The sequence below is a fragment of the Plectropomus leopardus genome, chromosome 1, assembly GCF_008729295.1.
Source record: "Plectropomus leopardus isolate mb chromosome 1, YSFRI_Pleo_2.0, whole genome shotgun sequence".
Classification (NCBI taxonomy): Eukaryota; Metazoa; Chordata; class Actinopteri; order Perciformes; family Serranidae; genus Plectropomus; species Plectropomus leopardus.
This window is the reverse complement of record NC_056463.1, coordinates 19,058,886-19,167,305: the sequence shown is the minus strand read 5'-3', so window position 1 is coordinate 19,167,305 and position 108,420 is coordinate 19,058,886. Positions and strand designations below refer to the sequence as shown.

The following is a 108,420-nucleotide window of genomic DNA, read 5'->3' as shown; positions in this document are numbered from 1 at the left end:
GCCTTAAGAAAATCAGCACTTGCAGTGGTGGCAGTTTCTCTCTCTGCAGAGACTCTGCCCTCTGCCTGTATTTTCTTATTTTCTTCATATCTGGGTTTTCGGTGTTTTTTTGTAACCAAATTTTATTTAACATCTAACAGTAGAACAGTACAGTAGTGCAGATTCATGTTTTTTTCTTTTTAAGCAAAATGATTCCCCCAATGTAGCACTGTCCTGCAGGGTTGTGAGGGGGTGTGGTTGTGTTTATTTGTGCTTTAGAATGTAACCACTGTGAAACTATCAGAAAATGTTTTATGACTTCGATTCACTACTCCAGCTCACTTGACCACCGCTGCTCCCTCGGTCTCATTCAGCCAAGGAGGAAGGGCCACGTTTAAAATGTTGTCTTTACAAACAGTAAGCGACAAAATTCTGCATAGTATGCCTTTAAAACCTGCTTTGAAAAAAGATTTATTAAAGTGTCATATAAGCTTAAGATTTCACAAGATGTCATGACGCAATGACAGCTGTAAACTGAGAGCAAACAAGTGACAGAAGTTTGACAAGATGACCCCAACGTTTTGATGCTTCTGATCACAGGAGTGTATCACTCTCTCATGCTACAATAGAAACGTGTAACCCCCCCAGAGGTAGAAAAGTCTGTGTGTAGATTTTTGCTTGATATTTTATTCTGAGGTGCCAACATTGTAATATTACGGGATCACCAGTGCCTTTGAGCTGCAAACGAGCGTTTGATACTTGAAATGCTTTTCTCGTGTGAGGCTAGCATTAAGCAAATCAACAAAGAAAGGTATTTTTAACTGGAAATGGATGCGTTAACTATTAAAAAACTTTTCCTCCTCTGACTAAATAAATTTGTATAGAGGTAAATCCACAGCGCCACGAGAGCCCTGTGTATGAAAAATGAGGACAAATAGGACATAAATCTTTTATTAAAATACATAATATACATCACCATACAGTATTACAAAAGTGAAAGGTCACAAACATTTGATATGAATACACGTAAACAGAAGAGAACATGAGATAAATCAGTAAACTCTGAGTTTTGAAGGAGGATCATAAAGTGGTCAGACTGCAGTTCAAGGTTTGCAGTCTCTGCTTTGTTTGTCTGACCAAAGTTGTTAACTTGCTGGTGCCTCACAACAAAAGTGCCATAAAACTCCAACATACACTATTTTTACAGTGAGCTGATGTACAAAGGCAGGGTGATTTAGGTCTGAGTAACTCTGTTTAGGATTTTATTTAAGTATGATGCCCTCTGCTTTACTCTACATCTGCAAGCTGTTAGTAAAACGAAAAATTTATGAATGGCTGAGAAAGGAACAAGTGTTCACGCCGACATATTCAAATCACTAATCTGTTTTGTTTTTTAATTTATCAAAGAATAAACTAACTGTATTGTTCTCACTGTTCATTGGACCTTTAGTGTATTTTATATCAGCTAGCCATGTGAATTATTTATTATGTTACTTGAATTATTAAAATAAAACCGGAGCACATGTCAAGAAGTATTTTCTCAACTATAAAAACAACAAAACATGTCTTACATAATCTGCCATTTTAAGAAATAAAAAATCTATCAGCTAAACTAAAAGGAGTGAAGTTGAACGCTAAACGGTGGAGAGACAGTGTTAATGGGTGTACAAAAGTGATGAAATAAGTAGTTTCAGAAGCTGATTTCTAGTCTTGGAAGTAAGAATAATGATGTGTAGACATTTTGGAATTATATCTTAATTTTGATGCCTTTGTGTGTGTGTGTGTGTGTGTGTGAGAGAGAGAGAGAGAAAGAGAGAGAGAGCGTTTTTGTGAGTGTTCACATAATGCCATGTAAAAAAACCTGAAGAAGTGTTCATCATTGTAGTGTGCTCACGACATTCCTTATAAACTCTGGTTTACCTGTGCTAGTATATTTTTGTCACTTTTTTGCTTGTGTACTTTCTTTGAGTACAGCTCTGTTTACTTGAATAAATGTATCTGCATAGCATTCTGTGTTTGTGTCTTTGTTTTAGTTGAATTTGTTTCACAGGAAATTTTACATCATTCCTGAGGGAGTTCTTTCCAACTTACATTGAAAAAGAAAGTTCCTTCCTTCTCTTTTAATACATCATATAAATATGTTTTCATGAGCTTACGTATCAATGAAGAATAATTTCTGTTACCTTGTTTGGAGTAAAATGTGAACTTAAGATAGTATAGATGTTTTTCAGTGTACATTATGTTTACACATATTGTCAATGACAAGGGTTCCTAACCTGGGGATCCTGTCCTCCACTAGGGGTCGCCAAAGTTATATATCTATATGTGTGTGTGTGTGTGTGTGTGTGTGTGTGTGTGTGTGTGTGTGTGTGTGTGTGTAGATTGATTAATCAAATAATCTTTGCAGCTGTACTTGTTAAACTGTAATTAAATGTATTTTAAAAAAATGAATAATATCCACAAATATTTCCTAACATATTTCCAAAACTCCTCTTATATTTTTTATGCAGATTTCTTATGTAAATCTATGTAGTGAAGTGAAAAGTACAATATTTCCCTCTAAAATGTTGTGGCGTATATAGTACCATGAAAAGAAAATCAAGTAAAATGCAAGTACCTCAAATTCATATTTACATACAGTAAATGTACTTACATTTCATCACTGTCAGTATAGTCAGAGTGAATGCATGTACTGTTGTCAGAACTGCTGCTGACTGTGTTTTGTTTGAAGATTTTAAATAATAATATTTTAAAGCAGAACTACTCTGTCTCATGTCTGACTCAGGGTCCAGAGTTAAGTTTTGGTCTGATTTGAGACAGAAAGAAAGAAGTGTAAGCAGAAATTGCACTGGAATAGCATTCAAGAACTTGCTAATCCAGCTTTTTAAAATATTAACCAAACACAGAACTTGGATTTGATACTGTGCAATGAGTCTGAACTAAATAGATGTTACATACAGTACTGTTTAATATTAATACATAATTAGTTTTATTGCATTTTTGCTGGAGAACATGTTCAATAGATCATTTTGACATTACTAAAAGTATATGTATTGCAACTGAAAAAACTATCAGAGTTTTAAGATGTTTGGTTAGAATACATTATATTATTTTATTATATTATATATCATACGTCACATAGTTTGCCTTATATGAAAGAAAATGTACAAATTAAAGAGTGTAAAATGGGAAAACATACTTGAGAGTTGAATGTTACACTGAGCCTGTATGCCCAAGGGTTTTTCTAATTTTGCTGCCCCCCTCCCATCTGTATACAACATTTCAACCTAAAAATAGCTTTTCCTCCACCTGAGCTGGGAGACGGACTTCCTCTGGTCTTATAGAAGCTTTATTTTTTAAGATTATACAACTGAAAGTCTGTGTGATCGGACTTTAAAATGATATCTACAGTGTATAACTGGCAGCAACATTAACTCGGTTATTTGTTTTCACATATAAACTTGTAAAATGAAACCTTTATTTGTGTAGATTAATACTTTGTGTACATACATTTCACAAGTGGTATCATTTGAAAGTATTATGAGTTGTGTATGATTTTTCACTTGTTTAAAAGTGTCTTAGCATGCACAAACTGACATGAAGCGGGAATGGGATGAAGAACACTCTGTAAAAGTGAAGCAGTCAATGAATTTCCAGTTTGTTTGTGAAATGAAAGGGAATACTGCTTAGTGCACCTTGTCCCAAGTAAATATTTATCAAAAGCCAGACACAAGGAAATCATTATTTGCCACTCCACCCTTATACCTCTCTCACCTCCTGCTGATGTTTGGACAAAAACAAACAGAGCTGGAGCCACTGCAGGGAGAGTACCCAGAAAGGCACACAGAGGGGCCAGTATATATTGAGCTGCCTGCAGTGCTTTTGGTTCCTTTCACGGCAGTACAAGGTGTGCCACTGTAGGATCCACTGACTGGCCTCAGACATGGCACGTCTGGTCCTCCCTGTCCTCCTCCTTCTTTGCTTCTCCTTGCTCCATTTCAGCTCCAGCCGTCCATCTCGCACCAGGAAGGCTGTGTCATCTCGTAAGTCTGGAGGTAACTTTACACACGGTTCATGAAAAACATACTTGCCATCACCAGTGCCGATCTGACCTGCTTTTCTGACCTCTCTGTGGGGATGCAGCTGCAGAAGAGGGTGATGTCAAGTCCCAGCTCGAGAGATTGTGGCAGGAGGTGAACTCACTGAAGGAGATGCAGGCGTTGCAGACAGGTACTGTCATGTTATGTTATGTTGCTATTTGAACAATTTAAAATGCACAAAAAACAGAGGCAGAAAACCGAGTGGACTTATTTGAAGCATCCAACTAAAAAAAACAACTAAAACACACAAAAGTTAACATACAGAAAATAATGACACAAAAGTGATAGAAAACTATCCTCAGTACATAAAGGAAGATTAAAGAAAGAGGAGACCACAGTAGATTAATATATTAAATGCAAAAGTATTGAACTTCAGTATGTTTATTTAAAATAGTAAATGAGTAAAATATATTATGAAACAATAGTTGGTTAACCCTTTCAAATCTGAGCAAATAATAATTATAATAATAATAATGATAATACATTAAGAAAGGAAAAATAAAATTTAAAAAACAAACAAACACGGAAATTACCTGGGGAAAAAAGATGGTGTTTTTTTTGTAAATCTGTTGAATCATTTTAAATATCTAATTATGATAATAATTTGGTGTTTTTTCCATAGCTTTTAAAAAATTATTTTCTCAATCTAATAATTTCTTGCAATTGCACATTGCCTTTTTCCCCATGATTTTGAAAGATATTGTACCAGGTTTCAAAGGTTTATATACTTGTTAAAGGCGGCTTAATGCAGCAGAAGGAAAGTGGTGTCTCTCTTTTCTAAGAGATAATTAATAACTTTATCAAGAGATTTTAAACTTCTTTTTGTGTCGTGTCTCCAGCAGAGGGCAGCAATACTCACATTAGCCATTAGACTGGTAAAAGGTTGAATTGGGAAGAAAGCCAGTAACACACAATTTACAGTGAATGTACAAAACAAACAAACAAACATGGGAATTAAAAACCAAGTATTTTTGTATGACACCAATCATGATGATTTTCCAATTACAGAGGAAATTCAGAATTGTAAATATTTTGAATAGGGTGGGGCAAAATGTGGAAAATCTAATTTCACAATGTTTTTGAATTTTTGATACATAATCATCAGTAATGTGGATATAATGATAGGTAAAGGCAAATAATAGAACAGCTACAACAGACTGATAAGTTCATAAGATTACATTACTTTGCTGTCATGTGGTCTTTAAAACCAGTAAAAGACAACACTTTTGATATTATGTTATCCAAAGCTGAAGACCGTCTCTAGTCACATATCACAATATCAATATGTAATATTGATAGATTGCCTGGTCCTAGTTTTGAACTCTTAAAACACCATGTGGGTACAAATCAGTTTACTCATGAAGCAGGTGCTTTGTGTTTTCAGTCTGTCTCCGTGGCATCAAAGCTCACAGAAAATGTTATCTCACAATTGAGGAGCCCAAACATTACCATGAAGCAAATGAAGACTGCATTGCACAGGGAGGAACTCTTGCAACGCCCCGGGACATGATGGAAAACAATGAACTGAGAGACTATGCAAAGAGGAGCGCTCCAGGATCCAAGGACTTCTGGATCGGTGTAGCAGACATAGTGAAAGAGGGCCAGTATGTTGATGTCAACAGTCTGCCAGTCAGCTACTTTAACTGGGACCGCTCCAAGAAGCAGCCCACAGGAACGAAGAGGGAGAGCTGTGTTGCTCTCTCAGTGGCTGCACAAGGAAAGTGGTACGATGAGGTGTGTCGCAGCCTCAAAAAGTACATCTGTGAATATGTCATTCCCTAAAAGAAGACAAGAGTGGCTGCTGACAACTTGATGATCATTTTTACAGATCACTGATTAAAAAAATTGTTGTCAAATCTGTGTTAGTTCATGTGTGTCAGTGATTTTTAATCAGGTTGATCATTAGCTTTAATGCACACATAAAATAAATGTCAAAATAAGAGTTGATCATAGATACGAGCAAAATTAAGAGAAAAATCTGTATATTGTTTCTTGCATGAGGCTCAATGTGTATTTAATTATTTTTCCTGTTGCTTGTCCTCAGGAGCTTCACTATGAAACTAAACTAATAGAAACCAAAGAGGGAAGTGTTACATTAAATTTGGGGAGTAAGATACATATAGGACAAGAGATGAAATATATCATTTATAGGGGACTCCTGCTGAACATTCAACTTTGTTATCAGATTTATGACTGGCAGCGTCTGAATTGTACGTAATGTTCAAATCTTTCTCTACAACCTGAGCTGCATAATTAAGCTCTGATGGAACTGAAGGTTGAGGCTCTCTATTTTTCAAAAATACTGCAGATGAATGTATCACTACTCGTGTATTATTACGTATAACTATAAATGGGTTACTGAATGGGCCTACTGTGCATAGGCCAAAAATTACTGCAACATGTACTGACCATGAAGAGATTCAAAATGACCACAAAGAGAGGCAAAGGAACTGCAAAGAGACACAAAATAACCAAAAATTAAACGTGTATTATGTAAAGACGCAAAGTGACTTCAAAGAGATGCAAAGCAATAACAAAAAAAAGGCAAAACCACCAAGTCTGTGAATTTTCCTATAATGTAAGAGAGGTGGTGGGGCCTTTTGCATATCTTTGCTCAGGGACCGGTTTTCTCACAATCTGGCCATGTATTCAACACGGAGGAGAAATATGCAGTATATTGCAAGACCGTATATCCCCCTCTAATGAGTCTATAGCTTAATGACTGTCTAGTACAGAGGATGTGTCTCTGCTTTGTGCTGACATTGATGTCAACGTATTTAGTAAACCCAAACAATCACGAAATTACACATATTAATCTTGACTACTTCTTCCATTCTAACACATTCTATGATATGAACTATATCTAGAGTCAATTCGCCTCACTTGTCTTTGGAATGTGGGAGGAAACACCAAAAATAAAATTGAACAAACACAGAAAGAACATGCAAACATGCAGAAAGGGACTGTTATCAAACCTTGACCCTTCTAGCTGTGAAGCGACAGAGTGAAATATGCATTTCGAGCTGTTAGCTCTATATATGAGTATAAAGTGTACTGCTGTATAAATTGTTGAATATAATATAATAACTATTGCTTTGTAATACTTGTACCCTAAATTTTTTACAAGTGCCTGATACTCAGCTAATGGCCTGTAGGTTAAATCTGGCCCTCAAAAGTGTGATGTGTGGCCCACCAACCATTTTATAGTTCACAATGAAAATAAATTGACACTATTTTGTACTTTCAATGTAAATAAAGTTCCAGAGTGAATAAAAAGCATCAAAATAAAGCTTAGAAAACAAAAAAAGTTCCATGGGACAATCCCCTGGATCCCCTAACAGAAGACAAGGGTATTTTTTTACATAATTGATAATTAATATTTGTTTCTTAACTGGCCCTTGTCTCCTTTTACTTTGCAAAAGTGGATCCTGATTTAGGGTAAAGGCCTAGTTATTTTAACCTGTTCCTCCTCCTCTCTGTGCTTTATGTCAGTTTTCTAATGAAGACCACTTATTGCAGTGTGGTAATTTGATTAAATGTAAATTCATGTATGCTCCATGCACAATATCTGTGGAATAATAAGTTAAAGGTTGTAAACCTACACTTTGATACAGGGCCTCAGGATTAAGTAATGAACTAGGAACCAGCTGACGACCTTTATAATCTCAGTTCCTGTTACATTTTTCCATTTTTTGTTCTTTCTTTTAAAAGAAAATGTATTTTTATTCATCTTTTATTTAGCCAGAAAGGTCCCTCTATATTACAAGATCTCTTCTTCTGGGGAGTCTTGGTCCACCAAGGTCAAGGACTATTTAAAGCAGCAACATGCTTCCTTCTGGGTAGTTTTTAAAAGACCTTTAAAAGGGTTCAAGGAAGGGAGTGCCTCTAAGATAACAACATTTTGGAGCTTTAATTATTGCTAAATTGCCATATAATGAAACTGGGGCTTCAGGGGGCCCCTGAGGATGTTGGAAGTTGGGTAGTTGCCTGCTTTATCTGCTTAGTAATGCAGCCCTGTGTATGGATGTGCTCTATGTATTTGATAGCATTTTTTCAGCCCATGTTGTATTTCATCATTTAGGCTCTGTACATGCAACAATTATTAAGGCCAAATGTGTCAGATGACCAATAGGACACGCTCAGTGTTTGGAAGGTTACTTTTGAAAAGTAATATGTTACAAATTACTCGTCATCCTGTTGAAATATAATAAGTAACATCACTTTTAATTATTTAATCAAAGTAATGTATCTTATTCCATTTGATTCATTTTTTTAATTACTTTTCTAACAAATGTTTTAAACAGGGCAATAAAGCTGAAAAAACATAAAAACATAAGAGCATAAATGTTGCGCTCAATTTGTCTCAGTGGCTTTGTTGACTGATGTTGTCCATAAATATGCCAAAAGAAGGCATTCCTGCACAGCAAAAAGATGTAAAGTAAAAGATTTAATTTTTTATTCAACACATGCACTTTTTAAGGATTTTTCTCCACATGTAACCCCTTTGTAATCACCAACACTTTGATAGCTGTTATTTAATTACATATTTGTCCTCAGAAACTGTAACTTATTATCGTATTTTGTAATTTAATTATTGTAACCAGTTACATACCAGACACCAGACCCTCTCTGTCATTCACATATAGACAAAAAAAGAGAAAAGAGTTAAGTAATGAATTTGTGACAAGTTTATTTCTTTAAATCGGAGCATGTGCTCATTCAAGTGGCATTCTGTTACTATTCATCCGTGTTGTGCACTTTAATCAGTTTAATCTATCAAAATTGCTGTGTTAAATTAAAAGCATTTCCAAACTGACCCACAACTGACCTGCACTATTCCCTCCAAACAAGCTAAACCACTAATGCTGTGTGTTTCTGTCATCTCTGTCCTTTTAAAAACAATTAAACACTCACGCACACACGCACACACACACATTAACGTCATCCTGTCCGCACACATCACGCACGTTCGTCTGGATGGAATGTGACGCCACAGCTCCTGAGTGAAGTCTCGCGGAGTAAAACACCGGCCATTTTTCTCCATGTATAGCAGGACACTTTGTGCTCGGGTAGTGTAACCGAGTGTTGCGATCACTTTGATAAGCCTACAACTTTTGGCAAGTTTAATTTTGTTATCAAAGCATCTAAACTTACAACAAACAGCACACAAACCATGTTTGTGTTTACCGCTGCAAAGTTTTTTCGCTGACATCCCTGTCCGGATAGATGCTTGTCTAAACTGTCGCACAAATGGAAATGGTGCCCAGCGAGGAGAACCAGTTCGTACCCAAAGAGGTGAGGTTATCATGGACCATGCCCAGGTCGGAGACTCGGCCACTGGGCGTTAGCTGTCACCCTCTTAGACCATGCTCATTAATAATTAAAAAACTTTTGTATCACTTTGGGAGTTTGCGATCTTGGTGTATCATTTGGAAGCTAACTCTCAGCTGCTAACTGTTAGCTAAACACGACTTGGACGGCCTATCATGACATGGCTAACTAACGTAATAGCTAACGTCGGTTAGCGGCTAGTTTCACCGCATCTCAGACAAAGTGAGTCTATAACAGCAGCTAAAGCTTTAGCAAAATTAGCATCACGTCTTCTGGCTCTCTATTCTTGCTTTCTGGTAATTGATAACTCCAGAGCTGTTCAAATTTTGCGGTTGACATCATGTTACTCCCATAAAATAAAGACGACAGTTGTCAACATCAGTTAGCCAACTTGCAACTAACATTAGCTAGCTGTATTCGGCTAGCATAGATCGTTAGCTTTTTAAGTCTGGTTAATGGCAACAACTCTCGCCAATGTAGATGTTTTTGAAGTTGGCAAATGCAAACAGCTACATCGATGGAGCAGACTGCCAGTGTTGAAGCAACGTCTTTCCCTATGTTACGTTAATAATAATGTACACTTTGAGTCCTTCTAGTCCGTATCAGCAATTGTTTTGAACTTCTAGCTTTTCTGTGAACGTTACCGTTAGCTTGTCAAATTTGCAAGCTAGCGCTAATTTTAGCGGATTTGACTAGCTAACGTTCATGAAGGTGCGACGTTAGCAGAGATGTAATTTGCCTGCGCCTCGCGTTAAAACAAAAATAGTCGCCTTTTCTTGTTTCTCTACATCATTGGCGAACTCATTTGTCAGAATGTTAAATATTGTAGCCTTTGGCTGTGCATCCTGCCATGTATGGCTTGTTTGTTAGCCAACGTACAGTTACAACATCCTAGCATTAGCTACATTAAACAATTACAATCTATAAGATTGTACTGTGCTGTCATGTTTTCCACTCATGTAATAAATGAATCGGCTGTTGGTGCTGCAAACAGCATTAATCGTTACCAGATGGTAATTCGGTTGCTGACATGTTGCCTCAGGTAAACAGTGTGATTTTAACATACACGTCCTATGGCATGGTAATCATGTTCATGTGTTATTTTAGGGTTACTACAAGTTATTTGGAGTCCCAGTATGTCTTTCTGGGTGTTTTCTATAGCACCCTGGCTGCATTTACGTCAGCTGCGGAGTCATACTTCATGCACAGGACGTCACTCGTTGACATTAAGGCTGGTGGGAAAATTGGATTTGATGATGCAGCACTGCACACTTATTCAATTTCAATAAGTTTCATAATGCAACCAGTTAATAGATTATCCGTCTGATTTTCTGAAACCCTGGGGGGGAAGCCTTTTTCAAAACAAGGATAGTTTGAGCTTGTAAGGATGAAATGGGTTTGTTCATTTATCTCTTTGCAGGCAAAACAGGATTTTCTTAGACCTTAAGACTTTCAGCACTTAAGAAATCAAGTTTGACTGGTAAAGAAATGCTAGAGATAGTTAATTATAGAGAATGGATAATGGATGATGGAATGACATAATTTAGTTCCTGGATATGCATTGTATAATTTTTTTCCCACAGTCTGTTTATTATCTTTTTTTGAAACTAGAAATACAAGTTATTTTACAACTTTTGAAATGCAAACATTTAACTGTCACACACAGACTATTTGAAATAAATACTCAAATAAGACAGAAAACACCCTCCTTCCTCTTGTTGAACTTATTTATTTTTGTTTGTTCGTAAGATTTATTTATTAATTTTTGTTTGCCTTGGGTAATTGGTTTTTTTTCAACAACAAATAAATTCTTATAAATTCTATTCTGTCACTCTATAGACACGCTGGTAGGACAGGGACATAAAACCAAGTGAAATGTAAAACTGGACTGAAATTGATGGTGAAGTTACAAATTATTGACTTATGGTGTGGAACAAGACATGAAGTGGGGTGCAGGTAATTTAAGATGTAGTTTGGTGTTGAGACTGGATGGCAGTGGTGGTGTGGTGTTCTGGGATATCAGCGGACACTCAGAGCTTTCTCTTGATGCCATGGACCCAACTGAAAGAACCATTTATGAGGAGAGACACCCTTTTAATATCCCCAGTCATATAGTCACACATACAGCCCTGCAATATATAAAATGGATGACTACTGAGTGACTTTGTGCTTTGATGGATTTAGAAAGTGTTGAAGCAATACTGGCATATCCTCATGCTCTGTCATAATAAGAATAGCATATCATTTATCTTTGCAAGATGCATGTAGTAAAATTGCCTTTTGTAATGCATCAAAGGAATTCAGGGTTAATCATTAATGTTTGCAAGTCAGAAACTTACTCCCACGTGAAAAGTCACTTCCCTTTTATGCTATGTTGCCACGTGTTCCAAGCTGCAGTATATAATACTGTAACGCGAGGTGTTACATATTGGTTTGTTTTGCATGTACAAGTCGAAACTAGCCAAAACAAACAAACAATTTTATTGATGATGTTAAATGGATTTTCTTGGCCCCACAGGAGTTTCCTAATGTTGTAGTTAAATGTTAAGGAACATTGTTCTAGCTACTTCATGTTTTGACTTGGTCAAGATGTCTGTCTTCAGGCAGAAGCTAAAGCAAATGTATGTAAAACCCTCTTTTTTAGTTCTTAAACTTTAACTGACAGGCTGTCAGTGGTCTCTAAAGAAACTACCAATATAAGGTAGCTTATTTATTTTGTTGAGTCACAATTTAAAACAGATTTAGCCATACATATTTGCAATGACATGTTCATTGACATCGCCTCATCTGTCTTTTCAACCGCTCTCAATGGCTAGTGTCCCCATAGATTTACTAGCCGCTGTCACTACTTGCCAAAAACATTGTTTGGATACAGTAATCCATCCAAATTGGTAGCTGGTTTCTTTTCGTGTGTGTCAGGTCCAGTTGTGCCATCTACAATAAATAGTATGTCAATCAGAATATTGGCTGAGGTTAATTTTAGTACCCGCATCTCTGTTTTTGTGTGCATGCCATGCACAGTAACACTACATTGTATGAATAGGTGTTCATGGATACCAACATTTCACAACATTGTAGCCTATCATTATTTTTTGTGCCATTTAGGATTGGTAACAGCTGTGAGGAAATACTGCATGTGCTTTGCAGTACCTGTGGCTTCATGTCAGCACCTTGTGATTATATCCATGGTAAAAATAACCTTTAATCTCATAATACACTTGTGTGCAGCGACTTTATAGGACCTGTCAGTCACATTTTGCCAAGACCACAAACCTCATAAAGACGTTGCAAAAAAAGGAATTGCTTGAAAATAGTCTTGTAATTGTGATCTTTTCACCTGCCAAGATGTTTTAATTTGCCAGTCATACAGTGATAGGTGTACTTGGCCAACAAGTCAACATAATTTAGCCTAAATGGAATTTTGAGGCTAATTGGTCAAAAATGTTTTACAACTTATTTCCTTGTTGTGTTTGTTTTAATTTGTTCTTTAACCTAACTATCTCCATATATTATCAGGGTGTCTTTTGGAGTAGCAGGCAGAGTATTTTTGATGAGATGAAGAGGATTTCTCAGGTAGCCATACCTTCTGTGTGGTGTGGAAGAGACATAAAGCATGGTGTTAAACAGATGCATGATGCAGCACCGTGACGACCTTCTCCAGAAGTCAGCCTCACAAACAACAGCTTTATCAAACATAAGACAACATGAAATATTAACCATTGAAATGACATCCTGGAAATTGTGTCCTGTAAAAATCTGTCTGTGGACTGTTCTCAGTTTTTCTTCATCAGTAAGCCATAATTTAATTCACCAATGTTTAATATAATCTTCAAGGCCAATATGTCATGGTTATACCACAGCAATAATTTTAAATCCTGCTTTAAGTGTACAACAGTTTTCAATACTCTGTCAGTATTCACAATTTTATTCAATCCTCTCCTAAACTTTCTTTTTAAACTGCATATGATTTTTATGGTTGTTGATTGCCTTTCTAAACTTCAGTTTCATCTGTTGTTTATGCAGCAGCACAGTAACTTTAAACACCAAACATTTGTTAGTTACTGGTAATCACCAATCCCTGAGGCAAGAGAAGCTGGCCTGGCCTCATATTTGCATGCTTGGTACAGTTGCACCTGTAGAGTGAGCTTTTCTGCCAGTTTTTTTGCTACTTTGTTTTTCAGCCTGCAAATCATTTGAACCTGAACCTGGTACTGTGTGCATACCAGACTAATCAGAAAACAAACTATGGGGAGTGTTCTAATGACGAAGCATGTCAGCAGCTGCATGTACTGCATTGTTTCGACATATTGTGGACAGTTTGGTTTAGATTAGACCACCTGTCGTTGTTTTTCTGTTTTGAAAATCCCAACAAAACATCATTGACATCCCAGCAAGCGGGCTTGTCCAGTCATGTATAGGAAGGTTTCCTGGTGGTCAGTGAATGACCAATGGTCGTGGATTGACCAGCCTACTTGAAAAAGAGGTCTTTGTCAAGGAATTTCCTAATGAACCTTGAAAAAAAACAAACAAAATAATGCAAATTGTCATTGCGTGTGGTTACATGAACATAAATCACCTGTTTATGAGGCTTATCCCATGTAGGATCATATTTGGGAAATTCTGTTTACATAAGCACAGAGAAATCAGATTATTCGTGTTCTGAATAGATCCCAGTTTCTTTCAGAGTACTTAAGCTAAGGTATTCTGGTTTCTCATAAATGGAATATGGTGCTGACACGCTCAAACACATAAATGGGATTCTTGAAAAACCCGTTCATAAATGGGTAATTCATGTCCATGTAAAGGCACTCGTTTTTGGAGATGAGTCTTGCATGTCACCAACACATCAGTATGTTTTATTGTGAACAATATTTGCATTTGATAACACTTAAACTCTAGAAAATGCTCTGGGGCGCACTCTGGCACAAACAGGGCCTTTCGGAAATTCGGAGCACTGTTGGAATATACTGTTCGGTTATCCAGAGCACCGCACTTTCGGAGAGTCAGAGTGTTATCTCGGCATCCGTGTGGGGAGAAGGAGCAGCAGAGCGCCGAATGGATTGAATATGTGATTAATTACACCCCTCTTTAACTCATGTAGAAGTAGAACGCGCCGTGTCTTCAAACAACAGCTCTCTCATTTTAGTGTGCAGCATCAGATTAAATTTAAGAATGCACCCAAAGTTTTAAGGAGAGCTCTTCTGGTTTAATATATTTAGTCATTATGGCCAACGGTTTTATTTTATCAAACATACGTAACTGTTAATTGGTCCAGTGAAAACATGCAGTTTTCAGTTTAAAGAATTATCTCTTCATTAGGGATGGCTATCGTCTGAAATTTACTGACACTAATGCCATTGTGCTGCCAGATTATTATTTTTGCACAGATACCAATATTAGAATTTTTTTTTTTGATTTGTTATTTTGAGGAATAGAAACGGGAAAAGAAACATTCTTGAATGTTATATTTTATGGCAATACAAAAAGCTGAACAGGAACTTTTCCCTTACAAAATAGTCTAACATTAGCAACATTTTCATTAAAATTAATAAATAAACATATCACAAACCTAATGACATTTTATTTTCCTTTTTCAGAAACGTGTTACTAGTAGGTCATATTAGTACAGAGGCACGACATGAGGTGGTATTTGTCTTTTGTGCATTGTGTATTTATGATGACGACATTTGTTGCACAGCCTTACTAATCATTCATTCTAACGCTTAGCTATTAACCAGTTCACGGTGCTCACAACACAGAATACAGAGTAAAAAATGTAGGCAGTACCTTATGATAATTTCTTCCCCTTTTTATCTCGATTTGCAGATCCAAAATGCAGCTGAGGAGCCCAGAGTGCTGTGTATCATTCAGGACATCACCAGTGCAAAGACGGTCAATGAGAGGCTGACCCTCAACCTGCCAGCTTCCACCACCCTCTCCAAACTCTATGAAGATGTTGCCCACAAAGTGGGATATGTGAAAACCACTTTTGACCTTGCCTGGGGAAATACACCGGACATGGTTAGCAAATGCTTCATTCATCTGGACAGTTTTTTGTTTCTGCCACCGTATGATAATTTCCACATAAACCTACACAGCTATCAGTGTAATGATGAATCCCTTAAAATCAAAAGGTTGGGTCTAGGTAAAAGTTGCATGTCAGGGTTTCAGCATGATGCTAAGGTGGCACTTAACAGGTGGTGGAGGTAACTTGGCAGGTAAAAGAGTTTTTCTTTGTGTGATTGTGTGTTGAAAATGTGATGTATGCAGTCAGCAGAAGCCTTTTACAACTCCCACTTGACATACATGTTGCCACAAAAACACAGTTGATTTAACCTAGCTTGGTGGTGAAAGCTCTGTATTTGAATAATAGCTTTGATATTTTTTGTTTGTATTAGGTGTCAGCTCAGTTATGGTTAAAGCTGCACTGATCAATATTATTATATTAAGAGTGGATCAAGTAATAATCCGTAATGTGAAAAGTGATGTTTTTAGAAATTGGCTTCTAGAGAATTATCAATCAACTCGGAAGTTCACATCAGCCTTACAGAGCAGTTTATTGTCTCTCACCTCATTGTTTTGGGTTTACAGCCCGCAACTTGACTATTTTGGTTTCGTTTCACTGCTTCACACCTCTTATAAACACTACAGCTATACCAGAATCAGGATTTTCAGTCAGAGAAATAAAGTGTAGATCCAGATCATAGTTCTGTTATGAAATCCTAGTGCACCTCTGAGTGTCTCTCTCACAATAAGTCACATGGGATGACAGTAGAGGGGGTTGCACCAACATGTGGCTCCAAAGTGGTTTAGCCGACTTTGCTGCATTCAGCGCTGGAGCTGAGAGCTCAGCAATGCCCTGCCCTCCAATTCCATCACCCATAAGATATAAGAAAAGACATAAGATACTTTATGTATCATTTTAGATGCACCACGAAATTATGTTTGGCAACTCTCATGCTGTCAGCTGCACACAAACAAAATTAAACATTAAATGAAACCTAAGTTAGAACATTAAGATTAAGTATAAGATAGAACTAAAAATAATGACAAGATAAAATAGTGACAAATAATTCTAAGCATAAATTATAATAATAATGATAACAAAAAGTGTGTCTTATATATCAATAAATAAATGGCAGCAGCAGGTTTAAAGTGCATTTTGACTTTAGTCATTGCAGGATATAAAGTGTGTTAAATGCACGTACCCATAATGCATGCATGCACGTACGTGCACGTACATGCACGTACGTGCATGCATTATGGAGGAGAGGGTGATTGAGGCTACAACTCTGGGAAAAAAGAAGCTATTCCTCAGTCTGTTAGTTTGAATGGTTTGTTTCTGCTTCTGTCATAGACAAATTGCAATTCGACTCAAGGGCTTCTGGACTGATGTTTTGAATCATCAGCATTATGGGGGAAGCCCCCAATGACATTTAGCTCTTAAAGAGCCAGATATTTCCCTCATCTGGAAAAAAGAGAGAATGTCGTTACTCCTCAGGTGGCCAGAAACACAACTCTAAGCAAATGTCAATGGAGTGTCAGCTGCATATGCTGTCAGTGTTAGTTTGTTAGTACTGTGTTTATAGCAGAACAGAAGTGCAGCTGTAAGTTAATGTTTTGGCGGGGTGTTGTTGAGCTCAGGCTAAGTATTTCAGGTGAACCCTGGTGAGATTCATAATAATGGCCTCCAGCCTGTATATGCAGTGAGTTTATGTGAGGACTAATAGCCCCTGCCACTTCTACACTGGGAGGGCCGTGTCACCACATCATGACCCCAGTGAGGCTGATAGTGGTAGAGATATAAAAGCCAGATAGCGACAACTTTTTTTTATGCCATGTGCTATCAGTGTTCGAAAATGAATTTTGCCACTGCATTGTGTCTACAAAGAAAGCAAACCGTGTAAGAATGGTGTTGCAAAGAGAAAGCACTCTCACATGAACGAATGCATGTGCGCCCTCTGTGTTGAGTACGAGTTTGTTCTGTTGTCTATGTTTGTGTATATACTACATCCTTTTCTTAAATGAGCACAGGCTAATCCTGCTGCTGACCCAGGCCAAAGCCCAGGTGCTGTATCTGTTGTTATCTCACTGAGTAGGTCAGTGGATTAAGCTACTGTATGTTTCCACTGCAGCACTTGTTCCCAGCTCACCCGGGAGAAAGACAGAAAGTCTTCTGCTACATAGCATTGCTCACATGTTGGCTTCAAGCTACTTTCATCGCTCGCGTCAATACAGGGAATTTGCTGAAAATGAGTTCAGGGGGAATATAAGTCTTCTTGTGAGTTCAGCTAGTTTGTAGTGTTGTACACTTGTTTTAAATATTTTGTTGCTGTTGATTTTTCTGCATATTCCATAGTTTGTTGTTTTACTGTGATATTTGTTTTTATTCTGCCTCCATTTAGGCACCACTGGATCACAGCAGTGAGATGTCCCTCTCAGATTCTGGGTTTGAGCCTGGTGGTAAGAGGAATTTCCTGCAGCTCACAGACAAAGATGGAGAGCAGCCCCAGATTGCATCGGTGAGTAGTACAAGATTAACAAAATGAGTTCCTAATTTCTTGAAGGGGAGTTGTCTTGCTTTTCCTTATTTTATGTTTTATATATACATACTTTATATGTAATGTTACAATGTCTGAAGTTCATATTAAATGTGGCCAAAGTTGTAAATAGCAAATGTAAGTCAAAGTAATCCCTGTAAGCAAAGATCTCAGACTCCAGACCCTTTGTTCATTCTTTTTCAACTACTACTTTTGAGACAAGCTCGGTTCCTTGACAGATTTCGTCATGTGGTCATCTGCTCCATGCACGTCAGTGCAAGTGTCACCATTACTTAACTTACACTGCTACATAAAGCTACATGCTAACGTCAGGGAAACGTGATTTTATTATTGCTTATGTTGTCAATGTTTCCCCGATTTCTGATCAAGTTTCTGCTGGAACACGTCCAGTTGTATAGATCTTGATTTGGAAGCTTTCACTGGATATGTTTCACATTAGAAAGGTCTAGCTTTTGTCCGTCACAGTTATTCCCCAGCTTTTTGACAGTGAAGATTCACAGCAATATGGAAGTACAGGAAATGTTGACCAATCAGAGAAGACAAGACTTTTTTAATGGGGGGCTGAAAGAGACAGGTGCTTAAATAGTGCAACTCAGACAGAGGGTGAATACTGGTGTTCCAGCACAGTGTTAAAGTGATTTTTTGAAAATCTAAGCAGGTAAAATGATCTAGTTGAAACCCAAAATACAAGTGCGAACCTGAAAATTAGCATAATGGATCCTCTTTTAATAATATATGTTTGCTTTTAGGTCTAGTACATTGAGATTGGTTTTGGAGACTAAAGATATTTAATTAAAACGTCCCTCTCTGTATGTGTGCAGGATGAGTCGGGAACAGCAGATAGCAGTGGACTGGATGACAGCTCCCAGGAAAGGTTTATTGGGCCCCTACCGAGAGACGGCACTGCGGGCTGCAGTGGTGACTACAGCAGTCCATCTTACTCTTACTCGTCCATCCTCAATAAATCTGAAACAGGTGAGGTTTTAGCACCTGCAGAAAATGTGACTTTTCTCCTTCTATACAACTGCAACTGTCTTACTTCTTGTCTCTTGTCTCCCCTGCCCCCTCCGACTGTAGGCTATGTGGGCTTGGTCAACCAAGCTATGACCTGCTACTTGAACAGTCTTCTACAAACGCTGTTCATGACCCCAGAGTTCAGAAATGCGCTCTACAAGTAAGGAACTATGCTTATAGAAGTGTTTGTGAAGTTTTACTTGCAAAGTACAATTTATAAAAATTCTTTTATAACTTCTGTCTGACTTCAGCTGGGAGTTTGAGGAGTCAGAAGAGGATCCAGTCACGAGTATCCCCTATCAGCTGCAAAGGCTGTTTGTTTTGCTGCAGACCAGCAAGAAGCGGGCCATCGAGACCACTGATGTGACACGGAGCTTTGGCTGGGACAGCAGTGAGGGTGAGCCTTTGTACTCTACTGTGACCAGACTCGCATGGCTTATGTGAAAGAGAGACCAAGTCCCCCTGCATCTGTACACTCATTTACACTTTTTGGTTTTTAGCTTGGCAGCAGCATGACGTCCAGGAGCTGTGCAGGGTCATGTTTGACGCCCTGGAGCAAAAGTGGAAGCAGACAGAGCAGGTAGGAGAGAGCAACAAGCTCTCTTAGACTTCTGACAACAAAATTTCAGCAGCCAGTCTGCGGGGGCCCCAACCTCCCACAACCGAAACAAAAGAGCTACTGTGGGAAATGTGAAATGGGCCAGTAAGCCCCTGGGTTAGCTGTTTCTTATCTCAAGACTGAATTATAAACTGCAAACACTTAATCCAGTGTGCGTATTTACAGCCATGTGGTCGGTACACATGAGCTCCTGGTTAGCACAGAATAAATGCATGTGATGAAGCCCCATTTTAAAAAATAACATAATGGATTCGATTTTATTCTAGCCTACTTTTCAGAAGTTTACAGTTAAAGTTAAAATTTAAAATTAAAAGTCATTTTAAGATGACCTATGAAGAGTAAGCATTCCTTTCACCCCAATCTAGATTTAAGATATTTATACATTTTTAGATGTCCTTTACTTTAGAGCCAGTGGAAACAGTTGTCTTGTTGAGCTGCAGATAACACTATCCCTGTTGCTAGTTGACTGTAACCTGATCAACTGCAGTGCAAAGCAGGCCATAGTTGGATTGCCTGTTACAAAAGTTACAAAAATTGTTGGACATGCCATTTGGGCAACAAGAGCTCGGAGTAAGTATTAGCATTAACAGAGTGGCACTGATCAGTGTGTCATTTCATGCTGCATTTCTGTTGATTGGTTAGTAGACATAGGTCGTAACAGCAGTCACACTGTGGGATGGTCATCCTACATTTTTCTCACTGTGCAACGTAGGACAACCGTTTTAGAGCCACGACTAAAGATATCGGCAAGTTTGTTTGACGATAGTTATCTTTTTTCTGGGACAGCCCAGAATTGCACAGTATCTACGGGGCTCTAGGGAAGGTAGTTTCAGACACCATAAGGTGATTCAACAAGCACTCCTTTTGTAGAATAGTATCAAATGTTGGAACACCCAGAAGCTCACCTGGTATAGTGCGCGTTCAATGTACAGAGGCTGTATCCAGTTGGTATCACATATTACAACTTAAGTCAGGCTCAAACTATAAAAGTTTAAAAACCCTAACCGATTTTGAAATCAGTTTGGATCCCCCACATTAGTAGAAACTTCGCAGATGTTCTCCTCTCTATTCTCAAACATGCACACACTACAGGATAATCGTGCCAGAGCGAGCGTGAATTCACATGATACCTCACATGATGTTATGGGAAAGCAGATGTAAACAAAACAGTATGACGTGGTGCAACAACTTGCTGTAATGTTAATGCTTTGCACTGAAAAAAAAAAAACAAAAGCAGAAGGCTTATTGAGTTGGAATGAGGAAATAGTGTGGGAGGGTTAGTCTATTCTCCAGGGAGAGCTGGAGATGAGATCATATCAATTAGTTTTGATATCTTTCAACAGTAGTTTTCTTGTGAACTTTAATCTGAAGGACTGGAATGTTTACAGTTGTTTTGCGACATTGTCAGCTGCTCCTTACTGACGTAATCATAACGATTATCATCCAGATATGAAATCCTGATTATCAAACATGTTTAAAATTATCGGTGCAGCCCTGATGAGTTGGTGAGCAGGTGATCTGACTGTAAGCATCTCACATTAGGAAAAATTCTTTGCTGATCATTGGTACTAACTAAAGTCCCAGACCAGATTTGTCCTCCAATTATCATGAGGGGTTAACTTGGGATAAAGTGGCCCAAAACTACTGTTGTCTGAATCTGGCTTTAGACCAAGCTACAAAAGTCTGACATCATAGGGCTTAGCCTGGTGAACTGAGTCTGACATGTCCTAAAATGCCTTCTGATTTCGGTAACAACAGAGAATTTTCTTTCATTAGAACAAACTTTGCTGTTCTCAGATTCTTACCACTATTGGGGCAAAACATTCAAAATAGTTTTTAATGTATTTATCCAACAGTTTTGTGTGACAGTTAGCGTCACACGGCAACTATTACGTAACACTGCCTCCTTTTAGTGAGAATATGTTGCGGGATCAGAACATTTTGTTGCCCAAACAGATGCTGAATTGTTTTAAGTGAAACATGGCTGCAAAGGCCTGACTGTCATGCCTCCGTATCCTCAGGCTGACCTGATCAACCAGCTGTACCAGGGGAAGCTGAAGGATTATGTCCGTTGTTTGGAGTGTGGCTATGAGAGCTGGAGGATTGATACTTACCTGGACATCCCTCTTGTGATCCGACCCTTTGGAGCCAGCCAGGCCTACGGCAGCGTGGTGTGTTTTCTCTCGACTTTTCATTTCTTTAAACATTTAACACATTAAATTGAAAGGCAGTAAAGACTCAGAGAACATTAGACATTCACAACTACATCAAGCCAGCTTTTAATTCGGTACTTGCAACTCATTTGAATATTGTGTATGACCATTAAGTGTTTTGTCCTCTTCTAAATGGAGCTGAAATGATTTTTCTCTGCTACAGGAAGAGGCTTTGCAGGCATTCATCCAACCAGAAACTCTGGATGGGCCCAATCAATACTTCTGTGAACGCTGCAAAAAGAAATGTGACGCACGGAAGGTTAGCACACAGAAAATGTGGCATGGGAGTCACAAGACAAGTGTTCTGCTATTGACCCGACTGATTCTTTGATAAATGCTTCTTTTCACAGGGTCTGAGATTTCTGCACTTCCCCTACCTGCTGACGCTACAGCTGAAGCGATTTGATTTTGACTACACCACTATGCATCGCATCAAGCTCAATGACCGCATGACTTTCCCTGAGGAGCTCGACATGAGTCCATTCATCGATGTGGAAGATGAGGTGAGAGCAGCGATGGCAGCACCCGTTTTCATCACCATGATTCTCTTAATGTGTCTTATTAAACAACAATATCTTGATGTGATTATAAACTGTGGTGAAGGGGAAAAAATGTTTCTCGCATTTCACTTTTGTGTGTATTTTTTTCCATCCTGAAACATTTTTATCAGGTTGCTGATAAGTATCTCATAAGGCAAAACATTTTCAGGTGTATTCTACAGGATATTCTCAAAAGCTTTCCCTCCAGAAATTTATAACGTACAGGACTGATATCCTTTACATACCAATATATCTTGTTAGTGAACAACATGTGATACCTCTATATAACTGCAGTTTGATGCCTCCCGCTGGCAACAAGTTTTCAGTTTGTCCGAAATTTGGTGGTCACCCGCTGTGAGCTTACAGAACATGTTTTTGGCTGTAACTCAAGAATTAATACGCTGATTATGCCACAACTTCACACAAATGTCTACTAATATAATAATGAAGCAATTACATTTTTATATCCAAAAGGGTAAAAGTCAACTTCACTGTGACATCATAATGTTCTGCAAAAGCACCTGGCCATTATTCAACGTCATAACTCAGGAACAGAATGGGAGACATTTAAGAGATATTGAACTGGTGACATTAATCTTAGGTGCCAACAAACTGTGCTGATTGTGTAGATCTTCTGTGCTGCCGGGTGGAAAATGTGTGTGAAGCATCCACAGTTTAAATTTGCAAGTTCTTTGCAACAATATATAAAGATAAATTTATAGTTAATAAAATGTATTGAATTCGGTTTAAGTCCTCACTACTGTGGCTCAGGAGCTAGACAGAGTCGTTCACTAATCGGAAGGTTGGCAGTAGCCTTGGCCAGCAGTGTGTGAATGTGTGTGTAAATGTGACTTGTAGTATGAGAGTGCTATGAGTGGATAAATGACTAGAAAAGCACTATACAAGTACATGTCCATATCATGAGTCTGGACAGACATGGATAAACTGCAGCTTCTCTGGTAGAAAAAGGCATATAAGCACAAGGCCGTAATTCTAAATTTGTAAATTACAGTTCTTCTTTGTTCAGCAATATGACACAACAACAGCATTTTGGTCACAAAGACAACACCTCATATGTTAAAGGCGTCTTTTGTTTTTCTGTCTGTTAAGATGTTATCAAGAAAAAGGAATACATATGGAGCAAGTTTATGACACATTTTAACCCATCTAGCATTGCTCTTAAAATTTTGTCCTCTAGAAGTCACCTCAGACAGAGAGCTGCACTGACAGCGGAGCAGAGAATGAAGGCAGTTGCCACAGCGACCAGATGAGCAACGATTTTTCCACCGATGACTGTGTGGATGAGGGCATCTGCTTGGACAGCACCGGCAGTGCAGAGAGAGTGCTCAAACCAAAGGTGTCATCTTGATCATCCATGAAATAGATATTGTTTATTACTGTTGATATCCTTTCTTAGTTTTGGGCTCGGATTTGAGTTCTTTTCATATTGGGTTTTTTTCAGACACGGAGCAAATTGCATGCAATTTAGAGCGTGGCTGTCTTAAGGATAGAAGTGTTGCCACTTTCGCAGGCTGACGTGGACACAGTCGAGTTTAACAAAGCAAGTTCAACCAAACAAAAGATCAGATTTTAATTGGTTTCATCTTAGCCAGAACTGCTCATTAGGAGTGGCTGGGACATTTTGCATATGGCCAATATGAGCTACACATGGGGCAAACCCCTGAGCAAGTGAGTGGGAGAACACAGATGCAGATAGTTTCATACCAAAAATTAGGTGTGATTGATTCAAGATTCAAAGTGTTTATTGTCATATGCACAGTATGGAAACATGTTTCCCTGTACAATGAAATTCTTACTTTGCTGTCCACAGAATGCCTAACATGCAGCAAATATAAAAGAAATATGAAATAGAAATTTAGAAATTTACAATAGAACAAATAACACAAGTGTAAAGGCACTAAACAATTTTAAGTAGCAGCATTTAAAGTACAGGACAGCAGGTAAAAACGTAGAAAGAAAAGTAGAAAGAACAGTGCAAATAAAACAGTACAGTGCAAATTCGAACAGTGCAATTGTGCATTGTGCATGTAATTGTGATTGAATGTTCGAGTGCAAAACTGATGGGGATCACAAGTTAAGACTTTCACAGCCACCTGATCTCAACACAATTGAACAGATTTTAGGTTACCGTGTTACACATAATACCACCGTCATCAAAACTCATCTCTGTGTTGTTTTTTTTTTCATTATTGTCTCCCATTTGAAGTTGCTGTAGCAATATTGTAGTGACTCGTGGAAATATTATTGAGCGACTGTCGGCTGTGAGACAAAGCTGAAAATTGATGCCTTACTTCCCCGTTCTTGTTACACGAGATGTCTGTCTTTCATTCATAATGTGCACTGCACTTTCTACATGATGATTCAGCCAACATTTTGCAGGTCATGATGGTTTTTTACATAAAATTTAATTACAAGCTGTATCTCTCCCCCTCTGTGTATACTTTCTTCATTTGCACGCTCAGTGTCTCAGTGTTGAGCATCAACAATATACAGCTTCATTGTTGCCTTTATATGAACAATAAGGTTTTCTCTGTCCTCAGAGCTTGCTGACCTTTGAGCTGTTCTCTGTCATGGTCCATTCTGGGAGCGCTGCGGGTGGCCACTACTACGCCTGCATCAAATCCTTCAGTGATGGCCAGTGGTACAGTTTCAATGATCAACACGTTAGCAAGGTCAGCCTCAGCCCTTGAGCAACCTGTTTTGTCCTCCTACAGCAGTTAAATGTCAGGCAGAGTGAGTCACCGGACTGTATTGGTCTGTGAACATGACTGTGTTAGTCATCAGTTTGTAATGAACTAAGTAAACACTGTTGTTTTAACATTCTACTTATCATTAACATGGTAGTATCTGTTGAGTCGTTCATGCGTCAGGGCACTTCTCTTTGGCAGATCACCCAAGATGATATCAGAAAGACATATGGGGGGTCCTCAGGGAGCAGAGGCTATTATTCTGGTGCCTTTGCAAGGTGAGTTGTTTTCAGCACATCATAAGCATACAGTATATTGGCCAAGTGAATACAATAATAATAAGCTGGACTTGTTAGTGTATCTGTGTTGAAATATGGTTCTTGTTCATTCTATGTTCATTGTTCAGTGTTTTCTTTACATATATTTTACTTCATTCATTAAAAAGACATCTTTTTTTTCTACCAACAGCTCTACAAATGCATATATGCTGATTTATAGATTGAAAGATCCCTCAAGGAATGCAAGTAAGAAATCAATTCATTTTAATGTGCCATTGCTAATGCCCAAATTACTTGTGCCTTTATGGTAGTGTTACGCCCAAGCCATGCCACCTACATCTCCCTGTGCGTGATAGCTACTTCGCTAAACGTCTGTAGCTTACACACGTGGTGTCCACATAGACAGCGCTGCTGCTGTGGTGCTGCCTGCCTGCCAGCCCTATATTTTTGAGTTTGCTCTTGATAATGACCATCAAAAATGGATTTTTCCAAACAAATGTCGGGATTCTGTGCACAGAAATGCTAGAGGCCTTTGAAACTGAAACAGGAAGTGTTACATTCAATATATATATATATATTTAATGTCTGTTACATATTCTACAGATACAGGCATTGAAATTGTTAAAATGTGGAAATTTACTGGTAAACTGCAGAATCTCTAGATGAGCTGGAGCCAAGCTGTGCTTGAGCTGCGTTTCAGCTGCACTAACGCTGGCTGTGTGGCTGCTCTGTTGCCATGAGCGGCAAAGTGAAAAAGAAAAAAGATAAGATAAAAAGATAAAAACTTTATTGACACCACACTGGGGAAATTCACTTGTCACAGCAGCTCAAACAGTGACAAGTGAATTTCCCCAGTGTGGGATCAATAAAGTTTCCACAATGCACAGATGTTGCACAGGTTCGTGTTTTGGCCCCCACTGATCAATTGGATCATTCAGTGAGGATTTTTCCAGCCCTCATATTGAATGAGCCAACTGCTGGAGGTCTTGTCCTATAATCTGCGCCACACCTGAAGAAACCACTGCATCCCTTTGGTGTGGCAAGCTTATGCAGATGTTTTTCTGTTTTGATCGGAATCTTATTGTTTCTATTACTAGGACTGCTTTGACTCTGCTAGTCCTAGAATTAGTATGTAGTAGTATTAGTATTAAACACTGTTTGTCCTGTCTACAGAGTATTCATCTGTGGAAGACTTCCCAGAGCACATAAAGAATTTGGTTCAGAAGGAGAAAGAATCCGAAGAGCAGGAGAAGAGACAGAGGGAGATTGAGCGCAACACTTGCAAGGTGCATGGTCCTTTGGTTTGGTTCAAGATCCTTTGTTTAGCGTCTGAGTGAGGATCAGTTGACGCACTGCCTGTCTTTTAGAAAATAGTTAAACTATTTTTGCTCTCCTGTGTTCTACCTTCAGATAAAGCTTTTCTGCATGCATCCTGTAAAGATGATGATGGAGAGCAAGCTGGAAGTACACAAGGACAAAACTCTCAGAGAAGCAAGAGAGATGGCCTATAAGGTTTGTTGGTTTATTGTTGGTCTTCACCACCTGATTTTTCCAACAGCATAGCTAATCCATGAATTAAGTTCCTGCAGCAGACCTTAGATTCTTGAATGTTGGAGGATCTTTCAGTCACAAAGGAGACTTTATAAAAAAAAGTTAATATTGTGTTAGTACAACTGTATCACTGTGTTTGCTCTGTTCCTCAGCTGATGGAGCTGGAGGGGGTGGTGCCTTTGGACTGCTGCCGCTTGGTAAAGTATGATGAGTTCCACGAGTACCTGGAGCGTTCTTACGAAGGTGAGGAGGACACACCGATGGGCCTGCTGCTCGGAGGAGTCAAGTCCTCGTATATGTTCGACCTGCTACTCGAAACCCGCAAACCAGAGCAGGTTTTCCAGCCTTACAAACCTGGAGGTCAGTGGCCTATTACTGTTGAGTCACATACATAACGTTGTACTTTGTGCTGCACAGGTAATTGCGTGCACTTACTAAAAACAACTTAATTATTAAATTAAAGCCCACGAAGCAGAGTCATGACTGTGCAGCCTCTCTGTTTTTTGCAGATCAGCTCTGACGGGTAGGAGCAAATAAACATGACACCAGTATTACCCTGCAATTCTGAATGTGACAATATTCTGAAATTGATGTAGGCCATATAAACAGCATACTATGTTTAAATCTTACAAATCAGGCCGTTTTCTAAATTCTCTGATAAAGACATGGGATATGCCGATATTTTTCGGGTTTTAGGAGCATTATTTGGTCATGTATACAGCCAATTTGGAATATAAGTCTCAACTGGGCTTTTTCACTGCAGTTTGCGACAAACGGCCTCCCATCTGTTTACGGCCGGCACCGTGTGTTGTCATGGATATGTTGTATGCAAACCAACTTGCCAACAGTTTGCAAACCTGTGGTAGAGATGTATGTTAAATAAAATCCTGCATATCTACGCTTACTTTAAAGATGATGAAAGACGGATATCAACAGGTTTTTGGATATGTGCAAATATCGCAGTACCAACTTTTTCAAGAAGGTGAACAAAGTAAAGTCCAACAAGTCTGCCAGTGGTAGGAAACTGTGAAAAAAAGAATCGTATTTAGATACAAAGAATCAATATGACAAGCGGCTCCAGCTGTTCTACTTCTTCATATTTTGATGCAATAAAGGGCATGTTAGGGCAAGTTAATCGGAATACACATGACTGCATGTAAACAGGAGTGTTAGGGGAGTTTTCATTTCGATTAGACATGTAAACAGCTTATTAGGAATAATGTCTTTTGGTATAATGGCAAAAAACAGACTATTTATTGTATGTAAACATTCTCAGTGATGGCTTTAGATGTGACATAATGCCAAGCACATAAATGTAGTCATGTTATGTTTGTTTGGGTGTGCTTCTGATTTTCTACAGAGGTGATGGTGAAGGTTCATGTTGTGGATCTGAAGAGTGAGACCATCGCCACTCCAATCAGTGTTCGGGCGTACCTGAACCAGACAATCACTGAATTCAAACAGCTTATTGCACAGGTTTTCTTTACAGCTTATGTTTTCAGTACATTTTTCCTTCCTTAACTTTTCATTTTAAGCATCAACACATAAAAATGTGTAAAATAAATTGTGTACATTAGCCATGAGAATGTGAGATAAGTCCATCAGACTTAAATCTTCTATATGTGTGTCTTTCCAGGCTACAGGGCTGTCGGCAGAAAACATGCGCGTGGTCCTGGAGCGCTGCTACAATGATCTCCGACTCCTGTATGTTCCAAACAAGACACTGAAAGCTGAGGGGTTCTTCAGGAGTAACAAGGTCTCTACATATCCTATAATTCTCTCTTGTCCTTTTATTTCCATTTATTATGCCAGTTTTGTGTCTCAAGCATTTTTGACCTTTTTTCCATTTTATTTTTCATCAGGTTTTTGTAGAGAGCTCCGAGTCAGCAGATCACGAGGTTGCTTTCACTGACTCACTCTTGTGGAAACTGTTGGATCGTCACGGGAACACGATCCGGCTTCTGGTATTGCTGCCCGAGCAGTCTCCTGGTACCTTGGCCAACAGGACTCTTTGCCAAAAAGTAGGAGGTGACTCTGATGCATCCTTTGAAGGTTCAAAGGGTAACAGGAAATCTGTGGAAGCAATCCTTGAGGAGAGCACAGAAAAGTTAAAGAATCTGTCTCTGCAGCAGCAGCAGGGCTCCAGCACCAGTGACAGCCAGAAAAGCTCTGACGCCAGCGACTTTGAACATATCGAATCCCCGACTCAAGAGGCTGACTCAAACTCCTCTCTCTGCGTGGCTGCAGACAGCAGAGAGTTGGAGAACCGGATCAGGGCAACAGCTGGGGGCAGCAGTGGCGCCTCCTCTGACCCTGAGAACCACTTTGCCTGTGAGGAGCGCTCGGACTCTGAGGTGAACAATGACCGCAGCACAAGCTCAGTGGACAGCGACATTCTGAGCTCCAGCCACAGCAGTGACACGCTGTGCAATGCAGACAGCGGGCCCATACAGCTGGCCAACGGCTTGGACTCGCACAGCATCACAAGTAGCCGTCGCTCCAAAGCACACGAGGGTAAAAAAGAGACCTGGGACACCGCAGAGGAAGACTCCGGAACAGACAGCGAGTATGACGACAACGGGAAGAGCAAGGCCGAGGCTCAGTACCTGTACTTCAGAACAGAGCCTTGTTCTCAGGATGACTCCTCGTCAGATGCACAAAAATGTACGACTCTGCTATTTATGATGTAGTTTAAACGACCAGCGTGGAGGATCAGTGAGGTTTCAGATTGCAATCGACTGAATACACCTTTCCCCGATCTGTTCCTTTCCCAGGAAAACATAGGAAAACGTGTAAAGCCCTCTCTAGAGCCAGTGTTTGGTGTTTGGTTCATTTGTCCTGCTACTGTAGCAACATGGCAGGCTCCTGTTCACTACGTAGATATAAATGGCTTATTCTACGCTTACGAAAACATATGTCCTTTTTACACAGAGATCATGTTATAGGGCAGCTTCCAAGTCCTGTCTTTATGCCTCCTGTGCATTTCTGCACAGAACCAAACAGCATCCCGAATCGTGGAACCAAAAGAATAGAGGGGCATGATGTTTAATACAACAGCCTCAATGACAATATGACAATAACAATCATTTAGCTTCCCTGTTAGATGGCGGCTGATCTTGTCCTCTGGTCGGAGGGTAAGGAGCTCCTGAATCCTGTTGATTTCCCAATTTGCAGATATTTATGGCAGCTCTTCTTCCTCTTAGTATTAGCAGCTAACTGCTAACAGCTTCTTTTTAAATCTCCCATAGTGGTTCACATGCATAACACACAGTTAAAATTTCACAATCATCCTGCCCGTGATCCTGTCCTGCTGGTTGTCCTGCTTATACAGAGACAGTTTTGGCGCTGTTAATACCTCCCATGGTGGCTTAAAGATAAGACAACTTTGTCCCCCCATTCTATGAACAGCGAGGCGGCATATCAGTGTGATATGTCTGCCTTGAACAGGCAGCGTATAAGTGGCTATTGATTCTTAATTTCCAGTGATTATACGCTAAAGAAAACATAGTTATGAATATCATGTTCCATTTCTGCCAGTAGCTCCCCCTCAGTCCTACACACTGGAGGATTTATCATCCGTAACAAAGGAAAAAATGTTGAAATTAGATATCAGAGGCAACCACAGTGACTGTTTGATTGTACAGAACTTGACTGAACCTGCATTGACAATGTTGTGCCAATTAAAAAAAGATGTTCATCAGTGTTTTTCTTCCTGAAGTGGACAGAAACTCTGGCTGCTAATCTAATAGTTGTTTCTTCTGATCTGCTTCAGCTTTAGTGGTTCACGTGGACAAGAGAATAACATTAGCAGCATTTAAACAGAACCTGGAGCCCTACGTAGGAGTCACCTCCACCCAGTTTAAGGTGTTTCGGGTGTACGCCAACAATCAGGAGTTTGAGAGCGTACGGCTCAACGAAACACTCTCATCATTCTCCGATGATAACAAGGTCAGGATCAGTTTTAGAATTGATTTGTTTTATTTGTTTGTGTTAAAACAAGCCAATACTTGACTTTTACGTTTTATTACTTTCCCTAGATAACTATTCGACTAGGAAGAGCACTGAAAAAGGGTGAATACAGAGTGAAAGTGTATCAGCTTCTTGTGAATGAACCAGAGGTAAGAACTTTTTTTGTCAGTCTGCTCGAGAGGATTGTGGCTGCAATGACCCGAGTTAAGTTGCTGAACACTGTAATCACAAATATTGACAATTTATTCACGTGTCTCTGATTCAGCCCTGCAAGTTCCTTGTGGACACGGTGTTTGCCAAGGGCATGACTGTGAGACAGTCAAAGGAGGAACTGCTCCCTCAGCTGAAAGAGCAGTGCAAGCTTGACCTTAGCATTGACAGGTAAGACTTTATTACTGCACATTGATAAAAAAACAATGGAAGAAAAAGTGTAGTTGCCAACCAAAGCGCATGTGTGTTTTTGTGTGTTTAGTGTTCGTCTCAGGAAAAAGACGTGGAAGAACCCAGGCACAGTGTTTCTGGACTACCATGTCTATGAAGAAGACATCAGCATCTCCTCCAACTGGGAAGTTTTCCTGGAGGTTCTCAGTGGTAACGCTCATTCTGTGGTTTCTTGTTACATGTTACAGTGGGTTATTGTATATTTACATTTTGTTTGTTGTATCTTTAGTTACTACTAAAGCTATGTTACTTAATTTACATTTTAAAATCTAAAAGTACAGTACTGTGCAAAAGTCTAAGGACACCTTAAAGCTTGTTTTTTTAGCAAGGTTATAACATTATACATTATTACAGTGATAAAATTATAACTTGAATTTAGCGTACTTCTTTTTGGAAACCTAATGCATGTATACAGGTAAAAACTAGTGAGAGTGTAGGGAAACGTGTTGTTTCTTCAGGTGAATTTATGGTCTGTTGTGATCTGTTTCTCAGAACCAGAGAAGATGAAGTCCATGTCGCAGCTGGCTGTCCTGACCCGAAGATGGAGTCCCGCTACAATGAAACTGGGGCCCTTCCAGGAAGTTATTCTGGAGAGCAGCAGTGTAGAAGAACTCAAGGAGAAGGTATGTTATATGTTCTCCTGGATGCTTTTTTTTTTATAGTTCGTCACATAATTTATACTGCTCAAACGTCCCATTTATTCAAACGTAAAGACAATGACATTCTCTCACCCTGGTCAACCGACACTGATTACCAAAATGCAGGAAATAAATGACACCATAGAATAAAACAACAGAAACTGTATTCCATAATGAAAGCCGCTGATGCAGTGTCTCAGTACGGTTTCACTGCTGTTCAGATAAACATCGGTTTGGCATTGAGGTTATCATGCACTGTCATTGTCATTCAAAGTAACATCATTAAAGTTTACTTATATTTGAAAATACATTATATCTGGAAAAAAAGTTTTCTCAATCAGCAGATAGTACAAGAGCCATTACTTTGCCTTTTGTGATCAATTTCTTTCTCCTTTTTGCAGCTTAGTGAAATGAGCGATATTCCTCTTGAAAACCTGGAGTTTGCAAAGGTATGCAATCCCTCATACAAGACAGAAATTCTTCTTGTTATTATAGCTTTACTCTCCCATCTTTAAACTATATCATCTTTGACTGAGAATTCATGTCTGTTTTGTACAGGGTAGAGGAACATTTCCTTGTGATATTTCCGTGTTGGAGATCCATCAGGATTTGGACTGGAACCCTAAAGTGTCGACTCTGAACGTGTGGCCTCTGTACATCTGTGACGACGGAGCTGTGGTCTTCTACAGGTAAGGCCATCAGAAGTGCAGCAAGGCAGTGCAGTAAGCAGAGGAAAAGGATTTTTCTGGGGATTATTTGTCTCATTTAAGCTGTGTTTCCATCAAAGGCTTTTGGTATGGTTCCTTTGGAACCAAAAGTGCCACCTACAAAGAGGTACCTAGACCTGTTTCGCATTTCCACACCATTTATCGTCCACAGAACAGGTCTGCAGGCTGGAGTGAAAATGAAGATTAGAATATGAAGTTCACATAATGCGGTCTTATTTATATTCATAATTAATATACATTTTAAACACTTGAACATCCACTCGTTACTAAAACCATATGTCATCCAAGAGAGACAATAAAAACAGATGATTGGTCAAAGTTATATTGAAATTTAAGGTGTGTTGATGGATTCACAGTAACATTATAAGTAAATGTACCACCTTAAAAGTTTCCCACAGTCAGCTCAGTGAATAAAATATTTTTTTCTCTCAGTCTACAGCTGCTGCTAGAGGCTGCAAAACATCATTTCAGTTAATAGTCATAGTTGACAAATGCATGAAAGATGTGGTGGTTCATGGTATGAACAGCAGCCACAGCTCAGCCCTGAACACAGTGTCGATTCTCTATTGACCAATCAACGGACTGCAGTGTTTCTAGCTCCACATTTTAGTACCAGATCTGTGTGCGAGGTACCTCAAGCAGGGGGGTGATAAAAAATGGGAACTGAACCGACCTGCTGGTGGAAACGCCCCATTAGTGCCGTGTGAACACAACCACAGTTTCAGCACTTGAGACTTTTGACTTTGTCACTTGAGATGATCATTTCTGTGATCTTTGCAGGGACAGCACAGAGGAACCTATGGAGCTATCAGAGGAGGAACGCAATGAGCTGATGAAGAAGGAGAGCAGCCGTCTGCTTAAAACTGGACACCGCGTCAGCTACTCACCACGCAAGGAGAAGGCCCTCAAGATCTACCTGGACGGAGGCCCTGCCAAGGACCCAGGGCAGGACTGAGGCACTGAGCTCCGCTCCTCATAATCTGGATCGTCTGGCTGCTGCAGCAGAGCAACCGGGCTACAGGACTCCGTCTAAGTGCCGGGCCTGATAGATACTTGAACATCAAGCAGCATTGTGAGGCTGACGTGCTCTCACCCTCCACTCTGAGCCCTGGGACTGGCTCAGAACCCTGTTGTGCACTATAGTGTATTGTACTGTAAAGTTTAAAGGGAAGTACAAAAGCTATTGAATACAGAAAAAGAATCAAATACTGTATAGACAAATCAAATCAATTGAACGTAAAAGCTCCAGAGATGGATGCAGAGATGTTAGGACTGTGAAATTGGGCTGGAAGGCATCCATCCTGTCTATTTAAGTCTCCCGTCTCCTTTCACATCAGTCTCTCTCACTCTCCTCCCCGTCACTGCGTGCGTTTCCCTTCCTGTTCCTGTTTGGAATAGTGTTGATTCTGATTCATCTGTGACCATCTTGTAAGCTCACACCTCCCGAGCACTGCTCTATTACAGAAATCATTCTTATCTAACTTTGCTCACCTTCCTTTAAATAATAAAACAGCACACACACAACCAAGAACTACTTATCCAGCTTTCCTCTTCTGGCAGACAAGCCTCACTCTCTCAGTGACTCTTAACAACATCATTCACAAGATTTGATGAATCAAAAAAGCAACAATTAAGAATTTGTAAAGCGGAGGTTGTTTCTGCTCCTCTAATGCTCCTGTAATAGCCGGAGTAACGTGTCGTTATGGGTTGTCCTTACTGCTGCTCTTTGTGCTTTATAGGAGCTTTACCTCTGTTACCACTTCCACTAGATTTAATGATACATAGACCATTGGTCCTTGAATACAAAGTACAATGAAACAAAACCAAGTAGACTATGTTAAGGATCTCCTTGTTTTGTTTTTGTTTATTGTAAATTATTTTGCTCCAGACGTAATCATTCAATTAGGTCTTGTGAGGCTCAGGGCACACCTGTGTCTGTATTAACCTTTAATTTAGAGAGAAAGTGGATTTCTTTGTTGTTTCTTTTTGCACCATGTGAACTGGGTGTACATCTCTATTGTCATCCGTGTGTGTGTGTGTGTGTCTGTGTGTGTGTCTGTGTGTGTGTGTGTGTCTGTGTGTGTGTGTGTGTGGGGTGTTGTACTGAGGGGAGGGAGCTCTCTGGGTTTTTTCAGAGAGCGTGAGGTTGTTTTTTTGGCGCTTCTACCTGCTGCTGCTTGATAGACTGACACCAGAGGGTGTACAAAGCCTGCTGGACCTCTCAGTCTGTCCGGGCAACTGGTCTGAGGACTGAAGCTCAGCATCCCAGCCCCCCTCTGGGCTCCTGATGCTGCCACCAGCTACTATTCACTGTAGACATGCCAATATCTGAAGAATATCCTTTTTTTTGTTGTTGTTGATGTTCATTTCTTTGAGATTTAAATCCTGTGTGAAAATAGTTAAAGATGATTTTAGAAAGGAATTAAAATGCTTTTTTTCATAACTGCAGTTTTCTGTCACTGTAAGTTAAAATGAATTAATCAACCCTTTTGAAATCTAAGCAAGTTGGCTTGATTTATGTCAAAAATATGGGAAGACAATGAACAAAGAAAGACGAAATGACCAAAAAAATAGCAAGGATTTTTTTTAAATTTTAAATGTCATTATCATAATTATAAATATTTTTTTCACTGAGAAATTTTCCCCTAGCCTTTTAAAAATAATTTTCTAAATAGATTAATTTACTGCAGTTTTTGGAACATTTCTTGCTCATTGCCTTTTCCCCATGCTTTTGAAAGAAATCGCACCAACTTGCTCAAGTTTGTAAGGTTTAAATACTCGTGAAAGGAATCTGAAATCAGCATAAAGTAATGATGTGCCAGGTTTCAAGGGTTAAACTCACAAATCCTTCTCACCTTTTTAAGAAAAGGGGGTTTTGGTGTTAAAAATAACTTTAATTTTTCTAAAGGCAAGAGTTGTACAAGCTGCATGTCAGGTTGTAAGTGCGTAAGAACAGTGCAGAGATTACATTTAACAGTTGTAGCGGCATGTGCACCAAACAGCCAAAACAGTAAAACCACTGAAACCACCAGGTGAAGTGAATTAAACTGATCTTCTGATCATCTTCCTTGGTCCATTCCAGAGCACTTTTTGCAGTGTGGCATGCTGGGAGGCTACTGCCATTGGGGAGTGTTGTTGCCATGAGGACGGTGTACTCGATCTGCAACGGTGTGTGGTGGGATGGAGCACGTCAGGTGGAATCCACATGAATGCCAGGACCCCAGGTTTCCCAGCAAACCATCGCATTGTGACGAGGTTAGCATGAAGTTAGCATCCAGCACCAGCTGCTATTACCAGAGCTTTATTAACACATACATCCGGTATTGCTTACATTGGTATCACATCTACCTCGCTGGGTGTTGTAAGGGTAAGTCACATTGCTGTACATGGAAGACACAGAGTACATACAACCAGGAGGTGTTTGGGACCAATGTCATGTTGATCAGAGGTGTGCAACATAAGCTTGAGCTGAAGACGGCGACAAATCAAAACTTGCGCTTGATTAAAATCAAGTTGTTCCCACGATGTGACAAAAACGGGCATTAGGGCTGATAAATGGAATAAAGGACAAAAACAACATGCCTTCAAGTTTGTGGAGCAAACAGCAAGAAATGAATATCACTCCAATGATAAATCTAAAAACAGGGCTGCAGTGTGTCAGATTCGTAATGGGAAAATATTTCATTACGTATAAAATGTTCTGAAACATTTAAGGTTATACTAGACTAAAAGAGTTGTATTCAGGGTTCCCGCATTCATAGAAAACCTGGAATTGTCACAGAATTTCACAATCACCTTTTCCAGGTCTGGTAAAGTCATGGACGTCTGTAAAGTTTTAGAGAAAATGTGAATTTTTTTTTCGTATGAAATTGTTTCAGTAATCTTCACTTGATAACCTTCTAAGTAAGGTAACGTAATGGCAAATTTAATTTCTATAGGTGTTGACTTAATGTTGCTCTAATATGCATGTATGCATGACGTTTTGTTTACCATTATGTACATATCTTCATTTTCTCCCTGCGCTCTTTCTCTTTCTTCACGTCAGCCAGTTCGATGAAGTTATGTTTTTAATAGTTTGACTCTGATGTTTGAAAACAACACTGAGCAAGTGGGGCGAGAATATCTTTTATGGGTTCTTAAAACGTCATGGAAAAGTTTTGAAATTTTGTGTGGAAACACCCAATACATTTACACAGTTTTTAGATGTGGATTTGGAATTTGTTAAATTTTTAGACAAGGTCGAAGTCTTATGATAGTGTATAAACTGTAGGAAAACTAAAGCTGTTTTTTCTTTGGTTAAATTAAAGATGGTTGAATTTGCTGCTCTTTTGATCGTACAGCTGATGTTTTCTGACATGCTGCTGGGTATAAGATACTGCTTGAAACACAGAGGTGTAGGTATTTAAAAGAAATAAAAACATAAGAATATATCCATACAAACAATATAGATAAAATAAACCACAACATGGCATTTTGAACATTATTTCCTCTTGTGAGTATCAGAAGTCTTCTCTGCCTTAAAAATGTTGAGGCTTTAGTCTTGGCAAAGTATAGTACGTCAAAGCCGCGAAGCAGCGAATTGCTGTAATGAAGCAAGGATTGTGGGAGGGAAAAAAGCCTTGTTACAAACAAATTTAGCTCATCGAATCAGCTAGAATTATTAATTTACCATCAAATAATCATTGAGATTTCATCAGACATGTATAAGGATTCAATATAGCTTCTAAGATGGCAATAGATTGAAGAAATCACTTGCTTATGAATATGACAAACTGTTGTAGTCATTAACACAAGCTATTTTAAAAACTATCAGAATCCTTTACCAGAGTCTGCTGACATCTCATGGTGGCGTTGGCTCGCTGTAGATGAATAAAGGCGAAATGTTACAGTTATTTTTACAGTTATTATTGCCTGCTTCTGTGATACTGTATTATTAGTCAAACAGCGCATGAAGCATGATTGTATCTGGCTGGATACTTAAGTGTCTAGAGTTGCTACAATGTGTTAATGTTATTTTTAGCATTATTGGCATTAAATAAAGGTTAGAGTTGTATCACAATATATAGATGCAGCAAATAGTCAAGAAACCAGTTTTAGTGTCAACAGAGGACACATATAGTGTTTCCTGGGGTTTTTTTTTTTGTTAGTGACTTTTATAGCTACATTTTCAGAAACCTTTAAAGGGTGTGAACCTCAGGTCACAATTACAGCAAATAAAATAAATATATTTTCATCCATTTTCCATGCTGTTTAGCTTAACCACTTTGGAGTAAGCTGGCGAACAGAAAGTACTGTGGCTCTGTGCAGAAGCGCTCTGGAGTCAGAGGAGACCCCTGTTCAGCTGTTTACGAGGCAATGTGAGTCAAATCAAAATGATTCTATATTATGTAGTCTATCTCTGAGTATAGACTGTCTGTCAGGTCCTCTTCACTCGAGTCTTCTCCTTTAAGGCACATGGACCCTCGCCTGTCAAAAAGCAGAGTAGTATTGGCGATAAAAGTCAGTGAATGACATGCATGTAAAGCTTTTGTACTTTTGTGAACAGACCCATTCTCTCAACAACAAATACATGCTTTAAGGCATTCTGTGCTATTAAAAGAGCAGTGAGTAAGATTTAGAGGGATTAGTGGCATCTAATAGTGAGGACTGCAGATTTCAACCAGCTGAAACTTCTCCTGGTTAGAATTCCTTCAGTGTTCATCTTTCAGTAATTTTTAACTGAGAGCCGAATCATCCACACAGATGATTTAAACCAGTGAAAACACTGAATAAAGCAGATTTATGGGGGTTTTTTTTCGTTTGTTTTTTTTTTTTTAAATCTGTATTTTTCTTACGCTGCTCATCACTGAGGGGCTGCTAACCCCTTAAAACCTTAGCGAATTGGCTTGATTTCTTTCAAAAACATGGAACTAAAGAAATGAGAAACTTAAGATGAAATTACCCCAAAATTTGCAGAAATTCATAAAAAAAGTATAAGAAAATTACCCGCAAAAAACAAGAAAAGAAAAAACTAAGAATTATTAAAATAATAAGAATTCTGTTAAAATAATTTAAAATATATAATTATGATCTTTTTATATATAGTTCTCTGGATTTTTTTCCCTAGCTATTTGAAAAATTATTCTCTAAATTTACACATTTCTTGCAATTTGTGGGACATTCCTTGTCAAGTTGTGAATCGCCTTGTTTCCTATGTAACTAACATACAACACAAAACACAACACAAATTAACCTTGTTTGTTTCAGGTTTAAAGGTTTAAATACTTGTGAAAGGTGTCTGAAAGCAGCATTAGAAAAGTGATGACAATCCAGGTTTCAAAGGGTTAACTATGGTGGCTAATGTGAAAACATGAAAACACAAACAGCCCTACAGAATCAGTGTTTGGTTTGTCTAGTCTGGGCTCCTGTAGAAACATGGTGGTACGAGAACCAGCTCCCTATATAGATATATATAGCTCACTCTAAGGTAACAAAGGAGGTCAGTGATTGTAAACTAATTAAAGCATTTTTACTGTATTATATTTCATTTTTGCCATATTTCCCCTCTAAATCCTACACACTGGACCTTTAAATGCACTGCACTCACCCCAGGTGCTGGCAGTGGAGACCTCCTGCACAGGGGCAATGTTTCCTGGGTCCCTCGTCCTGAATGTCCCAGGACAACAGCTCCAACAGGTGGTTGGAGGCACCGAGGCAGCGCTCACGCTCAATAGGCTTGGCTGAGCAGACGGGGAAGAGCAGGGCTGAAAACACAAAGAAAGACACACAGATATCTTGTGAGAAAATGTAGAGAATCACTGAGCAGCATATACTACACTGTGTTGTGCTGTACCTTTGTGGAAAAGACAGCAGAGGTCCGGGCTGCAGTCTGTCTGGTACTGACAGGTGCTGCCAGCTTCTCCTTTAGTTGCATTCAGACTGCACTGACCCCAGACACACAGCTGTTCACCACAGCACTCCTTATCCTTAGTGCATGACTGTAAGAATCGAAAAAAATGTTTTTATTTTCCTAACCTTTAATTAGACCTTTAAATATAAATGAGATCAGCAGGTCAACTGGTCTCTTATATCGGAGAGACCGGTTCTTGTTCCTACACAACGTCTATGAATTGTTAATTTGGAGATACAGCACAGCGTTCGGGTTATTTCCATGCTGAGTTTTCCAGTGCAGTGCTTTTGACGAGACCCAGATCCTGTCCTCTGTGTATTTATTATCCACTCACACTGTGCCCCTGTTGGCAGACGGCCAGTATCTTTATCCCTTTGCTTTTCTACTTTGCTTCACTGAGACCAGTTCATCCGGTGAATACAACAGAATCAGCAGCAATAACTGAGTCTTAAATAAAACCAATGGCTGACTCTCTAGAGAGAGGACTCTCATTACTATTTTTTTTTCTCCTAGATGTCCTTTGAGAGAGAGAGCGAGAGCATCGGGAAAAGACGAGCTCCTATTTAACCTTGACGCTTGCTGTTATTCCATGTGAAGCTCATAGGACAGAGTGCTCCCAAACAACACACTCCAATTACACTTGTGGACACACTGCAATGCAGTCGAGGTGAAACCCCAGCTGGCCGGAGGTGACTGTGTCTGTGTGTGTGTGTGTGTGTGTGTGTGTGTGTGTAAAAGCAACAGAAGATTATAGTAAAAAAATCAGGAATGCGCCCGTTAAAGGTAACTTTAGGTTCACTTACCACATCTATTGCTTTGCAAGGCAGACACTTAGAGTCACGTTTGTCATGAAGACAATACCGTCCCTTCCCACAGTCCCCATCACTGATGCATCCCTAAAGACAAGAGAGAAGAAGGACTACATCTAACGCCACAGTCTGAACCAAAAATTCAGATACTCAGTCATGTGAAATATCTATGGCATTGTTTATTTTTTGAAGAACATGAGTGAACTCCTCACGGTCCGCTTACATATAGAAAGGTTTTGTTGTTAAATATGCCAAAAAATGTTAAAGGTCCAGTGTCTAAGATTTAGTGGCATCAGGTGGTGAGATTGCAGCCAGCTGAAACTTTTTCCAGTTAGAATTTAATTGTTGAGGAAATTTTTACAGGAAACTGAATTATCCACAGAGGTCTCTTCCTCTCCAAAACAAAAGGCCCCGGTGATTAAAGCAAATTTTTCTCAGTCGCCACTGGGGTATTGCAGCAAAAAAAAAAAGAAGCATTTTCCCATTTTGACCCAGGTTGTAAAATAACATGTGGTCCAGCTCCGACTGTCTCTGTAAAACTGTTAACAGGACACCTCCAACTGCAAACCAAGTAAATTATGACTCCGTCTATTCTGAATTTTTGAACCATGGCGGATTCATATTTGTAAAATTCCCTTGGAGCTGAGAAAAGCCATTTAAAAATCCATGAAGTCATCACAATGTCAAGTCTATGAGGTGTGCAGAAACTTGTGGGCAGGGCCTGCAGGAGAAACACTACTGGGCTGCATGTCTTGCAAGTAAACTTTAAAAAATTATAAAATTGAAATTAAAAAAACTTTATTCGCAGTACGCCAGCCGAGCAATTCCCCAGGAAAGAACAGGTGCCATTTTCGGGCCATCATCTGGTTATTATTAAAGTCCAGATGAGGACCTGCTCCCTATAAACGGCTCACTCTAAGGTAACGAAAACACAACAATTCCTGTTTTCAGGTGATTAAAAACTAATGAAAACATAGTTATGAATATTACATTTCATTTCCGCCTCTATATCCCCCTAAATCCGACTCACTGGACCTTTAATATATCAGTCTTAGAAATGTCTGGCCACTCCATCCGTCTCTACATTGGATTTAACCCCCAGGGTAAAGAAACTCTCAATTTAAAACAAATTCAGGTCACAGTATTTTGTTCAGAGTGCAAAGTGAAGAACTGAATAAATTATAGTTTTAGGTTTCATAGGCTTCTTTGGAGCAAGTACTCAGGCAGCACATATTTATGGAGAAAGAGGCGCCTCCTCCAGTTTTATTTTTATCTCTTGTAACTGGGACAGATTCTTATCCCAGAGTTACCATATAAACAGCCATTAACCTCTCCTAACTGTCTATAATGTGTCTAACATTACATCATTCAACAGACTCCCTTCTGCCGGTATACAAAGGGCCAAAAAACACTGCAGAGTGTTGAAGTAGCAAAATGACAAGACTTATAATATATCAAATGTGATGATCCACATAATAATTATTCTGTCAATCAAAGGCGTAGGTTTCTTTTCAACATTTGGGGGGGACACATATGCGACGGGGGTTGAGGCATCAGACACTTAATTCCTTGCATTCTCGTATACTATAATGCAGCAATTTGTGCATTTTCTGCATCAATTTATGGTGCAAAGGTCTTTTTTCAAAATAAAAGTCCTCTGCTGCTTCCATGTTATTATTCAGGGCACAAAGGCACATTAGGATTGCACCTGTATGAGATTTCATGCACTTCACTCTATTACAGAATTGTTATGATTATCAGTGAGAGTGACCCCCGTAGGAATAAAAACAGAAGGGTTAGTTTGGGTTGAACTAATGTTTTACCACTATAATTGGGTCTTAAAACATTTTTTTCAGTATCGTAGATAAGCAAATGTACATGGTATGAAAATCGGAAACTTTCATATCACGGTATACCTTAAAACCTGTATATCACTGCAACCCTAATGCACATGTTCTAAATATTGAGGGAGACGTGCCCCATGCATCCTCCCTGAAATATACAGGTACAGGTACAGTACTTCAGATAAATGCTTTTTTCTGATCTTTATCTATATTTATCTCTTTTGCAAATTCTAAGCCAAATAAAATCAGAAAATTGCTCACTGAATATTGTCTTTTTGTTGTGAATAACAATATTTAAAAATCAGTGTTGCTGCATAAGAACACCCTCTGTTAGAAGCTTTAATCCTGAAAATGAATTTGAGCTACAAGCAGCAAAAGCAATAATCATCACTTATTTACCAACAATACTTTACAGTAATCAGTCCAAACACGCTTTACAAATGGCTTGCATATCAGCATTTCTTTTAACTTTTTTTTTCTTTCACGTAGTGCTGGCAATTAATAACTACAGCTGAATGAAGGCATGAAAGTACGCTGCACATCCCACACACAGACTGTCTGATTCATTAGCAGACATTATGCCAAGTCAGTGTCTGTGATGCAGCTGCCAGACATTATGCTATCTTGAGGCCTTTTCATTTTGAGAAATTCAAACTGAGCAGTCAAAGGTCATATGACAAAACACAGGGGTTCTGTTAAAAGAGGAAGTTAGACTGTAGGTAAACAAAATACACTTACATGATCAATATTGTTCCCCAGGTCACTGGACCGGACGGCTGCTGTGATGTTGTTTGTCTCCTGTATGAAGGTGGGACATCTGTTTAGTGTCATTCACAAAGGGAAACAAACTCCATCTCACTCGTAGTTGATAAGTGTACCTGTTCTGCTGAGGTGTGGACGGATTCGTTATCAGTCACTTTATCAGAGGCAGTTTCATTTTGATGACTTGGAGGAGGGTTACTGGGATGAGGGCTGGGACTCACACTCTCGTTGTTGCTCTAGAAGGATTGGAGAGATTATCAGAGACAGATTTTATGCATTAAGAAGTCACTCCCATATTCTAGCTCCTTCCATTGCTGCCTCTAGCTTTGTCTTTGCTGAAAAAAACCCCAGCCTGGCCAGCTTAAGATGGTTAAACTGGTTGACCAGCTTGTTTGACCAGTTTAAGGTATGTTTTCGCATCATTTTTGATGGTGTAGCTGGTTATACCCATGGATCTATTACACCAGCTTGTGATGGTCACTCTCGCTGGTTCAACCATGGAAGTTCCTGTAAAACTGAAACCAAAACAATGTCCTTGAGTATGAAGAAATAAGTGTCTGAAGGGGGAAGTATGAAAAGCAAAGGGCATAAATCAGTTAAGTCTTCTGTCATGTGTAAAGATAAATGTGCACACCTTGAGAGGCTGGCCACACCAGCTTGTCAAACCATCAAAGACCAGCAAGAACTGGGTCAGGACCATCTAAGACCATCTTCAACCAGCTAAAACCAATTAAAACCAGCTGTTTTTTTTTTTTTTTTGCAGTTTTTTTCCAGCAGGGTTATATTTCTCACAAGAGATTTCAGTGTTTTAATCATATTAAAAGGTTCTCGAAGCAATACCAAAGGTTGTTTTCTGCAGCAAGCATTAAAATAATGCCATGTCATTTTAAAAGCCAGATGCTGACTATCAACTGTCTGCTTACCTGGTGAAACGCATCCTCAGGCTTTTGCTGCGGATCCTCTGGCAGCTGCTCCACTTCCACAAACATGCGGTCCAGCTCCGATTGTCTCTGTGCGGAATCATCCTCCAGGATGTGACTGATGCCAGAGTCCACTATCTCAGGGAGGATGCCATTGCAGACTGCCGGGAGAGCCAAAACTAGCAGGACGACTCGCATCATGCTGCTGCTGCTGCTGCTGCTGCTGCACTCTGAGGGTGTGGCAGTGATGCTGAGAAACACAACAAACGTCACCACAGCTGATACGTCTCCGTCACTGAGGGGGTCATCACCTCACACACCATCAAAAAACTCCCCTGAGCAGGTGAATATCCCTATCATTAGCTGGTTTTAACAAAAATATATGAAAAAAAGTTCCTAAATGTCTTTTTTGAACGTCTTCGATTAACTTGACAGCTCAAACGTAGTTCCGGTCAAGTTTAACCACCGTTCTTAAATTAGTACGCGAGGTAAACTGATGGTAACCATGGCAATAAAACCAATAGAACGGATAGAACTTTTGGTTCATGCTAGCTAGCTATAGCATTAAACCTAGCTAGGTGATGAAACAAACTTATCGTTGCTTGTCGTTTACTAACCAGAGGTTTGTTTAAAACAAACTCTAGAAAAAATCTAAAAATGGATGATGATGCAGGCACACAGCCTAGCCTTGTCTTTTGTCCAAGGTGAGGCTGCAATATTGATTACCTGATGTACGTTAGATAATGTGAACTAATTTAGAAAGTAACGGACGCGACAGCATCATATCAAGGCAATTAGGGACTGTTCCTTATTTATGAGAGGAGAGGGGGTGGTGGACAATGGGGGAGGCATGTCAGTAAATTTTTGAAAGCACTTTGGAGGGACTTATCTTTTTAAAATTTAGTTTAGGGGAGGGCCATACCGGGTTCCCACAGTCATTAAAATCCTGGAAAAGATATGGAATTTCACAATCACATTTTCCAGGCCTGGAAAAATCATGGATTTAGTAAAAATTATTGTAAGTTTGGAAAAAGTTGTGAAATTTTGTTGTGTGTAATGAAATGTTGCCAGTAATCTACTGTCCATGTGAAGTAACATAACAGCAAATTCATTTTCTGGAGCTATCGCAACAAAGCTAAAATATGCATTGATGTTTGACGTTTGGTTTATTAGCTGACATTACATTTGACCAGAGTTTGAATCTGATATGCCTTTTGGCCTTTTTTTATAAAAAAAAAAATTATGATCGCTCCTTGAAAATTTGTGGGAAACCTGGACATGCAATTTGAAATTGCTGTATTTTGTATTTATGTTTAATACCATCTGAACTCCAAATCCTGCTGGTGGTTGTGAAAGGCATGTCTTGTGTAAAAATCATCAAAACGACAGCGTTTATCATTGCCAGAAACTGTAAAAACAGGAAATATCGTTGGATTTTCACATTTCTGATGGTCCTTGAACTTATCTCTCACTACAAGCGCCTCCCTGGGGCAAAATAACAAAATTGATCTTAAAATAGCCATATTTTATCAAAATCATGTTATTCTGTATGTCTGATTTAAACTATCCGTAAAACTAAACAGTTTGCACTAATCAGGGCCTGAAAAAAAAGAAGCCTGTACTCTTGCACGCATGACTGTAGTGAAAAACCAGGCAATTTTTTTCTTAATCCAGGAATTTGCAGTATATGGTTATTTATGTTGGAGGGAGGGTCTTGGATTTCCCCTCAGTATTTCAGGGAGGCTTGGGGAAACATATTTGTAGCTTCGGGAAGAAGAAAAAAAAGAAGTCACGCCCCAGCCATCTCTGATAAATAACGCACAGTCCTTCACACAGATCACTTTATCCGTTACACTAGCTCTGTCCTATTCTCGTTCAAATTGAGCTCTGGGTTACATTACTGAGTCACTGAGTGATGAGAAAATGCTAAATATTAAAAATGTGCTACCCAGTACTAATAACTGAGCAGTGTTTATTGGAACAACCTCCAGGCAAAGACAAAGTCTGCAAAAACCATCTTCAAAAGTGTTCAGACATTAGCACGCATCATTTTGCAATGAGCCCCACAAACACAATTCAATTCTGCAAAAAAAGAATGAACATTTATTTAATAAATACTAGGACAAACAGCACATTACGACAATTTGCATGGCCACTCTCTGGGTAAGTGAGAAAATATATTGTCATATGGATGAAATGGACCTTTGAACCCTGAGTTCCTGTGACTGTAGTTTCATAGTCTGGCCACAGGATGGCGTCATTTGCTTTTATAGTGAATAGGCCCACAGCATGTATGAGCAGTGGGACTCTACATTGCGTGCACACGTTTGCAGTGTTTGTTTCACAGTTGTGTCCATGTGCTGCGTAGTTTACGGGGTCTGCTGACTCGCTAAATGTGTAATATGTAACCAGCTGTGGTGCGGGGCGTGGGCGCCCACCTGGTCTCGTGCAAAGTGTAGATTTCAGACCTATAGGAGTTAAGTTTTCTCTCATATATTTGCTTTTAATTTGCTTATACTGGAGCTATCATCCTAACCTTGAAAGTTTAGTTTCCTGCCTTCAAGTGACATAAATTTAAGTAGGTTATTTAATGATTTATCTTTTATATCTTCTATTTGCAGATCACCTAGATTCAGTCCGACCCCATAAATCTAACCTGCTGTGTAATAAGTCATGTATTCGCGTGGGGAGGCCATCATCAGACGGCGGGTGGTCGGTCTCGTCGTGAAATATGTCTTTGGCATGAGTGAGTCTGGATCGTTTTGATGAAACAGCTGCAGCCACAGTAGCCGCTCAGGGATGTGTCTGATTTTGCAGCCCCGCCCTCAAACGCTGGACTCAGCTGCACAGAGAAACTGCTGCCTGTCAGGCTGACTGAGGACCGACAAACTTCACACAGCAGCCCAGCACCGCGTCTCACCTAAAACACCGGGAGGGAAGAAGAGTTGGGTTGAGATATGAGGTAAGTTATTTTGTTTGACACCTTGAGGTTTTGTGTCTTTTTCAAATAAGTGGGTGGTGGTGGGCTTAGACACCTGACAGAAGTGCTGTTTTCCTTGTTTGAAAATGTAACCTGTGCTCCAGTAGCAAGTTTGACAAGGGCTGGAGTGTGACAACCAGGCTGCATTAAAGGTTGGGCAATAATAAAAGTTTTAGCCCATGGTTTACTGTATGAACTGCCAATGGGCATTACATTGGTTTAATTTAGGAAGTTGAGTGAGATGATGTTGGTTTGTCGTGCTGCCATTTGGCTGTAACTGTAAGTAAGTGTGTTTCTGGTGAGTTTGGACTTTAATGAACACGTGCTAAACCTGGCGTTTTATTGTGATCGCGGTGATTGAACGCAGTCTGAGAGGAGTCAGACATCTGGGCTTGTCTCTGATAACAAAAAGGTTATCTCCGCTTGCGCAATCTGCATTTTTCTTATGCTGATGTCAAAGTCATGAATCACTTTTGAGCATAAATCACTTCTGGGTGACTGCAGCTGCTTTTCATACTGTGCAAACAAAGTAAAAAGTGGACTTAAAGCTTTTCTAGTTGGAAGTTCAAGGAGAGAAACAGGTAAATCCAGGTTACAATCATTCCTCATCTGGGTTTATTTTGTTTTAAATCCCACCATTAACTTAAAGCTGTCCTTTTAGGAAAAGTTAATGAACTCTTCTCTCTCTTTAACTCTTTTCAGCCTTTCTTAACTCCACCTGCTCAGCAGCTTCCACACTGTAAATAGCACTCAGTCTGTCTTCAGGGTTGTGATGCAGAAAACTGCATAATGAAGAAAGGTGTGGTGTTGACAGGATGAACTGTTGGCTCACTGAGTGAAGCTTAGTGAGTGACAGAAACTGCGACTGTCAGTGTTTTCTCCTGTGGCTACAAGTTAATATGCAGCTACTGCTACCGATCAAATTCACAGCTGAACTTTGGGCACCGCATTCCCGATGAAGCAGGAAAAAACAGTCAGATTCAAATTTGGGCCAATGAGGCAAAAAAAGCTTCCACGTTTCTACATTTGGCATGAGCCCTCAGTCTGGTATGATTCATGTGTTTTGCAAGATGATTCAGAATTAGTTCAGCAACATATTTAGGGAGGGTCAACAGAGTCATACAAACAGTGGTATTTCTCCTTCCCATGCTGTGTGAGTAATCATTTCCTGTGTACTTTAAGATCGTTGAAGATGTGGCTGTGCCAGTGAACGTGCTAACATTGAAACAGTGTTCATACATATAGCATCTGGACCAGACAGTGATGGTTCGTGTGATTTATGTTCCTGGTGATTAACAAGCTCTCTGTGCGTAAACTTCAACGTTCCTCTTGCAGGAATTTCCCTCTCAGTAAGCCCTTTTTGAATCGTTCATGTGCTATGATTGAAATTTATGGAGCAACACCATAAACAATGCAATGCTCAATAAGATAAGTAGTGTTTTGGCACTTGCTTTATCAAACGGTCTTGTGTTTTCTGTGAAATAGCTGCAAGGCGTATGTTCTGTACAGGCTCAGTGATTACAGATACATGTTCTCTTTCTTTTAATAAATACAGTTACCTTTGAGCTTTGAGAGAACATACAAACATCTTAAAATCACAAGGCGTTTTGTCAGAGCTGTATGAACAAATGTATGTCCTGGTCTGCACTGTGACACACAGAGGAACTGGTGTAACAAAGAACTTCTGTTGACATTTACATACGTACTTCCACATTTTTCAAACTGTTCTTTGACTGTTGCCAAAATGTATTGGAAAAAACCCTCTTAGCATGATAGGCTTAAACACTGCTTCAGTGGCTGACAACTGAAAATTCTTGTGCCAGCTTTTCATTTTTAGTTTGTAATTACCAGCTTTACTGGAGTTTGACTTAACAACAGTGTGCGGAGATAAAAACAGCATTTCACAAAGCTGCACAGGTCCTTCCAATCAGGCAGCAAAACGAAGGCCTACATTATGATGATGCTCATGGAAAGTCTAAAAATGATGTTGACTACCTCTTCATGATTGAATATTACATACTGCATGCAGGACTTCTCACCTGTAAGGTATTAGTGTTTTTTAAGGTCCAGTGTGAAGAATTTAGTGGCATGTAGCAGTGAGGCTGCACAAGTAAAATTCCTTCAGTGTGCCGAGCGTATAGGAGAACAGTGTCCATTGCAAAAACGCAAATGGCCCTATCTAGAGCTAGTGTTTGATTTGTCTGCTCAGGGTCACTGTAGAACAACATGGCAGACTCCATAGAAGAGGACCACTCAGGAATGTTTAAGAGAGCTAGATACGGTGTTGGTATGACGCTGGATGGATGCTTAGTGCTACTTCTGTATTATTGGGTCCATGTTGGTACTAGAAACCTCCAGTTTAGGGCTCCATTAACTTGAATGGGAATAAAATGATTTAATCTTGTGGCTTTTCTAGGCTTTCCAGGGTTTCCCACACATTCATTTGCATTGTGACGATCCACCGCAACTACACTTTTGGAGATGAACTATTAATTAGGAGTGCTATTAGAATTTATATACTGTTCCCGATATACGTCTGGGACAAAGTCTTCTTGGGCCCAGTGGTATCATGTGATGGATAATTTCACTGTTTGTCCACTGTGAAAATTGACTTCAAAGTTCAGCACACTTCCTGGGATCCTGGGGCCACTGCGTTTGTAGATATAAACAAAAACACAAGGACTTTTACTTTTAGGTGATGAATGATGAATATTATGTACCATTTATGCAAATAGATGCCCCTAAATTGTACACACTGGACCTTTAATGATTACTTTAGTCTTTAAGCTGCTCTTACTGTGGCATTTTTGCATAGAGTTGCAGAGTTGTTGTAAGCTTTTTGCATAGACGTAAAGATAAAATGTATACTATCAGATGCAATTATTAAGGCTAGATACTTAACATTTTAATTTTAGAAATAACAAATATATATATAGTATTTAAAGAGAAACATAGATCAAACAATTCAACAGATAAATCAGTGGATAAAAGTCCCAGTGAATGAATGAATCAGTAAACAGACGAACATAATAAAGATATGTGAAGACGTCATGCTGTGGATGAAAACAATGTTTCAAGCAGCCTGATAGACTAACTGTGAGTGGAAGCCTGTGCTCAATATTGCCGGGGAGGTGTCGTAAACTTTCTCCTTCCTCTCTGCAATATGTTTCCTTCCTTGTTCCACGACATAAAAATGGACACATGAATCCAGGCACTAGCCACAAAGAATAGATAGGAAATTTCGGACATAGGGAGGACATGTTCTGTATTCTCTGCTAGCCCATACACAGCAGTATTAAAGAATATAAATTTATGTTGCCACCTCTTAGATATGCTGGGACACATCACAGCTGAATCAATAGCTTACTTAAAGATGGAGCCACTGTAGGAGGCACAAGGAAACTTTGCTGTGGTAACCTCACCACAGGATATCATTAACCCATTCCATCTGGTCAGGGACAGAAGCACACCGAAAAGGGGTTTTAAACGTATCTTAGTCATGCTTTAAAATCACAGAGGTGGAATTTTACAGAGGCAGCTCTCCTCTGTGCTTTGATCTGGACAGGAAACCAGACACACTCCACAGGAAGAGTTTGCATGGGAGGTGTCTGAGGGAGCTCACGCACTTTGCGGCAGCACTCTGAGCTTTTTGAAATGTAAAATAAGGCATCTGATCTGTTTCGTAGCTTCACTCAGATTCATGATTCATACCAAAACACTCCTGGTGTTGCAGCAAGTCAGTAGTGTCCAGTTGTTTTTAAGTCTTGTGAGAAGCTTCAGTCCTGATGCAGTTTAACACAGTTGACCCCTGCCTGTTATTGATTTGAACTTTGCACATTTTTAGTGTTCGTCTGATGTAGACTTGTTTACAGGGTCTCTTGTTTACAGAGTCTGGCCCTGTTGATATCTTTTTGAGTCATGTGCTGTTTTCTTCTGCAACATGACACTTGTCTATTCTGAGCCTGGCTTTACTGAATCTGCTATTTCTGCCAGGGAGTAATACCGCCATGTAAACCTTCACTGTGCCCCTCCTGTGACATGCATGAATGAAAGACACACACTGACCTTTGACCCTCAGTGTCAGGCAGTTTGCAACTTGTCTTCACCTTGTAGTTTATGCTTAATACATTTTAGGAGTATGTTCACTAGTTTGTTAAGTTCTGATGGCTTTTCTTTGTCAGTTTTTCTGTATTTCATAACATTGGGCACACTCATTGTAAATTATAACAAATTCAGTAGACTAATTAATTATAGCACATGAGAATGTAAAGTTGGGCTCAGAATAATTGCACCAGTGAATTGCTTGTGTCAGTAACTGGGCAGGCATTAGTTTGTGCTCAGTAGGTCCAGTTAAATCATTCTCCAAGGGAGCCATGTGGTGAACACACCTCGTGGGCCAGACGAGCCTACAGACAGCAGCCCTGAAGCTTCACAAGCCTGCTCCTGTTTGTGTAAATGGACAGTTTTCTCCTCTGAAGTTGACTGACATTTACTGCCTTATGCCAGTGTTTCTACCTTGCTCGTGACAGATCTTTTGTTTTGGCACCACTGCCTGAACACGCAGCCAGATTTCAGAGAGCTGAGATAATGCTGTGGAGCTCTGGGGCCTGGTGAAGGGCAGAGCCGGCGGTCTGAAGTCCACATGAGTGCAGTGTTTTCTGAAGCACACTGCCTGCTTATCGGGCCTACGGAGGGTTCCTTCCTGGTTTTCTTCAGTCCAGTCTGTAATTACGGTTGCTGGCTGGCTACACTACAGTATGTGCATTTCCCAGCACTCCCAAATGTTTTCCTTGTGTTGTCAGCTTCCTATTGTATTCTGATAGCCCGAAGCTATGTGCTCTGTAAAAACAAATGAAAACATTACGTCACTGGTCTGACGCTTAGTCTTTACAGTTTTGTCACTGTAACAGTTATACTGTATGCTTTAAATAGGACTGGCTATTGCAAATAGCTCTGGCAAACACATAATCACATTTAGGGTGGTCAAATACTAGGGCTGTGCTGAATAGTTTGAAGCTTCATTCATAAAGTTGACAATCAAATTCTAAATCATTATTTGAACGCTGCACAGCTTATTTTCTTTGCATGACTTTTCTTTCTATTTAAACACAGCATTTCTGCAAAGTTGCAGATAAAGATAAGGCTACACTAATATTATTACTAATATTATTAGTATTGTACTATTTGTAGAATTAGATTCCAGTAGTGGCGCTTGTGTGATTCAAACATTTCCAACATCCAACAAAAATATCAAGTTCTTATCTAACCAAATATTCTGCTTCAGTCCATATCTGTTGCAGTGTAGCCTTTCAAAACCAACATTTTCACTGCAATTAAAAATCCAACCAACCAAACAACGAAATAAAAAAATGGTTTGCTCTCTGACTTACCAAACACACTGGAGGGCATGCACCTGTATTTACAGGCTGTTTAGCAACAATCTAACAACATCATAAGTTACATTTAATCTTTAAAGAATTATGATTTAATAATAAAAAAATGTAATCAGATGTATCACTTTATTCAAAATGGGGATTCTGTTTGAGTATTTGTGATGATTTTTTTAGGGTGATTGTGTCATAAAATGCAACAACAAATATCTGAAGCTTCATTCATAAACCTCAATAGAAGACTTGACTGTATGAAAATGACACTGAGTACTGTACATGTAAATGTATTAAATTAATTATTCTGTGACAAGAATCCAATTCAACAAAGTATTGCCGGTGTGGTCAAAACCTGATATATGTCACTCATATATGTCATGATGACCCTTCACTGTGGTAAAAAAGTGACTGATGAGACTTAAAATCGAATTATTTGTTCCCTGTCTGGCTCTTGGCGTTGTAGACTACTAATGAAGCGTTGCATAAGTATTTGAAAAAGAAACTTTTTAATATTATAAGAACTTTGTATGTTGCAAGAATGTGAGAGGATGTGTGTATGTGTATAAAAGAGTACTTGTGCATGTTTTGTTTTTTTCTTTCTTTTTGCCATCCAGGTGTGACAGGTACATTTTTTACATTCCTAACATTCCCCCTCTATCATACTGGAAACTGATAGCTTGCTATGTCTCTCAAACACAGAGCAGTGCTTTTATTTCAATATATACAGTCGCAGATCCATCCTATGACTTTGTACCACTCAAGTTACATACACTTTTCTCCTTGGATAATGTGCTACAATACAGTAAAGTAATAACATAAATAACAGTAAAATGATACGTAAAGTATGAGGAGATAGAAGTGCTTTATTTGTTAAATCAAATAAACTACAGATATCACTGTATAAACCCCAAGCTCCTTACTATAAAATTAAGCTCTGCTCTTCTCTCTCTGAATTAGCCACAGTCGCTTTCACTCAATCAGATCATTTTCTTAACAGACAGAAGACCAAAACCTGCTCGCTATTAAACTCTCTGATCCTCTTAAGCATTATATAGTTTGGTGGTGATGTATGGTGTGTGTGTGTGTGTATTCTTTCCGCTTCGTCTGTCATTAGTTGTATTTTTACAGCCTTTCTGTGGGTTTGTTCAGTCTGCCCACTGCCCACAAGTGACTTTCCATTCTGTCAGACTGAGATGGTGAAGTCATTGGACTCTTGTCTGAGACAATGCAGTTTGAGTGTTGACTTGGCTATGAAGACAGTAAGTGGTACCTTTTCATTAGTCCTCGCAGACTCGTACAGCAGATGGTTCCAATAGTTGTGCCTTTTTTTTAACCACTCTACTCGCACTGAAACGTGAAAGCATAAGTGCAGTCAACATGTCTTTATTTGAACTTTCCACCAAAGGCTCAAGAGATTGTTGAATGCTAGCCAAAGCTTAGAATAAAATGATGTCAACGTAAAATTATTATTAGCTGTTCTTGTGAAAAGACAGCCACAAACAGCAGTTATGAAAATGCAAGTTTGCTTTTGCACACTATTTTTTTATTCTTTTTCGGCCCGAAATACACGTCTCGCTTCCTCAAATTTTAAACTCAACCGTCAAAACAAATTACTTCGCTGCATAGAAGACATAATGTAGGCCCCAAACACTCCACATACCACATGCTAGAATACACAGCAATTTTCCCATCACAGTCTGCTGCCATGCATGAAAGATTAAAGCACCTGCATCATATATCATGCCTGTCTCAGTCATCACTCTTCACTCACTGACAATCAGGGTGAATTCCTCTCCAAAAATCTATGGAGGTGGACCTGTGATTACCTGGCTGGTGGAGTTAGTGAGAGGGCGAGCACAGTGTTGGACTCATGCTGATGGAGCAGTTCAGAGCTCTTTTGGGCACGTGGCAAAGGAATGTCAGCTCTCTGAGTTTGAGGCTGAATGTCTGCACTGATAGGCCTCGGGGGTCCAGAGTATTTGTCCACAGGACAGGGTTTTTTTTTATGCTAAAAAGGTATGTCAAGCAGTCTGAGGGTCACCTGAGTGTACATTATTTCTACAGGCTGGTTGGTGTTCCTTTCTCTGCCTGCATCTTTCTCTGAAAACAGGATGCAGCCAAACAGGATATTGTGCAAATGACAAACAAAGCTCTTGCTGTCGGAGCAACATTCAAAATTTCACCACATTTAAATCACAGTCAAATATGTTGCAACCCAAGACTGAATGGCCGTTGTATATATTGAGTAACTTTTGTGTTGGTTTATTGTCCCAGGCTACAGCTCTCCATGCACAGTTTCATGGTGGAGTCATGCCGCCACCTGAGGCCCAGGGGCGGGGTGTGACAGTAATAGTGGATTACTGTGGGGGGCTGTTTAGAGTCCTGCACAGTCAGCCTGACCTCTCCTCTAACCCTGCCCATCCTGCTCCATGGGACATTAAAATATCAAAGGCAAACTTCTCCCAAAACTCACAGAAGCTGCGGTCTCGCCCGACTGAGCACATGCATGCTTAATGCAGAAAATTTCCACATTTTGCTTTGATGTTGAGTTCTGGCACAGATTTTCTGGCATGATTTTCAAAATACTTGATGGTTGATTGGAAGAAAGAGAAAACTGTATTGTATTTAATTCTGTCAGTTCAGCTCTATTCTGAAACAAGTGGGTGTTTTAGTAACCAAGTATTTCACACGCAGGTTCATATGTAAGCACACTAATGCATAAACCTCAGTAGGAGGTGGACCATTAAGCATGCATACCCAATCATAGGCAATCAGTGTGTGTTAGCGTGAGCTTGGATTAGCATACGTTTCAAAGACCTCTCTTTTTACTGCTGAAAACATTGTCTGGCTTTGAGCTGGAATGAAAAATACCACAAGACAAATACTTTTCCGGTCTACTCATCCATGGTCAGTGCTGCACACCAGGAATGAGAGGTTAGCATTCCCTGCAGGTTGCAATAATAGGGAAACCACCTTATCCATGTGCAAGCTAATAGATATTGTTTATATTTAATTGCGACACATAGAACTGTCAGCAGGTACATTCAGCTGTTTGTCAGTGAGGGCTTAATAATAGTATTTTTACGTATGCATTCTGTTTATACCAAATGCAGCATGTATAGTGTTGATTACCAGCCGTGACAATGTTGCAACAGCTGGTATTGCTTTCACCTCGTGAGTCTGTGTGTGTGTGTGTGTGTGTGTGTGTGTGTGTGTTTGAGTCCTCGTGGCAAATGTGGTCCAGGTGACACCAAGTGTAGCAGGAGCTACCGCAGAAGCTGTTTTGCCAGGTGTTTGTCTGTCTGTGGACAGATTTTGTCAGCGTGATAACATTGCAACCATGTAAGATAGAGTCATGTAACTTTACAGGTGTGTAGTTGAGATCAAAATAAAGGTCAAGAACAAAGATGGGTATGGTTCAAGCAAGCGGGCTGGAAGTAGAGGGTTAGGAAATAGGGAAGAGGCCATTGGCCCCCACTTAACGCCCCTAGCACACAAAACTTTACAGGTGTGTAGCTGAGATCACAATAAAGGCAGATTTCAGAGATGGGTGAGGTAAAAGCAAGGATGCCATACTTGTAGACGACTTAATAATTAAAAAATAATACATTGCTTAAAACTCAATACTCTACTCCAAAAATATACAGTACCCATAAATGCTACTGTTTAAGTAAAGTCTTGGTATTTTGTAACAACACAGCGCAGTTTTGCTTATTTAAACATGGTAAATATCTCATGTTGACAGTTCACCAGTTTGGTTCTGTGAACCCTGAAGCTGATGAAAAGTTTGGTTCTCTGTTGAACCAGTATGTAGTATGAAGAACCACAAACAACTCCTTTTTATAGACCCATGTGGTTATGCCTCTATAAAGCACAAGTATATAGTGTATATGCTCAAATGTTGTGTGACGACAACATGCTGACTCATTTTAATTCTCTCTAGTATTTATCTCACAGCCTTGTCTTGACTTGGGATGGTATCTCGTCAGTGTTGGTGTAAGTGTTTCAAAATGCATGCTGACTTAGATCTTGACTCTTAATGAGGACTGCTACCAAGTGTCTTTTGGTAATGTAAGCTTGAGTCATGTAGAAGATTGAATACAGCTGTTATCATCATAAAGTACTTAAACATTCTTATCCTTAAACCATTTAAATGAATTTAAGTTATGTAATGAAACTAATTTTATCAGGCTAATAATAGACTATGCAGAACATCAAATGCCTAAAACATCTGTAAGAGACATTATGCCATGAGATGACATCAGACTCCTGTGTGTCTTGCCTCCTCAGACTGGGCATGACGGTGCGGGCCAAACCGAGGGTGTAGCCACATCTGGCAGAGACTGCTGAAGTAAGCAGGAGCCTCAGCACACCAAACCATCTACTGCAGCAGGGACGATGGGAGAGACGGAGGAGGAGAGGGATAATGTGGGGAAGCTGTTTGAAAACTTTGTGCAGGCTTCGACCTGTAAGGGAACCCTCCAGGCCTTCAATATCCTCTGTAGGAAGCTGGACCTCGACCCCGCAGACAATGACACCTTCTACAGCAGCCTGAAGGCGAAGGTGACCTCCTGGAAAGCCAAAGCACTGTGGAGTAAGCTCGACAAGAGGATGTCCCATAAGGAGTACAAGAAAGGCCAAGCCTGTGTCGGCACCAAGGTAAAATTAATGATATCTTTGTACAGCTGTAATGTACAAGATATATTTAAATTTAAGCATTTTACTTGTTTCACCTATTAAATACCTATATATATTTTTGTTACTGCTGGGCATTTTTAGATTCATCTCCTACTTGGTTTTCTTTTTGGGTTGGTATGAGAGCATTTTCAGTATGCTGAGATGATTCATCTCAGTTCACATAGACTAAATGTGCACTGTTTTATCAAAGTTTTGTTATTTTTGTGCGGTCCCACAGCTATTTTAAAAAGTCTCTTTGGTGATGCATTCAGGGGTCTTCCACTATCCCAGACTTTGGAGTCCACTTTCTAACGGCCGCCCTTTCAATAGAAGATGCAACACACATCACCCTTTCACAATGTTCTTACTTGTTCAGCAACACGCTTCAGCTCAGGGTTCCTGCATATTCTTAAAAAGTCTTATAAGGCATTGAATTCATTAATCCAAAAATAAGAACTTAACTTGTATTAATATGTCTTAAATCACGCTTTCAAAAGTCATTCTGTCTGGCATCGATTTTTAAAGTCCCAAAATATGTGTATATGTATATATATATTTTTTTTAAATGACTGAATACCTTTCGCATTATCGTTAAGCAGATAAGGATAGTGGTACAAACAACACTGGTCGTTGACGTTGTTTCCGGTCAGAATGCACAGAGCAGAGATCCACCGTTTGCTAGCTAGCTACTGCACCCTTGATAACACGTGGAAGTGCAAATTTAATGAAAATTGACTAATTAACCAAGATTTTGTAGCAGAAACCAGTACAAGGTAATTCATACGAAATTTGGTGTATTTTGTGAAAAACGTTTTTCTGAACTTAGCATAGGAATCAGGGGAGTGCAATCCCACACACAGAGTGAGAAACACAAAATCAAACCGAAACCTGCCCACAAATGGTAGGTATTTCCCCAAAAAAGGCATGCTTTAAGGTATAATAAGCATGGGGCAAAATAATCCCTAACCATAATTGAGGTCAGTCAGCATTTTTATTCTACAGTTTTTGTTATTGTAAAAATGTTCTTAAATTTCATTCCTAGTGGCTTTTAAAAAAGTTTTTGAAAGTCTTAAACTAAACCAACCTTAAACATTAGGAACCCTGAAGCTTATAAATGCAGCCAACAATCAAATCATGACAGCTGATACGTCTTTGTTTCCACTAGCTATGAAATAAGGATTTCTCAAACTGTTGTAACTGCAGTAATCCTGCCAGAACCGTTAAATCTGATTAAATGTTCACTGTGATGGGTTATCTATCTCAAGGATGTTTGTTCAAGTTTATTTTTATCATGTGCAATATGCTTTTGAAAACAGTCCGCACAGATAAAACGGTCATGGTCTTTTTAAGCCTGAAATCCTGGGAATGTGTATCCAAAAGGTCTAAAAATATCATAAAGTTTTTGTTTATTTTTGTTTGAAACAATCAGCACTCTGTCTGTTAAAGTACACAGTAGAGTGTTTAAAACCTTCACCTGTCCAGACACAGACCCCCAGCTACAGTACAACACTCACTTTTTCACTGCAAAAGCTCCCAACGCACTGGACAGGAAATTAAAGAGATATACGTTGCTTTGCACTCGTTCTGTTGCTCTCAGACAGGTGCTCCGTGACAAAAGCTGCACAGAATGAAATACAAACATCATGTAACATTATATCGCTGACAAATGCATCACTGAACCATCAGTGTACCCACCACATGTGTATGTATTTAGCCATACAAATAGTAAAAATGCTATAATTCAGCTAAGAGACGTACACACTATACATCAAACAAAACGAGAAACAGATGTTCACGTAAACAAATAATTTTCATAAAGACACAGATGAAAAAACACCTCGACAAACGTGCACTTCATCATCTAACCCTGCTGTCACATAACACAAACAGCCAATCACATTCAGCAAATTAAAGACAAAAGATAAGTTCCTCAAACACATATAAGAAGAGAGCTATAGAGGAGCCATTGCTGGATTGAATTATGAAGAGATAACAGCAATGAGGACAATGGAAGCATGTCAGGGTGTGTGGTGTTGGTGGTGGGGGGCAGACTTGGCAGTAAAGGCGATGGGGGAAAGTATGAAAACCTGGAGGAGTGTGATTACCTTTCAGGCATCAGCTGCCTCCAGCTTGAAAGAGTGTTTTTATTGTGCAGAGAAACAGACAGCATCACTCAGCAACTATGATTATTTGGCCCCAGTTGTTCTGCGGGTGTGCTCTGCTCTTTATGGGCTCTTCCGTAAAGGTTGGAGCCAGGCCCAGATTGTTATTAAAGTGTGTTTTAAATGCTTCAGTGTGAGCTCACTTTTACAGGTTCTATGTGATTTAAGCCAACACCAAAATAGGAAAGAAGAAAGAAGGTAACGGTTTGAGGAAAGTGTGACTCCCCTAAACCTCTGAACAAAAATGTTTAGGGCACATTTTTTTATTTCTTACAATCCACAGGGTTTTGTTGTAAAATGAAGGGTGGTACTGAAGCAAAGTAGTAAACCAGATGTAAAAAAGAGTGCATTGTGTGCATTATTAAAACACTAACTTATTGTACATTTATGATAGTGCCTTTTTGCTCTAAATACCAGAGATTTAATCGGTGGCTTACTGATTTCCACACACATATGGCACAAGTGCAGCATAAAGCCTATTTTAATCACTCACAGGACAGACCTTTACGTGATCGCCACTTCTTCCTCTCCCTGGGAGAATCACAAGGTGACGACTTGTGGTTTTATGGCGACTCAGCTCTTTAACAGTGACAGATGTGATATCACTCTGCGCCTTGTCTTCATATTCCCGCTGTAGCAGCAATCTTTCAAGGATGTGATGTCATTCGTGTTTTATGGCCGGCTGCTGTGACACTGACATGTAACCACAGTGCGTGTCTTCCTCGTAAAGTTTCACTGTGCACAAAGATATTCCAAATTGACCTTTTTTTTTACAATCTGTGATGTGATGTTGTGAATCATTCTCAGCACACTTCGTCAGAGCTTTGTGCGCTTTTAACCCTAAAACAATGACACTTCTTTATTAGACTGATGAAGTGCAATTAAAATAAATAGTCTCATTTAAATTTACTGATTTGATGACTGACTTACTTAAACTTTTACCTCCACTTTCCACCACCTCAGATCCATGTTAAACCCTAGATTCAGTTTGCTGTACAGATGACAGCCTTAAGTAAAATGTTGTCATGCTTTATCAAATGGCCTGCAGTTTCACAACACAACTGTGTTTCACGTTTGGGATGATATTGTTTCTGTGCCCTGTAGAGCTGAAATGATTAGCCAATTAATCAATTAGTCCATTGGCAGAAATTGTATCAAAAACTATCATGTAAGTAGTATTTTAAGCAAAAATGCCTCTAAAATGTGAATATTTGCCACTTTTCTTTGTTAAATACGATAGTTAACAAAATATTTCTGGGGTTTTGGCTGCTGGTTGAACTAAAAATAGATAATATGAAGACCTCTCATCACCTTGAGATTAGGGGCCATTATAATGATCATATTAATTAATATCAAAAATAATGGTAAATTGCAGCTGCAGCATCCTCACCATGGCTATCATGACATTACACACTGGTATATGGATGCCTATTTTGAAGCCTGTAGTTTGCCATTTCGGCCGCTGCCATCTTGTTTTTTTGGGGTTTTTTTTTTTAACCGGAAGTGACCATGTTATGTCTTTTTATTGTTTTAGCACTTGCTGCAACACTAATTGATAATAATAAAATTGTATTGAATTGAACTGGAGCTGTGTTGGAGTGCAGGATGGATCTGATTGAACTGAAGACACTATCCACAGAAAACCTGTCAGAAAACCTGTCACTCAAAGCAACCACTCCCTTAATTATGCAAATCTTTAAGCCTTAATAAAATCTAAACGGATGAGTTGTATAAAAATTCACTGTACATCTGTCATAAATGCTGAAATTTGCTATAGAGACTAAAACCAGGCTGTTTTGTACCAGGCTGTAAACATGTTTATTTCTGCTGTATAATTGGCCATTTTAACATGGGGATGTCTTGGGAGTGACTTGCTTCTGGAGCCAGCCTCATGTGGTCATTTGAGGAACTACAGTTTTTTGGCACTTCAGCACTAGCTTCATTTATCAGACCCAGAGGTTGCTGCTTACGTCGAACATTCAAATTAAGATGCTGTAATAGTAAAAGAGCTCCTTATTTTAATTACACTGTCTGCTGAAATAAGAAAAGTGAACAGTGACACTCTGACAGATAGGGTTCATTAATAAGGCAGGGGGCGAATGTGACCGGGGTGTGGTGGAGCCGGGATGAGAGCGAGGTCACAAGTGGGAAGCCGAAAGGAAGTGTGTGTGTCCTGACTCAACAGATGTGGAGCGCAGCATCAGGAAAAGCCTCATATCTGGAATCATATATCAGCAAATGGAAACGGGTTTAAACAAAGAGCCTGTTACTGCTGATAGACAGATGAAAGCAGATGTATGAGTTTAGATTAAAAAGTACACATTGTGAGGGTCCATCTGAATAAACTGAGTTAGTGCTGTGCACATAAATGACGTTGTCAGCATTCTCTCATCTCTGTCTATGGCTGTCTGGCTGTTTAAATACTTACCCTTTGTTAAGTTAAAAAAAAAAACATGGCCAGCAGGCAGGCTTGTCCAGACTGCGCTTCCACCACCTGTGTGCACTTCACACCTGAGAATACGTCATCCTGATAACCTCAGGCAACATGATGACACACTTTGTTCCTCATAACTCACATCCCCGGTGATGCCACCGCAAAGTTTAACCACACACTCGCAGAGGGAAGATATGGAATGACTAAAACCCCAATCATCTTGTTTTTGGAGGAGATGCAGAGAGCCATTTAAGGTATGATTTGGGATTTTGGTCAGTTGGCACTTGGTGCTCTGTAAACAGCAGCCAGTCTGATTGTCTGAGAGAACAGATATTGGTGGGCGGCACCTCATCGCACTATCCTCACTTTGTGTTATCCTGTTTGAGGACACACAGGATAGCAATAAATAAGTCTTAGTGTCCAAATATGTTGCAAACCTCTGTCTTCATGCTGCTGTGATTTCGAGGCCGAACAGTGGTAGCTCTTTGTGCTGTCAGACTAAAGTCAGTCCTGCATAGGTGAAAGAAAGAAAGATATTTTCAGTGCTAATTTGGTGGGGCTATCGAGACAGGAGACTGTCCACCTTGTTGAGCACAGCAGGAGACACCCTCAGAAGTGGTTTGACTCTGGATTAAATGCCACAAGAATAAAAGACACACACATCTCCCGTAATGCCTCTCAACATGTTTAGAAGGAGAGAAGATCCAGCTTGCCAGCACACATGCGTCACTTCTTTCATCTATCATTCAAGAGGATGATGTCATGTTTGAGCCGCACATTCTCAGACAGACGCTGTAACCTCAGTGAACTGACTTCATGCATTTTTGGGTGAGGTTGATGCATGAATAACACCTTGGATATGTAAAGCTTGTTTTAATGGTTTTCAGTTGATGTTTTCAAATATTTGTCTTGGCAGTTTCCTGATAAATGTTCCGCTTCATGTTTCTTTTGTTTTACCAACAATGCTTGCGCACACATGGTGGCCTGTGGGTGTCATCTTAAGTCTTGAGTGATCCTCAGAGTCAGTGTCTGTCCTGAAGTGTCCTCAAGTGAGACACTCAGCCGCTAAATGCTCCAGTGGTGCAGAAAGTGCTTCTCCCTCTCATGATCTATGTAGATGTTATAATGCTCCCTGGTATGTTAATAAACACGCAGGACCTAAACCATTTTTCATCTGCCCTCCTCTGCAGGAAAACTCTCAGTTGTGTGTGAATACAGATGTCTTCCTGATGTAGGGCAGATCTCTGTGCCTTGTGTAAGTAATGAGGCCAATTTGTCATTCTCTCTTATTTAGTGCCTCATCATCGGAGGAGGCCCCTGCGGCCTGCGGACAGCCATCGAGCTAGCTTTGATGGGTGCCAAAGCAGTGGTAATCGAGAAGAGAGACTCCTTCTCCAGGAACAACGTGTTGCACCTTTGGCCTTACACCATTCATGACCTGCGGGGCCTCGGGGCCAAAAAGTTTTATGGCAAATTCTGTGCTGGCGCCATAGATCACATCAGTGAGTATCTGAATCCACAGAAGCAAAACATGCTGCATCTTATTAAAGACTAAAATCATCTAGTCAACGATATATTCAATATTAGAGTTAAAAAATCATGGTCTTGCAGTTTTTGGGGGTAGGCGGGCTTTTTTTGGCCTTTATTAGATAGGAAAGGTATAGCTTGAAAGGGGGAAAGAGCGGGTATGACATGCAGCGAAGGGCTGTGGGTTAGAAGTGAGCCCACGGCTGCTGCGGTAAGGACATAGCCTTTGCATTTGGGGTACCTGCTTTACCAGGTGAGCTACTGGGCTTCCCATAATAGACATATTTATACATACTTCTTATTTTTCTATTTTCTGTGTTTTGTATAATTTCTCTTTGCTTATGTATGAGAGCTGCTGTAATGTGACACAATAACTATTTCTGATGCTGATCGTAGATTATTTTGCTTTTTATTTGCATATTTCTCTTTGCTAAATGTTACAGCTTCCCTGTAAATAGCTTAAAATTTTACGAAAACTTTGCATCAATAATGAACAACAACTTTTGATGCATGTTTGTGTTTTGTGTGTAATTTTACTTGTTTTTTTAAGCTTATCCATGTTTTGTGTAATTGTTATGTTCAGTGGAGCATAAATCAACTTGACTGACTGATTCCATTTCAAAGAGAATATAATGGATGCGGGAAGAAGAAGAAGTATTTCAATTACGAAAGTTTTAAAACTGTACAATAGTATAAATGAAATATAGAATTTTTAGATATAATTTATTGACCCTGTTATTTATTTGCACATCACTTGAGCTTTGATTGTTTTTAATCTTTTCAACATAGCCACAAGAGGAAAAGCCTTAACAAAGATACAGGAGAGCAGTGGAGCTCTGGCTTTCCGCTGCAGTGTCAAGACAACATAACACTAAACACAAAGTCTGGCAGTGTTTTACATCTGTATCCAAACACTAATGTGTGTTTCTGTGTCTACCAGGCATTCAGAAGCTGCAGCTGGTCCTGCTGAAGGTCGCCCTGATTGTTGCAGTTGAGTTCCACATCAATGTGGAGTTTGTCAAGCTGCTGGAACCTCCAGAGGATCAGGAAAATGAAGGTATCCGTCCACACGTCCAAACAATAGATTAACAGCGCTTTTATTTTCACCCACTGACAGTTGTTTTATGATCTGCAAGCTTTGGGAAGATGAGGAGATTTGAGCAGCTGGAAACAATAAAACTGGGACGTGAAGTAGAATGAGGCTGAAAAGTTTAATAATGTGTAAAGCTGCATCTGTCAGTTTGTTACACAGATCCTGCGTAGCTTACTGGAAGATCTGTGTTTACTCTCCCATTCTGTAGTTTGGCGCTCTGCTTCCAGGCTGGTCAGACAGCAAGGGACTTCTCCTCCTGCAGTATTTAATTTCCTTGACAGCCGCCCATAAACAGGAGACAAACATTGGCACTGATTTAGTTTTTCATCCTATTTATATGAGGTTAACAGAGGTCAAGTATGTTGCCCAACTTTCCTGTTAGTGCTCAAGTGTGCACCTGTCACATTATTACCAGTAAATACCCATTGTTCCCTTTGCTTAAAACAAAATGTTGTGCTAGTATCTTTTACTCTCATGTCATTATTTTTTTTTTTGACATTCAGCACTTCACATTGAACTCTTGACTCTCCAGAAGAAAATTAAGACCGCACTGTTGTCAGGTGTTGTCTCCTCAGCTGTAATATCTATACACTGATAACAACAAGAGCCTAGCCTAAATTTAGACACAAACTTATCTGTCCTGTTCTGCTGTGACGGACTTAGCTGTGTCCTTGACATCATGGAGTACATTTTCCACATGGTGATATTGCACAACAAACTGCCTAGCTTTTACTGTGCGGTCTCTCACTCCTGCATCATTCACACCTCATACTTCAAATAGCTAATATTAAATCTGAGACAATGTTGTGTTTGTCAGTCAGACTTTTTTTAAACATTACTTTTTAAAGTGTGACATGAAAAGCCATATTGTTTCTGCATTTTTTCAGTGAACTTACATGTAACAGTGTTCAAGTGTGCCAATATGTTTTTCTCTGTAGTGACAAATTTAGAAACGTTCAAGCACAGCAGATGACAGAATGTCTTAACTGAGACACTGCTGAAGTGTCCTTTAGCAAAAATACAAATATCTATCTCCTGTCATTCTATGTGCTGATTGTTATTTGGAGTACAGCAAAAGGGAATGTTCCCAGGATTTATTTTATGCGTCTTACTCTATATCTGTCCTCATCTCTGTCTCCCAGGGCTTGGGTGGAGGGCTGCAATCCGACCGGCTGATCACCCCGTGGCTAACTTTGATTTTGATGTCGTGGTGGGGGCGGACGGACGCAGGAATACTCTGGAAGGTGAGAAGATGGCAAACAAAAGGAGTGAACAGTATAGATGCCTCAAGGATGTATTTCAACTTGTTCACAAAGTACGATATAAAGTTACCTGTGTCTGAGCAAAGGAGGAGCAATCTGTGACCTGAGTGTATGTTTTCCCACCAATAATATTCAATGCGAAGGATTACACTGTCACTCTCAAATGTACAAGTTTCTTGAAACAAAGAGCTCCAATACCATGACAACCTATTTTGCTTATTTTAAGGTTCAGACTTGTATTTTGAGTTTCTTCTAGAACATGTTTGGTTAATTATTGAAAAAAAACCACTCAATTTTCCTCACACAGCCTCGGCTGTTATTCCTGTATTGACCTATTGTCTGAGGCTCTTTAAGACCCTGTCCTTAAAAAGCCCATTCTGCTCTGATTGATCAGTGTTTATAGGTCTGCTGTATCTTGGCATCTCTGCACCGTCATTGCATCTAGTAACGACATAACAATCACCAATAAAAGCTTCTTAGAACAACAGAACATGTTCCAACATGAATATGATCTGAAATCCGGGAAAAATTTACCACATTGGCAATCAATATCACATTTCCCTGACTTTAGCATGTAGCTTCATGTAGCAGTGTATGCCACGTTAGGTAACACTTGCAGTAACGTGCCTGGAGCGGACGACCATATAAAGAAATCTGGCACAATCTGACATCCTGCAGCCAGAGTTAAGGAAAAACAAAAACATTTGAAAAAGAGTATGCAGAACGGCCTGAAGTCTGAGATTTTTAAACACAGGGATTACTTTTACATAAGTTTACCTTATTATTTGAAACTTTGGCCACATTTAATATGAACATCCGTCATTTTAACAGTATAAATAAGACACAAAATACAGTAAAGCATAAGGGGTTCCCTTTAAAAGACTCACACAATGCAAATGCTTCATTTCATCTTTTTAATAATATAGTAACCATATTTCATTTCCATGTGTTTGCATTATTGTGAACTACAAGAATTGATGTTTTAGAGTTATTAGCTTAACTCGGATAAAACCTAGCACACCTCCTGTTTATTGCATAGTGTCCCTGAACTCTCACTTTGAAGAACTTGTACCGCGTTACGGAGCAATAAATAAAACTCACCTTTTGTAAATTTGCACTTGTATGAATCCATGGATCTCTCCCAGTGGGAATGGTTATAAATGAAACCCTTAAACTCTGTACAGAAATAGAACAGAGCTCGGGCTCGGTGCAGCAGCTGATGCATTCATGCTGGACTCTCGCCATCTCTCTATCTCACTGTTTCGGTCTCTCTCCTAAAAATGCTGTCATCTAACAACCAATTCACATCAGATGCTTATTCCTAAAAAGGACATTTTGGGGCAGAATGAGATATTTAGCTCATTCTTCAATTATGATGGAGCCTGGGGAGAATAATTTTTCCCTGCAGTCAGCCTGCTTTATAGCTACAGTAACACAGAGTTATATACAATCAGATGTACTCTACAGACAAAGACGCAGAGGGGAGGAACGGTATGGAGTAGTTGTGACACAAGTTCAGATGTTTTACCTCTGCCCCCAGAAAGTATGCTTACTACATCAAACATCACTTTGTTGTAAGCAACCAATCCATTTTATTTTTCCTTGCTTCACTTCACAGCTTCAGAATTAGTGACATTTTTCATGAGTTCTTGCCGGTTTGAAAAGTTTATTTGAAAAACTACCACTAAAATGTATAACCTTAATTAATTATAGAGTTAACATTGAGAGAACCCCTGAATTTTGTGTCCTTTGTCCCTGTTTTGTTTTTTCCAAATATCTGAAATAGACAGTTGTCAAAAGAACTATTTTTCTGGTTCAGTGTTGCATAGAGTAAGATCCATTGAATACTAATTTAATTAAATTCTTAATAAAATGAAAGTTGTTCTATGGTATGAAAATTATACAAGTGGCTCTTCACTGCTATAGTTGCAGCTCTGAAGGTTAATTAAGAAAAGGGCATTTAACTTTGATGATAGCATCAAATTCATGGTGCTTTTTACAATCCACGGCTTTTGTTCCCTCGGCTATATAAAGGCTTACCTTGGTAAGCTGCCTCTTATCCTAAAATAACTGCCATGTAATTATGGTTTAAGGCTAGATTTCCTTTGGTTATAACAGACAGGTCGATAGGACTGGTTTGTTTGGAAAGATGAAAGTATTTTTCCCCCCTTGTTTCTCTGTTTCATCCTTTATCTGACTTTGTGCTTTTCTTTCTCAGGTTTCAAAAGGAAGGAGTTCAGGGGGAAGCTGGCGATCGCCATCACAGCTAACTTCATCAACAGGAATACCACTGCAGAGGCCAAAGTAGAGGAGATCAGCGGTGTGGCCTTTATCTTCAACCAGAAGTTCTTCCTGGACCTCAAAGAGGAGACAGGTGGGAGAGAAGCGCAGTCAGACTGCCTCACTGCGGTGTTAACTGGCACAAAGATGAATTAGACACTGATGGGTTTGAGACAGTCACTCCACAAGGCTGTCGAGAGAAGTCTGCCTCAGGCTTTCTGCCAGAAAGTCTTCTCTTGGTTAGGTTTAGGAAAAAGATTGTGGTCTGGGTTAAATGAATGAATTTCTTCGCTAAGTACAAATGTCCTCAATAACAATTTGACGACCCACTGGTGCATTAAAAAACTGCCATTCTCAAACCATAAAATGTGTTGCAGGTATTGATCTGGAGAACATTGTGTACTACAAGGACAACACGCATTACTTTGTTATGACTGCCAAGAAACAGAGCCTGCTGGACAAGGGAGTCGTCATAAATGTAAGCAGAACATGTGTTCAGAGATCCATTGTGTATTTTCATTTCACCTTTTTGAAAATGTGTTTTTAACTGCTAATTTAACATGACAACAAGGAATCGAAATCATGAAACACTACAACATAATTCACTCAAATGCAACAGCCCTACAGTAAATATTAACTCTACTTAATTTTGGATGAATGAAAATTTTAAAAATTAAACAAAAATAATAATTATTAATAATAATAATAATGATAATAATAAAAAGCCACTTCAGATTGAAGAATAAGCCATAATGGTTACAGGGTAGGAAAAGGGAGTTTTGTGCGGGTGTGTTGTTTAGCATGAGTTTGTGTATACATAAGGAGAGAGGAAGAGATGGGAAGACAAAGTTGAACGCATGATTCTGTAGTCATACTTTTCATTATCTTATCCATTATGATGTACAGTCAGGCTTTTATTTCATTTCTGTGTGCAGCGTTGCTAATATAAACTTTCTAAGGGAACAGATCATAAAGACAGTAATCTTGGTCTTTTAGAAATGCTAAACTGTAGTCTTACTCTGTGTAAACGTCTACTGACTGTCTTGCTTCTGTTCAACAGGATTATGTAGACACCCAGATGTTGTTGAGCAGTGAAAATGTCAACCAGGAAGCTCTTCTGTGCTACGCCCGTGAGGCTGCTGACTTTGGCACCAACTACCAACTTCCCACGCTGGATTTTGCCATGAACCACAGCGGGCAGCCAGATGTAGCAATGTTTGACTTTACAAGCATGTACGCCTCTGAGAACGCTGCTCTGGTCAGGGAGAGATTTGGACACCAGCTGCTGGTAGCACTGGTTGGCGACAGTCTGCTAGAGGTAAGGAAGGGCAAGATGTGTCGAGTCAAATAGGTTCAGGTGAATGTGGGATGGTAGCAGGGTGTTGAGGAGCCTGAAAAATCAGCTTTTAGACAACTCATCCTCACGTATGCTGACACACAGTTATATTGATGTCTTCATGTTTTCTTTTCACGTGTTTAGCCATTCTGGCCAATGGGGACCGGTTGTGCCAGAGGCTTCCTGGCTGCCTTTGACACGGCCTGGATGGTAAAGAGCTGGGCTCAGGGTCGGACAGCTCTGGAAGTGCTGGCAGAGAGGTACACACACACACACACACACACACACACACACACACACGCAGATATTTATGTGATTCCGTAAGTATTTAGACACTCACAGCATAAATAAGCTCTACGATGTTAAAGTTTTTGTTCTCGCAGTCATGGAAAACCTGAAACATGGAATTTAATGTATTAATTTTAAAATCACATTGTCCAGGCCTGGAAAAGTCATGGAATTACAAAAAGTTATTTAAAGTTTTGGAAAAGTCATGGAATTTTGTTGTCTGTCATGAAATTGTTACAGTAATCTTCCGTGGATAGCCTTCCATGACATGTAACATAACGGAAAATGTATTTTCTGTAGCTGCTGACGTAACTTTGCTCTAATATGCATTGATGTCTGACATTTCGTTTACCATCACGTACGATTGTTAAGTTTTTCCCCAAAGTCCCTCTCTCTTTTCATGTATGCCAGCTAGCTGACATCATGTTTGAATGAAGTTTCAAATCTGATATGTTTGAAAAATGCAAGGCAAGTTAGACAAGAAAACATTTTTTTAAAAAATCCATGAAAATGTGTGTGAACCCTGTAAAGTGAAAAAATAACAATGTATTTTGCACTGTGTTTCTATAGGGAGAGTATTTACAGGCTGCTTCCACAGACAACACCTGAAAACATTGCCAAAAACTTTGACCAGTACACCATAGACCCTGGGACTCGATACCCCAATCTCAACTCCTCCTGTGTCAGGCCACACCAGGTTATACGGAGTACTCACTTTGACGATAAAAGATCCTTACTTTCTGTCCATTCCTGTCATATATACGAAGTTTTCTTCCTGTTTTAGGTGCGTCACTTGTACATCAGTGCAGAGCTGAATCCCTGCTCTCTGGAGCGTGCTGCAACCATACGTCGACCCGTCAATCTCTGCAGACGAGGCAAGTCCAACTGGAATCGACAGATTCTTGTGTTGTTGTCATGAGAGGATCTATACTTCAAAGCAATGATGTGATGCTGACCTAGTTCTTTAGATTATTTTGAGTAGTTATCTCAGTGATTGTTAAGGGTTTCCACTATGTTACTTTGAAAAGATCCTCATATGAACAACACAGAACTTTGAACAGTCAATTATCTCACTCTCAAAGTTACATTTCTTTATGTCCCCGTTTAAAATAACCTGTTTTTTATTCTCCAAGAAATATTTTTTGAAGTGCAAACAGTATGTGGGTAACCTGATAAAATGTATTTGTGGCAAAACATTAACACTAATCCTCATTTATAACATTTAAATATTCTGCATGCAACATGCAGAACATTGATATAGCAGCAAACAAGGATTTACAATGTGAAGATATAGTGGAGTGATGGCGTCCTGAGCAGAGAATGCAGTCATGCTCCCTCTCTGTATGTGTTGTAATCTGAGCTACTATTTTTTTTTTTTTAAGATTATTTTTTGGGCTTTTTACTTTATTAGATAGGACAGTCTAAGCATGAAAGGGGGAGAAAGAGGAGGTGATATGCAGCAAAGTGCCAAGTTTGGAATCGAACCCACGGTCGCTGCGGCGAGGACTTAGCTTCTGTACATGGGGCGCCCACTCTACCAATCAGGCTACTGAGCACCTCAGCTCCTCTGTTCATTGTTGCAGTAAAGTGGTCTGGCTGCAGGTGCATGATAGTGCATATGAAGCCCTATGTGTATATCCCACTGGCTAGCTTACTGCATCAGCTATGCACTGTGCTCACGGCGCAGCCTCACTGTGCACGATAGGACTGGTGACAAAATTCAGTCCCTTTCTTTTTGTATGGGAAGTGACTGATTTTCTGCAGAGAGCATGCAGCTGGGATACCTGCGATGTGGACCAAAGTAGCGGTGTGAGGAGAGGGCATGACGATTTCAGGAATTCAAATGGTGCTCATATTAAGACAGCCCATTAAGCTGCAGCGGTATACTGCTTATTTTCCCATAGTAGGGGGATTGTAGGATGGAAACCCACAAAAACAAGCGACCAGCGGGGCCGGGCAGATGAAAGGTTTTGTGAAATGGCTCTGTACAGTGATGCTGCACCTGGTGGTTACTGCAATCATCAGGACAGCGTCACTGTGGAAGCGTAGCGCCTATATTCTGACTCAGCCACTATCATGTTGAGAACTGTGTGCAAACAACCTGAATCAGACTCTCTGAATGTCATAGAGAGCTCTTTTAATTATAGTGCTGCATAGTTCAAAATGGGATCGTGTTTGCACAGGGAACTAACAGCAAGGAAGCTCTACATGCTGAGCTGATTCAACTGATGTAACTTAAGGCACTCATCAAAGGCAGCAAGGATGTACATGTCCAGACAAAAACAACAAAGATGAGCACATACCTCAGTACCATTTGTGACCTTATTTACTGACACACCATGTGTTGGCCCTCTTCAGCCTAAACTTCCTGAGTCTAACAGGGAGATTTTCTAACACAGCCTATATAAATGCAAGACGTTATTTGCGGAATTGCAATGTTTTATTGACAGATCTTACTTGTTTCTGTTTGTAGAGTCAGAGATCAGACCGGCGAGGCTTCTTACCTGGTGCCAGAAACAGACCGAGGGCTACAGGAATGTGATGATTACAGACTTGACGTCTTCTTGGAGAAGTGGCATCGCCCTCTGCGCCCTCATCCATAGGTTCAAACCTCAGCTGATGTAAGTAACACACATCAGATAATATCAGCCTGCAGCTTTGTATCTTTGCATCTTAAACAGCCTTGTTATGTTATGTCTTTATAGTATTTCATGCACACATGCATTCACTGTAACGAGTGAGGAAATTCATTTGATATGTATGTGTTAAATATGCCTGGTATGAGAGCAGCTCTGTGATCTGTGTGTTCTCCACCTCCTCACAACTTTTAAAACATGCAGCCCTTTTTAGTTTGCATATAGCCGTGAAGAAGACCTCATACATAGCTGTTCTTTACGTAAAGTTAGCTGATACCATAGTGTGCAAACAGAGGGGGTTTTTAGAGTGTACACTGTGTACATTTCACACAGTTTTACCAAGGGCATTTTGTCAGTGAGATAATCAGCTCAATTGAAATAAATCCGTCATCTGTATTAGAGTGGATCCTCAACAAATACGATTATTAAATACTATTTAAGTGTAAACAACAGTCCTTCCTGTCTGTTGATCTAGAGTTGTGAAGAAAAACAACTCATGCGGGACTTTGTGTACTTTAGTATCCACTTAAAGGACAAAATCCTCCTTAAAAAAACAAACTGTACCTTAGTTTCCACTTTTTATGGTTAGACTGCCTTGCACAGCATGGAATTAGCCAATGCAACTGTAGATTAGTACATTTACAAATCTAATTATATCCTCTCACTCTTTAATTACTGCCTTCATACCCTGCCACATGCCACTACGATTTCATGTGGTCCTGTAAGTTTCCAGGAACTACTGGCATTTTTCCCCCTTCCCTCCTCCATATGCATGCCTGTCAGCAGAGCCGACTGCAGAGGGTTGAACAGGTTCGAAGAAAAGGAAGAAAGAGCGAGCCTCTGTACTGACATAATAACACCAAAGTTTGTGTGTGCTGCTGCTAGGTTACTGCCCCCTTCTTTACATTATTTCTCATGGTGTCTGCACACTGTCAGTGTAGGCAGAGACGTTACAGCTGTTGTTTTTTTTCCTCCCATAAGAGGTAATGTGCTGCTATTTTCTCCTGCAATATGAGAAACAAGTTCTTCTGCAGCAGTGAAAAGTGGTTGAATAAGATACGTTCTTGTGTAAAGTCATTCCATTGTGCTGACGATAACTGTTTGCATATCAGTGTGCGTATTATCTTACACTGCTCAGTATCAATCAAGGGACACCAACACGAAATCAAAGTCAGGAAATAATCCTTTTAAGAATCTCTGTAACAAACCCTACTGTCTTTATTCGGGGCATCTTAAATGGTTGGGATACTGGAAAGTCTGCACTTAAGAAACAATGTGGAATGAAAATGTCTGTGTGCATGCGTTGTAGAGAGATCATGGGAAACCAGAAACAGACAGAAGTAAATGGTTTCACAATGAAAACTGAAACCTTACTGTAGGCTGACAGTCACTGTATAATTTTCCCAGCTGCTTTGCCATGACATACATACTCTGAATCTCTTTTTATTACCTTCCTCCTACTCAAGCCACCATTACTGTCTTTTTCCATCAGAGATTTTGACTCGTTAAACGAGGAAGACCACTCAGCAAATCTCCAGCTGGCTTTTGACATCAGTGAGCGTGAATTTGGAATCCGATCATTCACATCTGCGAAGGAGCTGAGTGTCGACCAGGAGCTGGATAAAACCAGGATGATCACCTACCTGTCCAAGTTCTACGAGCTGTTCCGAGGCACACCTCTACCTGCCTCAGGTACTTTGTTCTGCTGTACTGTACTCTACTGTACTCTGCTCTGCTCTACTGTGCTTTACACTATTCTATTCTGCTGCATACCACCCTTCTCTTTCTAATCTACAGTACTCTACTCTACTCTACCCTATTCTACTCCACTCTATTTTACTCTTCTCTACCCTACTCTACTCTACTCCGCTCTGCTCTGCTCTACTCTACTTTACTCTGCTCTACTGTGCTTTACGCTATTCTATTCTGATGTACACCACCATACTCTTTTCTAATCTACATTACTTCACTCTGTTCTACTCTACTCTACTCTACTCTACTCTACCCTGCTTTAGTCAACTCTACATTGCACTACACTTCTCTGCTCTACACTACTCCATTCTACTTTGCTTTACTTTATATTACTCTACTTCACTGTCCTCTACTGTGCTCTACTCTATTTCACTTTACACAACTCTTCTGTACTCTGTTCTACTCTGCATGACTCTACATTAGTCCATTCTACTCTAATGTATTCTTTTTTACTTTGCTTTTCCCTAATTTAAATAATTCTACTCTTCTTAACTCTAACATTACAATTCTTTACTCCACTCTGCTCTACTTTACATTACTATACTTCACTGCACTTCAATGTGATCTACTCTATTCTACTCTGCACTCCCCAATACTCTACCTGACATGACTCGACCTTTTTCTATTGTACTTCACTTTACGCTGCTCTTCTCTATTCGACTTGACTAGCTACAACTCAAATGTACTTTTCTACCCTCAATTCGACTCCTAATCGATTTGATTCTACTTTACTTAATATTCGACTCAGCTCTGCTCGACTGGACTTGAATTTTCTTTCCTCTGCTGTATTCTGTTTCTGTCTTCAATAGACACTGATGATGTCTGCTGTTAATAAACATTTTTTGTCTTCTTCATTGTTTCTGGTCTTCATCTTCTTCGCTGTATTGTATGATTAAAAAATGTACAAACAACCACAAAAAAACATGAATTCCTCTGAGAAAGAATGTATTAAATTTCATTTGGTTTTCTGTAAAAATGTGTGTGTAGTGCCGTCCTGTTAGTCCACTATTGTGGCACGAGAGGAATGTGTACCAGAGCTGCGTAGTCTGAGAGTTTTGACAGCATAAAGACAGCTGCCTGTCTCTACTGTGGAGATATTTAATGCTTACCTATAAAATGTTGTTTTATTTAATGTCAACCATTTACCTTTCTCTGACATGCAGCTGAGTGATTTAATAAGGCTTTATTTATTTTAGTGGAACATTTTTCTACACAAATACAGTCACTTTTTTTTTCCAGACCACTCATATAACTTTACTCATCTGTATGGTCATTAATTATTGATATTATCTGACATTTGTGTCTGTGCACTGTGAAAACTATGAAAACTCTAATGCAGCCATGTGTATTACTTCAGGACCCAGAGGAGTGGATGAAAACAATGAAGATTATCCATCTAAGGACGTCAGAAGTAATAATAATGTGCTCAATCTTGCACTACCCAGAAAACGGGTACCAAAGGTAACTTAAATCTGATATTCTTCTTTTTTTTCCATTTCACGTGGGTTTTATTTTATATACATACAGCATGTCAATTAAATGAGTTATAAATGCCAATATACTGTATTCAACAGCCATATGAGATTTTCTCCAGCCGCGTTTGGCTGGAAACTCCTCTTTTTTTGGCTGTTGGACATTCAGTCTTTTTTTTTGCTCCACTTTCATCCACTTTCAGGATGAAAAGAAGTCAGACGGTACAGATCCCATCTACAAAAGGAGGCGAAAATTCTGTTATTTGGAGGAGGTTCGTTGTTACACTACCTATAATTTCAAATGTAATAACTATATTAAAAAGTCTGTTGACATAGTAGGGTCATGTCTGTCTCTCTGTAGGCCACCAATGTGTCGAGTAATGGCTCAGCAGTGCGAGAGGACCGAGAGCCCAAGGAAAACAAAGTGCGCTCAATGGCTACTCAGTTGCTGGCCAAGTTTGAGAGCACACCGAGCTACACCATGCGGAAAACACAGGTAAGAATCTTACTGTTATTAGACTACGGTTCACACTATCGCACTTTAAGGCTCTAAGTAAGTATATACTGTATTTATGTATTTATCTACAGACAATTGCTTTGTACATCTTTCCTTCCTGCACATAGTTAAAATGGCTGTTTGCCTTCTTTTTCATGGCTCATAAATATGTTTTAAATTTCCCTTTTTGTGAGCTGGAGCTCTGACTGTGGTCTGTGGTTTTAATCTGACAAAACTTTCCTTTTGCTAATGCTATGAAGTCTTCTGTTGTCTGTTGTTTCCAGCATTTGATCTTTTCAGCCTTTTCTGCTCCTGTGCCTTTTAATTAACTGTCTTCCTAACCTTTCTGTAAAATCTCAGTCAGACTGTGAGTCGTCCTTCCCGCTGAAAACTCTTGAACTGGCTGAGAGTGTGCACATTAAATTCAGGCCTCCGGTCCCACCTAGACCTCCTCCTGAGATTCAGGTAGTCTGGAGCCGTCAGACGTCAGTTAAACAGTACCCAAAAGCATTTAAACAGTCTTTACAGTTAGTGACAGTCTGTAAAGCTTCATATTAGTAGAAGGTTATTTGCATGCTAATTCTGTGCTGCTGTCCCAAGACATATGTATGGTAGTCAGTCAAAGCATACACCACCTATGTGTTAAGCTCAAATGATATAAAATACCTAAAATATAAGTTATTATTCTTTTTAGATGTTTTTGGATATTTAAATAGCCACACTGGTGGTTTTACAAACTCCTGGCAGATTTAGACCGTCATTTCACATCAGAAACGGACTGGATGTGACTCCTTCATGTGTCATTACAATTAAACATAAAACTAGAATCTAGGTCAAACTACAACGAATGCCCCAAAGACAAATCACAAATAAGAATACACAGTTATACATCAGTCCTGTAAACAATGAAAACTATGCTGCAAGTCTTTTACATTAATATTTTGATTTCTGACTTCCCTCAGTTTGCAGTTTATGTCACCGCTGCCCCTTTAGAGGTGAAGTCATGCCTTATGTTTAGACAGCAGTTTAGATTTTAATTTTTAAAAACTCAAAATAATTCACATTAAATTTTGAAAAAAGATGACATGAAAGTTTTTAATGGATAAGATTTTACTGGTAACATATTCAAACAATGGTGATGATTCCTTTATGAATTAAAATGGATGAAAAATATGCACTTGCAATTTGTCAGTGGAAATCTTACTGAATCCTAAATTCACAGCTTGAAGTTTAAGTGTGCAGGATTTAGAGGGACAAATTGTCAGAAATTGAATAGAATCTAATAGGTATGTTTTCTTAAGTGTGTAACCACCTGAAAATAAGAATTGTTGTGTTTTTTGTTACCTCAGAATGAGCCGTTTATATTTACATGTCCTGTTAAATCACTATGTTTCCACAGTAGCCCAAAACAGACAAACCGAACTCTGGCTCTAAATAGGGCCATTGACATTTTTGCATCGGCAACCACAGTTAGCAGCCTCTCCGCAACAAGCAGCGTCGGAAAAACACAGATTTTTTTTGCATTTTTTGTATAGACTTAACTATGTCCAGTAATAAGAAACTCATACAAAAAATACTTATATATTTTGCCCATTAATTTTAACAAACCAGACAAAAAACATCTTACTATCAAGAGCTTTACAGTTGCTGAAGTCAGAGTGTATTCATGAGCTAATTAGCTTTTGGAAAATCATACCCCCAAAACAAACAAAAAGCAAACATAAGTGTCAGAAAAAGGATTATGTGAATTTAACAGTTTCTCTCATTTAGCTGTTGGCTGCTGACTTGCTGCTGTCAGATGTCAGACTGGCCCTAGAAGACAGTTTTAAAAACAGCCTTCGTGCAATTGTAATACCATGTGATGATTACATAACTCTGGCAAAACATAAAGCAGACATCATTGTAATGGATTACCTATTCAAGTTGATTTTCATGCCGTGCTGGCGTGACTAACGCCTCGAAAAACTTGCGCTATGCTTTGAAAATGTTTGGCAGTGTTGTAAAGAACTTGTGATTTGAAGTTAATGAGCTGAAACGTATAAAACCACCTGTATGGTTCTTTAAATGATCTGCAGCCTCTTTGTGAATGAAATAGGATAAATAAATTCAAGCTTAACAGTTTGGTTGGTTGATGAGGAGTGAAACCACCGCTCACATGTGCACTACTTTATATTATTCCTTTCAGTTTGAAATGAGCATAAGAAAAGCAGCAGCGCACTTAGTGCCTCCAAAGACTCTGCCCAAACCCCAGCCTCAGTCCCAGCATCCATTTTCTGTAGTGAAGCTCAGACATGTTGATCAAACACACGCTGAGGCGAAGCCCCAACCTCAGCCGGAGAGCGCAGACCCCCCTGCTTCTACTCCTTCCTGCCACTCAGCAATCCATTTCATGCAGAGAGTCCTCCAGCGCCTCAGGGAGGTGGATGAACACGTCTGTGAGGTGATCACTATCTCCTCCTTCATATCTCTAGCTTCTGTTTTCTTCTTTGTCTTCTTTCTCAAACCCTTGTGCATGTTCTGATACCCAAAAAGGCCCCAGAGTGAACGTTGATTATATATTACACCCTGATTATACATTTAGGCTTGTGTAATGTGTAGTCAGTTGGTGAAGTCAGCCCCTAAATTATCCAGCCTGACGAAAATGGCAAGAGCAGGCCTACAGAGCTGGTCATGAGCTGAGACAGGCACACAGACGGATTATTGGTCAGTCTGAGTCCGTGTGGAAAGAGCTGGCCAGAGCTGGGCAGCAGCAAATAAGCTATTTTGATTATTCAGATTTGCCAAAAGCCGACCTGCGGCGGCTCAGATTTACACTGCAAAACTATTCACCTGATCAAGTTATTCAGTGTAGAACTGAGCAAGGTTCCCACGGTCAAACATGAAAGTCATGGAATTTCATGTTCACTTTTTCCAGGCCTGGGAGTCAGGGAATTAGTAAAAATCACTGAAACTTTTGGAAAAGTTATGGACTTTTGTTGTGTTAAATAGAATAGTTGCAGTAATCTTCCATAGATAACCTACCATATTGTCTGTAGCTGTCGGTGTAACGGCGCTCTGGTATTCGTAGGTATGTGACAGTGTTTCTTCATTTTCTCCTAATATTTATCTCTCTCTCCATGTGTGCCAGCTAGCTGAAAATATGTTTGAACAGAGTTTGAATCTGATATGTCTGATAAAACGCCGGGCAAGTAGGTCAAGAGTTTTTGTTTTAGTACCGGTCGTTGAAAAGTCATGTAAAAGTTTTGAAATTTTGTCTTTGAAAGTGTGTGGGAGATGTTTTTAATGTATAAAAATGGTGATTTGCGAGATGTTATAGCATCAAATGCAGTTTCACCTGTTTTGAGAATTTAGGGATATTAGGGATATTTCAGGAAATATAATCGTCGGTAGGGTTAGGTTAAAAGAGGCGGATATCTGTGTGTGTACATAAAACTACTTTGAACATAGCATTCTTTTAAAATAATCTTATATTTAATGATAATCCTTTTAATTATTGTACTTTGACTCCCTTAAGCATTAGAGGTTAAGCCTACATAATAGTGAGTTATTAACATAGACTTTTTTGGGTTTTTTTTTTTTGGTCAAACCGACATTCTTGTCTCTGATTTCTGTGCCAGGTCTTTGTGTCTGTCTCAGCCTTCTGCTCTTGTACAGTATGAGTAACCACATCAAGTGGGGTGTGAAATTAATGTAATAAGGCAGCCTTCGTTCCACACAGCGGCGTTATTGTCCTCCTCACGACAATACACACTTTGCTGTCAAATCCTGCTTCTTATTGGGAAAGTAGAACAGAGAGGCCTTTCATCATTTAACCGTGTAGTGCTTATTAAATGGTTATTAGTCTACCTCATTATGTCCACACGCAGAAAGCTCCACATTTGTTGGTGGGAGAATGTGTCTCAAAGTGCTGAGGAGGCCAGACTGACAGCTTTTCCTTTGTTCCTGTGCTCTGTGTCACCACACAGAAAAAAGCTCAGACCCAACAGGCTAGAGAGTTTCAAGCAAAGAGTATAAAGGAAAAGGCTGTTCACCTGAGTGGGTTGTTCTCAGCAGACAGCTCTGCTGCACTAAAGGTTGGTCTCAAGCTCGGTGTGTGACGTCTACCTTCCCTTCACAATGTGTTTATTTGCATGTGAAAACACGTCATGTTTGGGATTACAATTGCTGCATGCAGCCAGTTTTCTCTTGCATCTCCTGTTTGGTACACCATAGATTACTTTTTACACTTAGAATTTCCTGCACCTATGTATATCTGTCATTACATTTCAATGCCTTTTTTCATTGGACGTGAAAGCGGATATAATATTATTTTTAGAATGCATTGTGAAAACAATGTGGTGATATGAAAGGGGTAGCTCATAATGATAAACCTACACAGCATTATCACCTGAATCTGCAGCTCCCCTCGTTTTCACTGAGCATTTTAGGGAGTTTCAGCTCATTGTTTGGCCGTCTGGACCACAACTTCACTGGAATGGTTCGCTCTCAACCCACTTATAGCATCACTTAAAGTCTAGCCGCAACAGGCAGCTATTTTCAGTTAAAAAGCTGTAAAAAATCCACTGTGTACTACCTGCTCAGCACCAAACAGCAGACAAACAAAGTCATCAACTTGCTGGTGAACATAGTGGAGCATTTAGCATCTTAAGAGACAGATATTTCCCTCAGGAGTGGGTAGAGACCAAAAACCAAAGACTATGAAATAATCTACATCATGTAGCACATGTGATATTTATGGTTTGTGGACTCCTGATTTAAAGCCTTGAGTTTGATATTTTGGCTAACACCACCTTGGATTTTTGGAGCCTGAAGTGACCATATATTGATGAGATATATATGGATCTGACTGGTGACGCCTTGCAGACAGCCAGTCAGTCAAAGTGGCCCGCCCTTAATTCTGCAGAACTTTAAACCTTTATAACATATGGATGGATGAGGTATATAAGAATTCGGCCCCCTACAATTGTCATCAATGTTGAAATTGGTTATAGAGACCAGAATCGTATTTAGTACCAAGCTGTAAACACGTTAATTTCTTCTGTAAAGTTGGGCATTTTAACATGGGTTTCTGTGGGGATCAACTTGCTATTTGAGCCAGCCTCAAGTGGCCCTCCAAGGAACTGCAGTGTTTGGCACGTGCATATTGGCTTCTTTCATTTATTTTTTAGCCCTGGAGGTTGCCATTTGCCAAATACTGAGCTAAAAGAGAGTGAATATTGGACTTGAGTTCATCGGGTGACCAGAAACACAACCCCAACTGAATAATGTTTCTCCAGAACTGCTGATGTATAAATAAGCAGCTGTTTGTGAACATGTTTTGCATATCGGCTGCTGTAACACCTGTCAGTCAGTATAACAGAATGAAATTTACCAGCATTAGGTGTACCTCATGAAAAAAAGAGTTCATGTTTGTGATATTGTGTTTGTTACAGTAGTGAAGGCTGGATATACTGTATCATATTCATCCCAAAGGCAGCTCACAGAGGGCCTGTTCTAAAAAAGCTTAAAAGAAAAAGCATCATAGCCTAAGATTTACATTGTTGTCATGTATCTGCTTAATTAAAATAGACAGATTTATGCTAAAGGACTGCTGCTTTGCATGAAAGCTCTGCTTTTAACTGCTGTTTCTGCCCCTTGTGCTTTTAATTAGCAGCAATCCTCACAGACGAGAAGTGTGTTTTTTTGTGGTGGCACTTTGTGGGTTTCTCTGCCCCACCCATCCCAAACAGCCTGCTCCAACTTAACAGCCAGATGTTATAGTAGGCCTTACACATGTTTAATACAAAGGAACAACTCCTGGTACACAATGTTTGAATCACATTTGATTCCTAGAGGGCAAATGGGGATACTGTTTAGACATGGTAAACTTTCTGTTTATCCATATAACCTTGTGATTATCTCCACTCTAAAATGATTCAGCTTGTTTTCCTTAATTGTCTTTTCCTCTTGGGTGAATGTTAGTGAACAGTTGCAAATGAGGCTGTAGGCTTTAAGGTGACACAGAGTGCCATACAGTTCTCACCGCAACTTTCCCTCACAATATCCCAAAGATGATATTTGAGCAATCGGACATTCAGGATGTGACATTGACAAGGAAAGCATTCATTAAAATGATTGTGTGTTCCTCATCTTACACTCCGCTTCACTCTTCCTGCATGTAATACTACCCGTGTTTTTATTGAGCATGCCAACACCTCAGAGAGTAACTAACTCAACACAGTTTAAATTTCTAGCAAAACGTTATGTGACCTGACAAAATAACACAAAAGTTTATTCTTGATCTAGAAAACCAAAATCTTAACTTAAGCTCTACTTTCTAGCTTTAAAAAACTAGCAAGTAGACTTTAAATTGAAACTCAACTTGAGTAAAATTAAACAATAGTGGTGAGATAAAACTAGATTCAAAATATCAAATATTCACAGAGGCATTCTTATGAATGAATATTTTGAGGAATTGTTTTTGTTCATTAAATGGTTAAAAATAGTTTGCATTTTGTAAAACGTTAAAAGCCAGCAATAGGTGTTAAATTCGTGAATGTGTCTGATAACTGTTTCAGTGATATTACGTTAATGTTGAAAGCATTTAAAGGTGAAGTATTTAGGATTTAGGGGGATATATGTGCAGAAATGGAATATAATATATTGAGTATAATCACCTCGAAATAAGTAAGAATTGTGGTTTTGTTACTTTAGAATGAGCCGTTTATATCTGCATCGGTAGCAGGTCCTCGTCCATGGAGTCCACCGTGTTTGTACAGTGGCCCAGAACGGACGAATCAAACACAAGGTCTAGATAGGGTCAGTCGCATTTTTGTGTCAGTAACAGTAGTTAGCCCCTCTGTGACGAGAGAGACGACAGATTTGTTTTTGGGAGGTAGAGACCTGCAGATAATTTAGCTCATGGAAAAAACCTACTAAACAATCAACACCTAAAAAAATCTAATCAGGAGACGTTTTTGCTGGTTGTAGTCTGCATCCTCACAGGTAGATGTCACTGAATCCCACTAAATGTGCTACTTTAAATATAGAAGTAGTATGTAGATATACTGCTAGTTGTAAAAATAATAAGTATTGGGAAATAATAATTGAATAGAAAGAGATTAGTGATGTTTAAAAATTGGTCATGGCAGGGTGTGTGACATTAGGAGCCTTCCTCACTTTTTTTCATCATAATTCTGCCCGTATTCTGTTTCAGGGCGGCTCAGTAAGAAGGGCGTTCCTACCATCAGGTGACAAGTGTCATTCATGCGAGAGGCGTGTTTATATGGTGGAGAGGGTCTGTGCAGAGGGTCTGTTCTTCCACAGGGAATGTTTTCGCTGTTCAACTTGCAACTCCGCCCTGCGACAAGGAGCACATGCCTTCGACTCTGAACGTGGTATGTGTCATTGAATATCAGCTCTCGTCTGTATTGGATTTTCTTTTTTTTTTTTTCAAACAGAGCAGATTCCAGTATTTAATTTGCTTCTTTGTTCTGACGTGTGTGGTCATCTTGCAGGGAAATTGTACTGCAAACTTCATTTTGATCAACGCAACAATGGGACAAACCTACGGAGGAATTTATCTCTACGCTCAGTGAGTAATTTGCATGTCAAACAGTATCCATCTTATTCTGACAATAATTACTGTAGGATCTCTAACTCTTTCCTCTCTCTTAGAACCGTTATGGAGCTGAAGTTCAGGAGCAATGTGCTAGTGATGGACAGAGCTCCGAGTCCAGCAGCACGGAAGACCTGCAGAGTCATTCCTCAGCAGGTACCTTCAGCTCGTTCATGAGGAAACACCTGAGCTGGCCCCTTAGTGTGACTCGTGCTGTGTGTAACGCCCCCTGGTATCTGTCCCACCATGTGCGTAGTACAGCACAGGCCCTCGCCGGCCACCTGAGGGACAATGCCCAGGATTATGCATTCCTGTATGAGCTACTGAGCATGAGCTTGCCCCTGCTGCTTGTTTTGCAAGAGGTGCTGGTGCAGATGTACACAGAGGCTGTGCCTGATGGGCCCAGCTCTCTGCAGCCTCTGCTGCTGTGGCTGCAGGAGCAAATAGGACACAGGCTCATCTAAACACTCAGCAGACCCCAGCTGTTAATATTTGAACATGACTCCAAATGCCATTAAATGTGGCTGAGGCGCACATTAGCAGGACTGTTCTCATCATAATATCATTTGTAGCTGTGCACAAGCACCTTTGTACTGTTTACTTGCCTTTTACGATGATACTGCTGTCAGTGTCGTGGATATACATGTGCATCAGCCAAAGAAGAGACACTGTAGGTTGCGCACGCAACTTTTTTCAATTTACTACAGGGGAGTAATGAAAGCTACACCAAATATTTTTGCAGTGGGTTTGATTATTTGTAGGGTTAGTTAATAAGTTAAATAGATTTTAAATAATTGAATGCAGATAAAACAGGCCACAGTCAGTGCATTAAAGGCTTGAGACTGCTGAAATCATCGTTGCTGTAGAACTCAACCTTTTACAAACTGTCTTGAAAATAGATCCTGTAGTTAAAATTTCTTAACTCAGGTTATGACTGACTAACTTGATGCACTTTATTTTTGGGAACTGCCTCGTCGACGCAGCAGTAAACTGTCACACTATAAAAGACTTTTCTCGCGTTAACGCTGAACACAGACAGGTTTTCTTTGACTATGCTGTGCTCCTGCCATATGTTTTTTTCTTCTTATATATATTTATATGCAAGTATGTGTGTTTTACACACATAAACAATTTGCTTATTATCTTTTTATACCATTTAGTTTACTTTCACAAGCAGTTTTTATTGGTATAAATAACGCCAAAGAATCTCTCTGGTCTGGTGAGTTTTCCTCTCAGTATTTAGTTCTACTTTGCTGCCATCTACTGTTGACTCTCAGAAAAACCAGGAAGGCAAAATGAGACGCACCACCCCTTCAGTTTTTAACCTCCTCCTGAGTAACATTACATATAATTATGTTTTAAATATTAGACTGATGGACTATTTTCTGATTTACTGTAGACAATAGAAGCTGGTGAGCATGCTGTGATGTGTTTGAATGTGCTCGCCACTCTTGCTGTAATTTTTAAGCATGTTGTTGGAAGATCAGCTGCAGGCCTCTTTGACTGGAAGCCACATAGTTGCCTTCTATTCAGATACACGATCTAATGATGCTCATGAAGAACTTTAGAGACTTTCAGAGTGTTTTTCTTTATTACATATTTGTGCAAAGACTTTAGGCATTATTTTGTGTAGGTGTTTACAGCATGATGTGCTGGACATGCAAGATGGTGTTTGTTTTGTTGTCAGATAACTAATTTTTCATGTTGAATTACTGAATCTGCTGCATGTCGTATGAGCTGGTTTACAGTGTGTTAAAATGCCAAAGACCTGTACTCATACACACTGACTGGACTTGTGTAACATTAATTTCTTACATCTGTGTGACAAGTGACGATCATGGACACTGTAACATGTGTAATGGTGCCAACATCATCTTCATTATGAATGTCAGTATTTTGCTTTGTTTTCATAAACATTTTCTACTTTTGCGCTCACAGCTGTTATTTGTGTCTGTATGCTCTCTGTGTTTTAGATCATTTTTCTCTTTTCCTCTCGCTCAGCTGAAGCCTTTTATGAAGTGTGTGAGCCAGCTGGATGGTTTTAAAGGTGATCACCTGCATGGTCACGTGGTCATGTGTCATAACTGCGATGTGGCTGTAGATACTTATGATAAATAACTGACCCAAAGTGTCTGAAATGACTTAACATCGCTGAATTGATTAAAAATGTTTGAAGTGACACTAAACTATGGAATGAACTGGTACTAACTACGCCTGGTTAAAGAGCTATTTTGTTAGTTATTTAGTGAATGGAATGAAATTGCAGTTCAGCTTCATTGTTATGAAAGTATCAATATGAAAGGAAGGTAAAATGTTTTATTCCAGACTCTTTTGCGCTTTCACAATTTTCTTCTCAACTTTTCAAATCAAATTCAGCATGAAATACCAATTGACTGACTTGTTCTATACGTATGAACCAACACAGGTACATTCAGTAGATGTTTTGCAGCTGACCTTCCTCAGCAGATGGAGCTGCACACTGACATGGTTTTGTAGACGTTCAAATTTTCATTTCTCAGAGACCTTCCAATAAGCACTTAAAGAAACTATGATTTCAAGTTCAATAATACACTTTGAGGCTTAAAGCCACCATGAATGAGGGGTCCTTAAAGTGCTGCAACTGGGGAGATTTTGTCAGCTTCTGTTTCCAGCGTCAATATTCAGCTGTCAGATTCAACAGTTTACCAATATAATGTTGAATGATGATGTAATGATGTCAAAAGAGCCAAAGATGAGTTTTAAAAGAGGGCTCAACTGATTTCACACATTAAAGTCTATTTACAGGTCTTGAGAAGAACTTACTTTGTCTACTACTTTATATGTGAAGCTAGTTGCATTAAACCTTTAGACTATGCTCAAAATGCAGCTCTTAGTGCGGAGGTGTGACACCGGGTCTGTGAAAAAAAGTGAACTTATCAGACCTCTGTAGTTTGCACTCATCTGAGGCTGCTGAGGCTACTGGCCTAGCCACTTTAAGTATTTCACAAACCTAAATCTCCAAACTGTCGGCGGTCAAGATGTATTGTGGGTAATATAGGCATCAGGTTTTGGCCAAGGAAGGAGAACGTGTGGAATAAAAAAAGACTGTATCTCTGGTTCTGCTGCTTCGATGCTGATCCCTTCTCTTCATCGTGACTCCGTCAGCGTTGTAGGAGTATCAGGCTGACTCGGTGGCGTTCTCTTCTAAGACCCTGAACATTAAATAAAAACAAACTAATGTTGTTGGCTGTGCTGTCAATCTCACCTTGTAACAGAGAAAAAGAGAGCATTGGTCTCTTTCACAACAGCCCGGATGAATAAAGGTTAAGAATTCTTTTATTTGTGCAGTCACATTTTCAGGATGATCTGACAATAACAGCAACGGACCACTTAATGTTTCCATACAGAGGATGATTATGGCACCATTTAGAGAGACGTTCTCTTTCAGTATGTGCATTGGCCTCTATAACTTTATTATTTCTCTGCACAACAGAATGATAAATACCTGGTTTCTACAACACATTAGTGGCATTTTTCTTTCTTCTCTTAAGAAACTTAAATGGAAAAGTATCTGCGTGTTGTAAGAAACTGTTCAGGGATGCACTTAGAGGACTGAACTTCCATTGACTTGAGACATTTGCTGTGATACATGACTCTTAAAAAGTCCTTGACTCCACAAAACCAGCTTATATTCTGTTGAAACTTCTGCACTCTCTTTGCTTTGAGAGTAAATATTGAAGGTTAATTACACTTTTGAAAAGACGATGTCCACCATTTAATATTTCTATTGTGACTTCTGCTCCCTCTATTGTTACTGTAAATAATGATAATAATAAAAGGTGTAGAGATATGTAAACACCAAATCCATCACAGTGGATGACTGTGCCAGTGAACTGTAATAAATACAGAAGTTATTCCATTCATCTCCTCAATGTTGTTCAAGTCAAAGGTGAAGACACCTGGGTGCATATTTTCAATCATTTTTGCCTGTAATGTTTAGCGGAAAGCAAAATGTAAACCAGAAGCTCCTGTTTATTCACCAAAATGCTCATTTAGCTCTACTCTTTGACACTCTACAGCAAACTGACACATACCTTCACTAATGAATGATCTCCTCTACGCTGTGTTGTTCCTTTGTCAGCTCGACACTTACAGATATACCGATACATCTCTTTTGTTCCTCTGCTCTTCTTGTCCCTCAATTTGCAACATAAAATCTAACTCTTTTGGCAATACTTAAGAGGTTTTTAGCCTTTGAACGCTTGTTGTATGATCACAAAATGTGAATGTTACAATATGTCCTTGTATACTCTACATTTGAAAATCTCGAAGCAAATGTTGAGGCCAAAACATCATTTTATATAGTTAGGAGACTGGCTCCACAAAAAGATATTTGTCTATTTATCCAATTAAATCTAAAGACCAATCTGTTTTTAATGATGATTTTAGAATCATCTGCCTGAATAAGTTTCTCTTCTTATATGCTCTTAACATTTTCATGAATTCACAATACTTTTAGTATTAAATGTTACATCTTAGACATCCTGAACAATTCAAAGATATGCATAAAATGATCTGAATGAGCTTGGAAAATAACTTCTTATATATGATATGTCTTCCTCAATATGTAATATAAGATACTTATACTATGAATTGATGCAGAATATGCACAAATTGCTGCATAAAGAGTGAAGCAGGTAATTATGGGCTCAAAATCTGTCTTTTAATTTTTGTCTTTTAAATTCAGCTTGTACTTTATCTTTTTACTTATCTTCTATTCTGCCCGTCTTCTTCTTCTTCTTCTACTTTTTCTTCTAAATATTATTATCAGTGTTCTGTGTCCTCTGCCTTTTTTGTTACTGTATATTTCAATTACATTTGTGCCTCGAATCTCCTATTTAATTCTGCTTTAACTCTTGTCTGACCTTTGTTTGGCATTATTGACTAACTTCGATTGTTTTATTAACTCTGGGGTTTATTGTAAACTGTGTTTTTTAAGGTGCTATATAAATAAAGTTATTATCATTATTATTATTAATTATTTTTGGCGAAGGACGCCCCCAATTTCATATGTTTCCCCCTTTAATGTTTAAACAAAAGCTGTGCTCTTGGTCAGGAGTGTGCATGTCTGCAGTGATGCACAGATTTACAGTGTTTATTTCTTGTTTTTCATTCAGAATCTGCCGTAAAGTGAGCTGTTACTTCACCCACAGAGGACTGAGAGTTAAGATTAATTTTTGATGAAGCTGGTGTATAAAATTGTTAATAATTAATGTTGACTCCTTGAAAGTGTGTTAGAAATGTTGTGTGTGTGTGTGTGTGTGTGTGTGTTTGAGCTGGATTGCCTTTTTCTTGTATGTATTGTTATGTATGTATGTATGTATGTGTTGTTAACTGATGTCTGACTTTGTTTGGAAATTACAAAATACTTTAATATATTGAATGATTTTAAGATGGGTCAGATTTATTTCCTATAATCTTCTATGCCATTCTACAAAAAAGTAACTCAGAGCTGACATCTGTTACTGAACACAGTTTGCCTGTTTATCAGACTGGTTTCTGTTTCTTCAAATTTTTTTTTTTTAAATTTTTTTTGGCAGTTTAATCTTTAACAGAAAAGATTGCACAGAAAAGTCTTTCTGGCCGAGCTTGACCAACACAACTAAAAACTTGCCTCTTAATTCACAAAATAAAATAATTAAAAAATGAATAAATATATCAAGGCCACTGTACTTTGGTAAGGTACCTGACTAAAGAAGAGGTTCACAGTTACATCCACAGAGAGTACACTAGACTTCAACAGACCTGCAGGTAGCCGTGCAGAACCTTTGATGGTTTCTGTCCCAAGATTCATGAAGGCACAACTTAACTCATGAATGCCCTCACATCTCTTTCAGTGAGCAGATATTGACCTCCAATCTTTAAAGCAGCAATAATCAAAACGTCATGATAACAAACGACATCAAACGACAATGAAAAAAAAATAAGCAAGTCTTCACTGAATGAGCCTGCAGAGAATTATCACCTGGATCAGAATAGTTCTGCTGCCCATAAGAGGCCAAAAATTCAACAATTGCAGGTTGTAAGTATTGTCAGTCCACAGAAGAAGGATTGAAAGGGTTGCACATGATTATTTGATTAAATAAAAATTACTGCAGTACAATAAAACTGGTGGTTCTATGTTAAGAATTCGGAAAATGTCAATGGATGTTGTAATTAGCAGGAATATTTATTTGACTTGCTGAGGGAGATATTTGAAGGATCGCAGACATTGTTTGCAAATCTAATTGTCATCCATCAAAAATGATTCTGTGGATACAAAGTGTATTTACAACATGATGGACAGACATTCTCTAAATATTTAAATTATTTTTGAGAGAAAAATTGGTTACAAAGCTGGCACCCTGACTAATTCCTAACAATATATCCCCAGTCATAATGGCACAGAATATTTTTGTTTTTAGTTTTTCCCCGCAGAACTGTGGTGCAGCGATGTGAGGTCAGATTTTATAAAACCTGCAGAGGCAGAAGTCCCTGCACTTTGTCGTGTGTGCATCTCTTGTGGAGTGCCACCTGTTTACTGCCATCTTGCATCTTTTTCATTTCTCTCCGTTTATTATTAAATAACCTTTCCTTAAATGCAAAAAGAGCAGAATAGAAAACAGGTTATACAGTAACAATGATTAGCATTCAAGCAACAGAGCAATCAAAGCCTGAAATTGCATTGAAATTACAGAAGCTGCGAAAGTTTATGAAAAAATAGAAAAGCTGGGATGAGATGAATCTAAAAATATAATGGCATTATTTTAGCACTTTCACACAAATTGTCCTTTTAAACTGTCAAACACAAATCTCCCAAAGAGAGGAGACTGCTGGAGTAAATAATCTATATTCTATTTGAACATTTCCTCTGAAGAGAAAAATGTAATAAACAGCCGTAATTTAAGGCAATTTTTATTTCCCATATTTACAATAATTTGCAGTAAGGCTATTAAAAAGTGCTGCTAAATGACATGACAATGGCAATGGCAAGCAAACATGGTAAAAAAAAAATGCCTGGAGAAACAGGCTCCACACATAACAGAGCATCACAGCTGATGAACAAGCTCCCTGTTTCCTTTTGAGAAATATACGAAAAGAAATAATGGCAGCCGATGTCATTCTCTATCTTATAATTCTCATGTAACAAACCACTCAGAGCGTATCAGTCCATCTCACAGTAAATAACAGGACACAGAGAAATACATTTAAGGCCCTGCTGGACAGATGAAAGAAACAGTGCCGTACAGTGAAGTTCCTCAGTGTGGTAAATCTGCCGGTCTGAGAGGCTCCTCTCTGTCTGCAACGAGCTCCTGGAGCGATCTGTTTCACCAGACAGCAGCAACAGGGGAAATGTGTTTTCATTTTTTAATTTTTTTAATGTCTTTAATCATAATCACAGGGCAGAAAAAGTCCTGCTGTGTATTTTGTTGCTAAGTTGAGGAAAACAGAGATATATATATGTAAGTCCCCATAAGACTGTAGAGTTTCATAAGATCACTAAAAAGGAACCTAAAACAGCAAGCGACATAACACTCATATTACATTCCAGTTTTCCACTTTTTCATATTTGAAAGTTATGAAATTGAGAGACGTTGATTGCTCTTACCTACAGCAAGTTTAGATGCAAAGTTTTATTTTTGTCTATTTTTAATCTACCTAACTGATATTCATTGATATTAGATTTTTGACAAAATACAGAAATTCTTTCTCAGTGGCGGATTTCAAATTTCATCACTCCAAATGTGCAAATATGCTACAAAGTATTCAGCAATCACTTCTTAAAATCTGCAGTGTACATTTTAATAAGTGGAAGAATGTTGTTGATGTTTGAGATCCTTGAACACATTGTATGCCGCCTTTTCTGAACTTAGCCGGTGCTCAGAGCATAATACAAACATTTGTAATTGCATTTTTTTGAAAAGCAAATCAGGAAGTTCAAACATGACAACCTTCAATACAAGCAAAAAAAAAAATGTTTTAAATTTTTGCCCTTATCCCCAAAATTTCACGAAGCTGCTCAAATGGAGTCTGCAGCTTGTCCGTTCATGTTAAATATGCTGCTAATTTGGATGTAATGTTGTGACAGTGCCTCAGATTGTCAGATAAAGTTTCTAAAACATTTTTTTCTATGATTGCTTTTGTGCACAGCCCCTTAATAGTGTTGAATATTCATAATGTCCTTCCTTTTCCTTTTGTGTTTTAATTATAATATTTTATTTTTACATAACAAATTCAGTTCACTTCTATTATACTGGGATGTAATCTTAGAGGCATATCTATGGGCAGACACTATATAGCTGTGAAAATGTATATTACCTATATTTTATCGTTTGGGTATTCTGACCCTTTAGTGTGAGGTCAACATATATCCACATACAATAGATATCATACGAATTAGCGCCCCACACAATGATTTTATGTACTTAGCATTAAGTTACTGGTTAGTTTTAAGAAAGAGCACAAACAGTGGTAGCATTTAGAGGCATCCAGCAGAGGCTGAAGAACTTAAACTTCTCCTGTGTGCAAGGCTAGTAACAGAGCCACGGTGGCTGATATGAGAATCCAAATGGACCTTTCTTTTTTTTTTAAAAAAAAAAAAAGATGATTTTTTAGGCTTTATTTACTTTAATTGACAGAACAGTCTGAGTGTGAAAGGGAGAGAAATGCAGCAAAGACCCAGAGCTGGACTTGAACCCACGGCTGCTGTGGGGAGGATGCAGCTTCTGCACATGGGGCACCACTCTATCCACTGAGTCACCAGGCGCCCTGCAAATGGACCTTTCTAGAGCCAGTGTTGTGGTTTGTCCCGCGTTACTGTAGAAACATGACAGTGCAGCATGACAATCTCCTTAGATGAGGACCTGATCCCTCATTCTAGATATCAAAAACACAATGATTCTTATTTTAAGGTGATTAGAATCTAAATAACACATTTTTATAAATACTATAGACCATTTCTGCCAGTAGATGCCCCTAAATCCTACACACTGGACCTTTAAGAGGATTACTAAGCATGCCATTGACAATTCTCATTGGTTCAATTCAAAGCAGTCTGGATAATTTCATTCAGATATCTCAGAGTGACACTGAGTTTGGCCAGACCTCTTTGAAACATCATGAAGAGAGATAGTGTATGTGCTGTAGGTCTGGCAATGTTTGAAATGTCTGGAAACCAGTGTGTGAGAGGGAGGAGTCTGAAAATGGCAACTGGAAAAAAAACCCCCACAAAAACACTGAAAGTACAAATTGTGACGCAGAACCATGAAAACACTCTTCTTGTTAAACACATGGCATTTAAGGAGGATTTCTTCCTGGAAACACATACATGTAGGGAACAACTCAATCAAAAGCTCTCATGAAATTGGTAAAGCTTAAATAACTGCTTTGGTAAATCAGTTGGAAAATGTCACAGATGATTACTTTAATGCTATTCCTTATACAGGTAATTTAGGGACTTAAAAGGTAAATGTCAATATAGCCCATCTATACATATTTTTACATTTTTTATTTACATAAAACCATCACACATGAGATGTTTCAGCAGCATCGACTAACAGATGTTCTACTATTTTGCTTTTATTAGAAATAATGGTGAATACAAGAAGAAGTAAAAGAAGAAGAAGAAAAATAAACTGTAAAATACACAACAAAGAATAGTTGAACTTAGTATGTACACTCAATAGTTTGAATTTATAACTCAATAAAATAAATAAAAATATAAAGTAATCTGTTGTGCACCCCTTAATGACTTTTACTTCAGGAGGCTTTTGATTAAAAAAGACAAAGATTTTCAGCAGTGGGCTCTATGAGGGGCACAAGCTGCACAAGCACGCCTCTTCCTCAGGCAGAAAAGTCTGCATTTCTACCTCTCTAGACCTCTTTGTTTACTTCTGGCTTTTTTGGTCAACCCTCTGTGATCAAAAAGGGAATCATTTGTTTTATCGCTCTTGCCAGTGTCCCAGGTAGTTGTGGAATCCAGCTTTCTGCAGGTCTAAGTGGATGTGTAACACATCAAATGCACTCCACCAAGTTTTGAAATTGCACTTTGCTTTAGTGTTTGAAACTATTATAAGCTGTGCTGCAGCAACAATTTTATAAGGGTACACTACTGTTGTCAAAACTACCTATTTAAAGATGGTTTCCCTAGGAAAGATGCACCCGTCAGGAAAATGGAACACTTACAAATAAATACAGTGACAGTGAGAGTGTTGCATCTTTCCTGGAGAGTATTTTTAATTCAAGAACATGAATTCAAGTGAGTGAGCTTGTGCACAAAGTGAATAGATTTTCAGTGATCGTAAAGGAGTTTAGATGACACATTTCTTTTAAAATTATGTGTGTTTACACAAGACACTTTTTATATGGATTGAGTTCACATTCTGATTTAAAGTCAGTGGAAGAGTCCCATGTAAACACAGTTAATGATAGTACTGAATAAGCACCTGCATGCTGTGGAGCTGATTAAGTGATTGAAAACATGGTGTGCAGGTGCAGGTTTTGACTTGTCAAAAGCACAGGTGTTGCTGATGACACTACTGATGACGTTAGCCAGTGCTCCAGTGACAATGACAGTGACAGTGAGCAAGCTTGCATAATACCAGACAGGCACCCAAAATCACAGCAGCTAAATTCAGCCATCATTTATTTAATCATCATAAATTCAACTTTGCTTTTCAAACTGTGACAAGTCAAACTGTCATCTGTGAAAAAAAGGCCTTTAAGGTGAAAATCAGTAGACAACTGCAGGTATGAGAGGGAATAACAGGCTCTGAAATGGTACAGGGTCACAGACAATCTATGGCAAAAAAACCCTTAATTGTTATGTAGATTTTTTGTTTCACTCCAGACATTTTAACATGTCAAAGCAGGAAAACACAGCGCTAGTTGATAATATTAACACTTAGGGATTGTTTGGTGCATTTTAGGCTACACACTTTCCAGTCTTCCTTTGATGTACTGCCTTTACATGTAGGTGAGTCAGTTGCAGAGCTGCGTGCAGTCTCACTGCCTGCTCGGTGATCATCGTTAATTTTATTAGCTTCATCTGTGCTTTTCTTGTTATGACAAATCAGTCAATGATTACCTGGTGGGAGAGTGGTGAGTGTATGTCTGATTATAGAGTAAAATACTGAGTGTCGAGTGAAGGTGGAGGGCATTGCTCAGAAAGGCCCATTTGTTCTGCATTTTCCTAATTAGTCCCTACTTAGTAGTATTTGATGAGTTTCGATGACTCATCAAATGCATTGACAATATCGTTGATTGACTGATTTTTTCTTTTCTTTTTACACACACACATGTATGTATATGTGTATGTATATGTGTGTGTGTGTGTGTATATATATATATATATATATATATATATTTTGTGTGTGTGTGTGTGTGTGTGTGTGTGTGATGGAGTTGAAGGGTTGTTCCAGTTCATAGCATCATACCAGGTGGTCTTAGTTTTGGTTGAGCATACTACTATAAATTGAGCCCTGGATTTCTTGCCAGCCTTATCCTCTGACATTTAAGCTGGGATGGTGACAATGCACTTCAATAGCCCATTGTTCTGAACCACTATCATCAGTACAGCCAAGGACCTAGGAGCTGTGCTTTTTCACGAAAAAGCAGAAAATGATCACCCATAATCAGACATCATACACCAAGATGTCTTGAACAGGAGCATTTCCAGCCATTAGGTGTAATTACACTCCTGTATCTGCCTTTATATACCTCTGTATTCATATCAAATAAGCCTCTCTGCACATGCTAAGACCATGGCCCTGTCTGTCCTTTATAGAGGACAACAGCAGTTCTGGCAGCAGTTAAGAAAAACACCCACAGAAAGGTAAGCTTGTCGGGGCCGACACTGAGGAGGAGTAGTTTATGTCTATTAGAGGTTCAGGAACTCGTATGTGTTTGTTATTGATTTGTGCTGAGCCCTCAGAACAGGAGACTTTACCAGACGTTAGACTATCGTCAGTGCTCTTTGAACATGCATGTTTGTTGTTTGCAATGCTCCTCTTTATTTAAAATTACATTTATTTCACTGCTGAGATTGTTTGCCAGAAATGATATTTTACAATCTTTTCAAATCTTTTAAATTCTTTATTATAAACGTTTACAAGTAGCAGCTAAAACCGCCATTTCTGCAGGAGGACTGTATCGTACTGTAGATCCAACTAATTTTTGCCAGATGGCAGAAATTTGATGGTGTGCTGATTCTCTTTGATGGCAGGACATAAAGCTCTGTTCTAAAAGCATGCATCTGTGTGATATCACAAAATCCTCTGCCTCAGATATAATCTGCGTGCACATCTGGTTATAATCACATTTTAAACATTGGTTATGCAATAATCTGTCTTTAATGTCTGTGTCCTACTGGCAGAGTCTTCTGTTGAATAGACAACTGAGCTGCCGCAGAGATAAAGAGATTTGTAGGCGACTAGCAGGTATGCAAACTGTTTAAAACTGTGACAAATAAAACACCCAAATGGCTGTAGCATTGAAACATTCAAAAGTGCAATTGTGAGGATTTTGTTAGAATTTAAATTAATCAAGTAACCTCTACAAAAAAATAATGTATGTGTATATACGTGCTTGTAACAGCATGTAGAATATTTTCTTGGGTACTTTGTATCAACATGTGTCATTTGAGGTAGAATAGCTTTATTAACACATTTACAGTTAATTCTCAAACAAAAAATACAATAATACTTAGAACTTCAAATTTACATGCTGGAGCAAAAAGCAAATAGGCAAAACTACATTGATATACATCACATTTCACTCCAGGGGGAAGCACAATGTGCTGCATAATGTGAAAGGCAGGAGTTACAGGCATAACACAAAGCCAGCAACTGACCATAAAAGTGGATAAAATCCATTAATAGTAATTAAGATGAAGAATAAACCAATAGAAAAAAACACAAAGACGTGAATCAGAACTGCCAAAAATGTGTTAAAATTCAAATAAATGATAATGCTAAAAGTAAAGCATTAGAAGAATCACATATATGAATTAAAAATAAATTAAAGAACTAAAAACAGAATAAAATAAGACCACTAACCCATACCCAAAAAGCTTCTTGTGGCATCTTTCCAAACTAACCAATTCTGTACAAAATCAGCAGATAGCCTATAAAAATGTACTTTTGAGACAAGTCAGGTACATAAGGTAAAATGGGACGAATAAGATTTTACATCTTAGGCTCTCTAAATATTAGCAGCCAGTCACTGAATATGTTTTTGTATTATTACAAATGTGCTTTGAATGAAACTTTCATTTTGATCATTCTCTTATAGCAGGTACTGGGCAGAGCAAAGAGATAAAGAAAAATCATGGTCAGCGGTGGCCCCACAATTTGCATGAAAATTTGCAAAAGCTAAGTTGCATGTTGATTTTCTCTTTTTGGTACTAAGAGTACTACAGTGAAAATAATACGAGTATAACAACAAAATACACTTAACTTGTGTGGGAAAGGCCTTTGAGTGAGTACTTAATGTATTCAGGTTAAATGGAACAAAAGAGCATATTTTTTAGGCTACAAGGTGCCTGAAAATTATGAGTTATGCTATTGTGTGCCACCTTGTATTATTACAGACATTTTTAGTGTTTTTAGTGTAGGCCCTAAAATTATTGGAACAGTAGGATTTTTTTTTCAAAAGAAATTTATTAACATACCATCATTAACAGATTTTTTAATATTTATATTTATAATATTTTTATATTTTAATGTGCTTACTTTTTTGGGTTTTTTTTTTAATGGGTTGATCCAGTTCTGAAGGTGTAGTTGCTGTTTTTGCGCGGGATTCATGTGGCCTGTCGTAGTCGGACCCAGAGTAATATCTTTTCATGGGGCCCTGAAATCCCTGGCTGCACCCATGTCTAAATTAACATTTAAAGTAGAATTTTAGGTGCTTTTCTTGGTAATCTATGAGAAAGTGTCCCAAATTCTACATGAACTCACATAAAAATGGACCTCTAATCCGCAGAAAATGAAATATATATTGACTCTAACTGTGTGTGAATTTCTCATTTCATTAATTGTACAAAAATACAGTTTTGCTATCACCACATATTTAAAAAGTCTGCAGTGATGACATATTGAACATGATCGGCTACACACTGAACCAGTCACTGTTGTACATTTCTGCACAATGCTCCATGCAACAGTAATTTTCATTCATTAGGACCATTGATGGTCAACTATAGACCTACCTGCTTTTGAATGGAGCTCTGCTTAATGACCAGAGTGGAGGGCAAGTCTGAGAGCATGGCACACTGCCAACAGGCTTTGTGTGCGACGAGACAATTTGAGTTCACTGCAATCCGGTTCATTAGTCTTCACTTTTATGCGAGGGCAATAATTTGTTTTAATATTAGGAACATGAAGGAATGGTGATTCAAAAATTCCAGAGTTGACTGGTTGGGAAGTGGGATGTTTAATGTGTTGATCAGATCCTCGTAAACTGGTACAAATACAGCATGGGTTACCATGGCGACCAAAATGAAGCTGCATCATGACACCAGGATTTCATATTGTACTTTCAGAGTATATCCACTTAATCCTTGGTAACCATCCCATCCTAGTAGTAGAGCCACCCCCTCAACTACCACTGCAGACAACCGGCCTCATGAAGCAACATTCTCTTAAATTCTCTTAATTTTCTGGTCAGAGAAAATATAAGGGAAGTAAACTCCAGATGCACCAGACATTTTTAAACAATCCAAATCTGCTCTTACCCAGGTGTGCTCAGTGATGAATCCCACTTGCTCACAAAAGGGCAGGTTTTGTGTTGTGTGCAGAGACCGGAGAGATGGCACCAAACAAAGGCTGTGAGAAGAAAAACTTTAACAGTAGTAAAACTGATGTACTGTTTAATCAGCCTTAAGTAAATGTGATTTTCTAGAGTGTCAGTACCGGTGTTAAAGGAAATTCAAAAACCAAGCAATGTCAAAACATTTGCTGTGTCAGCAGCAGTGATGGAGGACGTATTCAGATCCTATACATAGCCAAAGTACTAAAAGTACAAACTGAATTAAAAGACTACTTAAGTGAAAGTATGTAAGTACCATCAGGGAAATGTATTGAAGTATTAAAAGTAAAAGTACTCTTGTGTTTAGTAAAACATGTAATTAATTAGTCAAATAATTAAAAGATCTAAAAGAAAAAGTCTGCATACATATATGAGAAGCTTTTTTTTTTGCATGAAAAATAATTTAATCAATTACAATAATAGTTGCTGATTAATTTTCTTATCTAAAAAAAATAAGATGTAAACAAACTAGTAAGTTATCAAATTATTTTAGTTGAGTAAAAAGTGTAATATTTCCCTCTGAAGTTTAATGGAGTAGAATTTGAAAATAACATGAGTTTAAAATACTCAAGTAAACTAAAAGTTCCTCAAATTTGTGCGGAAGCACTTCAGTAAATATACTTAGTTACATTCCAGCACTGGTCAGTAGAGGGACGCACAGTCACTAAAATTACAATGATTGGGATCACTGGATCAAGTGTATTTCTTTAGTCCTGAAATTCAATAATTCATTCATCATAATTACTCCAAAACATAATCTAAGTTTGATTATATGATAATAATGCATTATAAAGTTCTTCAAATGTGAAACTTATTTTTGCACGTGGCAACAATTTGTGAACTGTGAAGATAAGATGTTTTTCTCTTCTCTTGGTCAAATTGCTCTCAATTTGTCATAAAATTGTCTCTTACCAAACAGAGAAAAAACAATGGTGAATCCCCAAAATCAATGCATACCAACAAAAGTAAGTACAAATTTTAGATATGAACAAAAATTAGAGACAATTTGTTCATTTATTGCCTCTTGCATGAGGCACAATGTCTTATATGTCTGTATTTCTAATTTGATTTTTTAAATTTTTGCAACTAAACTACACTACACTACACTAAATTTGTTGTTATAATAATAATAATAATGATAATAATACATTTTATTTATAAGGCGCTTTTCACACACTCAAAGACTGTACAATAGGTAGAGCATTCAAATAACAACAAAAAACAAACAAAAAAAGAAAACATAGCAACATAGCACAAGCATATAAAAAACACACATCACAGTCATACTTTATACATTTATACACTTTATATATCTCCATCCTCCCTGCAAGGAGTCCAAGATCCAGTGACACAAAGTGTTTATCACACAGCCTGAATAGTAGAATTGCATCAAATGCTGAGTTGTTTGCAACAAACTGAATCCTTACATTGATGACATGTGCATTAAGAACATTAAGAGCAAACAGACCTATGTGCCCTTAATGCAACTAGTAAGCTTCAAGAGCAACACGTCCAGCAAACCAGCCTCTCAAAGAGCCTCCCTTAAAAGGTTACGAGTCTACAGTCATCCAGGCAGTTGCTTTTTTTTTTTTTTTAATTTCTATTAACACCCTTGAAACATGCTGGAGAATGAGGCAGTAGGGCCAAGCAAATGGTAGTGCACTCTAAAAGTGTTTTAACTTTTACAACATGTCTCATTTTGACTGGTGCAGATCACCATGGTAACCTAAAATGTGTGGCTAACCTGCTCTGAAAAAGGTTATTTTTATAGGATATGATCAATTTGTGTGAAAAGACTGCCTCCTAACCAGAAAAATAAATAAATAAAAAAAGATGAAATAATTTCATAGTGATGCTGTCATGGTGTGCTCATATGTTTAATAGTCAGACTGTGGTCACAGACCTTCAGAATAACTTTTCTCCCCATGATTACTCTGCTCATGTGCATAATGAATGTTTGTATGAAACACCCACTAAAAACTGTCAATAGTTTTTGGTGCTGAATTCAGATTCCTGCTGCATAATAACTGCACTGAATTTCTTTCATTAGACAACAATTGGTGCAAAGTGCTGAAATCATATTTCATTAGAAGTGTCCCAGACGAACATGATGGGGCAACTTTTATTTAAGAACATAAAATCTTTTGAAAATCCAATCAGATGGCATCATAAAAACATGCCTACTGTGAGAAACACCCCCCCCCCCCCCAAAAAAAGAATCTGATTAATAGAGTTATATGTTAAGTGCAGATCAAATACAAAATGTCTATAGTGTCAATTTGTCTGTCTTTTTGATTGTCTGACCCAACCTCATTACATTCACCTGTCCCTCACTAGTTGTGCAGTCTACATGCCTGTTCTCACTTGTGCAGTGTCTTCACTCATACCTGTCCAGTTCCTTTGCTTTTATCACCTGTTCCCTTGAGTACCAGTCTTTTTCCTGCTGTTGGGTCCTACTTGGCTGTGCCGCGTCAGTCAACCATAGCAAGAAAGGCCTCTGAGACAATTGTGCTCGGTAGGCCCGTTCGGTAATCCATCCATAACTACTTTACATGATGTATTGCAAACACCCAACCACCTCTGGTCCAGCCTGAGGAACACAGTGGCTATAATTATGTGTTTCTGTGTCTTTTATTCATATAAATGTATATATATATTTATTTTTCAATCAATCCTGATGTTAGTGAGTAAGTCTAACTTTTAAATTATGCTCATTTCTGTCAGTCAGCATATGTTAAAAAGAAAATACAAGACGAGGACCACTTTGAAAATAAGCGTTTTGCTTTTAAGTGCTCCTTTGGGTCTTTGTGCATTTAAAATTCCCAATTAAAAACAACATTAAAAAAAATCAACAAAAAAAGATATTTCTAATATTTCTTCTTTCTTGCATTCTTGTAATATAATATCAGAATCACAGAAAATGTTTAGAAAAATCAATACATGTCTGAATGTTAACTTGAGCAGAGAGAACAAATGGAGCAACTTCAAGATGTTATAATAGGCATGAGCCCACAAACAGGAAACTGGTTTTGAAGTTCCCACATGGGGGCATTTCCAAAAATCAGAGCCTTATCAGAGAGCCTTGAATTTAATTTAATCATGCAAAAATGACAGGGTATTTATACATTTAAAACATAAAGGAAATTCAGACTATTGTCGTGTAGACCTGATTTATGTTGGGAATCAAAGGGTAACAAACTAAAAACTTTTGTTTGGATTTATTCAGACTCATACACACAAACAAAACAAAACAAAAGCACTTAAAGAGTACCAAAAACCCCACACCACTAATTTTTCAGTTGAAAAGCACTATATATGGGTATTTAGCAGTGTTGTTGATTGATTAAGGTCCAACTCTAGACATCTAGGTGCAAGGTATAATTATTATTTTTTAACATATTGTGTTGTAAATATGCATAGCGCTTGCCCTCAAAACGTTGACCAATCGATTACTTTTGGTGTGTACCCAATTCCTTACTTTTTCTTATTCTTTTTAGTAGCTCTTGCAGCTGCCCTTACAAAGTATGCAATGTTGCCTGAAGTCAGCACACAGTCAGGACATATTTCCTCATAACACTGTGCCCTGAACTTTGACCCTCTTTCTAATATATTTGTTACCATGGAGATAAAACAAATCGCCATCTGCCGAACTCTGCAGAAACAGAGGTTAATCCGGAGAGCTCTATGTTGTCACTTAACAGTGTTTAGCTTTTAAGTTACAACTGCATGCATTGCAGACAATCAATTAATTTAACTAGCCTACATATGCAGTTCTCTATCATTTTTATTTTCATATTTTTGCTGTTGGTAATATGTATGATTATTTTGTTGAGTTAAATGATTCATATTCCTAATGTTACCATTTGACTTGAATGTGCTGTCATGTGTCCTTGCACTTTCTGTCAGCTGTCATCCAGCATCATGATGTGACGTATCTTCCACTGCACTGACTGTATGTAGTACAGTTTTTTGCATACTGCATTTGACATACTATGTATTGGGAAATCCTACATCGTTTTCTGGCATATCTTATAGTATGGTAGTATGGGTAATGAATCACACAGATCAAGTGTGTGCGAGTGGCAGGGAGGTGCTGTGGATTGAAAGGCAGTATGATTGGGTTTTGTGACTCCTCTCATGTCTTAGCCCCCCTCCCAGCGCTGCCCATTTTTGAGACTTTTTTTTGACACTCCAGGAAGGAACACTCAAGCCAAAATGGGGGATTTACATAAAATACATGTATAAGATAATAGGAATCTGAATCCATCCTATTCATTTAACCAGTAAGTGGCCCTCACTCGTCCTTCTCTTATCTCTGAATTAAACAAAGGAGTGTGGTTGGCCGAGCAGTCAAAGCAGAGAGTCAGCGAAGCACCTGGCCCTACACAGCTATCTGATTAACGGAGGTTGCAGGCCAGGTTGAACCAGACCAGGCCATGCAGTGGCAGATCTGGAGTAAAATGAACTAAACCAGGCTAATTCTATTGCACCATGGCCTCCCTTAGAGGCTCAGAGCAGCGGGTTCAAATCAAAGCAATTCTATAGCACAGACCAACCTTATCAAGCCAGGAGTGAGGACTGCAGAGGAGAAACTATAGCTTCACTGGTTCAGAACAGCTGATTAGTGTTCTCTGAAGCATGCATTTAATGATTAAGCTGTTATTATCTGCAACGTCCCCAAGCTCCCAAATTGGCTTACGAAAAAGAGTCCTCTGACATATTTTATCTCAGCTGAAAATGGCATGAATGCAGAGAGTGACACAGCAGAGTGAAGGCATTAGTAAGAGAGTTCTGCACGCACAAAAAGGGAAAAATGGGTCTGGTTTTATCTGTTTCAAAACCAGAAACCAGTTTTATCTGGAAAAGATTATTTTGCATGATGGTCCATATATACGTACATGTCCTGCATGCACAGTGCAGAAGTTCTTAACATTGCACCTCCATGACAGTATCAAATGTTTAAAAGCATTAAAAACAAAGCTTGGTTGACCCATGCAATCACTACATGCAAGGTGGACAGTAATTGGTGAACAGTAATTAATAACTTGAAAGGAAATCAATGTTGACTAGATTGACTATGAATGGAAAATTTAAATATAAAATTCAAATCAAAGGATGAACCTTTGCAGATTCAATGTGAGAGCAGACATACTGTATACTGTAGTGTCTAACCACAAAACATCATCCTGGTTCATCACCTCATGTTTGGTTCATCATACTCATTAGTTATTGAAAGTAAAGGATAGTGATAGGTAATTAAATCAGCACAGAGGGACCTACAAAACAGTCTGTTGTGTGGACACAAAGTGTTTGTTATTACAGTGTTATTCCTGCACACTGTGAGGCTGCTTCATGACAAGCTCACTTCCATTAGCCTGTTTTTGTTCAGTTTGGGAAAAATGTTGACCATTTGTGGGCAAAGTGTACACACAGTGCAGTGCAAGTGCAATATAGGAGAGTGTAGGTCTGAGTAATGCAGGAATACTATGAGTGTGCAAGGCCCAGGTTTTACTTTTGCATTGGTGGAGGGGCCATGTACCAGCCATAAAACCTACATGATTTCTGCACCATCATATTTATCATTTTAAGCTCTATACTACTAACACTGATTAAATAAGTTCAGCAGAAAACGTTAACGAATGTATTGACAGACCCTAGTCATGAGGTTTGGACTGACTGAATTTGTATTGTTACAGGTCCATACTCATGACAGTGGTGTACCACACAAATCACAAAAATACCAATTCTTGCATAATGTTGATTTAAAGTAGGTGCTGTTCACCTGATCTTGAGGTTCTGTGTTAAAATCTAGCTTCCAGGCCTTTTTCCAGGTTTGTACTTATAATTTGGATATTCCTTAATAATTTGGTTAATCAAATTAACACAGTATCTCAAGGACTATGATTTTCTCTGTGTGACAGATGCAGTGCCTCTTTGCAAGAATATCCCAGAGGGCTCAACAGTAACAAGGTTATCACTGGCAACCATTTTAAGATATTTGCAACCAATTCTTGGTCTTTGGCAGCTATCAGTGGTAACCACTTTTTAACATATAAAAAAGGGATGCATAATTTGTTGCATAAGTGTTATTTAAATACAGTCAAACCCAGGAATAGACTGTGCTGCATGTACGCAGCATGAGTTTAGAGACAATGGCAAAGTAAATAAAGATTTTCGACTGTGGGGTGAAAAGTTCAACCAACGTGACCCGTCACAAACCAATGAACAAATTGATTAAACTGACAAAGAAACGGATGAATCTGAATGTTGTTTGAAAGTTTTTGAAGTCCTGGGAGGCAATGTATGCGGTATCTTTGATTATACTGCAAAGCATGTACAACATACATCTTGATAAGTGACATTTGAATAATGTAATAAAGCTTTCAAGCATTCTTTTATGCCATGTTGTTGTTAGCAGGCTATCTTAATGATTTCAAAAACAGTATAAGGAAGCTGAAAGTGTGGCCTTATTTTTCAGTTTCAACGACCAAAAGCTTTTAAAAGTTCAAGCTGTTCTCATGGACTTTTCGTATTTATACATACTGAATTAATGCACCAGGATTCATATAAAACCCACATAATCAAGAGGCTGTTACAGGGTGATGTTTTTAAAAATCATGCATAAACGTCATAGTATAGTATGTCGTCAAAAATCACGAAAAAACATCATGGTATAGTATGTCATCAAAAAGAAGCTAGGTTGAGGTGGTGGATGGGTCAAACAAACACAGGACTTGCCCCCTGGAGGCTGGTGTTTGTGTCCCATGTGAAACTAATACACTAATAATTTATGTGGTTGTGAATGCCAATTGAATACTTTCCCATTACATTAAAATCTGGATGTTAGCAGGTGTTAGCAGGCCCTTTGTGCAGTGGAAAAGAGGTCTTTTTCTTAAGGTTTGCTGTCACCATATTTCCTTTCTCAGACCTAACACATAACATGTTGAAGCCATTGGTTGAGCGCTTATCTCTACGTTACAAAGTTAGGGTTGAGCGCTGAGTACTAGGAAGAATAGAAGTTAATTGGGCCATCGATCCCTTAAATCCAACCCCTGGAGCGGAGTGCCCAATATTCCAAAAATGAAACGGTGAATTACCTCGGCAGTGAGTAATGTCATCAATAAAGACATTTGCACATAAATGGTATTACAGGAGTTAGACTTAGAAATATTTACCAGAGCAATTCAGTGGACACTTCCTATACTGTTTAACACATCAAATGCTTGTTTTACATAAAATGATCTTGAAATAAATGTTGAAAAAAATATTTTGACAAGATAAGGGCAACGCTTCACTGTACTCATGCAACACTTTCTGTTTCACTTTTTAAGTACTGAGGGACAAAGCCGACAGAGGTGTGTGTGCGTGTGTGTGTGGGTGTTTACAGAGGTCCTCAACCACCACAAGTTGAGCATCAACATACATCCAAACATGTGACTCTGTCATTCAGTCGCTCATTCCCTGCTGACACATTTATCTACGTTGTCTCATTTGCCACCTATACAGCTTATACCTCTGCACCCGCTCTTGTGCGACCACACCCTGTTACACAACAGCCGAGTGCCTGTGCATGAAGAGTGTCATCGTATATACAGTACTGTACTGCAGGGTGGGCTCAGTAGGTGAGCTATTAGTTTTTGCATACACAGTTTTGACAAAGAATACAGCACAGTGAACACACAGGAAAAAGTAATTCCTATATCCAGAATTTAGCTGCAATCATTTGGCTCAGTAACCTACAAAATGCAGCCTCCGCCTGGTGCACTGACACTGACGACTTCTCATATGAGAGCATTTTCTAACACAGGTGAGGAGGGATTATTTTTAAAATGTAGCTTTCAAACACTGTCAGCTGATGAATTACCACTGTTACTTCTGAACTCCTGGAGTTACATACTGCTGCATTCATCTCTGGGGAGAAAAAAAAAGCAGGGATTTCTCATTAAAGACGTCCTAGATACAGCTGCCTTTTGATGATTAATAGTTTTTTATTGAGAGAACAGTCAGGACAATAGAGGAAGTGATATGACTGCTAACTTTAAATGGCTTTTGCTCAGATGTATCCTTAAATACACTTCCAGCAAATTATGGAATAAAAAGAGAGACAGTTAAAATGCATTGAAATACAGTCCTGTGTAAAGAACATTTAAATCACACACCTTCTCGTGTTTCTCTCTCGGCTCAACGTGCACAGACAGGTGTTAAAAGGTGTTGATGGATGTCCTCAGAGGGGCAGTCGATCGTCTTCATAGATCCTTTTCTTTTGAAGGATTGGTGTCAAAACACTGGCTTCTAATGGATGACTTGTTCAGACAGGACCGCAGATGTGTCTTTGACTGGGTTTTCTGTCTGCAAGTGTTTGAACTTGCACTTGTAAATCTGTCCAACTCAATCTTTAGAAAAATATTGAGGATCTGTGAACACAGTTTGTTTAAAGAATATAGATTTATTAGATGACACATAAACAAAAATGTGCCATTAATCTGTAGCATGATAAGTAATAGAGAAATAAGATATATCATTATTGACACTGTTTTTTGTTTTTTTTTAACTGTATGCTTAGAGTGATACCCATTTGGAGACCGCAGGTTGTTTAGGCTGGTGATCACAAAGTTTCTCCACACCCAATTTGCATGTAGGCCTGATTTCAACACTCCCCTCCTCTCTCCTGTTTGAATTTGGCCAGTCTTGTGAAGTCAGCTGCTGCCTTCAAGTCATGTAGGAAAAATTATAGCTCTGAACTCTGTGATAAGAAATGAAACAAATACGTAACTAAAAGGACAGGAGGATGAGAGAAAAAATAGAAAATGTGACTGCAGATCCCATTGTTTGGTATATTTTGTGAATTTACATTACATATACATATAGGGATCAAGTAATCTTGCTTCACAATATCAATCCAAGTTGGCAGTAGCCCACAAAAGAAATGTCAGCAGCAAACAAATATGAATGTCCTTTGTCAGTCATCATTAAAAAAATAAAGTTAAATGCACCCTATTTTTGTACAGCTGTATTATTAATATCATTAATATGGTATCATTAACCTTTTTTTAAAGATTAGTTTTATGCCTTTATTGATAGGACAGATAGAGTGTGAAAGGGGGAGGGTGAAAGGCACTCCAGTATCATTATTTTTAACAGTGCAGTGATGGTGTCTTGAGTTGGTGTAAATATTTTTTAAAAGTGAAATCATGAAAATTTTTCCCATTGCTAACTCCATCAATTGAATGCTTCACTAGTGTGTGATAATTCAACAATACTCAGCACATATAAACATGGATAAATTACAATTATTCAATACAACAATTTCCCTCAACTATTTCTTTTTCTAATTATGACCAAAAGAAAAAAAAAATATGACATTTACATAGACATTCTAAATATGTTCTAATATTCTAATATTTCACAGCTTAAAGTCTGAAAACTACATTTGTCTGTATGTGAATTTGTCTTGGTCACATTCATTTCACACATTTCTTTTTGTGACGGTAGTTTAAAAGATGCCCCAAAATCCAGTGGTGGAAAAAGTTTTCCAATAATTTACTCAAAAACTACAGCATTTTTTAAAACAAAATTGACGAATGTTTCAAATGCAAAAAAAAGCCATAATTCAGCTACTCTCAGTGTAATGCTACTTTAATATTGGCTCACTATTGATTAATATTATTATGATTAGTATTATGATGTAAGCTGTAATGTTATCGATAGATAATACTTCATAATTTTTTGTTAGCCTCATCTCTAACTATAGATCATATTTCATTAACTATTTTTGTTGATTACATAATACAAAATGCAATCAACAAATATAAAACTCCTAATACTAATACTATCAATACTACCAGGCTCCTCCTACTACTACTACTGTTAATAATAATAACAGTAATAAGGTACAAGGTAGATTTATTTGTCATTTTTCTTAAACATGGTTTAAGAAGACATGAAATTAAAGCTGATCCTAAATCCTGTCTCTCAGTAATCTTTGGATGGAATATTCTGTATCTATTTTAAATTCTTGGATTTTGGGCACACACATTGTGCCTCATGCAGCAACATTTTCTTAAATTTCTCTTAATTTTCTGCTAAGAGAAAATATAAAATAACATTATATAAATTTGATTATATAATAGCCCAATAATGCATTTTTATGCTTTAATGCATTACTGCACACTGGACTTGACTTTCTCTATATGCTGCACACTGTGGGTTAATTTAGACTGAAGATATCTGCACTGCAACTTTAATTTCGGCACAACTGTACAATTCCTCTGTTGCACCTTCTGTACTTACATTTTGTGTTCTTTATATTCTATTTTTCATTTTAT

At 38.8% G+C, this 108,420-nt stretch overlaps 4 protein-coding genes and 1 long non-coding RNA gene across 11 annotated transcripts; 3 read left to right on the top strand and 2 right to left on the bottom strand.

Annotated features, from left to right (window-relative positions):
- Positions 1–3,887: 3,887 nt before the first annotated feature.
- Positions 3,888–5,861, top strand: clec3a (C-type lectin domain family 3, member A). 2 transcript variants are annotated; one of them, XM_042494041.1, is made up of 3 exons: positions 3,888–4,022; positions 4,123–4,209; positions 5,464–5,861. In XM_042494041.1, exons 1-3 carry the CDS (start codon positions 3,923–3,925, stop codon positions 5,859–5,861), a joined length of 585 nt encoding a protein of 194 aa, XP_042349975.1. In that variant the 5' UTR covers positions 3,888–3,922. The 2 variants fall into 2 exon arrangements, with proteins under 2 accessions (XP_042349975.1, XP_042349925.1); XM_042493991.1 differs by having other exon boundaries at positions 3,888–4,034.
- A 3,249-nt stretch (positions 5,862–9,110) lies between these two features.
- usp47 (ubiquitin specific peptidase 47) lies at positions 9,111–35,117 on the top strand. Its single transcript, XM_042488771.1, has 28 exons — positions 9,111–9,374; positions 15,237–15,431; positions 17,816–17,932; positions 18,793–18,946; positions 19,049–19,145; positions 19,237–19,382; positions 19,486–19,565; positions 21,626–21,775; positions 21,981–22,076; positions 22,168–22,320; positions 23,555–23,713; positions 24,918–25,049; positions 25,266–25,342; positions 25,533–25,588; positions 26,516–26,628; positions 26,753–26,854; positions 27,046–27,253; positions 28,254–28,369; positions 28,530–28,649; positions 28,756–29,557; positions 30,666–30,841; positions 30,931–31,011; positions 31,128–31,243; positions 31,335–31,453; positions 31,796–31,926; positions 32,343–32,390; positions 32,500–32,630; positions 33,450–35,117. The coding sequence occupies exons 1-28, from the start codon at positions 9,330–9,332 to the stop codon at positions 33,622–33,624; spliced, it is 4,095 nt and encodes a 1,364-aa protein (XP_042344705.1). The 5' UTR covers positions 9,111–9,329; the 3' UTR covers positions 33,625–35,117.
- A 324-nt stretch (positions 35,118–35,441) lies between these two features.
- Positions 35,442–44,121, bottom strand: dkk3a (dickkopf WNT signaling pathway inhibitor 3a). The gene is made up of 7 exons (XM_042488576.1): positions 43,897–44,121; positions 43,090–43,209; positions 42,950–43,009; positions 40,362–40,454; positions 39,502–39,646; positions 39,256–39,412; positions 35,442–38,135 (listed from the first exon to the last, which is right to left on the bottom strand). The coding sequence occupies exons 1-7, from the start codon at positions 44,092–44,094 to the stop codon at positions 38,048–38,050; spliced, it is 861 nt and encodes a 286-aa protein (XP_042344510.1). The 5' UTR covers positions 44,095–44,121; the 3' UTR covers positions 35,442–38,047.
- Positions 44,122–46,719: 2,598 nt separating this feature from the next.
- On the top strand, positions 46,720–88,592 carry mical2a (microtubule associated monooxygenase, calponin and LIM domain containing 2a). 6 transcript variants are annotated; one of them, XM_042488420.1, is made up of 24 exons: positions 46,721–46,855; positions 56,551–56,919; positions 62,828–63,035; positions 64,001–64,117; positions 65,296–65,397; positions 67,634–67,789; positions 68,073–68,173; positions 68,756–69,013; positions 69,176–69,291; positions 69,890–70,016; positions 70,104–70,194; positions 71,793–71,940; positions 73,448–73,647; positions 75,065–75,168; positions 75,383–75,451; positions 75,541–75,675; positions 76,036–76,140; positions 77,861–78,115; positions 79,641–79,748; positions 82,871–83,051; positions 83,172–83,248; positions 83,332–83,428; positions 85,274–85,319; positions 88,429–88,592. In XM_042488420.1, exons 2-23 carry the CDS (start codon positions 56,659–56,661, stop codon positions 85,315–85,317), a joined length of 3,060 nt encoding a protein of 1,019 aa, XP_042344354.1. In that variant the 5' UTR covers positions 46,721–46,855; positions 56,551–56,658; the 3' UTR covers positions 85,318–85,319; positions 88,429–88,592. The 6 variants fall into 6 exon arrangements, with proteins under 6 accessions (XP_042344199.1, XP_042344514.1, XP_042344354.1 ...); XM_042488344.1 differs by lacking the exon at positions 88,429–88,592 and having other exon boundaries at positions 85,274–88,279; XM_042488498.1 differs by lacking the exon at positions 88,429–88,592 and having other exon boundaries at positions 85,246–88,279.
- LOC121944762 lies at positions 64,138–66,636 on the bottom strand. The gene is made up of 3 exons (XR_006105925.1): positions 66,517–66,636; positions 65,266–65,390; positions 64,138–64,426 (listed from the first exon to the last, which is right to left on the bottom strand). It is a non-coding gene; the product is annotated as an uncharacterized LOC121944762 (long non-coding RNA).
- Positions 88,593–108,420: the final 19,828 nt, after the last annotated feature.

Excerpts from the sequence above, each read along its gene's own strand:
- clec3a (XM_042493991.1), top strand. The coding sequence starts at position 3,923 with ATGGCACGTCTGGTCCTCCCTGTCCTCCTCCTTCTTTGCTTCTCCTTG. Across the intron at positions 4,035-4,122 it reads GTCATCTCGTAAGTCTGGAG|CTGCAGAAGAGGGTGATGTC; the intron begins GTAACTTTACAC and ends GTGGGGATGCAG. Across the intron at positions 4,210-5,463 it reads GATGCAGGCGTTGCAGACAG|TCTGTCTCCGTGGCATCAAA; the intron begins GTACTGTCATGT and ends TTGTGTTTTCAG.
- usp47 (XM_042488771.1), top strand. The coding sequence starts at position 9,330 with ATGGAAATGGTGCCCAGCGAGGAGAACCAGTTCGTACCCAAAGAG. Across the intron at positions 26,629-26,752 it reads TTGAGCGCAACACTTGCAAG|ATAAAGCTTTTCTGCATGCA; the intron begins GTGCATGGTCCT and ends TTCTACCTTCAG. Across the intron at positions 28,650-28,755 it reads GGTTCTTCAGGAGTAACAAG|GTTTTTGTAGAGAGCTCCGA; the intron begins GTCTCTACATAT and ends ATTTTTCATCAG.
- dkk3a (XM_042488576.1), bottom strand. The coding sequence starts at position 44,094 with ATGATGCGAGTCGTCCTGCTAGTTTTGGCTCTCCCGGCAGTCTGCAAT. Across the intron at positions 43,010-43,089 it reads TCCACACCTCAGCAGAACAG|GAGACAAACAACATCACAGC; the intron begins GTACACTTATCA and ends ACCTTCATACAG. Across the intron at positions 39,413-39,501 it reads CTGCTGTCTTTTCCACAAAG|CCCTGCTCTTCCCCGTCTGC; the intron begins GTACAGCACAAC and ends TTGTGTTTTCAG.
- mical2a (XM_042488188.1), top strand. The coding sequence starts at position 56,659 with ATGGGAGAGACGGAGGAGGAGAGGGATAATGTGGGGAAGCTGTTTGAA. Across the intron at positions 67,790-68,072 it reads GGACCTCAAAGAGGAGACAG|GTATTGATCTGGAGAACATT; the intron begins GTGGGAGAGAAG and ends AATGTGTTGCAG. Across the intron at positions 78,116-79,640 it reads TGGATGAACACGTCTGTGAG|AAAAAAGCTCAGACCCAACA; the intron begins GTGATCACTATC and ends GTCACCACACAG.